Source organism: Haliotis rubra, unplaced genomic scaffold, assembly GCF_003918875.1.
Source record: "Haliotis rubra isolate DU_JTF1 unplaced genomic scaffold, ASM391887v1 Scf940, whole genome shotgun sequence".
NCBI classification, from domain to species: Eukaryota; Metazoa; Mollusca; class Gastropoda; order Lepetellida; family Haliotidae; genus Haliotis; species Haliotis rubra.
The window spans coordinates 1-144179 of NW_025767680.1; the positions used below are offsets into that span (position 1 = coordinate 1).

The window sequence follows — 144179 nt, forward strand, 5'->3', positions numbered from 1 at the left end:
CGCGCGCAGCTGTTCACATGCATGATCTATTTGCAGATGCTTTACAGCACTTCTGATGCATGATCCTCGTGCAATTCATCTGCATACGGTTTTAAGTTGGTTCCCCAGTTTAATGGAGAGGTCACCATTCGATGTAACCATACATATATACATAACATGGTAGTGAGGTTTTAAGTTAGTCCTAACCTTTTTGATGTTACTTATATGGTTTTACGAGAGAAATGATCCCATAAAAGTTCACTTCAAGTCAAAGAATAAGAGCGTGAGTAATAAGCAGGAGTGCTCTTGCAGCAAATATTCAGCAAATGTGACTTATCTCCCTTGGTATCACTACTCCCATGCGATGTAGCCTACTTGATAGCCGATAGAAACGCATGCATCCAGCTGCAAAATAGCAAAGAAGGTTCAACTCAAACAATGTTTTACATTGAGACACAAACTGGAACGGAAAGTTCCATTGCATTTTCTCGCGCATGATGTTCTGAGACTCAGGGAGAAGGCTCAGAGCACCATTCAGACTGTAGAGAGATTATGGATAATAAAGCATATGACTCTTATGGATAACAACTTTGTTGTTTAGACAGAGGTAGTTGCGATGTTTCGTAGATTCCTTTTAGCTTGTAAATGGTGTAAGAACCCACACGGACACGTCGTAATGCCTATTAGAAGTTACATGAGGCTTTTCGGGATACAACCTGATTATGACGAATTATTAAGGAATACAGGAGGCACCAGGCTTTAATTTCTTAGAGGACTCCCTGAATCTATAATTCTGTGATGTCATTACCATATGGGGTGGTGGGGTAGCCTTGTGGTTAAAACGAACGCTCGTCAAGCCGAAGACCCGAGTTCAATTCCCCACACGGGTACAGCGTGTGACGTCAACCTTCCCGCTGTGAGAGTATTGCTGGATTATTGCTGAAAGCTCGGCGTAAAACTGCTTCCACCTGTCATTACCATAAGGCTGGCGTTACCTCCTGTACTTCCGGAGACGGAATGTGGCTGTGATCACCTCGATATAAGGCCAGTAGATTTGTTCTCAAAACATTGGAAGCTCAAAACAAGAAACTCTTGCTAGATTGCCTCTTCCAAGGCGACATACACAGTATATGAACGTGTACTCTCCATCTCTGAGCCCAACATGCTCAGTGTATTCACAGGTATGCAACAGGTAATACGAATCTCAACCAAACGAAACATTTGATCTAAACACCACCCTGATACATGCTCAAAGTGCCTATCCACACTACCTGGCCTACAACGTCTTTGTCTTACCTCCACAAAGAACAACGATAAACCTGCTTACCAGGTGTACCCACGTACGGTTCCTACCCTGTGAAGCATGTCCCTCTTACCCGTACAACCCGTTTGTCTTACCTGTACACCGTGTTTGTCCGCCCTTTGGCTGAATGCACCATCACAACCCCATAACCCCTGGTGTACCTGTACGGCTTACCTGTATGAAACATGTTGCTCTTTACTCGTACAACCTGTTTTGTCTTACCTGTAATGCAGCGTGTTTTTCTGTACAAAGCTCTACTACGCAAACCTAATAATTTGGTGTAGTGGCGACAACATGTTCCTCTTACCTGTACAACCTGTTTGTCTTACCTTGTACAACGTAAGCTTCTGCACAAAGCTCTACTCACAAACCGCAGAACTGGTGTAGTGTATCGCCCTACCTGTATGATGAGAGCATGTATCATCACCAACCCCATCACCAGCGCCAGCACCGTGGACGTTGATCACACACTCTGAAACAAAGAACTACGTCATGAAAGTAAGCTGGCTGTGTTTGGTTTAACGCCGCACCGCAGCAGGATGCACCAGCCATATGGCAGCGGTCTGTAAACAGTCGAGTCTGGACCAGACAACTAAGTGATCAGCGCAGTAATGAGCATCCTATCTGCATGCAATTTGGGATACGATGACATGTGGTCAATCCAAGTCAGCGAGCCTGACTAATTCGATCCCGTTAGTGGCTCCTTGCGACAAGCGCTATGGGTTACTTTGAATACCAATTCCAACCCAGATCTTCACCGGTGCTTAAATCAACCAAAGTCATCAAGCCTGACCACCAAACATCAAAGCAAGGGTTTGGAGAAGAATTGTGCTCTACACTTTTCTTGAGCAACATGTTTCAGCGTTAAGGCTCATCCATATTCGTAAACCAACTATATGTATGAGCCATCGTGAGAGTAAAAGATTACAAACTATTGGTCTAATCTGACATTGGAGGTGAGGGTGAAATTGGGTTTTACGTCGTGCCAAGAATATTTCAGCTCATATACGTGACGTGCATCGCGTGTGTATGTGTATGTGCGGCTGCTTGTACTAGCCCAGACTTAAGCTGGTTTTATAGTGCCAGCAGCCTACTGAGAGATACCATGCCGCAGTGAAGCATGAATACTTACTCAGACACATTATACTGACTCCAGGCCGACCGATTCTTTGTTGTACCCATTAATGCCGAGCGCCAGGCAGGGACCAACAAATTACCATATTTTAACGTCTTTTGGTATGACGCGGTCGGGGATCGACGCTCTAATCAAGTACACCACGGAGGCGGTCATGCGGACATTGGAAACAAACATGACTAGAGATTGCAAGGCATGAAACTCTTCACAGCTCACTTTCTGTCGCTAACAACCACCAGAACATCCGTGCCAACAGTATCTAACACCCATAAGCATACGTAGCGTCTACAAAACAATTGGACTATATTGATTGCTTATTCTCCAGGACATATTTCATCTAAGCGTCTGACTAAATTCAATGGACAGAGTTATGTCCCTTGATCTGTCAGCAACGTGAGATCGTAGGGTCATATCCCGGTTTCGTTGTTCCCAGGGTCCTGGAGTTTAACAGCTCCATACTTACACCCAAATGGTACACGTCCGAGACTTCACTTCGTGCCAGGCTCGCTCCACTTACCCTGACCGCTGTCAGCATATAGTAGCCAACTATTGTATCCAAGTCTTGAGGACTCTTCAACAAACCGCTCGGTATGATCTCCAGTTGGCGTTAGGCCAAAGGCTTGGCGAAATATTTGTTTGCGTATCCGATTAGGATGTCTAGCAACGTCACGAACGAACCCAACAGCTCCAAATGTGACCTGTGAACAAAAGGTACCAGGCTTGTCAGTGCGTTGTTTGATGGATACTCGGAGAGAGTGAATTGAGTTTTATGCCGTTTTTAGCAATAATCAGCGTTAGCGATCACGGCACGGTACACCACAAATGGGTACCACAGATTGTACCAATGTCAGCCGAATTGGACACGTTCATCAGCCTACACGAGCAAACGCTTTAACCACTAAAGCTGTACCAAACCGACAAGAGCTTCGAAGCCCCACAAGAGAAAATAAATTGAAGGTTTAAGATCCGCAGCCACGGGTCGGGCCCTGAAGCCCCCTGAAGTCAACGTATAATTGTGCAATTCTAATCTTTTCAGGAAAAGTCACTGAAAAGATGTATTCGAACCTATTTGTGCATGATTTCTAACGTATATGCTATGAACCAAGTTTGGCGTGAGATTTATCGGGATTTGTCGAGAGAGCTTTACAATGAGTATTGTAACCGTGACTTTCAAGCTTAGAGTGCGTGAGCGCCTCCGCAGATATGCTGTCACCGATGTAAGTATTTGGTAAATGCAGTAATGCACAGGTGATATTGTGAGCAGCGTCGGAAAGTTGGCCACGAATGCCATGAGAGTTATTCTTGCTGATACAATCTCCGGTTTTGCATCCAGGGGACACAACCCTGCACCTTGAGCTGTTGTATCTCAGACGACTGGGGTCAACTAGGCGATGTGTGGTTGATCGAATCCTTTACTTACCACGTAGAGGAGGAACACTCCGACCATGAGAACAGACAGGATACGGGTCGAATACCTAAAACCCTGGAACAGAAACAATGATTAATACCGCAGCAACATCACTGCTGATTCCCGGAGCATGAATGGAGTGAGCGATCCCGTTAGTCGCCCGAATCGAGCCCGAGTCTTCTTCTGAACTAGGCTACTCGAATTTGTTGCGTCAAAAAATCACGCCAGAATCCAGAATTTTAACTTTGGAAGGTACTATACTGATTCAGTGTTCCTAGTTCTATTGGAAACAGTTTGGAGATGCTTCGCAGCATACCTCCCAATCTCTATTATACAATAAGACATTCATAAATATTGCCGAAAAACATCAAATCCACCTGTTCTATTTTTGTAGAGTAATTCGTGTATGGCAGCAAGCAGCCCCGGTTTTGATTTTTGTCCATGCATTTTTTCCGGAGGGCTGGAACGTGGAAGAACGTTGTTATTTACAACGAAAACAATGTACTCATGGATTTAAGTCGATGTACTATGTTTACGGATAGGTTTCATATGAATTCACGTTCAGAGATTGAGTGGAAGGTATGTTTTTACGCCGCTTTGTTTGCTTGTTTCTATTCAAGCTACGTGACGGTTGTCAATCACCGAAGCTCGACCGTGACAATCCAGTGACTTCACATTAACGGGATATTATTAACAAAGAGATTATGAGTGCCAGCCATCAACGTAGTCAGGGAAACTTGTTGAGTGCCAGGATTAATATACCTGGAATCTTCGGCGTCACTAAAGATCTGTGTTCCTGGCCAATCCTCCGCGGCGTGCATTAACCTGTTTTAGAACAGGCATAAACGATGACTAAATTGTCATACACTCAGCACCGATGAGGACAAGACAGCATTCCTTTGTTGGATAATTACAACCTGGGGCATTTTTCTGCTCATGTTGCTGAAATTCATAATTATCTGCCACGCCTAAATATAACAACCAGGAAGGAATTAAATCACTTGCCCAGCAAACAAAGCGGAATGTCAGCACGAGATGTATTTACACAGTCGGGAAGAAACGCTACTCTCGTATGTAAAAACTATATTTAGCCACTGATTTAACTTCTGATGTTTCTTCCCTGGAAACAACATATGTGGTTTTTAGCTTTCTTGCGCTAGTGAAGAAACGGGTTTCATCATTAAGCTACTAATATGATTTTAACACTTCTTTATCAGGACATAATCCTGCATGATTTGAAGAAAGCGTGTTGTAACTTATCCAAATCGGGGAGAGAGATATATTTACAAAATGACACCATGCACAATTCAATTAGCCAATCGGGCCAGTGACTGTGGAGAATTACTGGCCAGACTGAGTTTACCATCCTCGATAATCTCCAGGGTATGACAGCCATTGAGCACTCTCCACTATACCCTGGATGCATCCACGGCTTGGCAGGGCGATGATTTTATTACCTCCCTTTGTCGGCTTTTTATCCAGTCCAGGTGCCTACGCTTCAGGAAGTCGAGCGTACAAATCACTCATCACTTTCATGCCTTAAAATTATCTGAACCGTTTAAACTTGGCAACCAATTGATGCAGAGGTACTTTGAAGAAGTAGAAGGAGTTCTTTCATATATTCTTTTGAAGTTTCAGATCTGTGAATTTGTCTTTATTATTTCCCCAAAATCTAGGTGGCACTACGAACAAACCTTTGCAACGTGCGACCCAATCTTTGTTGACACGGCAAGCTCGGATAATGCGGCGGCTTAGCTGATTGGCTACTGTGAGAATGCGGAGCCAGCCAAGGGAAGGTAATAAAATCATCGCCGTGGATGCATCAGGGTATAGTGGAGAGTGATCGTAACGTATACCTTGGAGATTATCGAGGATGGGTTTTACTGGCCAAAAGGCTAGCGAGGCCAGTGGTTGTTTCGCACTCTGCTTACCGGATTTGGTATTGTCACACATTAAGCACTTACGGGGGTCGGGAGCATATAGAATAATATGCACTTACGGGGTCGGGAACAGACAGATAATATGCTCTTAGAGCGGATAAAGGAACAGACAGATAATATGCACTGGTACAGGTCGGGAACAGACAGATAATATGCACTTACGGGGTTTAGGTGCTGGTTTCCTGAAGAGTTTGATGACGTGAAGTCCCTGGTAAGATTCCTGAATGTACTTCAGAGTCTGGGGAACATCAAGATCGGTTTCTTCCGCCTCAAAATACTTCTTAGTTTTGAGAGCGTGCGAACAAACCCTGATCGGTAGGATGACGCTGAGATACAAGAGGCAGAACAGGTGTGGTAGACTTCGGCCCACTACCAACATGCGGGCTTCCTGTGTACGCCAATGATGTATATGCCAGATATATGTATGCACTACTACTACAACTACTGCTGCTGCTGCTACTACTAATTTCTACTATGACTACTACCACTATTATCACTACTACTACGACAACTACCACTACGACTACAACTACGACTACTACCGCTACTACGACTACTACTACGACTACTACTATTAGCACTACTACTACGACTCTTACTACTACCACTACTACTGCTACTACTACCGCTACTACGACTACAACTACTACTACGACGACTTCGATGACTACTACTACGTCTACTACGATTACTACTGCCCCTGCTGTTGTTGCTACTACTACAGGTATCGGCACCACCACCATTATAACTAGTGCAACAACCACCACCACTATTACTACCATTGATTCTAATAAGAATGTGTTCGTATCGGCAACTTTGTCTATATTTCTCTATCGGTTTCTCTAACGGTGTCAATTATTATCACGTTGTTTACCTCCTTATGTCGACAGTAAAATGATAGACAAATGATGGTCAAGTAATAATGGTAAAAAAAGGCATCACTAAAACAATGGTTCTGTGTAACGTCAAGAGTAACGTCTGTCTTACGTTAACAATGCTATCTGTATTTCGGCAACAATGGTTCTGTGTAACGTCAAGAGTAGCGTCTGTATCACGTTAACAGTGATGTTTGTATGACGGCAACAATGGTTCTGTGTAACGTCAAGAGTAGCGTCTGTATCACGTGAAAAATGATGTTTGTATGACGGCAACAATGGTTCTGTTTAACGTCAACAGTAACGTCTGTATCACGTTAACAATGATGTCTGTATGTCGGCAACAGTGGTTCTGTGTAACGTCAAGGGTAAGCGTCTTTATTACATTAACAGTGATGTCTGTATGTCGGCAACAATGGTTCTTGGTGTGTAACGTCAAGGGGTAACGTCTGTATTACATTAACAATGATGTCTGTATGTCGGCAAAATGGTTCTGTGTAACGTCAAAGGTACTGTCTGTCTTACGTTAACAATGATGTCTGTATTTCGGCAACAATGGTTCTGTTAAACGTCAAGCGTAGCGTCTTTATCACGTTAACAATGATGTCTGTATGTCGGCAACAGTGGTTCTGTGCAACGTCAAAGGGTAGCGTCTTTATCACGTTAACAATGATGTCTGTATGTCGGCAACAGTGATTCTGTGTAACGTCAAGGGTAGCGTCTTTATTACATTAACAGTGATGTCTGTATGTCGGCAACAATGGTTCTGTGTAACGTCAAGGGTAGCGTCTTTATTACATTAACAATGATGTCTGTATGTCGGCAACAATGGTTCTGTGTAACGTCAAGAGTAACGTCTGTCTTACGTTAGCAATGATATCTGTATGACGGCAACAATGGTTCTGTATGACGTCAAGGGTAACGTCTGTATTACGTTAACAATGATGTCTGTATGACGGCAACAATAGTTCTGTATAACGTCAAGGGTAGCGTCTTTATTACATTAACAGTGATGTCTGTATGTCGGCAACAATGGTTCTGTGTAACGTCAAGGGTAGCGTCTTTATTACATTAACAATGATGTCTGTATGTCGGCAACAATGGTTCTGTGTAACGTCAAGAGTAACGTCTGTCTTACGTTAGCAATGATATCTGTATGACGGCAACAATGGTTCTGTGTAACGTCAAGGGTAGCGTCTTTATTACATTAACAATGATGTCTGTATGTCGGCAACAATGGTTCTGTGTAACGTCAAGAGTAACGTCTGTATTACGTTAACAATGATGTCTGTATGACGGCAACAATGGTTCTGTGTAACGTCAAGCGTAGCGTCTTTATTACGTTAAAAAACATGTCTGTATGACGGCAACAATGGTTCTGTCTAACGTCAAGGGTAGGGTCTGTATTACGTTAGCAATGATGTCTGTATGTCGGTAACAGTGGTTCTGTGTTATACAATTCACTGTATCATAAGAGTTATGACATGCACATTGTCACCATCCCTTATGTATCACGGCGAATGTGACTAGCGGGATCGGGTGGTCAGACTCGCTGGCTCGTATCCCAATTGCCTGATGCTCTTGGAAACACTGGGGCGGTGAGGTAGCCTTGTGGTTGAAGCGTTCGCTCGTCACGCCGAAGACCCGGGTTTGATTCCCCAGTTGGGTACAATGTGTGAAGCCCATTTCTGGTGTCCCCGTCGTGATATTGCTGGAATATTGCTAAAATGGGGCTTAAACCCTCACACACACTCATGCCATCACCGGATTGTTTGGTCCAGACTCCAATATTTACAGACCGCCGCCATGTAGCTGGGAAGGTGCTGAGTGCGGCGTTAAACAACAGCCAACCAACCAATCATTAACCACGTTATCTTGAACCACGAGGCTCATTAACCGTGTAATACAACTTACCCATCTAATGTTACACTCAAAGGTCTTGTAGAACTGCACGGCGGTGATCACCCATACGTACACCGCCCCAATGGCGTAACTGAAGATAGACTTTATGGCCAGTGCAGCGAAGATTGGATAGTACACGAAGCCGTACCATATCATTGATACTATCACGACCAGTGCTGGAAGCAGAATTCAAAAGATTGAATAGAAACGAGCATCAATGATGGACGATGAGGGTACCAGCTGGGTCGACTGAGGAAATTGGCAGTCTCCAAAACTGTGTAAATCAACCAAATGCGTAGATCGATGCCATGATGTTAATCACTGGATTGTCTGGTTCAGACTCGATTATATACCGACAGTCGCGCTATAGCTTGAATATTGCTAAGTGCTGCGATAAACAACCCAAAAAAACACAAAAGTTTTAGAGTGTATCTAGCAGTAAAGGAGTTTGTTAAGGTAATATGAAACGAAGGCAATACCACTGTGTTGTCACTGTTTGTTCCTACACTTATACTGGAAGTGGTAGGGTAGTCTAGTGGTTAAAGCGTTCGGTCGTCACGCTGAAGACCCGGGTTCAATTCCCCACATGGGTAGAATGTATGAACCCCATTACTGGTATCCCCCTCCGTGATATTGCTGGAATATTGCTAAAATCGGCATAAAACTAAATTCACTCACTTGCTACACTAATATGTATATAATACAATCTAAGTTTGTAGACAGCCACAGAAATGCATTGCGAATTGACCCGAGTCAAGTCAAGTGTTCAGACCATGACACTGCATTAATTCACCATATGCCCATCCAGGAGTCAGTGAATGATTGGAGTATAATACCGCCCGGAACAGTATTTCTTCCACCTCTTGGTCTATCCGAGTGATGCAGCTCTTATCAGTGACGTCATCAAACACAGGCATGGTACTTTACAACCAAGAAACAATCAAGTCGAACCTGGATTCCAACAAATGATTAAGGTTCCTGGCAAGCCAAAGTGAGACAACCAAATACAGCGATGTGCAGTACGTTAGATCAACATATCCCCTAAATGAATGTGCTGATGGTGTGTACGTACTTTTTAAGGCTAGAGGTCCTTCATATCGGAAGGCAAACTTTTGCTCGAATATAACTTCATATATGAGGAAGATGGTTGCTCCAAATGCCGCTACGTAGGATATGCTGGCAGATGTGGTAAGTGCGTCCATGGGGCTGTAACAAGATCATATGTAATCAGAATTAGTACAGTGAAGACTGTCCAAACATTAGACAAAATGTAAATAATGAAAGACAGGTAAGTTTAGTCATGCTAACTGAATTGCTGAAAATCATCGTTATCACTCTCGTATTTACCAGACATGGAGTGTAAAGCTGTACTAATGAGTGAGTGAGTGGGTTTTACGCTGCTTGCACCACTATTCCAGCATTATGGGACTCACTCATGGTACCCCTAAACCGGGTCTTGGGGTGACGAGCAAACGCTTTAACGACCAAGCTACCTCACAGTCCCAAGTTCTAATGGTTGAAGAGCTCGCTGGTTATGCCGTTGATCCAGGTTCTATTTCCCAGACGGGTACAATTTGTGAAGAGCATTTCTGGTGTCCCCCCGCCGTGATATCGCTGGAATGTTGCTAAATGCGGCGTAAAACCATACTCACTCATTCACTCACTCAGTGTTCATCGGAGGCAACTTACTGAACAAGTGCAGGTCTGCCATAGAGAAAGTTAACAAATTTCCGTCTTCTCGTCTTCAACAAAGAAAATGCCAGGCTGATCAGCACCTGTAAGAAGGAGACGTCAGTTGTGTATACGACGTAGTCTCTGACCAACGGAAAGATCGACTCAATATTACCTCATGCAAATGAGTTTTCTCAAGTTACAAACAAAACATTATTGGTGAACATCGCGCAGTATATTAGATCTTTGTCATACAGTACTAGAACTGTGGATTGAGTAAGACTTAACATCGCATCAGCATTATTTCAGCACATAGCGACGAGACAAAACTGCACATATACACAAGTCTATTTCAAGTACAAAGTTTAAAGGATTTTCTTAAAAACTTTTCATCATTAGATTATCATCATTTGCAATTAGAAAATGTTACAGCACTAAATTGAAAAACGAGCAATGTGTCATACACATACAAAGTTACAATTTATAGTACAGACCAATTTCTTTTAGGTTGTTCACAATGAGGTTAAACAGAGAAGATGACAGAACTCCATGTAAGACTTACAGCTGGGATAACCGTGTACTGATAGAACCGGAAGTGGTCGATGTGGGTGACGCAGGCCGTCCTGTAAGAAACATAGCAACATAAATATCCTTGCGCCAACATTTCCCAATCACATATCAAATAGTTCAGAGGTACAAATGTATATGTTTCGTTACACAAATTAGCATTAGTTTTGTTTACAATCAATTTCGGCAGAAGAAACTACTGGTTCATCGTTTATGATAAATGTTGGTTGACAGATCACCCAATCACATGTACATGTACCCCTATTAAACGGCAGAAATAGACATAAGACATTTTCCGGTGTCTCCCGCCGAAAAATTGCTGCAATTTTGCTCAAAGCGGCGTAAAGCCATACTCGCCCACACGATGTCGGGTTTTTTTTGCGTTTCAGTATGCCTTCCGACATATAAATACACTGTAGGATGTTAATAAATAATATTATTAACTACGAGGGCTAAAATATCGGGGTTCATATTTTTCATACGATGCCCTTATAGTGGTGACGTGACGTCATGAACAATGCTATGACGTCACGTTTCTTCTGTGACGTTGCGTGCTACATGCGGCGACGGAGGGTAGCCAGCCTATGTTTGAAAGTGGATTTCGGTTTATTTTCCTCAATTTGACGACTTCGGTAATTAACAGAATATTATATTCGTGCCCATATCATACCTTGTTTACAACACTCGTGCCTAAATATCGGTATATCCCTCGTTCTCGCTCGGGAAATACCAATATTTAGGCACTCGTGTCGTAATCATAGTAGGCCTATGACACGGGCACTCATATAATATCCTCTATTAATTAATATCATGGCTACATTATAGGAAATATATAGTCAGAGTAGTGTATATTTCTTCCATATGTATATCATACTTGGACAGGTAGTCTAAGGTTTATAGATGTGTGCGTGCGGTAACTGACAGTGTCGGCGGGACACTCACCTGTTGAAATGTGTGGTGTTATCGTCACTCTCAAGAATAGTAAACAGACCGTCGATTTCGTTCAAAAAATTCCCACTCATCTTGAATCATTTGCTGTGAACACAGAAACATGAAATACAGTTATTAGAATGTTGTCGTCCATTGAGTAAAGTTAGTAGGCTGCGCTGTTGTTTAACGCCACACTGAGACGAGCATGTAATGATATTATATCGAGTATTTTGTTAGGTGTTTATATCAGTAAATATTATATCTGAGACTTTATTATCGTGTTTATGCTGTGGGGTCTTGATAATAGTTTGTTGTTTTATGCCGCACTCAACATTATTCAAGCTATATGGCGGCTGCCTGTAAATAATCGAGACTGGACCAAACAATCATAATCCAGTGATCAACACCATGCATATATGAGCATACGAGGGTACGATGACTTGTGTCAAACAAGTCTGTGAGGCTGACCATGCGATCCCGTTAGTCGCCTCTTACGACAAGCATGGGTTGCTAAAGACCAATTCTGACCCGGATCTCCATGGCTGTCGGTACATATGTAGCCGGATCGTCACGTTATAACGCAGATGGATATTTATATACAACACAGGACTCGTACATCAAGTCACACAGCACGTATCGCACTTCAACTCGCATAAACACCCCAGAGCCTTAAGGTGTTAAATAATACCTTATCAACCTGCTTCGTTGACAAGCATGTTAGATGATGAACGCAGTGTATTTGAGTATCAGCTATATTTAGGGGTCAACTAAATCACCTTCAGTAGGCTTTCAGTTGAAGTTTTCGATAAAGCAAACTGTGTAGAATCATCAGTCTTTTCAATGAGAAAGGTAATTAGGAATTCAATGTCGTAACACGGTCCCCACATGGGTACAATGTGTGAAGCCCATTTCTGGTGTCCCCCGCCGTGATGTTGCTGGAATATTGCTAAAAGCGGCGTAAAACCAAACTCAGTCAGTCAGTCAGTCGTAACACGGGAATCACAATCGACAAAGACATGGCTCTTTCTTTAAAACTGTCAGAGTTTACAGTATCACATAGCAGAATACATGGTGTTTGTACCTCAGGACTAGACAGTTCTGTGGGGCATATCATGGATCTGAGTGTCAACCTGCCAGCCACCAATGTCAGTCTGTCCGATCGCACTCTCTCCACTTCTTCAACAAATGAGCTGGAGATATACCGGTCTAACAGCTGTTGTCGCTCAAAAGAAGTTCTGCTTTCTGTTCTGGTTTAATATGTTGTTTCATTTTACCAAGTAGACCGCAGTTGATTGACGTGTGTATAAATAACTCATTTTTACTCGCTGTGTGCTCGTATTGTTACCGACGTCATATGAATCGATGTTGTGTAAACAGCGGCAGTCAAGAAGACTAAGTCAATGTGAACTCTCACGATATTGATAAAGTGCATTTCTTATACTCCACGGTTTATCAAATCTCTGAACACCCTGCTAGGAGTCACCTGAACCCCTCACGGTCTTGAAGGGAGAGACGGCTCGATTGTGATTCCGGTTTGGGGGCATTCATTCCTGCATTTTTTTCGTACACTCAGCAATATTAAATCTACTTCGCGTCCGAATTCATTGTCGGGGAGGGTAAAAACATCAAGATCTATGATAAACACGAAGGATATGATGTAACAAGTCATCCTCTCATAGTTAGGCAAGGAATCCACACGTAGTAAAATAAGTAAGCCGTCCCTACGCAGTTAAGCAAGGAATCCACACGTAGTTAAGTAAGCCGTCCCTACGCAGTGAAGCAAGGAATGCCCTCATAGGTAAGTAATTATCCCTACGTTGTTAAGCAAGGAATCGCCACATAGTTAAGCAAGGCATCCCTACGTAGGTAAGCAGGGGATCACCACGTAGTTAAGAAAGAAATCCCCACGTAGTTAAGCAGGGGATCCCCTGAAATAAGCTGAGAACACGTTTACAATCGCCAATGCAGCAGCAATAATCCGTTCGCATATACACCGTTGTCAACAGGCGCTGTGGCTTTGTTTGTACATTGTGGTCTGTCTTCAGTCAGAATTATTCATACACATTAATTAGAGTTACTGCATGAGATCATTAAATATTTATTCCTCTAAGTGCAATCAAATATTATCTTACAACTCGTTGTTGCTTTTGACCTGTGTAACAGCACATGGATTTCCATATCCACATGGCATAAAAAGCTTATGCATGTTAAATAGACATTCATATTTGTATTACATGAGGGTCACCATATTCATGAGATTGTAAGTTGGACATACATGTACACGAGTGTTTGGGCTTGAAACAATCGCATGATATCAATTTGATGGTGAGTGAGTTATTTTTACACTGCACTCAGCAAAATTCCAGCAATATGGCAGCGGTCTGTAAATAATCGAGTCTGGACCAGACAATCCAGTGATCAACAGCATGAGCATCGGGATACGATGACATGTGTCAACCACGTAAGCGAGCCTGACCACCCGATCCCGTAAGTTGTCTCTTACGACAAATATGGGTTACTGAAGATCAATTCTAACCCAGATCTTCACGGGTTTAACTTGATACTTTGTTCAGACCAGCGTTAAGGGTGGACATGTTACACTTTGATGCAACATTACGGTGATGCATTGATTTATAATAATCCATTCGTATAATTGTCACCGCTGTTATGCCTCCTAATCCCAGCGGAACCTGTTTCCATGGACACCTGAGAATGGTCGACTTTGCAGATACAAATATACACAGCCATGTGAAGGTATACAGTTCTTCTATGTTCTCACCGACACTGCTGACTCTTTCTGAAACATTTGTTTTGACTTTAATGACATTGATCTCCGATCGAGTGGCCAGTCATGTGTTCAGACCGTGCTGTGTACCATGTATCACGTTTTAGAGAACGTAAGAATTGGTTCAATGTTCTCAATTGTGATTAATCACCAAGACAATGTCATAGTATCACGTTATTTATGAACAACAGGGAATTCTAATTGGGTAATTGATGTGAAGTCTTAAACAAATACGGCTGGAAATGTGTTTGTCGAAATCAAGATGTACCAAATGAGATTCGTTCTTGATAGTTGTTCGCAAGAGACGACATCGCACATTTTTAGTTCTGACAACTGTTCACTACTACATGTCCAGACACATTTCACCTCGGAATACCATCAGCATGACCAGATATCAGTTCCACAAGATTTAGAACAACATAATCACAGTTCAGATGCAGCTCTTACAGACTTATGATTGAAGTAGGCACTAACAGAAACATCCGCAATGAGAATATGTTCGCAGTATGATGTAAATGTGGCTGAATGCGAGATTCTCTGAGCGTCTATAAGAATTTCTACCATCTTATATAAATATACGGACCAGCCGTTGAACTTACATCCTACTCGACGAATAGTTATACCGACAGTGTCAAAAACAGATAATTCTACGCTAAATAAAAATACGAACGTTCACATATCATGCTAATAATAGAATAACATCTATTATACATATTTACAAGGGGGATGGTGGGGTAGCCTAGTGGTTAAAGCGTTGGCTCGTCACGCCGAAGACCCGGGTTCGATTCCCCACATGAGTACAATGTGTGAAGCTCATTTCTGTCCTCCGACGTGATATTGCTGGAATATTGCAGAAAGCGACGTAAAACAATATTCCCTCACACACAAACGTCTTTCACTATGGGCCTGTGGATATTCAGTTTTGAATTCAACATATCTATGTACATTCGTCAAGCGTCATTCGGCTGATAAGGCCAGAAAGTCGACCCTCGCCGCCCTGTCCAATACACCAAGGAGGCGCTCCTACTTTAACTCGAAAGAATCGCCGAGCTTATATCAACAAACCACTTGCACCTGAAACACCTCAGGCTGTCTAACGATAAGTGTCTCGTTGTGTTGCCAAGGAAGTACTGGTCTGGTTGCCAGCCACTTCATCCGGCTGCGTCTTGTGTCTTAGGAATGCAGAAACCAATGACAACGTACAACTGATGGAACTATGGGATTACAGCATAGACGCCTCCAACTACAAACTACACTACTGCCGATAATAACGCTTAGGCCTGTATGTTGAGGAATAATTGTATTGCGATACGTATTGCGACATATTGGGAGCTACAGTGTTAGACAGTGGGTGATACTGATTGTACCTGCAGATCCTATCTTCTACATGTTAAGTACCCGTTTGAATTGATCTTCAGTAACCCATGCTTGTCGTAAGAGGCGACTAACGGGATCGGGTGATCAGGCTCGCTGACTTGGTTGACACATGTCATCGTATCCCAATTGCGTAGATCTTTACTTATGCTGTTGATCACTGGATACTCTGGTTCAGACTGGATTATTTACAGACAGCCGCCATATTGGTGGAATATTGCTGAGTGCGGCGTTAAACTTAACTCACTCATTCACTCACTCTACATCCTAGGGCCATAAAAATATATGTTATGGTTCTGATAACAGCAATCTCAAAATAAAGTTGTATAGTTAGGGATTTGTTCTAATTTGATTATTTTTGGTACAATTTATAGTATGTTAAGCAACAGTTTTCTCAGCATCAACAAGGGAAACATCAGGTGTGAATGAAAGATTTTCATTAAAACCATAGAGATAATCAAAGCATCTTTTATATTGGTTACCCAATGTATCGGTTCTCAGAAAGGGAAATTACAAAACGTATTGTTTGAAAAGCCTAATGTCGGTAATACCATGCAATCATAATAAAGATAAAAATAACAGTCCGTTTGTGCTGAACTTTATCATATCAGATATCACGCTCAGAGTGCATTATTAGTCACATCATTACTTCATCTTCTACCCATCCAAACAGAGACAATGTCATGTTACACAAGTTCCGGTGTGGACCGGAAGTCCAGACACTGTCAGGATCGAACCTGCTGTATACGGTCCAACATCTGCACATATAGTACAGGTTGCATGTTATACCAGGTAAACGTTTTCAGAGGGCATTATGTTAGCTGCAGAGCGTAATTACTTCAGCATTCCATTCACATATTTCATACAGTTATCTCCCTTGGTATGTTGAGAATATTGTATTTTCATCATCTGCTCAGCACATGTAATGGCACCAACGATGAAGCATAAACACACCTGGTGTTATTTGATAACACCTAGCAGTACTGAATGACACCTGGTGGTACTGAATGACACCTGGTGGTACTTGATGACACAAAGTGGTACTGAATGACACCTGGTGGTACTGAATGACACCTGGTGGTCCTTGATGACACCTGGTGGTACTGAATGACACCTGGTGGTACTTGATGACACCTGGTGGTACTAAATGACACAAAGTGGTACTTGATGACACCTGGTGGTACTGAATGACACCTGGTGGTACTAAATGACACAAAGTGGTACTTGATGACACCTGGTGGTACTGAATGACACCTGGTGGTACTAAATGACACAAAGTGGTACTTGATGACACCTGGTGGTACTGAATGACACCTGGTGGTACTAAATGACACAAAGTGGTACTTGATGACACCTGGTGGTACTTGATGACACCTGGTGGTACTAAATGACACAAAGTGGTACTTGATGACACCTGGTGGTACTGAATGACACCTGGTGGTACTGAATGACACCTGGTGGTACTGAATGACACCTGGTGGTACTAAATGACACCTGGTGGTACTGAATGACACCTGCTGCACTTTCCACATCAAGTCCCTCTATTCCATTTCTACAAGTGGACTTCTTTGTCCATACTCTCGTAGGCCATATATTGATAAGACGTTACATTAATTGCCCATTCCCATGGTTATATTTGCTGTACATAACATTGGCACTTAAATATACATTATTCGCCCATTTTTCCCTCTTCTCGCTGATTTCCCTCTGAGAAGTTCACATCAGAAACTAAACATCGGCATTGTTCCGTCATATAGCGACGACACCACGTTTGTTCACAAAGTATAAATGCGTTTATTAAAGTGCACATTTCTTCATTACATTGTTATTTAGAAAGAGAAAAGGTCATAGCGCCAAATTCAGAAACACAAGCAACTTGTCACACACTTTACAATTGCAATTTATGATACAGATTATTTTTTCTTAGAAAATAACCATAAGCCTCTCTAATCCAACCCCACAACCCAGTTCATATTGATAAATTCGTGTTGGGGTGTTGAGTCGGCCGTCTTATCACCACAGACGTGAGGGTCGTTATGCTATTTATACGTTATCTTCCTATCTGATATCGCTACAATGCAGTACCTCGATTATGCTACAGTCATACACCTCCCAACGTTGCCACACATAATGCTGACACATTTGTTGGAATCAGGCTATCGATATCGGCATTCATTTTAATACATGGTACTCTCTCTGGGTTCAGATATACGCCATGACATCCCATTTGTTAACAAAACTCATGTGTAACATGTGCTGAATTAGAAGTCAATAATATCATACCGTGACACGAAGGAAAGTATTGACCCTCACACTGCACTGATTATTGATTGATTTAAAAATATTTATCATTTAATAACAACTAAGTCCTATTTACACAGAATCAAACTTCTCAGTAACCAACCTGTTTCAGGCTCACCCTGCTCTACTCACTAGACAGTGGACTGTTCCATTATACCCGTGGGTGTAACCCTAATTAACCTTCTAGTTCAGTGTCTGTCAATTGGGTGTCTGTCAAATGTGTGTCTGTCAAATGGGAGATAACCATTCCAACCAGCGACGGAGAGATCACCTAATCCGCTAATCCCAGGCTGGGAGCAGGCACGTATAACGTATTAAGGCTTTTCGCTCGTTTAGTTCTCGCATTACGCGTGTTTCGTGAAGAGTGAGTGAGTTTAGATTTACGCCGCTGTTTTAAATATTCCAGCAATATCACGGCAAGGGACAGAACAATGGGCTTCACACATTGTACCCATGTGGGGAATCAAACGCGTTAACCGCTAGGCTACCCCATCGCCCGTGTTAGGTGAAGACGAAATACTGCTCCAGAATGACATTTCGTTGCTATGGCGAGTCAGAATATAACCGGAAACGGAACTGAATATAAGTGATGCGAAAAAAAAATCAACAGCATTTTGTGGTGACTGTGAAAATTAAAAATAAATTCTGATATTGGATTACTATAATTGTTGATTATTATATATTACTAGAAATTAAATTCAACAGAACACATGGCTGATACACAGATTAATCATAAAAGTTGTATAACCACAAGGAATGAAATGTGCTGCCTTTTAAGAATTAGGTAACTTACCATATGAATATCAGAAGGAATCTGTTACCGGCCAAATGTCAAAAAGGATTTCGGAAGATTTCACATTTTTTTAACTTGACTCAAAACGATTCAAATCCCTCGACATTTTCAGTACAGTTTAACTAATGTCTTCATCCGTAAAACCATGTGTTTCATGAGACCAAGGTTCCTCAAACTGAGAATACCTCCCGTCTGTCACGTGACCAGTTGGTCAAGTACGGCTAATGTAAACGTCCTTTAATCACGATGTGTAGGCTGTGTACACAAGCCCTGTGCGCTGACAGTATGTACACAGGTAGGTCGATGTACCCGCTCTAAGTAATGCATACGGTTGAAAATGAATATGAAAACACAGTCAAACACATACTATCTACACATGGCTGGTGTATAGACCTCTCACAGTCCTCATTCCACAGCCTGCTTCTCTATATCGTCATTCTCTTATAAATAGCCTATTGAGCTCGTTTCAAATCCGGTCGCTGCTGCACATGAGGAACAGGTTCATATCTACTTTCTAAAAATATCCATTATAAACATGTCGAAATATTTTGTAATTTTGAAACATTTCATTTTTAACGTGAATAACATTAAGGGATGTATAATGCCGTGTGGACTAACGGTGAAGAGGGTGTAGCAATGAAGGACAACATAGACATTACTGCCGTTATAGATCGTCTCAGGTAACACTGTCCTCTCTGTGTTAGAACGCTCAAGGTGTGAGGATCACACGGATGGGACTGTGTTACCTGAACCCCGGTATGGCGATGCGTCAATGCGGTCTAGGTGCTGGTATGTTCAATACTGTATGACTGGTAACAAGAGAGCGGAAGAGTGTACTAGCTGTTAAAATGACTAACAGAAAAAACACTCTCATTGTTAGTCGAGATTACATAGAGATACCGGCCTGCATCTACTGTGCATGTGTTGTGTTCGTTACCAGGTGACAGGAAAACATGATTCAGCCATGTAACATGCTGAACGACTGACAAGAAGGCACGATGTAATCAGGCAGAATGCTGACCGACTGACACCAAGACACGATGTAATCAGGCAATATGGTAAACGACTGACAACAAGACACGATGTAATCAGGCAATATGGTAAACGACTGACAACAAGACACGATGTAATCAGGCAATATGGTGAACGACTGACAACAAGACACGATGTAATCAGGCAATATGGTGAACGACTGACAACAAAACACGATGTAATCAGGCAATATGGTGAACAATTGACAATAAGACACAATGTAATGAGGCAATATGGTAAACAACTGACAACAAGACATGATGTAATCAGGCAATATGGTGAACGACTGACAACACGACACGATGTAATCAGGCAATATGGTGAACAACTGACAACAAAACACGATGTAATCAGGCAATATGGTAAACGACTGACACCAAGACACGATGTAATCAGGCAATATGGTGAACGACTGACAACAAGACACAATGTAATGAGGCAATATGGTAAACGACTGAGACCAAGACACGATGTAATCAGGCAATATGATGAACGACTGACAACAAAGCACGATGTAATCAGGCAATATGGTGAACAATTGACAATAAGACACAATGTAATGAGGCAATATGGTAAACAACTGACAACAAGACATGATGTAATCAGGCAATATGGTGAACGACTGACAACACGACACGATGTAATCAGGCAGAATGGTGACCAACTGACAACAAAACACGATGTAATCAGGCAATATGGTAAACGACTGACACCAAGACACGATGTAATCAGGCAATATGGTGAACGACTGACAACAAGACACAATGTAATGAGGCAATATGGTAAACGACTGACAACAAGACACGATGTAATCAGGCAATATGGTGAACAACTGACAACAAAACACGATGTAATCAGGCAATATGGTAAACGACTGACACCAAGACACGATGCAATCAGGCAATATGGTGAACGACTGACAACAAGATTTTGGAAAACTTGTTTGCATTAACAATAGTGTTCACAAGATTGGTTTTGTCGGTTGCCATGAACTAATCATCAATTATGGGATTTTAACCAATTCCAAAACTTCTATGAAGTCGATATTGTCTTTACCATGCAAACAACATCTGAACTGGTTCTCACGTTGGAGCTAGTGCAAAACTAAGACAAGATTTGTCACTGTTACCGCCATACATACACCCTGTGTCTGTGACCTACTGATGCCGACGAGATAACATTGACATGTATACATAAACACAAACCTGGCTACCATCTTAATTTTATGCATCACGACATAATGTTTAAGACGCATATTACTAAAATTTCAACATTCTCCTTTCTTCTGATATTGCAAGTAACATTTTGAATAATGTAATTTCAAACAAAATATAATCTACATTTCAATTTACAATCACATGGCAAGTTTTGTTTTCATTACAAATGTTATTTTGAAATAGTTATATTTCATTGATTTCTCTATGTGGACAATTCTGATATTATTAACGAGAAACATCGTGTAAATTTATGATGATTGTGGGAATGTCTTTGTTGTTTTTTTTCATTTATATTCCACGTAGTAATACGCATGATACAACGTCATTAACGTACTGTTACAGACGTCTTGACTTTTCCGTAAAAGATGCTTTCACTTTTTTTAAAAAAATCATAATTCCAACTCATGCATACGGGGCTGAAATTTTGAGTTGGGAGGAAAGGAGTAATATTGAAATTATCCATTGGAAGTTTTGTAAATTTGTTCTCAATATTAGTTATATATCGCCGAATGCTGTATCATAGGGAGAGTGTGGAACATACACTTTAGGTTTCCTATCAAATGTCACGTATTAAGTATTGGCTACGATTGTTAAGAATGCAACGCCAAAGACATATTTTCCAATGTTATAAGAGGCCAAGTCGGGCCAAACATGTGAAATATTTTCTTTTATCGTTATTGTTACTGTTTGTTTTGGATAAGCCAAGAGGTTGTGGATCCAGGTCATTTTGTTTATATCTTTAGTCACGTGTTAAAGAATGTGCTTATCTGAAGTGGCTTTATTCTCCTTAGAGTGATTCTCTCACATTGTATAATTCTCAAGTCTGTACTTAATTCTGAAAATGTTTGTTAAACACTAGTACCTATGAGCAAAGACGTGGACTAACTTTATCTAGAAGTGGATATCTAAGTAAGAAAAATGTCTTTAGTAATAATCCCTACATTTGAAAACACTGTAATGACTGACTGACTGACTGAGTTTAGTTTTACGCCGCTTTTTGCAATATTCCAGCGGTGGACACCAGAAATGGGCTTAACACATTGTGCCGATGTAGGGAATCGAACTCGGGTCTTCGGCGTGACGAGCCAACGCTTTAACCACTAGGCTACCCCACCGCCCCCTGTAATGTAATGCTGAATGAAATACATGTATTGTATGATTGTGTTTATTATGTAACAGAGAGAGAGAGAGAGAGAGAAGGAGAGAGAGAGTGAGAAAGAGAGAGAGAGAGAGAGAAAGAGAGAGAGAGAGAGAGCGTTTCATCCAAAATTGTAGTAGTGGTTCAAATAATAACTTCTTTCTGTTAAATCTTGTTAAATCTCGTATACATGTGCATAAAACATAAAAAAGTAACTGTAGAATTTTATGTTATATCATTTGTACTTTTGGTCATATGGCCTTTCTACAAAAAAATATCTTGAATCTTGAAACTAACTGTCAATCTCAAAACACTATAGTCAGTTTCATCAGTTACCTTATTTTCATTTCTGGAATATCTGGCCACAGTAACTACCTCGTTGGGTATAGTTCATCACTGTTACTTCCACATGAGACACTTAATGGTCACTATCGGTCACATGTTCTGGGTTGATTTTAAAAGCGACAAAACACCTTCCACGTCCATGAGAAATCGATGCTAAAAGCAGACCCGATTGCGCAATTCCGATCATATTATCATGTGTTTAAGCAAATAGTGATGATACCAGGTGATCGGAAAAGGTGAGCGTACCCTGCCTCAACACCCACATTCACCGCCATTACGGTGTCCCCAACTAGCAATGCGACCAGTTTGCCATACAGCTGTAAACCAACAGGGGGGTATGGTTGACACACGACTAAAGTTGACTATACCTGCGAGGTGAGGTGCCAAGTAAATAGGTCGTATACGTGCACACCTTGAGGGGTAATCCTTTATCGACACACACTACTTCAAATAATACGTTATGGTCGTATTTGCAATATTAAAGCTGCTATAGAAAATGACTCTTTCAAACATATAGGTCGGTGTTTGTAGAGTACAGAGCAGTGCAATCGAAGGAACACATAAGAGACGGCGTTTACCACCGCCTCCCGCACTATAGCGCTATGCAGGGATAGAAAGTTTAAGCCCGGACAAACAAAGCGTTGTTATTGTCCTCAGCACTAGAGGACTCAGCCCTCCGTTAACTAACCACCCTGGCATTTCGTGATTCAGTTTCATGAGGACATTTTCCTAGTAAATAATTATGTATATGTATGTATGTATGTATGTATGTATGTATGTATGTATGTATGTATGTATGTATGTATGTATGTATGTATGTATGTATGTATGTATGTATGTATGTATGTATGTATGTATGTATGTATGTACGTACGTACGTGTGTATGTATGTATGTATGTATGTATGTATGTATGTATGTATGTATGAATGTATGTATGTATGTATGTATGTATGTCTTATACATGGTGATTATGCTAGTTTATCTTGTTGCTCAAGTATCAATTCATTAGAACATTTCAAACCAATATACACTATAATAGAATGTCCAGCTCATGTATCGACATTCATTTTAGTCTTATTGTTTTGTTACCTGACATGACCGCAGGTAGTGATGCTATAACATTATTTCATGACCGAGACAGATTTATGTTTTTCTTATAGCATTAATTTCACTGGTTTAATATGGCCTACTAATTCCTTTTTTTCTACAAACTGTGAAACCAAGGTATTGTTTTACATGGCCAGACAGCCTCAAGCCAGACTTTGAGTTCACCTCGCTAGGGGCGGTGGATTATCCCTACACAATACCTGGGATTAACGGAGAACTGTGTCTCTATTGTAGCCAACTGACCTGCACATGACTGGAACCACTTCTGTTTCCGTCCTTCTCCCTCTGTGACAAGTAACCAAACAGATGATCGCTGTAGGCAATCAGAGCAGTAATGGCCAGTTGTATTGAGGTACGCACGGATAACTCACAAGTAATAAACAATACTGTTGAAAGTTTGCGCCCAACGGAAATGACAAATCATTGAACTGTAACTCAGGCCTGTTGGTTGATGTGTGAGAGTTGTGTTGTGAAAGATCGTGTCACGGCTGGCTGTGTCTTCGTTATCCGTAGGGACAAACGTCTCACACCGATTACGAAATCTAAGCCGATAGTCCCCGTGGGTGGAACAAAGAATGTACCCTGGGACGGGATGTTAGGGAGGAGGTGACACACACCACCCACATGAAACACTATGATTCAGCAAGACCTGGCCATTCAACTACAACGTGACAGATCTGAACTCTTGGTAACATCAGCGAACACTTCCCCAACCACGGTCTTTGTTATGCTCAGATCGAACTCCGCCATTCCGTTAACCGTGTATAGTATACGTCCATGATCTCGCCTCGGCGCAATTATTCATTTACGACCGAATTCGACGTCGGGTAACATCGCCACAGGTGTGTCTCTTGAACACGTGAAAGTCTTACCTCGGCAGTAGACACTGTACAGCTCTCGGCGAAGTCAGCTACGTATATCGCTGTGTGGGGTTTAAGCGACAGTCTCATCGACAGGCGTGTATGTAATCTCCATGTCTACAAGTGGTTCAGTCAGTGAAGCATGAGCGAGACATCAACAGTGCAGGGGATTGGTCAACGAACCCAAATAGGTGATCGTTAATCGTGTGACCTAACGTAAATTCCATATCTTCTCTCACCTTGTGCCACTCAACATGTGTATCTGCCCTTTGACCTCGACTGTCACGTGATGTCGGTCGATTCATCAGTTGAAGACTTGGAATGTTATTGCCATGGTGATGAAGAGAGGCTATTCTTAGTGCATGCTCGTGAGTCTGATCGACATCGCCTCGTTGCAGTTCTCGCTTCTCACATACTCGCTTATCGGTCCCTGTAGACCATCACAATATCTCACTCAGTTATCGCTGTGCAATTCTTCTCCAAGCAAAGCTGTATTTTTGCTCGAGGCAAGGCCGTGTTGATAAGAAAAGGTAGCCTACAGCTCATTTCATAATGTTTAAAGTTAAAGTCAATTTCTACCTGAGTGTTGACTGTGGTATATTGATTAGTATACAATGTTGTACACGAAATGAAAGCGTGCTACAGCTCCTGCGGAAGTTTCAGGGGGTTGGGGTTCGAACCCCCTGACCCCCACCTTGGCTCCGTCAATGGAAAACATTAGTTTCAATGTGGTCTTTTTGAAAATATTTTAATTTGGATGGTAAACTCGAAAACTAATTTTCCTAGTTAGGTTAAAGGATACAAAGAACATATGTCTTATTTTCTTCATAAATAAACAGGGGCGGTGGGGTAGCCTAGTGGTTAAAACGTTGGCTCGTCACGCCGAAGACCCGGGTTCGAATCCCCAAATGGGTACAATGTGTGAAGCCCATTTCTGGTGTCCCCCGCCGAGATGTTGCTGGAATATTGCTAAAAGCGGCGTAAAACCAAAACTCAGTCAGTCATAAATAAATAAATAAACATACCCAGACGATTTGAAACGCGAAAAAGACAGTGAAAGGTAAGGATCACGGACTATAGTGTGGGCAGGCCAGTTTTCCCAGGCAAGGGAGATAACTGACTATCAAAGTTGCCAACATTGCCTGACGGCTGGAGTGAGTGAGTATGGTTTAACGTTGCTTTTAGCAATATGCCAGCAATATCACGGCGAGGGTAAACAGCACTGGGTTCCACACATGTGGGGAATCGAACTCGGGTCTTCGGCTTGACGAGAGAAGGCTTTAACCACTGGGGCTACCCCACCGCCCATGAAACACGATAGAATTTGAGCGATAACGGGGATTTTCAACAGTTTAGTTTGTATGACAGGATGGTCGCCCTCCCCGTTTGGGATAACGGTTACTACTTGAATGGCTGCATCTTCAGCTGTTTTAATTACTGTTTCTGTCCGACTGGCAGAATTAATATTAATATTACATTAACTTGTACATTTCAGAGCAACATGTGATGTTACGACATCGATGTGAGACCCCGGGCCCCGTTCCTCAAAGCGATCGTAGCCCTACGACAGTTGTAAGTCTATGTTAAAGTATGGGAGTTACGACTGTCGTAGCGCTACGATCGCTTTGAGGAACGGGGCCCTGAACATAACTTATTGATATAAAGATCGTGGTGGAGAAGAGTGCTCCTGTGCATGGAGCGCAGGCCACAAATCAGCTGAAGTTAAGCAACGTTGGTCACGCAACGTTTGATGGGTGACTGTGTTTGGCGCCTGAGAGTTCCTAGGACTTCTGTCCTGCCCCACAACGAAGCGCATGTGATACATGTGGTCTCACCTTAGGCAAGTGAGTTTCTTCAAACTTACCTCTGTTCACCCAGCAGAAAATGGGTACCTGGTGGGATAAGTCATATGACTATTAACCTTCTAGCGCCTCACAGCTTGGGCTATCGTGGGTATTGATGTCCAGCATCTTGTATGTGTTTAGAGCATGTCCCTGCGGCGTACAGTTCGGCACTGTGTAAGTGTCCAATTATTATTATTATTATCATTAAGGTGTGACTTGTCGCGGTGTCTCACTCCATACCGGATATGTACCACACCCTTGGCCTACCCACCGTAGGGTAAAATAACAACGTGAATTGAGACTATTACCTTGCAGATATCTCCAGATAAGAAACAGGTGGAGTGAAACTGGAACAACAATTTATTTTGTTTGCTAAACGTACACTCAACAATTATCGCAGTATCTAAATATGTCACTTACAACTGTATTATCGTAGTCGCAGCAATTTGTGATACAGAGTTACGTCCCTTAGAGACGCACGCCACCTATGAATCCTAGTTCGCCGTGGTTGCGTTTCTAGGTTTTGGAGCACAATATACTCGTGCTAGTCGGCTTTTCCAAAGCGGTAATTGTCTGAGGGCTGGGAAGGTGGGGAAGCCTAATGGTTCGCTCGTCACACCGAGGACCCGGTTTCGATTCCCCACATGGGCACAATGTGTTTAGCTCATTTCTGGTGTCCCCCGCAGTGATATTGCTGGAACATTGCAAAAAGCGGCGTAAGACTGAACTTACTCACTCACTCAACCGCCAGTCAACAAGTAACCATAACAAACTGTGTTCGTCTTCAGGTTCTAGCTTCATATTCTCCTGCTCGTGCAACTCAGCAACTCACTCACTCTGAGGGAGCGTGAATGCAGTTTGGGAGTTGTGCCTATTGTCACGTGTTTGTTCCCTATTAACAACGTAGACAACGGCAAGGCAGGATGGGGGTTACTTGTTTGAATGAAATGTGAGTACATTCATACACACACATAATACTTCACCACACACGCACGCACGCACGCACTCACACACACACCCTGTACATGTCCCCTAAAACGGGATATCTGGTTAATAGGTCAAACTTATAGTTGGTATTGAATAGAAAGGGCGTGTGTCCTAAAATGTTAAAAATCATACGGTCCATTTATGACTGTGTCAAGTCTTGTGTTAAATCAAATACATGTAAATCAAATAATTCTTTCTCTGAAATGTTTCAATGTCGCATTGGGGTAAGACAATATTGTGTTCTAAGTCCATTATTGTTTTCCATATTCGTAAATGATAATATTGAATCTGTTTGTTACGCTGGTATTCAGCTGCATTCTCAGTTGACGCTATTTTGTTCATCATTTTGTTTGCCGACGATGTTATTCTTCTCTCTGATGCTATATATAGCTTACAAAACCGCATCAATGTTCTAGAACAGCATTGTATTGATTATAATCTTACTGTAATCTAGGCAAATATCAAATTAACGGTGCAAAGCTTTCTAAAAGAGAAACGTGGTTTCTGGAAAGTAGCTTAATCGATTGTGTCGCTTCTTATATAACCCTTGGTGTACAGTTCTCTCAGTTTCAGATATCTAACAAAGTTGCAATCTTTGCAATGCCATATATTTTTCAAAGATTTACTCGAAAGTGCTAATTTTGCTTTATGGGGCTGAAGTCTGGGGGCTAAATTGTGATATAAGTTCTAATGTAGAGAGTTCAGATTCTGGCTTGCAAATAATTACTAGGTGTTAAAGGATCTACGTCCAATCAAATCAGGCTGTTCGTGGAGAATGTGGCAGATATTCCACATATATTAATGCGTACAAACACTGTGTCAACTTTTGGTATAATCTGCTGAAAATGCCGGCATCTCGTTTACTTAAAAGTTTTATAATTTAATTTTGACAGATGTTTCCCATGGTGGCAAAAGTAAATGTGCTTCAAAACTCAGGTTTTTATTAAATAGTATGCGGTTTGGTTACATATGGGAGAGTCAGTGTATTAACAATTTAGACTCATTTATTTTAATTCATGATTAGGGCACAGAATATGTATGTACGGGGTTGGCATGAAATCAAGCTCTGAAACCTATTCATATTCATTGTATAAACATGCATTTGGCCCAGAGATATATTCAACTGTAAGTGTGAAATAATTGCGCACTGCTTTTGCACAGATTCATTGCCGTTCTCATCAATTATTGAAACTGGTAAATATATCAATGAGCCAAGGAATCTCACATTTTGTCATATGTGTTCGGATACTCACATTGAAAATGAATATCATCTTTTTTTAATATGTTCTGCCTAAGATCACCTACGTACATTCTATATCCATGTGCACTATTATACGTATCTATCATTGTGCAAATTGAATACTTTGATGCCTGCAGACAATTCCACTGTGCTACGAAATCTAACTTTGTATCTATTTTACGCGAATAATTATATATACGTTACGTACAAGCCTTTTGCTGGCTGCATGAAAATAACGGTATTGTGGGCCGATGGCCTGCATACTTTAGAATAAAGAGAGAGAGGACATTGACATTATCTCGATTACTACAGCTATTATATCATATTCTGCCATTGTAAAAGTTCTGCTCTTTTGTAGAGCTACTTATTTGCGTGGCATTTATTTGGTTAGAATTGAATACCTAAATAAATGCATAAATACACCTCTTAGTTTTGTAATATTGGTTTGCCTATATATTTCTCGCATTGTTTTAAGTTGGACGTCGACACGTAACCCTGTCAGGTCTTATTCATGCCATATGTGGTATATCAAACTAGTTCTGTAAACTATCATCAAAGTTAAGACGTTGCTGAGTGTGTGTGTGTTGCTGGGTGTTGCTGGGTGTTGATTTCCTGGTGACTGGGTGAAAGACATCGTGGTGCATGTCGTGACGTATCATGACCAAGGTTCATGTCAATATTAATTATGTCTACTGCCCTCATTTTCCTGACTGAAATCAGAGTTGAAGTAAAATTGGAGATAGTTTCGTGTTCAAGCGTATTTCACTTACAATAGATATTATATATACTGAGGGAAACAAATATAGGATCACAGGAAAATTGAAGCGTTTCTTTATTATTTTCCAGCTACACAGCGCTATTCAAAGCTGGTGATGAAAACTGGAAAATAAAAGGAACGCTTGAATTTTCCTGTGATTCCTTATTTGTTTCTCTCAGTATATTTTGTTCTGACCATTGAAGGAACCATTGTTAGTTGCAGCAAATGAAATGCTCATGAAGTGGTTACAGTTGTTTTGGTTAGGTTCTCTCCATGACAATGCCATAGTAGCGAAAATAGGCAGAGTTACCTTCCCTCGGAAACAGGTTTGTTCGTTCGAGACGTTTCGAGATAAGACAAAAAATATTGGCACGGTTCCCACGGCCGAAAGCTATGATTACACAATGCCATTTAGAAAGTGGTCAAATGTATCCTATGCTATATTTGGGATTGCACTTTCTAAGTGGGAGCCGTGCCAATTCATACTTATCAGAGGGGTACACAGTCCGCAGTGTAGACTACCAGTTGTCCGACTTCCATTTTTGTGGATGTCGCGATGGCTAAGCGGGTTGTGTGCTGGCGATTAGGTGCCTGACTCTGAGGGTGTGGGTTCGAATCCCGCATGGGATTCAACCCAACAAAAGTACCAGAATCTGTACTTTACTTAGAAAGTGTAATCCCAAATGTAACATATGTTACATTTTACCACTTTCTAAATGGCATTGTGTCATCATCTACATGTAATGTTTCACACATTTCACACCCATGTCGGGGCGGTGTGGTAGCCTAATGGTTAAAGCGTTGGCTCGTCACGCCGAAGACCCGGGTTCGAATCCCCACATGGGTAGAATGTGTGAAGCCCATTTCTGGTGTCCCCCGCCGTGATGTTGCTGGAATATTGCTAAAAGCGGCGTAAAACCAAACTCACTCAGTCAGTCCCACCCATGTCAGGTGTCCCCGCCGTGATATTGCTTGACTACTGCTAAAATCGGCGTAAAACTAAACTCACCCACTCCAAATGTAAATCCTGCCACTAGTGCGTTGTTATTTAAGGAAATACAAATTTGCAAACTCTTAGGTTTGATTAATGAATTTGTTACCGTGACATACCCATGACTCAGAGGAAGGGCCTGTGTAACGTTCACACCATCGACCCGCTAGAGGCAGTCTACGCTTCTGGCTAGCAGTTATTCATCTGGAAGACAATTTACGTTCTGCCAGCTGTGGCAACTAAAGCAGGTTGTCTAGACGTGTTCACTTTTTTAGACGGAGATGGATTGTTCCTTCAGTTATGGTTAAAGGGTCAGCTCGACTTCAGATAACTGACCTGAGTGTTAATTTTTTGTGCGTTCGTGGCCTTGTCTACGTTGCATGAATATTTGTCGTAAAGACAGCGGTAGTCTTGATTATATGTGTACAAGGACATTGTGAACTAAAATAGCATCTCTGTTCATAAATGTGTTTCTCATTTCAAGCAACCTGTAAATTAACCATGGTGAATTGATGTCAAAACGAATACAGCGAAACTCCAACTGGGTTTCATTCTTATTTCTTTAGGTTGGTTTCAATTTCAATTTGCACCCATAATTTGAAAGTTCACCTATCACCCACATAGCAATAATCCATTCGAAGATGATGTTTGTTTTTTATTTTACGCAATTCCACGTGCCCCGCTAGTGACACTTTTGTATGTGTTATTATGGTGTTAATGACGTCTATGACGCTGCCGTGTTCAAGTTACAGATTCCAGCATCATGGTTTGTCTGCATCCATTGCTGGAACAACTGGTCACGTGTGTAACGTTGTAGGTAATGTAATATACCTGGCAAAATTAACAAACCCGAGGATATTTAACAGCCATTCACTGAATTACAACATCTGACTGACTGATTGAGTTTAGTTTTACGCCGCCTTTAGCAATATTCAAGCAACATCACGGCGGGGGACACCAGAAATGGGCTTCACACATTGTACCTATGTGGGGAATCGAACCCGGGTCTTCAGCGTGACGAGCGAACGCTTTAACCACTGGGCAACCCCACAGCCCCGAATTACAACATCACTGAATGTACTAGGTTGTAGAGTTTGACATGAAATACATTTAGATACACATTTATTCACTATTCTGTTCATACAGACAAGACCATAATCAAATGTAGGTCCAGGAGTGATAGATCTATGAGCCAACAGTTGGTTCTGTCTTATAAATGTCAAAGTTACGTTAATCAGTCAGTAATGATGAACTATTCACAGTTAAGTGAAGTTGTGCTTCTTCAAAGCTTTGCTCTGCCTTACCGACAATACATACATACATACATACATACATACATACATATATACATACATACATACATACATACATACATACATACATACATACATACATACATACATACATACATACATACATACATACATACATACATACATACATACATACATACATACACATACACACATACATACATACATACATACATACATACATACATACATACATACATACATACATACATACATACATACATACATACATACATACATACATACATACATACATACATACTCATACATACATACATACATACATACATACATACATACATACATACATACATACATACATACATACATACATACATACATACATACATACATACATACATACATACATACATACATACATACATACATACATACATACATACATACATACATACATACATACATACATACATACATACATACATACATACATACATACATACAAGGGGCGCTGGGGTAGCCTAATGGTTAAAGCGTTGGCTCGTCACGCCGAAGACCCGGGTTCGAATCCCCACATGGGTACAATGTGTGAAGCCCATTTCTGGTGTCCCCCGCCGTGATGTTGCTGGAATATTGCTAAAAGAGGCGTAAAACCAAACTCAGTCAGTCAGTCAGACATACATACATACATACATACATAGACACAGACCCGTGAAGATGCCGGGGTAGAATAGGTCTTCAGCAACCCATGTGCTTGCCATAAAAGGCGACTATGCTTGTCGTAAGAGGCGACTAACGGGATCGGGTGGTCAGGCTCGCTGACCTGGTTGACACATGTCATCGGTTCCCAATTGCGCAGATCGATGCTCATGCTGTTGATCACTGGATTGTCTGGTCCAGACTCGATTATTTACAGACCGCCGCCATATAGCTGGAATAATGCTGAGTGCGGCGTAAAACTAAACTCACTCACTCACTCACTCACTCACATACACACACACACACACACACACACACACACACACACACACACACACACACACACACACCAACCTACCTACCTATACTATGGTATGATCAAGTAGATGATACTTATGTGTGTTTCCGTCCCATCCTTTCAAGTGATCTTAATCCTTGGTTATAACAGTACTTAGTTTTAGACGCGAGGCTATAATATTTGGAAGTTGATTTTTATTCATTCAGACAAATCTCTAACCTATTTGTCTACCGATTTTCCCGACAGCTTCTGGTGTTGACCACAATTAACACAGATACCCTGACTGAGTGGAGCTGCCCTCTAACAGAGGTAGCATGCGTGTGGTTGTGAACGCTCTGAAGTTGTGTGGGAGCGGAGGAGAGAAGCACTAAAATATATTTGTTGCAAAGTTTATCGAAGTTTTATGTTCACTTGGCTTTGCGATGAGGGCGGAATCACATTTTATGATGTCTGCACGAGTCATGTCAAGGTGACTTCAACAGGGAAATCACTGGCCTCGTTTAAAATATTCGATCGACTTGGCATCACGCGGAGTATCAATGAATGAGTATTTTCTTAGAGAAATTAGTGATCTTGCGTTACGTCGCATTTGTGTCTTCTATAGGTAGATTCATAAATGGGCTTTAGAACTAAAACTTGGGATGAATTGTGTGTGTGTGAGAGAGAGAGAGATACAGAGATCTAGCGATATGGAGAGATAAAGAGATAGAGAAATTAGTTTTACGCCGTACTCAGCAAAACTGGAAAATACATCAAGTCAAGAACAGCACTTTAACAACTACTAGTATTCAAACCCAGCTCAAAGTATGGTGGAAACATCGAACAAAACACAGTCTTGTAAAATATTATTTCTGGATGAAATAATTTTCCTGACATTTAGCTCACAGAAATCGGATATCTTAGTACAAAAATGTTTATCAATAATTAATTGAAAAGCGGTCGATCTCTTGGCGAAGCACGTTTCTGAGTGATCGGCATCTTGTTGGTTACACGGGACCAGTGCAGCCACCGCCATGTCTGGAGGTATACCAACTGAAGGTAAACATTCTTAGATTAACATTCAGCAGAGTATGTTTCATAGTTTAGATGGTGGAGATGAGATGAAGGTGGTTTACGTTGCTTCAATGTTATTGTGTGTGGAAGTCCGGACTGCAGTCGGCGTTACAGTGCCCCACCACTAAGGCCCCTTGTATTACCTCGCTATAGTTCTAACAAGGATACTCCGTTGAAACACAGTACACTGACCCCGGCCGTGCTAGGTGGATCACGTAACTCCCCGAGATGACATCACTCAAGAGTGATTCCGGCCAAGGATCAAATCACTCCCCCGCAGGATCAAAACGCCCCCAGCATTGAAACATTAATATTCCCATTATACATTATGGATAATGTTTTGTAATGTATAATAATATTATCTATTATTTTATACTGTTGTTGTGTTCTGAAATACCACTTATAGCTAATCGAGTGTAGTAATGAGGTCGACATTTTTCACGAGTAGCGTAGTCACAATTCAATGTGTCGACCATAACACTTCACGAGATGAGCTAAAAGTGGTATTTGGGAAAAACAGTGAATATTCTATTTATTATATATTTTACAGACTTTTACCTCCTCAAACCAGCAATGTCAATATTAGAACGAGGAAACCTGATCACGAAGCTGAACTCCTTACACCAGTAAAACATAAATCAAAGCATACACGTTGCTTTTACAACAAGACAGTGGCCTTTTCGATTTCTAATGTACAAGACATGAATCTTCTCTAACTATTATGCACATAGTGAGTGTAGGATATTGGTGTGCTTGAAAAAGCAATCAGTGAACATTCTTCCGTGGGACTAAAAACATCAAGCCAATCCTTTCATATTATTTTAGAAGCATGCCTCAAATACTTTGTGGATATAATGAGGAAAGTAATTTGTTGACAATATTAAATGATTATGGCTAATCTTTGATACATCTGCTGGATATTTCTCTCTTTGTACAGAATATACAAACACGTTTATGTGATCATTCTTCAGTGTACATAAACACCTTATAAAACATCTGACAAAAACTTCAACCGCCAGCCAAGGCGGGGGGGTAGCTAAGTGGTTAAAGCGTTCGCTCGTCACGCCAAAGACTCGGGTTCGATTCCCCACATGGGTACAGTGTGTGAAGCCCATGTCTGGTGTCCCTGCCCTGATATTGCTTGGAATTTGCTAACAGCAGCGTAAAACTAGGCTCACTCACTCACTCAACCGCCAGCCAACAGGTAACCATAACAAACTGTATTGTCGGTGTTTAGGGATTAAGCTTCATATTCTCCTAAAGAACAATGCCAACGACAGCTGATTGTTATCGGAGGGCATAATAATATTCTGTGAAATGTGAACAGTAACAATTCAATCGATAGGAAGAATGACAGCAACAATGCAGCAAGTAGTACCTGCTGGTGATCATCACCTCGCTATGACAATTACAGGATCTATTTCCTCTTCCACCAGCGAGTCTGTGCTTTATGTGTGTTGTGGGGGGCCGTGTGCGACTTCAAACAACCTGCCCTCTCAGACAGGAAACAGAACTCAGAGTGTAACCATGGTAAATCGATTGTTTCATCTCGAAACACGACAGACCACAATGGGAATAGCTTTAAGATATCATTTCAACATTGAAGTGTTTCTGCTAGAGACCCTAATTATTTGAACAATATTGTCAATACAATCAGCCCGGGCTGGAGCTCATCCTCGCCTTGTTCTAGACCGTGTGTGTATATCCTATATCAAGACTTAAATCTGAATTGCACAATCTACAAGGATTGTGTACTGACATGACAGAAGGAGAATCAATACTGGAGCAGGTTCACCGACATTGTTTAATAATTGACTGTTATTTTTACTTTAAACAATCTATATAACGTAGGACGTGCTCTAGCAACGAACAGAAATAATTTCCATCTGGTTCTCAGAACTGATACGCAGGGATGTCGTCGTAAAGACGTGTTTACAGTAGATGCAGGGGTGTATTGTGAGGCTGCCATGTCGACTCAGCCCACGTCATTGGAACAAGTTAGAGAACATATGACTTCAGCGAAATCCTCAGTGCTGGTCGATTAATATTGACATCCTTGTTCATTGACTATTGAGGTACAACCAGGTGTGTGTCTCGGAGTACAGTATATGATACGGGTAATGTCTGTGATGTGCTACTGAATCATGGCAGCTGTAGGATACTGCTGAACTACGTCACCTGTTCATGTGAAATATTTGAAAGGTTTCGTAAATTGTACCTTTTAATGTTACGCAGCTAAAACCAGATCACGTGACACAGGCACCACGAAGACAAAGAGTGGACTTTTTTCATTATTCAATACCCAGTGTAGCATTCATGAAAGGTGCTGACAGCGCCTAAATTCTCTCCTTGGTGGTTTACAGTCAAGCGACATTTCCTTTAACAGGTGGATCAAAACCCCAAGTTAGAGGACTGTTGTTAGCATTACTAAAACAACGAGTTTTTTTAAATATATATATATATATTTTTAAAAACGTTTCTTATTCTGCGTATATTTTCAACTTCAGCTAAAGATCATAATCGAGTCTTCCCGTGTGAGAAACGATAGAGAAAACAAGAAGAACACACGAACGCCAAAGGCTATCCTAGTGTGATTTAATAAACTGTGCTTCGATAAATATAATTCCATTGTGAACGAGGCATTCTTATTCATCGGAAACTTCCTGAACAAAGATGGTGACATTGCTCGTTATGTGTTACTAGAAGTCGTGACATGTCCAGCTGATCAAACACTGTCGGTATGGTATACATGTATACAGATGCGATGGAACTCCTGCAGGACTAGTCGTAGATGGATGTGCCAACACTGTACGTCAACGTCGTGTGCCTCCTGATCCTCGTCCCAGCATCAGATGAGCGGCCATCCAGACAGCAGCATGCCAGGTTCCGTAACAAGCACGACATGAAGGATGTCATCTTCCAGCAGGATCTCATCAGGGAGATGAAAGCCAGCAGGGTGGGGTGTGCCTCGCAGTGTCATATTCACGCGACCTGCAAGTCCTACTTCTACAACAAGTCAACTCGCCGGTGTCGACTCCATTCCACCATCTTCACCGACACCACTGGAGCCATACCTACAGAGGGATGGGACTACTACGGGAGACATGCAACTTCAGGTGAGTGACCAGTGACGGATGTTGTGGGACGCTGGAGTGTATCACAATTATGTCCAAATATTCCATCGAAACCTGTTGTTAGTAATATGAAAACATTCCTAGTTGAACCGAGTCAAGCAGGTCACCAAACCTGACTACTCGCCTCATACGACCTTTTGGACCTTTGTTAATCCACATATTGCTCGATGTCTGTCCGGGAGCTGAACGTGATTTGGTGCCGAGGTGGCCCCCTACCAAACTTGTGTATGGGATAAAGAAACACTGTTCTGTTTAAAGACTTAAGTGAAGATGTGTATACAGTAGGCTAGCATTATATAACCTGCGTGACCAGGGGAAGTAACCTCCCAAAACACGTGCACGCATGTCACTATGTGAGTGTACTATTATTGAACATGGTGTCCAATCCAATTTAACCTGATCTCAGCTGGCTTTACTTCAACCACATTGCATATCAAACAGCCACAGCTGAGTGAGTGAATGATTTTAGTTTCTGTTCTGTAAATAATCTAATCTGGACCAGACAATCCAATGATCAACAGCATGTGCATCGATCTAGGCATTTGGGATACGATGACATGTATGGAATCGACCACATATGATATCAATTTCATAGTGAGTGAGTGAGTTTATTTTTACGAAGCACACAGCAATATTCCAGCTATATGGCAGCAGTCTGTAAATAATCGAGTCTGGACCAGACAATCCAGTTATCAACAGCATGAACATCGATTTACGCAATTGAGATACGATGACATGTGTCAACCAAGTCAGCGGGCCTGACCACCCGATCCCGTTAGTCGCCTCTTACCACAAGCATGAAGATCAATTCTGACCCGGATCTTCGCGGGTCCCACAGCTGACCTGACTCAAGTGAGACCACCACTAAAAGTTGTACACTCGGACATTGAAAATACATCATGTAGATATACCGGTATACTGGACACGTGAACACCTGGTGTTGTCACTGATTGTCAGTGATGCACTCATTATTGTAATCGCTATTTTGCCTTTTACACCAAAAAAGAATCCATTTCAGAGAATAATCGAGACTGATGCACTTAACCTTGTATTGTCAAAATGGAAATTTTAACAAACATATTTCGCGATATACAATGTACTACGTTTAAAACAAACACGCTTAAACGAACATAATCAGATATCACGAATTGCTTTTTCTTGTCCCGACCACTTGTGTATTTTAGTCAAAATGCGTGCTTATATAACAAACTAAAATCAGTGGTCCTTTTGAGTGGCCCTAAACAATTTCACTAACTAAAATTATATAATTTAAATTCATTTGTGTATTTGATACAAGTTTGGTGATTCGGTAAACAGAATTTTAACTCACATCTTATTGACTTCTCTTTTCAGTCAAAAGAAACAAGGCAAAAACGACAACAAAGACATTACCCTTGGAATCGTCAACACTGAGCCCTGAACATACAGCTGAAGCATCAACTACTGTAGATATAACTGCATCCAACTCGGGCGATGCTTCAATAGGGACAACACAATCTTCTGGGAAGGAGGTTTCAGAGGAAGCCAGAAGCTCCCCTGGTACGACTGAGGAAAGAACAGTTACAGAAGCCGATCCTGAAACAACTACCAGCGACACTTCCGCACAGAAGAGTCGTCTCTTGTCCACACTGGCAACAAGATATAGGTCCAGAACAGCAAGCAGCACAGAGATGGGTGGAGCCCAAGAGAACCGTTTGACAAGTCGCATGGTGACCAAACCATTCGTGAAACTGTGGGCAGTCACACCTGAGTCTCCTCCTCCCGGGAAGCTAGCCTCAATATCAACCCAAGACAGCCTTTCAACGACGGAAGATGGGATTAAAAGTGCACCAGGGTCGCGTGTCACCATAAAAACGACTGGCAATGTGGTCTCCTCCTCCCCCACCTCTTCCACTACCACCTCCTCCACCTCCTCCATCTCCTCCATACCTACAACTGACAGGGACACAACGTTTAATGCAAACGAACAGTTTTCTGAACAAATTTTGTCAACGTCAAGTAACAGATCAGAAGATGATAACATGCCAGAAACAGACAGTTCCGTATCTGTAGCACCAAAGGATACAACGGCTAGCAACACAGGTCAGGTAGTTCAAACATCTCACCACAACGAGGACCAGCATGATGAGCTGAACTTTCTCACCACTGAAGATCATGCCCAGTTGTTTGAATTGTCAACAGGTCTGGCGATCTCTCCTGAGACAACTGGAGATGAAGACGACGAAGCTGGAACGTTCACAGTTATGATGGTAATTGGTGACGATGATGATGAGGTTGAAACTACCCAGTTCATGATGGGACCCGGTGTGGAGTCCACAGTGAGTGTCATATCTATCGGTGGGGACGACGACGACGAACACCATCAGCACATACTGGACCATGACGTGGAAGATGACGGCGAGGTTTACTCCACGACTGATGTCTCAGCCATTACACCTGAACGAGGACCACTACAGGAAAGTGACGCTGGCAAGACCACCGAGGAGAAATCACCTTATGCTACACTGAGACTCGACAAAAGTAAGATGTTCCACTTGACATTACAGATTGTAAATAGTGTGATTGCAGGGTGAACACAAATACCAAAACAGAAGTTTTTATATCTAATCCGTAAACTTTCTAAATCGCTGGTCATGAAATTCATCAAATGTACACTTGTTTCACAAAGCAGTTTACCGATATATGATTTCTTCTTTAAGGTGTGGCGAACTCTGGATCTACGGAATCGGTACGTATTCTTCAATATCAACATAGGCAATGGATAAATGGATAAAAAATATTATTTTTATCGTTAAATTACTTTTTAAGTAACTCTGTATATTTCGTCTTTTAGTTTTGACGAGGTTGACCAGTCAGCTCCTTACCCATATGCATATTTATATGTTTACAAATGGAACACATCTACAAAACAATTAACGACATTTTCTATTGCTGAAAGCTGAGAAACCATCATTTAACTGAAATATTGGTCAAAGGGGCCACAACCCAGCTTTCTCGCTAGCATGTAACTTGCAGTTTTCCCTTGCCAAATTTCTCTCTAGGAAAATTTGAAAAGTAACACACATGTCTTTTATGGCAGAGGTCGAATCAGGTCATGTCCAGTTTAATCAGTTCATGCCCAGTTTAATCAGGTTATTTACTGCTGTATCCCATCTGCCTGTTCCAGCCGACCTCTGGAAGTTCTGTAGCAGGCAAGGTGGCTACCTATGTAGTGTTGGGAGTGGTTCTCCCTCTGTTGGGTGCGGTAGGGTATGCTCTGTACCGTCGGTGGAGAACAGGATCCTGGACTCGCCTACACAAACAGGATGACAGCCTGAGTCTACAGCTCGTCTCCTCCACTGATGGACTGACCATGTAATACTCTGGGGATACAGCTTTTTGTTTTTTGGGTGGGAATGTGGGTATTTTTGTTTGAGACAAATTGTCTTTAAACAATTTTACCTTAATACATAATTTGCTCTGTTTATCTGGATTTCAAAGAGCGTCATGCCACTCTTGCTAAAGGTTACAGCATTTAAAGCCTCAGTAAAGCTTTCAAGAAATTTTATGGTAGACATGTGAAGGTAATTTCCAACTTTGATGCAGAAGTGACAAAAAGGATGTTCAATGCAATTCTCTATTTTGACTTATACCATACGTTTCAGGTGAACAAATGTCTAGACTTACAATATGTTTAATACTGGTGCCACCGGTGGGGCAGGATACACTCACCTTTCCGCGAACATCTTGTATCATCACTGTTGCATTGTGATTCATAACCACATGCTCTGTCATCGTATCGCAAGGTGACTATTACTGGATTGTCTGGTCCAGACCCGATTTGTTTACAAACAACATCATACAACTGTAATACTGCTGAATAAAGTATATAGTCACAGTTGTAACTGAACTCTGCTTTTGGCAGATATTTCTTATGAATGTGGAAAGGGTTTTGTCGCTTGTATTTTCTCCTCAAGAATATTAAATGGTCGGCACTCAGTTAACACCAGATCGATGTTTGATAACAGTGGCTAAATGTATGTCACAGTCAACAAGTTTCCAGATAACGTGAGAACAACTATGGACTCGGTTCGCAAGAGAAGGGAACACGACAGTCAATGACTGTCCGGTACGATGACAAAGAAACTATCTATTTTTCTATGTGTTGATGACTTAAGTGTCTATTTTGTTTAAACAAGGATACATATATTACTGTTCTTGCCTCTGAAATGACTGACGATGACATATGTATTTATGTATTTTACCAATGGGAATTGTTTCAAATGTAAATAGTGATGTGTTGTGTTTGTTATGTAAAGATATAAGGTGTACATGTACAGGCGCCTTGTTTGCTGGAGCATGGGAACACATGCTTCTGGCAATGCTGGCGCAATATTGACATGTCCAGGTCAGTTTAGTTTTCTCCTATACCTGCTTCTGTAAGCGCACAAAGCTCATTTTCCATAAAGTTGAAACTTTGCCATTGATGTTGGTCATTCAAATAACTCTATGCTTACCGACCAATAAGAATGCTATGCTACTTAAACAACATTATGTTTAAACATTAATATTTAGCCTGTCAGTATATAGATTCCTTGGTGTATAGAGACTAGACCTGGCAATAGATCCTTGGTGCCTGACTTGATCTGACGACATGGTCTGTCTGCTCTAAGACCTGGCCTGTAGATAATCTCTATCTACCTAACAATAAGCTTCCTTTGCAGTAAGCCCTAAACTGACATTACGCTCCTTCTGGTGTCAGACCTTCCCTGACAATATGCTCTCTCTGCTGTAAGATTCTCCTGACAATCTGCTCTCTGCTGTAAGACAATCCCTGACAATATGTTCTCTCTGCTGTAAGATCTTCGATGACAATATGCTCTTTCTGGTGTAAGACCTTCGATGACAATATGCTCTTTCTGGTGTAAGATCTTCGATGACAATATGCTATTTCTGGTGTAAGACCTTCCCTGACAAATGCTCTCTGCTGTAAGACCTTCCCGGACAATATGCTCTTTTGGTTGTAAGACCTTCCCTGACAATATGCTCTCTCTGCTGTAAGACCTTCCCAGACAATATGCTCTTTTTGGTGTTAGACCTTCCCTGACAATATACTCTCTCTGCTGTGAGACCTTCCCTGACAAATGCTCTCTGCTGTAAGAGTTTCCCTGACAATATGCTCTTTTAGGTGTAAGACCTTCCCTGACAATATGCTCTCTCTGCTGTAAGACCTTCCCTGACAATATGCTCTTTTTGGTGTTAGACCTTCCCTGACAAATACTCTCTGCTGTAATACCTTCCCTGACAATATGCTCTCTGCTGGTGAGACCTTCCTGACAATATACTCTCTCTGCTGTGAGACCTTCCCTGACAAATGCTCTCTGCTGTAAGACCTTCCCTGACAATATGCTCTCTACTGCTAGACCTTCCCTGACAATATGCTCTTTCTGGTGTAAGACCTTCCCTGATAATATGCTCTCTCTGCTGAAAGACCTTCCCTGACAAAATGCTCTCTGCTGTAATTCGGATTTAGCGCCCAAGTATTACAACTTTATCGGATGTAATTATGCTTTGGGTAGATAAAATGCGTTTCCTGTCTACCATAACGTCCTTACTATGTAAATATTGTGAAAGTGTTAACGAGAGGACACGACGGTTTAGTGTACCACTGTCGACTAGACACAGGAGTGTTGGGCTACTTTCTTCCCACTTAGACACAGGCTCGCGAATGTCGTAACAGCATAATGTGCCACTGTGTGCTGCAGAGATTTGAAGCTGTCGTGGTTGACACAGAGAGGCAAATGACCAAGTTTGACCATAAGAATCATTCGTCGAAGGTGTTGTACATTGCAAATTTGCCGCAAAATGGCTGAAACAATGTCTGAACGACATATTCCACATAAAAAATGTGTATTGTATAACGGATAACTCTTACTGGGGCACGAAGCACACCCGGATACTCAATATTACAACGTTACATCTCAGGTGGTGATAAAGACTGTGCCCATGTACATTTTAATGTTCAAAAATACAACTGTGTTTACGACTGCGGATCCATGGAGACCTTGTCGGCTAGGCATGACGCTAAACCATACCTGAACACAAGCATCTTTTCCCTCGAATAAATATTGTTCATATTGTTCAGCTGTTGGTGATTTTGGGCGTGTAACCAGATTTAACTTGGGACCTTCGGAATCCCAAATGTTTACTTTGTTGTGTATGTGACCACAGTTGATCACTGAGAACATTTACAAGACATAACACTGGAGAACAATCAGACTGATCTTTGAAACATTACACTGTTTGCAAAATGCAACTTAGATTTAAATAAATTGGTCACATCAGTGATGGTACCGGGCGTTCAATAGATAGTAGTCTGTCTCACCAACCCTGAACCACATTAGTTCATAGGAATTAGTTTCAAAGTATTGTTTCCATCAAAATATATAACGAAACGTTAGTCTGACTAAAAGGGTAAACACGTCGCTCATAGATAATTTGCTGAAACAACTGTCTGTTGCCTGGCCTCACACAAGTGTTCCTACTCCAAGACGGTGGGTGCACTATCCAGTTGATCAGGAACGTGACAGAAAAGACAAGCTTGTAACACGCTAGAACATGTACTGTTTTGGATACAAGATCCAAAGATTTGTTAGTTCTGAATTCCTTCTTCGAAAGGGCAGTTGGAATCTCAAATGTGGTGTTAACAGCTCCTTGAACAACACATCACCTCACCAATACAGAGAAGTATGTCTGTGGATTAAAACCTGCATCGTCTTCTTTGGTTATATTTACACGACACAGATGTCATTTTGAACAAAATGTCTACACCAACAACGCCTAAAAAGAGATAATTACATCTTCAGTTCCCTTTTATTAATAGGAATGCTCAGAAATGTAACTCCCACAAGTAAGTATTATAGGCTAATGTCCTGTATACTGAGGAAGAGTGGGGCTTTTTGGAAGGGTAGTCTAGTGGTTAAAGCGTTCGCTCATCACACCGGAGACCTGGGTTCGATTCCCCACATAGGTATATATGTGTGAAGCCCATTTCTGGTGTCCCCCGTCGTGACATTGCTGGAGTGAGTGAGTTAGTGAGTTTAGTTTTACTTTGCAGCACTCAGCAATATTCCAGCTAGATGGTGGCGGTCTTTAAATAATCGGATCTGGACCAGACAATCCAGGGATCAACAGCATCAACATCGACCTACGCAATTAGGATACGATGACATGTGTCAACCAAGTCATCGAGCTGACCACCCGATCCCGTTAGTTGACTCTTACGAGAAGCATGAATTACTGAAGATCAATTTTAACCCGGATCTTCACGGGTATGACATTGCTGGAATATTACTAAAATCGCTGAAGAAACTGTCTTGCCTTGTCTTCTTGTAGGTCACTCTAAGATGGCTGTATGTGATGGATTCTCCAAGTTTTCAGAAGCACCAGAAACACATTTCCTTACTGGATTTTTATTTACAGACAAAACTACAATATCATCTCACATTTACTGTACTGATCAAGAAGGAAAAAACAATTCTTTTAGAAACATAACAACATAAAATACAAAGATACACTTAGTAATCGCTTATGACAGCTTTGGCACTTCTTGTAATGGGGTAATGCTCTGTTGTATCGGTGGTAGACATTGTCTGAGTGAAGACGTGTCCAGCTTTTGCTCCAAGTAACATCACCTTGCATGAGAGAATGGGCTGACAGGACCCAGTGGGTAACCTGCTGCTAATGGGCTGACAGGAATCAGTGGGTAACCTGCTGCTAATGGGCTGACAGGACCCAGTGGGTAACCTGCTGCTAATGGGCTGTCAGCATGAACATAGGCTGAATCAAGTATTGGGCGTTAATACGATATACTTGTCTTAGGAATTGGGCTGACATACTCTCTTATCTCCTTCTATTCTCTACAGCAATTTGCTTGTATTTGGAATCATGCTTCAATGATTCATTATGTATATGTTTTAAGATCAATACGATATCAGTATATGTAACATGTATGGCCCACTAAACAAAAGGTTGGCATGCATTATTTTCAGGATTACAAAGACGGGCTCAAATAACGGAATGGCTGAATGAAAACTTATGAAGCCCTTGACAAGCATGTCTTCTGTCTGGAAGCGTAACTAACCACCAGGAATTATGATGGATATCGCCAACTCAACAAGCTGACATCCGCGGTGGGATGGAAAGGACATGACACATACCACTTTTTATTAACGTTGAAACAAGATATTATGCATGGTAATATGGACTAGAGTCAGCCATTCCTTTCTCTATTAAGTCACGATGTCACTTACTGGTGAGTTCTATTACACACCGATTGACGCGGCCTTCAGTTCACTGCTTCCAAAATTCATCATATTATATGAACATCCATCTCAATGCCAGAATCAGCTTTGGTCCCTCAAGCACTATGGGGAACTACAGACATGTAGTAATGATCCACATTTTTTTGAATTCTTAAGTGTGGAAATGTTTAATATAATCAATTGTTTATTATTACTTGCAAGAACACCAGAATGAATAAATTTCAAATCATCACTGGCAAGTGTAATTCGAATTTCAACATTAAATGATTTCTTGTCCTTTCGCTTCACAAAGCTTCATCAACTGAACTGAAACAATCCCTGAAACAGTTGTTGTTTAAAAACTCAAAAAGAATTGAGATGACACTCACTGCATAACCTGAAGCAATAAATTGGAAAAAAACATATCATTTTATGTCCTTGTGATTTCAGATAATGGTATACTTGATGTCTCTTCTCATTCAAATGATAAGTAAGAAAATTGTGTTGATATTACGTCTGTGCACAATTGAACAAAGTTTCACAAAAGGATATGTTCTAATGAGGCATAATATCTATTTATCAACTATTGATTACTAAAAATAAACAATAGGACTCTATTGCTGATGACCAGCGTCTAACACTCATGTGTGAAAAAATATAAAGCTAAATTTATGCTATGAAATATGATATTAGAATATGAAAAAAGTGAATTACCTTGGTCTACCTTCGGAGGGATCATTGTGCAAATATAACAATGCTGTTTGCTCTATAAACTAAACAATGACAAATCATCAATACAACATACATAACAAAACAATATCAAAATACAATTGAATCAAAGCGAGGTATATTTGTATTTGATTTACACTAATATCAAGAAGTCTAACATATAAAAAGAAATTGGAATATTATGATATGGAGGAATTGTAACTCATCACTTCAACAAAACGTGACACATGCAGGGCTGGTACTTTCTGTGAACTGGTGACACATATACAAGAAACAAGGATTACACAGTGTAAGTGGTGGAAGGTGTGAAAGAAAAATACATAAAATCAATAACCCAAAATATCCTAACTTTGTACAAATACCTTCTTAACCAGTTGTCAACAAAATATAGATATAGCCTTAATTAGCCACTTGCTATTTTGCCAAATATATTAATATGTTTTTATCCATACTCTACCACTTTATTTATGTAGTCATTAGATGAGGCTATCACAGGTGGATGCTAAGGTAGGCAGGCTAAGTAAAAAGTTGATAACTAAGGAAAACACATTCTCCTCCCTTAGTGAAAAAATGATCCATACATTGTAAATGTTAAGCTCATCAAGTGAGACACTCAGTAAGACAATTCCAAACACTTTCTATTTCTTATTTATCAATGTCCTTTGCTATGACTGAATGAATGGTGATCTAGCAGACAGAAAAGGAGCTAAATGTGGAGAAGGGCAAACATTTAAAAGGTGACCATAAAACATGGTCACAACAAATTTACAATATTTTTCTGAATATTGCTTAGCGCAAAGCAGCTGGTGCCCATTTTTTCATGAGCATTTTGGTCATTTTGGTTCCAATAAATTGGTCAAGATTATGTTACACTTCCCTGTTACCATGTTAAATGTTGAATAGTGTAAGTGAATAGTTGGGTATATTTCATCAGTCACTGTCGTGAGGTAGGATAGAGATACTGGACAATGGCCGAGGTTTTATTTAGTTAATTCTTTACAATATGTATTTTAAGAACTATAATCAACATCTCGCTTTATATGTTGAAAATGAAAAACAGCACAGAAATTAAATTTCTGTAACATTTCCTCAAGCCAAAGAGTGTTTTCCTAAGACAGAACACAACAATAACCACAACATACGTCTAGGCCTACCCTGTTAAACATGTTCAAGCAGTGAGACAATATAGTATCTCTAATAAACTGGGACTGCTATGTAGTTCCTCTCTGTTAAAGAAATCTGTATCTCAATTCTTCTACCGGTTTGGTCAAGACTGGACCATATTTATGAGAAGGAAAACAGTAGGATCTACTAAACAAAAACAAAATTTCAGCAAAGCATTGTAATCCTTGTAACTGACAAAAATCTTTAAAGACATGAGGTCACATAAAGGTGTTTCTTGCTTTATGACATAAAAATAACATTCTGACACAGAGACATTAGTTAGCTTGTAAGTTTCAACATTTACATAAGGCATAAGGAGAAACAGTATTAAGAAGAATAAAGATAAAAACATTGAATTATCAAAAAAGCAGTGATACTTCTAAAATGAATCAAAATAACTTTTTAAAAAATTGTTGCAAAAGAAACCTGAAATATTTTTATCTCAACCATTTCTACAGTGAACAAATATAACATGAATTGAGCATAATTATATGATACAACTGCGTCCCTCTGACGGCCGCCAACGACTGAAGCAATGTCAGAATAGCGTGTACCATCGGTTTTCTTCAACACAGTCTGGCAGCAAGTTCAGAAACAATGTTCCAAAATACGTTGTGAAGATATAACAGTTTCAAAATGAATATTTCTGTTGTATGTTCATTGAATCCTTGTCAGTCATCACAGCAGAACCATCCATAGAAAGAGTAGAAAGCATTAATACATTAATGTCTGAGGCAGAGGTTACCGAAACGTCCGTCAGGATCCTGGCCTGAATTATTATTATGGTTAGTCATGTTTTTCATTGGCTCCAGAAAATCAAAAATATGAAAATAAAAAAAATCAAATTCATATATTTTACATTTATAAGATAAATTTTAAACATGTTTTATATTTTAAGCCGATATTTTAACAGTTTATTTGTATTGATAGTGACAGTAAATGAGTTTCTGTTGTCCATGAAAAACAGAAACACTGCTCTTTGGCCATATTTTTTCACATTTCAAAATCTGTCAAATTTCTACACAAAGTTACAACATGTGTGGCCTGAGTAGTAAGAATCCTTCTTGAGTTATTGCAAAACATCGATGTCTCCATGCTGTGCAATGTTAAACTGTTACTAGTGAACTACACATACTTTGCCGACACTGATGCGCTAGGCTGCACTGCTTTAGCGTGGGCGGCCTGCAGAGACACACGCAGAAATATCAAGGGACATAGTTTTGTATTTTGTAATGCTGTGTGAAATCACAAAAAAATATGCCATTTGGATATCAGATAAAACACTAGACTACTCAACTACCAGCTACAGTGGCTTCATTGTTCAAGAGACTCTGAGATTCAACAATCAGTTTACTTTGGTAATATCGAACACAACATCTATGACTAGCAGATACTGTTCTGACTGGAAACACATTGACTCGGAACAAAACTTTCATTTTTACTGGATAAATGACAAGAAAACCCACAGACAAATTGAGAATTATGAACATATTCAAAAACCAAAAAAAAGAGCTGAACTTCTGCTCACAGAATGAAATAATTGATTGATGAATGAAATGTCAATATAACAAAAAGATTGTCGATAGATCAAAACACAAACTGAACACATAAGGATTTTGTCATTTTTGACAAAGGAAAAGTTTTCCTTCTGAAGCCTCTCTGACCATGATGAAAGTTCCTCACTTCATGAAAGGTTACTTCAACGTTTTCCTAATCACAAAGTTGAAAGAAAAGTATTACTTAAATATGTCTAATATAAGTCATTAATATGAGATGACCCCATGTATATTTTACCAATAAGAATCTCAGAGCAAATCTGGTATGGCCATGGACACAACTCTACACATGAAGTGTGGCACTTCAAACAACTGATCTCTCATACCAACCTACCACAGAAACTCATTGCAGTCACATTTCTTCAGATGATAAAGTTCCTCTTATAAACAAGTTAAATTAGTTTTTCTCACCAATCCTTACAAATGTTGAGCAGTATATAGAGCAAAACCACACCATCCTGAGACTGAAAATGTCCAGGGTGAAAACAGCCATCCTATCAATGTTGACATATTTCTGGGTGACAAGTTGCTTACAGGAATCGGAACATTAAATCCACCTTCTCAACTGACTCAAAGTGGTGTGGACAGATTCATTCATGCGCCATGACATGTTACAAGTCTGTCTGACAGACAACACACATTCTGGTCCAAACATGAAATCTGTCTGACAGACAACACACAATCTGGTCCAACCATGAAATCTGTCTGACAGACAACACACAATCTGGTCCAACCATGAAATCTGTCTGACAGACAACACACAATCTGGTCCAACCATGAAATCTGTCTGACAGACAGACACACAATCTGGTCCAACCATGAAATCTGTCTGACAGACGACACACAATCTGGTCCAACCATGAAATCTGTCTGACAGACAACACACAATCTGGTCCAACCAGGAAATCTGTCTGACAGACGACACACAATCTGGTCAAACCATGAAATCTGTCTGACAGACGACACACAATCTGGTCCAAACATGAAATCTGTCTGACAACCATGAAATCTGTCTGACAGATGACACACAATCTGGTCCAACCATGAAATCTGTCTGACAGACAACACACAATCTGGTCCAAACATGAAATCTGTCTGACAGACGACACACAATCTGGTCCAAACATGAAATCTGTCTGACAGACAACACACAATCTGGTCCAAACATGAAATCTGTCTGACAGACAACACACAATCTGGTCCAACCATGAAATCTGTCTGACAGACAACACACAATCAGGTCCAACCATGAAATCTTTCTGACAGACGACACACAATCTGGTCCAACCATGAAATCTGTCTGACAGGCGACACACAATCTGGTCCAACCATGAAATCTATCATTAATCTTCTGAAGGTGATGTCAAGGGAGACAGGTATAACTAATTGTTGTCAGGAGGGTTGGAAACAATTGTTTACTGTTATTTGTCCCCAAAAATTATCTGCCTGAGTTACAATCTACCATACAGTAAAAGCGGTCGTCTTAAAGAAACTGTCAGTAGTAATTCCTAAATTGTCCCAGTCTTGGACTAGAGTAGTGTTAATTTCAACCCTGGTAATTCTCATTGAGCACTCTGATCCCCAGATCATGCTCACAAACATTAACACAAACACACAATTTTAGAACTGGAACAGTTCCTGAAAATAGTCACACTATTCAAAATATATTTGGCATTTTGGCGTGAAACTTCCTCTTATATAGTTGTAGATCATGTCAAGTCGATATCAAGTAGATATCATTCACTGACATCATCCAGCCTCCGCACTCGGCAGACATAAAACTGCCCAAAATATAGAAATATATATACTATGTCTTTCTTTGAAAAATACATTTCTCACAGAGAACTCAGCATATTACAAACAACATCAGGAAATGTTTAAAGACAAATATTTGTATCGATCCTTATCATATGTGTTATAGTGGGTGGCAAAAACATATTCAATAAGTCAATATGATCATGGTGGAAAAATATATAAATATATATATATGATTTATAGCAAAATATCTGAATGTGATAATCATGAGCCCTGTACAAACATATTTGTATTTCTTTATTATGCTGTTTTGGTCTTTAGAAATATATATTTGACACAGAAAACATCTGTCATACTGACTATAGCCAGGCTCTGTACATCACAGTACAGGTTATCGATTTCTACAAAGGCACACAGTGTGTATTCCATATTAATTTCTCACGTTTTTAAAAGGTCTTCTTCCACATCAGTAAACAGTGCTAGAAATATAAAACCTAGGACATGATAACGTTTATGACAGTGATCTAAACATATTTTTCAATTTATTATGGCACATTCAAATCAATGTTAATAGTTCCTGCTTGTGAATATAACTACAAATATAATAAACTGTGTATACACACTGACCATCACTAGTAAGTGATAAGGATATCATTACCCTGACATCATCCATTGTATTCTTTTGCTGGACGTTTGTCAAACCCTGTGAACCATCAATCAAGTGTACTTGTCAACATAAACCTATCACGCATCTAGCAACACGAGTGTAAAACATCACAAGCGTTAATCATATTCCCTTAGAGAGAAATCTGATTATTAGGAAAAATATCATCCTCCAATTACCTCCCTTTGCATACTGCAATTACCTCCCTTTGCATACTGCAATTACCTCCCTTTGGATGCTGCAATTACCTCCCTTTGTTAAGATGCGTGATAAACAGTATAGTTCACCTGACCACTTCCCTGAGTCAGTATACTCTGTGTTTCCTGGGGCAATAATGCTGAAGATATAACAAGTACTACAGACAAAATGTTTTGTACTGGTAAAGATGCAGAAAACAAGATGATGCTCATAATTCTGCATCAACTGCAGGTGTCATCAAACAAAACAAAGTAAACTACAAGCACTGACTCTTTGAGCAACTGTCTCTATATAATGGAAAAAAAGATTATTATGAATAATGAAAATAGCACTACTTCAACTCAGCACGTGGACCGTGTCAGTCACACCTGGGTATATAGAAAATATTACACTTGCAAAAGCCACAAAGTGTTTCTTGATATTGTACACCACAAACTGTCACTAGAACCCCGCCAAGGGTGTGGATATCATCAGTAATTCACTGCCCAAACTTGAACATGATAATTGCACTTATTTTATCTGTGACTTGAGATCACACGTCATCTTTAACTGTGACACAAGGCCACGTCATGCTGTCGACTGTGACACAAGTCTCAATGTTAACTGCGACTAAATATGGCACGTCTTACCTTCAAATGTGACACAAGATCGCACATCATACCATCAACTATTACACGAGATATCATCTTGCGGTTAACTCTAACACTGAATCGCTCATCATTCTCTCAACTGTGACACAAGAACACACATGCCTTAACCTGCAACATGAGTTCACATCATGTCGTTAAGTCAGACATGAGACGTCCTGTCAATGGGTTATTCAACAGCCAACCAGGAGCAGGAGAAAGAATGGACCACTGTGGTCAGTTGTGACGACTCCTGGTGGGCGTGTATTGTACCCTTCTGGTCCAGTACTAACAGTGACTCATCCTCCACCGATGAATCTGTAAGACTACAACCTGGTCCCCGAGAGAATGGCACTCTCATCTCCAATGGGCATGTCACTGAAAAAACAAAGTCAGCATACATTCAGTGAGAGGCAGTATGGGTAAACAATCTGGAGCTTGCTGCAGTTGGGCCCGTAAGTAGGTAACGGCACTTGGAGAGACCTTAGTACTCCCTGTGACAAACAACTACACTTGGTCCGGTCTAGTAAAGTCATATTTGGCGGTCACGCAAGTTGGAACCAGAACAAAAAAAACGCTTGTCATCGGATATCTGGCAGCAAGTTGGTGCAGTATGGATCCAGCTTAGTACCGTATGCTGGGCCTGATCTCACATATCGCAAGTTGGTGCATGCAAAGGGAGCTGGGAACTAGCTTAGTACCGGAAGTATGCTGGGCCCGATCTCACATATCGCAAGTTGGTGCATGCAAAGGGTGCTGGGATCCAGCTTAGTACCGGAAGTAGCACCTCATAAGACTTACAGTCCCTGTTGCATTGATGATAGAATATATCTTATTAGCTATAAACATGGAAATATTCTCAACACTGGACAGAGCGTGAATCTGTTTCTGTTGCGGTGTGGTTAGACAGACTCACATGGATCCAGGCACTGCGTGTTTCTGCAGCATCTTGCGATGCTGTTTGTGTTCCTGCTCCAGGTTGATGACACATTTCTGGATCTCGGTGACCGTCTGGTAGCACTGCTTCGTGTCCTCGATCACCAGGCGCGGACGCGGCTCATCATTCCCTGAGTACACCTCCTGACAGCCGCACTGCTCTGTAGGCACAGAACACTCACGTCAGGGACAGAACAGTCACTTCAGGGACAGAACACTCACGTCAGGCACAGAACACTCACATCAGGCACAGAACACTCACGTCAGGGACAGAACACTCACGTCAGGGACAGAACACTCACGTCAGGGACAGAACACTCACGTCAGGTCAGGGACAGAACACTCACGTCAGGGACAGAGCACTCACGTCAGGGACAGAGCACTCACATCATGGACAGAACACTAACGTCAGGCACAGGACACTCACGTCAGGGACAGAGCACTCACGTCAGGGACAGAACACTCAACGTCAGGTCAGGGGACAGCACTCACGTTAGGGACAGAGCACTCCGCCAGGGACAGAGCACTCACATCAGGGACAGAACACTAACGCCAGGCACAGGACACTCACGTCAGGGACAGAACACTCACCGCCAGGGACAGAACACTCACGCCAGGGACAGAACACTCACGTCAGGGGACAGAACATTCACACATCTTGGACAGACACACGTCAGGGACAGAACACTCATGTCAGGGACAGAAAACTCATGTCCCTCATCGGGGACAGAACACTCATGTCAGGGACAGAGCACTCCACGTCAGGGAGGGACAGACGGTGAACAGTCACGTCAGGGACAGAACACTCACGTCAGGGGACAGAACACTCATGTCAGGCACAGAACAATCACGTCAGGGACAGAACACAGATGTCAGGGACAGAACACTCGCGTCAGGGACAGAACACTCACGTCAGGGGACAGAACACTCACCTCAGGGACAGAACACTGGCGTCAGGGACAGAGCACTCACATCAGGGACAGAACACTAGCGTCAGGCACAGGACACTCACGTCAGGGACAGAACACTCACGTCAGGGACAGAACACTCACGTCAGGTCAGGGGACAGCACTCTCCGTCAGGGACAGAGCACTCCGTCAGGGGACAGAGCACTCACATCTGGGACAGAACACTAACATCAGGCACAGGACACTCACGTCAGGGACAGAGCACTCACGTCAGGGACAGAACACTCACGTCAGGGACAGAACATTCACGTCAGGGACAGAGCATTCACATCTTGGACAGAACACGTCAGGGACAGAACACTCATGTCAGGGACAGAAAACTCATGTCCCTCATCAGGGGACAGAACACTCACGTCAGGGACAGAGCACTCACGTCAGGGACAGAACACTGATGTCAGGGACAGAACAGTCATGTCAGGGGACAGAACAGTCCACGTCAGGGACAGAACACTCCGTCAGGGACAGAACACTCATGTCAGGCACAGAACAATCACGTCAGAGACAGAACACAGATGTCAGGGACAGAACACTCACGTCAGGGACAGAACACTCACGTCAGGGGACAGAACACTAACATCAGGGACAGAACACTGGCGTCAGGGACAGAACACTCACGTCAGGGACAGAACACTCACGTCAGGGACAGAACACTCACCTCAGGGACAGAATACTCATGTCAGGGCACAGAACACTCAACGTCAGGGACAGAACACGTCAGGGACAGAACACTCACGTCAGGGACAGAACAATCGCGTCAGGGACAGAACACTCCATCAGGGACAGAACACTGATGTCAGGGACAGAACACTCATGTCAGGGACAAAACACTGGCGTCAGGGACAGAACACTCACGTCAGGGACAGAACACTGGCGTCAGGAACAGTACACTCACGTCAGGGACAGAGCGCTCACGTCAGGGACAGAACACTCACGCCAGGGACAGAACACTCCCGTCCAGGTCAGGGACAGCACTCACGTCAGGGACAGAACACTCACGTCAGGGACAGAGCACTCACATCAGGGACAGAACACTGGCGTCAGGCACAGGACACTCACGTCAGGGACAGAGCACTCCACGTCAGGGACAGAACACTCCGTCAGGGACAGAACATTCACGTCAGGGACAGAACATTCACATCTTGGACAGAACTCCGTCAGGGACAGAACACTCATGTCAGGGACAGAAAACTCATGTCCCTCATCAGGGGACAGAACACTCACGTCAAGGACAGAGCACACGTCAGCGACAGAACACTGATGTCAGGGACAGAACAGTCATGTCAGGGACAGAACACTCACGTCAGGGACAGAACACTCACGTCAGGGACAGAACACTCCCATGTCAGGCACAGAACAATCCGCGCCAGAGACAGAACACAGATGTCAGGGACAGAACACTCCGTCAGGGACAGAACACTCACAGGGACAGAACACTCACGTCAGGGACAGAACACTGACGTCAGGGACAGAACACTCACGTCAGGGACAGAACACTCACGTCAGGGACAGAACACTCACGTCAGGGACAGAACACTCACCTCAGGGACAGAACACTCATGTCAGGCACAGAACACTCGTCGGGACAGACAGAACACGTCAGGGACAGAACACTCCACGTCAGGGACAGAACAATCACGTCAGGGACAGAACACTCACGTCAGGGACAGAACACTGACGTCAGGGACAGAACACTGACGTCAGGGACAGAACACTCACGTCAGGGACAGAACACTCACGTCAGGGACAGAACACTCACGTCAGGGACAGAACAATCACGTCAGGACAGAACACAGATGTCAGGGACAGAACACTCACGTCAGGGACAGAACACTCACGTCAGGGACAGAACACTCACATCAGGGACAGAACACTGGCGTCAGGGACAGAACACCGACGTCAGGGACAGAACACTCCGCGTCAGGGACAGAACACTCACCGCCAGGGACAGAACACACGCCAGTCAGGCACAGAACACTCACGTCAGGGACAGAACACGTCAGGGACAGAACACTCACGTCAGGGACAGAACACTCACGTCAGGGACAGAACACTCACGTCAGGGACAGAACACTGACGTCAGGGACAGAACACTCACGTCAGGGACAAAACACTCACGTCAGGGACAGAACACTCACGTCAGGGACAGAACACTCACGCCAGGGACAGAACACTCCACGTCAGGGACAAAACGCTCACGTCAGGGACAGAACACTCACGTCAGGGACAGAACACTCACGTCAGGGGACAGAACACACGTCAGGGACAGAGCACTCACGTCAGGGACAGAGCACTCACGTCATGGACAGAACACTAACATCAGGCACAGGACACTCACGTCAGGGACAGAACACTCACGTCAGGGACAGAACACTCACGTCAGGGACAGAACACTCACGTCAGGGACAGAACATTCACATCTTGGACAGAACAACACGTCAGGGACAGAACACTCACGTCAGGGACAGAACACTGACGTCAGGGACAGAACACTCACGTCAGGGACAGAACACTCGACGTCAGGGACAGAACACTGACGTCAGGGACAGAACACTCACGTCAGGGACAGAACACTCACGTCAGGGACAGAACACTCACGTCAGGGACAGAACACTGACGTCAGGCACAGAACACTGACGTCAGGGACAGAACACTGACGTCAGGGACAGAACACTCACGTCAGGGACAGAACACTCACGTCAGGGACAGAACACTCACGTCAGGGACAGAACACTCACGTCAGGGACAGAACACGTCAGGGACAGAACACTGACGTCAGGGACAGAACACTGACGTCAGGGACAGAACACTGACGTCAGGGACAGAACACTGACGTCAGGGACAGAACACTGACGCCAGGGGACAGAACACTCACGTCAGGGACAGGGACAGAACACTCACGTCAGGGACAGAACACTGACGTCAGGGACAGAACACTGACGTCAGGGACAGAACACTCATGTCGTCAGCGTCAGGGACAGAACACTCACGTCAGGGACAGAACACTGACGTCAGGGACAGAACACTCACGTCAGGGACAGAACACTCGACGTCAGGGACAGAACACTCACGTCAGGGACAGAACACTCACGTCAGGGACAGAACACTCACGTCAGGGACAGAACACTCACGTCAGGGACAGAACACTCACGTTGGGTACAGAACACTCACCTCAGTCACAGAACAGTCACGTCAGGGACAGAACACTCACGTTAGGGACAGAACACTCACGGGACAGAACACTCACGTCAGGGACAGAACACTCACATCAGGCAAGTACTACGTAAGAGAACACTGAGGTAAGGTAACACACAATATATATGTTTCCATTAGAGAGATTTCCTTTAATCCACTGTCAACAGGTGTGCTTGGTGTAGCATGTTTCACGTATCATGTGATCTCATTGCACACGCAGATTGACAACATGTACTTGACAGTCAGCATTTTCTCGGTAGGCTGTAAATAATTACATTCTGGGTTGTTGACATCAATAACAAACCCAAGAATCCACCCCACACTCAACAATATTTCAGCTAAATCACAGCAGTCAGCAGATAATCTGGGCTGGATCAGCGGTGGACACCATGACAACCATGCACTTAGCCTGACAACCTAGTCCTGATAGAACCCATGTACAACAAGCATGGATACTGAAGACCAACTCTAACCCAGATCGTCATGGTTACTGGGAAAAAGTGATGCACAACCAGCCAAGTCACACACCCTGAACAAGGTAACAACAAACTGTAAGGACAAAAAAGTCAACAGATGCTGAAATCAACAAGACAGATGTTAAATTTCAAAGGTGAGCAGTATCAAATATACTAGCACTACTGTTGAAAAAGGCAGACTATAACTGCCAATATTCTGGGTAGTTTCTCAGCTATTAGTTAGCTACACAGGCTATGTTTTTGGTCCTTGTTTTCATACAACTTGATACAACACAATTTTTAAAATGTCAACAAGCAACTAGGTAAACAGATTTTTGAGTGAGTCAGGATTCAACTCAATATTCCAGCAATATCACAGCAGGGGACACCAGAAATAGGCTGCACACATTGTACCAATGTCAGGATTCAAACTCGCCTTTTGGCGCGATGAGCGAAAGCTTTCACCACTAGGCTACCCCGCCACCCCTACATATTTTAACAGAACTTTGGACCATGTCAAAATGCAAAGAATAAATCAAGGTCAGCAAAAAAGAAATAACAAAATGAAAGAACACATGTGTCCAGCCAAACATTAATCCACATTTCACTCCATAGTGGACAGAAATGGATAAGTAGTCCAAAAATAGGCTTCTTGAGACCAACTGTGTTTCACACTGGTGAAACTTCCACTCCATTGCTCCAGTGTTTCTGACTTGATTTTGGAGACTGATGAATGGCAGACATATAGACCACAGTGTAAGCCCAGTTAACTGTCTGTGACATGTACTGAAAATATGTTTACTTAAATATGAAACAGAGGAGAAAAATACACTATAAATTAAGTGAAAACTAAAAAGAAAAGACACACTGGACATGTTAGGAAGACAAGACAACCGACAGAGACAGGCAAGGAAACACCAGCAAGTGAGACACATGCAGACAGGCACAAGCGAAGCATATCTTACCCGGGTCGTCATCCTGCATGCTATCTGTGAATGTCAAGCATCGCATGCATTATAGCACATCGGGGGGGAGATGCACAGATCATATTTTCCTGAACACCACTGACATCAAACAAAGTAAGTCCTCCTCTGCTACTACACTAAGCGCCTATATCTTTCTGTATAAGCAAATGTACCCTCAAAAAACACCTGAGGCCTAAAAAACGAAATGGTTTGGTTCTGATTACCAGACCAACCCTTGAATTATGGTGCCGACCCTATTTTTTAGTGGTACAAATATAATCAGCTTTCAGATACCATTGTTTTTTCCCGGCACTGACGGACATCAGTCATTCTGATAGAGAAAGTCGACATGACGTCCGCAAGCTTGATTGAAGAAACAATTACACATTAATAAATCTGTTATTAGTTTGTACTTTACTTCTTAAAAAAAAAGGTAAAACACCCCATAAAATCACACCTACCTTACCTAAATTTTAAAGAGGTGTAATCAGAACCACCACATTTGTTTGATTTGGTCTGATGGAAATATAGGAGAAACCTAACAGGAATGTGGAACAGCTTAAATGGATATTCATGTGTTGGTTCCTATATAGACTTGTGTGGTTCAAATTTCAACATCGCACAGTATGTCAAGTCTAACCATAGCGTCGTCCTTCATAACACGCATACTGCAGAACGAATCCAACAATAGCTATCTGGGCACATTTGTTTATACAGAGAGACACTTGTGGTATATTTGTACCTGTGCCCCCAACATTATCAATGGTATTAGTAAATGTGAGATTGTTAGACCAAGTACAGCAGGATAGATCCTCATATATCACATGCAGCTGGTTGTTAGTTCATGCCATGTCATATCCCTGGGGTTAGTAAAAGTCAAACATCTGTCTTCCATCTCAAGGCAGTGTCAGACACATGCTCTCTATCTCACGGCAATATCAGACACATGCCCTCCATCTTGTAACAAGGTCAGACACATGCCCTCCATTTCATGACAAGGTCAGACACATGCCCTCTATCTCACGGCAAGGTCAGACACATGTTCTCTATCTCACGGCAATATGAGGCACATGTCAGCAAGGTCACACATTCTCTATCTCACGGCAATATGAGGCACATGCCCTCTATCTCCACGGCAAGGTCAGACACATGTTCTCTATCTCCACGGCAATAGACACATGCCCTCTATCTCACAGCAAGGTCAGACAATATCACAGCAAGGTCAGACACATGCCCTCTATCTCACGGCAATATGAGGCACATGCCCTCTATCTCACGGCAAGGTCAGACACATGCCCTCTATCTCACGGCAATATGAGGCACATGCCCTCTATCTCACAGCAAGGTCAGACACATGCTCTCCATCTCATGACAAGGTCAGACACATGCCCTCTATCTCACGACAAGGTCAGACACATGTTCTCCATCTCATAACAATATCAGACATATGCCCTCCATCTCATGGCAATGTCAGACAATGACCTCCACCTTGTGACAAGGTCAGTCACATGACAAATAAGAGACTGGCAGTCTACTACAGACGTTTGTTTCCTGGAACCTTCGTCTGCTATCCTGATGATGTAAGGTGCAGTAGAACTTGACATTTCAGAATTTAAGAGCATAATTGTTTCCTTGTGTAGCTCAGCTGATCATCACAACAAGCAGTTTGCTGACAAGAAAGGTATGGAGAGAGACTATTATGCAACTAGTCTCACAAGTATACAGAGTACAAGATGTCATCTCAGCAGGAACTGATTCTACAGAAGAAGACTCTCAAGTGTCCACTCCTATATATCACAAACCTACCTAGCACAGAGTCCAGTTTGTCCATGTGGCCAAGGAAGAGGGAGTGTATCTTCTCCACCTCCCTGTCTGAGTCGATGTCCAGCTGGATGTCTGTGACGGGCAGTCCCCCGGACACTGGGCAGCACCCCCGGGCAGTCAGGTCGGCCTCCTTACAGCTGCAGACAAGCAGGACAGACAGTAGCAGTGATATCAAGTCCATGCACTGTATGATGTACACTAGTGGAATGTCAAGATTTATTGGGGTCTGAATTTAATAGCTTAGGAACATTGGTAATCCTATAAGCACAATTTTCAACAAACTGAGATATGTGTTTGCCTTCAGATCTGAATGTATTTTAGCTTTCAGCAAATCTGCACTTGTTTGTACCTGTTGCAGTTATTATTACTAAAATAAGAATAAAATGTTTTGATATGGATGGAAAAGGAAAAGACCTGTCAATTACAACAGGTCTATGACTGTTCGACCTGTCTATCTCCCCACCTTGTCATTCCACCTGGAACAGCCCCACATGTCTATGGTGTCAGGGCAAAGGATTCACCCTTGTTTTTGTTGGTCAATGTTAGGTTATGGGAAGGCCAACAGTCTTACAGCTACAACTTGCATGTCAGTGTTGGGGGCTACGACTTCCTGTTAATGGCAGTTCTATCTGTCTCAGGGATATGATGTTAAGGTTAATGGCGTTCTCCCAACTGTGTTAGAGCTACAACTTGCAGGTTATGGGAGTTTCAACTGTCTTAGCGCCATGATTAGAGCTACAACTGGCTTAGTTCTTAGAGTTATTGGTCAACTCTCCACGAGGAACAGATTATGTCTTGATCTGCCAATATTTGGATAAAGCCACCTAACTCACCACAGCCAATGTCCGTTGATGAAGGCAGCAGGGTGGTACACGTTCAGCCGGTTCTTGTTGGTGTTGCACACCTTGGTGAGGATATCCAGCCTGCAATAGGGACACAGGTAAAACACTGCCAGAGCTACATGTTCAGCAGTACTTGGATCCTTATTAACATTCTAAATGTAGACATTATGTAGGTCATAGTTAATAAATGGAACATACCACTCCTTCTCTTCCACACAGTTGTTGGCCTGGATGTAGAGAGCCCTGGACGGCTGGACCACTTGGAACATCTGAAATACACAATAGAGACAGTCACAGATAGACATAGACACACACACACACACACACACACACAGATAGACACAGTCATAGACAGACTCACAGTCTCAGATAGACAGTCATAGATACACACACACATAGATAGACAGTCATAGATACACACACACACAGATAGACAGTCATAGATACACACACAGATAGACAGTCATAGATACACACACACACAGATAGACAGTCATAGATACACACACACACACATATAGACAGTCATAGATACACACACAGATAGACAGTCATTAGATACACACACACAGATAGACAGTCATAGATACACACACACACACACACACACACAGACAGTCATAAGATACACACACAGATAGACAGTCATAAGATACACACACACACCTATAGACAGTCATAAGATAAACACACACAGATAGACAGTCATAAGATACACACACAGACTGACAGTCATAGATACACACACAGATAGACAGTCATAGATACACACACAGATAGACAGTCATAGATATACACACACACACACAGATAGACAGTCATAGATACACACACAGACATAGATACACACACACACAGATATAGACAGTCATAGACACACACAAACAGATAGACATAGACACACACACAGATAGACATAGACACACACAGATAGACAGTCATAGACATACACACACACACACAGTGTGTAATAATGTTCTTCAATCAAGACCCACAAGGTCACTACTTACATAGTTCATTTTGAAGGAATTCTCTTGAAGTCGTTCCACAGCTAGTATATCTTCTATTGGAATACTACACAGTGGCTTCTCGGCTGTCAAAAACATACATAGGTTAAACAGGCTTCTCTTCTGTCATATCTACACAAACAATTAACATCTCTATCTGCTGTCAATCAAAATCATCATAACCCTGGAAGACACCACCAGAATGATGGAAACAAATTGCTAACAGTTATCATAAAATAAACATGTAATTTTTAAAGTAAAATTGATATTTTATACTTATCCTGACTCATGATCTTTGCTTATCTCCCTTTCCCTTTCGAATGGTAGTGGAACACTTGAATCCCTTGAAGTTCCCGAAGCGGACGTACAATACTCACCCACGAGTTACCTACCTTGCCCTTTCCCACATAAACCATATCATGTGACATGTCCATACTTGTCACTCTCTCCTGATTTCCAGCCCATGCACTTGGATCTGCTGTGAAATCTCAAGTGTATCTTCAGCGGGGAGGTTGGGAGGGCTTCTCGTCATGAGTCAGGATCCTATTCTTCCAACTTCCGTTATAACTTGGGGGTCCACTTTCTTGTCTTACTTCCTTCTCAGACAAGTTGAATCATGTTGATACATGTGGTTACAGATAAACTAGTGTCTCCTATTACTAGATATCTTATAACAACCCATAGATTATGATAAGATCTTTATCATAAATGAGTTCGCGACCCCTTCATGTACAGGTAAGGTTATTACCCCTACAGGATCTTTAATCACTCAGGAGAGGTCAAATTGGTGAATGCCTGAGGCGTCTTCAGTGGCTATGTGTCGAGGAGGTAGTGGTTGGCAAAAGACTGTGTCCGACTTCCAAAGCATCCCTCCATAATTGTTGGTATAGAACAATTTCCATGCAGAGCTAATGTTGATGCCAGTGCTCTGACTTCGTGTGGGTTGGAAGCTCTAGGAGGTTCTAGTCCTGCTGCTTTATAGGCTCTCAATATAACGGCTCTCATCCAGAACGATATGGTCGTTCTTGAGACTTCTGCTGAAGTCTGTGTTGATATTGGGATGAACAGGCGCTTGAATTTTGTCTCCTCGTTTCAGTCTTTTGAAGATATATCTTCAGGGTTCTGAATGGACACAAGGATAAGTCCTTTATATCCTGTGGACCAAGGACTGTAGACAGTGCTGAGTGGAGTGGAACTGTCTATCTGGTTGACCATCTAAGTCCCCATCTAAGTCCTAGATGAACTGCGTTATTTTGCCCTCTGTCGAAAGTAGTTCGACCAAAGTCCAACTCATGTATCTCCGATATGCAAGCTGCTGTATGGCTAAGCGTAAGCAAGAACAACGCGTTTTCTGTGTCAGCAGCTCGAGTGTAATCTGATCTAGTGGTTCAGTAGACATCACTGGTAAGATGGCCTTTAGAATTACATTTAGATCCCAAGCTTGGAGCTCTGATTTTTTGCTGGTCCTCCAGCTTCAAAGATCTCAGCAGAGCAAGTAATTCTGGTACTTTCGTCAACTTGATGCCTGTTTTCATAGTAATCACTGTACTGATGCTTGGCGAGGTATGTAGATAGTGTCGAACCCTTCAGGTGTCTGGTCTGTTTAAGATGACACAGATATTCGCCACTTGAGGATGAGTGGCTATCATCGCAGTGAAGCCTTTCCGCCTTGCATAAGTGTCAAACTTTAGCCATTTGTCGTCATATTGGTTTGCAGTCGATCTGCGTAGCGCTAGTGTTACTGCATTGGCTGCCTTATGGAGTATCCTCTTTTCTTCAAGCATGTTTTGATACTGTCCACCGCGTGCTTAACTGGAACACTGTTGGGTTTCTGTGGACTTGCTTGGTGTGTGGATGTATTAGTAGGTTCGGACATTCTGGTAATTTGATTACTGGGTTTCGAGATCTCCCTATTAGGTCTGGGGGAACCATGCTCTCGCTGGCCAGTAAAGGCGCGACCAAAGTCAGTTGTAGCGTCTTGAGTCTGTTTGATCTTGAACAGTACTTTTGGCAGTAATATCGGGGGTGGAAAAGCGTAGCCGTTTAATCCTTCCCACGACATGCTCAGTGCATCTGTTGCCCAAGCTTGAGGATCTGGAACTGGTGAGACAAACGTCTCTAGTTGTTTGTTGAACCCGTGGTAAACACAGGTCTATGCAAGGGGATCCTATCTCCCTTATGTTCGAGAAACGCTTCCTGTGTTATCTGGAACAACTGGACTGTGAGCTGCAGTAGGCTTGGAGACCTTGTGGTTTCCCGCCGGTTTATATGGAGAAACGCTACTGTAGAGTTGTCCGTGTGTATCATCAACATTTTGTTGTTCAGCAAGCTCGACCATAGTTGTAAGGCGTTGATCACTGCTTTCATCTCTAGCAGATTGATGTGCAGTTTCTGTTCTATTTTGGACCACTTTCCCGAGGCTACTTGATCATTGAGATGTGCACCCAATCCGTGCATCGAGGCATCTGCGCAGAGATGCATGTCGAAGGCGGCTCTTGTAAATAGGTCCCTTCATGTAAGTTTTCGACCTGTGTGTCCACCACAGTAGATATCTCCTGAGGTTTTCCGGCAGCAAGATAGGGTTGGCGGCTGTCTAAATGTTTTATCAGGAACCGTTGCAGCGGTCTTAGTTGTAACCTTCCTGTGCGCCAGTCAAGTCCTCCTCCGAGGTTAGCAGACCGAGTAGCACTTTTGCCATGATCATAGTGTTAGCGAAGAGATGACCTGCTGGAGGAATCACGCGGTTTGTATCTTGACCCAGCGATCCCTCTGGGACGGCAATCCGATTCTGTGTGGTGATAAACCTTATTCCCAGGAATTGTAGGTCTTGTTTTGGTTCCAACTCTGACTTCATCAGGTTCAACAACCATCCTAGTTGAGTGAGCAACTTGATTGTGAAGTTCAGTTGTCGTTTGAGGATACTGGCATCTTTAGGTGAACCTGAATTCGTCATCCAAGTAGAAGCGCATTTCAGCGTAGGACCTCGATGATGTAGGTATGCGAAAATAGGCTTGGTTATTCGTGTGAATAGCCACGGAGCCGAAGATATTCCAAACGGTAGGACTTTACATTGGAAGTGCTGCCCTCTGAATAGGAATCGTAGATACCTTCTTGATTCCTGATGTATCGGGATATGAAGGTATGCATCCTGCAAGTCTATGCTGGCCATGTAATCTGCTGGACGGATGAGAGGTTTGAGTTGAGGCAGGTGGATCATTCTGAACCCGTCTGGTTTCAGTAAAGTAGTCTTTGTTGAATTTCGCGCATGTTGTAAATCAGTCTGAACTTCTCCTTGGAGTTCTTTTTTGGGTACTAGAAAAATTGGGGAATAGAAGCCTGGAGTGAAACGCCTCGATCTATTATCTCCACCGCATATTTTTCCAGTAATGCGTTTATGGCTTCTTCTGGTTTGACTGCCTGTTCCTCAGCATAATTGAAGACCATCGGGCTGAGGATTTGGCGGAGGTGTAGCTTTTAGTTGTACTTTGTAACCTTCTCTTAGTACTCTAGTATCCCCCCAATTTTTCCAGTACCCTTGTAGACGTCCACCCACTGTTGATAGTTTTACAGGAACGGCTGGGGGTGTAAGACTCCAGTCGTTTCGAGGCGATATCAACGTCTAGTGCCTCTGGAAGCTCTGGGGAGCGGCCTCTCCCTGAGTTTCCTCTGTAATTTCCGGATGGGCAGCTAAAAGATTCTTTACTGCCTTTGAAGCTAGCGTACTTTTGTCCTTAGCTTTCTGTATTCCGAATACTTGGACTTGTTGTTATACTTCTGAGAGGTATGGTGGATGATGTTAGCCAGAGTATCTATGGTTCTAATCATCATCACCTCTCTGTTATCATGCGCGAAGCTTCCTTAGCTGCATCGCCTATTAGACCTCCAAATATGTCCCGCAGATATTGATGTGAGATGGTCCGACAAAAAGAATTGATCCTTCTTTTGTGTAACGAGGGCTGAGTATATCATCTTATCCTCTTCCGAAGTTGAATTCTGGAATTTATTTATCAATGATTCATTGATAGCTCTGGATCTGGCCAGCCAAAAGAAGGATCTCTTTGTGGCAGTATCCAACTGCGATAGCTTTTTGTCTTCCACTTTATACATCTTATTCCGGGCATCATTCACCAGTTTGATCATATCATCCCAATCCGGCGCCTTCACAAATGGATCCATATGGTGTAAGGGGAATCTCCTCTTATTAAATGATGGTAGTTGCTGACTCTGATCCTTCAAAGCCTTCGCGATAGGCTGTGCGAAGGTTGGAGGGTACCTTGGATATAGGTTCTATCGGAGGGATTGTGAGGGGGTCGAAGTCATCATTGCGCATCATATAAGTGTAGATATCATCCTTCTCCTTAGAAGGAGACTCCAGGTTCAACCCATTAGCAATCCATGCTGTTACTTCTGAGTCTGGGAAGACGAAGTCCGTTTGCAAATCCTCCGTGTGCGAACTTAACTCCCTTCTCGAACCTTCATCATCGTTTGTCGAGCTTGTATCTATGGATACCTCTCTTCGCGAACCTTTATGAGGTGCGCTATCTCTTCGCGAACGTCTATCATAGGGTGAACTCCTGTGAGAGTCTTCTCCTCACTCTAACCACTAGCTTGAGGTGAGTGGCTTAAAGCAAACGCCTGTAAAGGCTGCGATCTCTCTCCCAGAGAGGCTAGGTGTAGGAGCAGGATCCTTCTCGATGTTTCGAACGCTAAGGGTTAGCGGACGTAGATAGAGTAGGTAAGTCATCTCTATCATCCTCCAATGTGTCAAAGTCAAAGTCAAATATGTTTATTTGTATGTAAGGCCACCGCCCATATACAGCGTGTTACAAAGAAGGTTCTTATTTAGGAGGATAACAATTGTTTTCTCAACATAATAGCATGATGGATATACAGTCATAATCTTTTAAAATGGAGACATCGTGATTAGGAAACAATTTTGTAAAATGCTGCATTATCACTTCTGATTGTAATACAGTTCTGGAGATAATCAGAACGGATTTTATCATAGGCTGGACATTCAAGAAGAAAATGTAATTCGCCTTCAATGCCTTTTACAAAATGGACATGATCTATAATTTCTATCAATGGATAGTCTTCTTCCTTCATTTACTTTTAAATCTAATAGCCCCAATTTTAAATTTTACAAGTAGCAGTCTCAGATTCTTTGTAGTCACGAGGGATAAATATCTTTCTGGTTCTAAAAGGGACTTAAACTGTCTGTAAAATCAAAACGGGAGCTTTCTTCTAACCTCTCGAGTGCCATTCTTGTTGAAAAATACATATACAGCTTATCTCTAAACTGGTTCAGGAAAACATTGACATTACCTCGCCTTGGTTTAACCAGACGATACCAAAACCTTTAGAACAAAGAAGGTTCCTTATATGGGGCGTTTCCAAGTTTCTTTGCCCGCTACTGTCTAAATGAAGAAGCATATTGTAGGAAATTTTACGGAGACGGTGATCATGCATTTGTACTATCTTTAGCCAGTATTTTAAGCATCTAATTTGAGCATTAATGAAAACTGGAAATCTCCCACATATTCCATATACCATGTCGTTAGGGGTAGATTGTGTAGCATCCTAAAAATTTCTTGCAGGCCAGTAAGTGTATCTTTCAAGCGCTTGGAAAGGTTGGAAGCCCCACATTTCGAACCATTACAAAAGAATAGGCTGAATTTGTACATCAAATCATTTGAAAAAACGTTGTGGGTAAGGAAACCAACGTTGTTATAAAGGGACATGAGGTATAATAGTGCTTTCTTAGCTCTGAGAGCTAAATCTGCAGCACAATGTGTCCATTTCATAGTAAAAGAAATACTTTTACACCGAGGTATTTATAATGATTTATGACATTAACGGGTTTAGAATTAAAACACCACTTTTCCTTGAAGAGAGGGGCCACCTTTTCTAAATACAACAATATTAGTCTTTTCAAGTTTTACCGATAGCTTACCATTCTGAAGAATATCTTTCTAGTATGTTTAGTTGGTTTTGTAACCCAATAATTGAGGTAGATACTAGAATTACATCGTCTGCAAAAGTAACATAAATATTTCAATAATGTCGAGGGAAATAACTGGACACCATGCTTACCTTGCAGCGAAATATCATTATATAATTCGTTTATGAAGAAAGAGAACAGGATAGGGCTCATAATACATCCTTGTCTTAAACCGACTGGACAATCAAAAAATCAGATAAACCACCTTGACTCTGCGCACACATGATTTGATATTTGAATACAATGACGTAAGCATGGTGTACATTTTGCCTCCCAGGCCAGCATTTCTAAAGACAAAACCATAGTTTGGAGCGATCAACTGAGTTGAGCATGCCTTTTAAAATCAACAAATGCAACATACAATTTAGATTTGCGTCGAGATAAACATTTATGAATAATTGCATATATGGTGAAAATATGGTCTGATGTGGAATAAGACTTCCTGAATCCTGCTTGACATTCGGAATTTTATCGTGCATGTTTGCCCACAGTGTAAGTCTATTATTGAGAATAGATGTAAAAGCTTTTACCTAAAATACTCATTAATGATATACCTCTGTAGTTGTCTGGGTTGTTTACATCTCCCTTTTTATGAACTGGGACAATAATTGAAGTGACCAGACTTCTGGAAATAGCCATCATTGAATATTTTGTTAAGACATTTACTAAGAAATGGCAGAATTTCAGAACTTGAACATTTTCAACATTTCCACAGAACCAGATCGAGACCAGGTGATTTACCACATTTAAGACTATTAATGGCATTCAAAATTTCACTGTCTGTAATATGGCAGTCTAGCACCTGTCTGTCTATGTCATCAGTATAGGGGTGAGTCATCTATAGAGTTACCTTCATTCTGGATAATCTGAAAGATATTGTTATTCTTAAAGACTGACTTAAAATGGACAAAAGCCATTCTGATTTTTGATATCTGATTACTGGGGCCTGATTTTTTTGTCTGAGTGAGCAGACTTCGTTTCCAGAAAAGGGATGGGTTATGTAAAGAGTCGTTTAATTTTTCTAAGGTTGTTTTTGCATTGGTTTATTTTTGAATTGTCTACAAAAAGCTTTATATTTATTTCGTTCCCTACAGTATAAGGCTTCGGTTGTTATCAGAGCGATTACATCTAAATCTTCTATGTGCTTTTCTAGCACGTTGTTTAGCTGCTCTACACTCTTTGTTAAGTCTAACTTTAGGCTTCCTATCAAGGTTAAGTCGTCTTCCTCATGCACTGTGTGGCCCTAAAATAATTTTGACAAAGTCGCATTGCTAGTTCTATATCGATATCTAACGCATCGGTGATTACATCATGCAACAGAGATAGTTTAAGGTCGCCAAGATGGATAAAAATTGTATCCTTAAAGTGAATCATTCCACACAACTTTCTCTTCTAGATTAGAAGGATTTCTAGTGGAGAGTGTACATGCGAGAAATTACAGGTCAGTTCTAATGGAGTGATCAGACTCAGATCGATTAAGCCAATGTTTAGTTTCTCAATAAACTGAAAGAAGGATGGAGTGCAAATAAAATAATCATTGGCTGCAACCCTGCTGGCCTATATATGTACATTCCCCCTTCCATGTCATAGGCAACTCTTCCATTTACAATATAAAGTTGTAGAGCATAGCAAAGGTCAAGAAGTATCGCCCAAATTTATTAATCACCTTGTCATGTGACTTCGGTTTGACACATTGACGTAATCATGGCAGAGAGTGTCTCTCTGCATGTATTCAGCACTCCGTGCATCAAGTTCAACAGGAACATTATTCCTTCTCCTGTTCTCGTTCATGTCACCACAAAGAACTATATGCGAGTCCTGGAGATCAGTCAGATTTTCTAAGACGAAAGTCTCAATCTGATTTATGTGACAATCAGTGTTATGTCTAGTGTAATATGACGAATCCGTCTGGTGGGATATATGTGCATAACAAAGCTATGTCCCTATTAAGTGAAAAGCTTCTTTCTTTAGTTTTATGCAAAGTAGATTATCAACATTCGTGTTGATTATTTTGGTAAATCGGGGAAAGTGATTGATGGATACAAACACATATGCCACCAGACAAGCGACCATGTTCGATAGCTTTACAGCTGGACTGTAGTAAATATCATAGCCATCAAGCCACTGTGGATTTACTAGTGTACTAACAAAAGGTCTCAATAAGACAAAGTATCTTGAAGTTACTTAAATAGGCTTTAAAATCATTATTACCAAGTTTACTAGACAGGCCATTTATGTTCCAACTTAGTGTAGAAAAGACAGAAATATCTGTGAGGCTGTGTAGAAGATCCCTGTGAAATCTGGTCTGGGCTTTTGGCCATTGTCCTATTGGCTGGTTCCAGCTTCTAGCCCATTGATACCACTTTCTCCCTGGCGCAGAGAAATGTCCACTCCTACGGGATGTAGAAGGCTGAATCGCGTTTGGTAACAAGGCTACCATTTTGGAAGTCAGTGTCTTTTTATGACAGAGTCCTCCCACTGTGGAACCCTTCGCGAAGGCGAACGTTCTCGAGCGTCACCTTGAGGTGTAGATTCTTGTTGGTGAATTGAGTCATAAATTCCCCTGGATCGGAAGTTCTGCATGGGTTGACACTGCTGCGATGTAGATGAAGCGTTCGCCATGAGCAGCTGATGGGTATGTGCCTCAACTTCAATCCGGGAGTATGAGGGGTATTATGTCGAACAGCTGTCCTGCATTGTGCCTGTAGTAGGGGACGACCTGCAGTAGTGGTAGAGGTTGATTAGCGGCCGCTGATCTCATAGATACTTCTGGTAGAAGTAATGAGGGTTCGTTAAAGGCGATCTATCTCGTGAGGCTGTACAATCTCTTCGTTGAAAGATTTCTGGTGCATTAGCTGAGCTACAGCGTAGCTCTTTGCCTTCAGGTCTGGTAACCGTGAGACTTCTTCTGCGCGTTGAAGAAGAGAATGGACGTCTTTTCTTAGTCTGTGGCGGCGTTGATAGAGAAGTAGAGGCGATCTCTTCCTGGCCCCTTACCAGCAGACTGCCCCATAACGCGCTTTTCGACATAGCACCAGCATTATGAACATGGGCATTAGCAAGCAACATATACGGTTTGTAGGCTGATCTGCAGTATTATCAGGAATGACTTGAGGCGCCTTTCTCACCACGATCCATGAATGCGTCTATAAATATACGACAAATATTGATTAAACTGAAGATTTGCTAACAGTTATCATAAAATAAACATAACAATATTGAGCATAAATAGATTCACCAGGGAGTGAGTATGTTCCTAGAAGGCGAGAACAAGTCTCTACAAGGAGATATACACGATAATCAGGTGAAAGTACTGTTATATTACTGTCCAGGAGAATCTTGCCCGACCATAGCAAAGCTACAGAAATTATAGTAACAACTGACGGCTTTGTAGGGCTGGGATGCTTAGTTTATACAGTACAAGTAATTCCTTGTTACAAAATCATTGTGCTGTTGGGATTTATCTCATCCCACTAACATCTGATATTTTCAGTAATGAGAATATCCATATCTTGAGTGTGCCTACCCTTCCTTGAGTGCTATTGGAGCTTCTATGTTCCTTGAATAGGCCCCGGTCCTAGAGGAGACGATGTCCAGGAACTGAAACAGGGATGGCATCGGTAGTTGATTTAATAACAAGGAACTGTAACCATGGTGACTTGTGTGCCCAAACATACCAACATAACATCAAGGAATCGATACCAAGGAAATATATTATGATACTACAGATTAGTATAATAATCAGAAAGTGTCACCATGGTAACAAGTAAATTATCAACATGACACTTTTTAAAATGAATCCCACAATGGAAGTTGTGTCTGTGTGCATTTCTATGAAAACAGACTTGCATCCGACTGACATCATCCAAGTAACAATACAGTCAGTGTAATGAAAATACTGTACATACAAACAAAACAGACTTGCATCACGTGGATATCATCCATGTAACAATACAGTCAGTGTAATGAAGATACTGTCAATGCAACCATTTCCCCTACATAGATCCCTGTACATCTAAAGCTGTGTAACACCCACCATCCTGACAGCATCCATGTGTGTGTCCTCGGACAGACAGTCGAACACGGGCACCATGTACTCCTCCTTCAGGTTGAAAGGCACCTGGAGACACACAACACAGATATCCATAATATCCGTCTGATTAGTCAACTCTCCTCCATCTCACATCAGGTATGTATTAGTATTCTATGCTCTTCTTGTGTTGTAATAGTTTTAGTTGGTGTGAACTGACAGGGTATGCTGAAGACATGTTATTACTCACTGAGTTTGAGCTGATGAGGTTGACTAGACCTTGGATGACCTTGGACACCAATGTGAGGGTTCGATGTACCAGCATGTCCTGAAATATTGGGTACATGTGTTACAGAAAGTCTAACATATGTATATCACCAATCATCATCAAGGTACATGTGTTACAGAAAGTCTAACATATGTATATCACCAATCATCATCATCATCATCATCATCATCACAAACACCACCATCACCATCGACATCAACATCATCGAAACACCACCATCATCATCATCATCACAAACACCACCATCACCATCGACATCAACATCATCGAAACACCACCATCATCATCATCATCATCACAAACACCACCATCACCATCATCATCACAAACACCACCATCACCATCATCACAAACACCACCATCACCACCACCATCATCACCATCACCACCACCACCACAATCCTCGCTGCTCTGATCTAAATATAGGTTGTGTGATGGCAATGTGACGTGATGCTCAACCTATATTCACCATCATTTAGACACCGACACAACATGACAGCATGCCAACTCACCGCGGTGTCTGACCGTAGGTCAAACAGCTTGGGTCCCAGAATGGCAGGCGCGAAGAATCGGAGGAAGACAAAGCTGCTGACCACCCTGTACTTGATGGTCGGACTTCCTGGAAACACAGGTGACCACTTCAGAAAGTGACTGAGTAGGTGTTTCATTATAGTGTTCACACTGTGTTCAGTGTGTTCACACTGATTTGCCTCACTGAGAATTTCAAGAGTGAGGTGTTCAGATTCACCAGGACAATTTTGTTTGCCTTCCCAAGCTATCACTGCCAATGATATCACTTACAACCAGTGCAAGATATCACCCCCAAGATGAACCTACATGACATAACTTATAATCAGTGCTCGATATCACCTAAAATAAGTGCTTTATATCGCCTACAGTCAGTTCTTGATGTCACCTGAAGAATATAACCTACAATCGGTGCTTGATATCACCTACAGTCAGTTCTTGATATCACCTACATGACATCCCCTATAACCGGCACTTGATTTCACCTAGTCAGTTCTTGATATCACCTACATGACATCCCCTATAATCGGTGCTTGATATCACCTACAGTCAGTTCTTGATATCACCTACATGACATCCCCTATAATCGGCGCTTGATATCACCTACAATCAGTTCTTGATATCACCAAGTGACATCCCTTACAATCAGTGCTTGATGTCACCTTCACAATATCACCTACCATCATAGTGCGTCATTGCGGCCTCCTTCACGGAGTGGAACACCTCCCTCATGATAGTGGGACACACCAGCGCTGACCCAGTGATGGCCTCGACAATGGACACCACGTAGCCCTTCAGGTTACCCTGCAGGACATAAACACATCTACTGTTACAATCAACGGAGAGAACCAGAGCCTGCATCATGCACACCTGAATGTATGAAACTTTCACACAAAAACTTAGATAACCCTGTAGAGGTTTCCAATTCTTTGAAGAGAATCGTCCTTGGGGTACATATATGCATTTTCTGCGGCTGAAAATGTCATGTGACAGTTGTATCAATGTTTTAATAAAATATTGTACAATAAATAAAAATGGCCCCCACCACGTGGAGTTACCTCCCTGACATGCATGCGTAGCCAACCAGGTAAGCACCTAAGCCCGTATCATCATTCCTTCTGCTGAACAAATCAGTGAACAGAAATGCGAGGAGGTGGGCGGCCCTACCCCAAGGACAATTCTCTTCAAAGAATTGGAAACCTCTACAGGTTTATCTAATTCTTTTTCATAGAGATCGTCCTTGCTGTACATATATGCATTAACACAGATTCCAAAAAATCGGAGACCAGGGAGGAGGGAATTCTGTCACAGTACAAATAAATAGCGATCTCGTAATTAGAAAAAGTTACTCACGCCATAACACTCACCTGTCACGTGTCCACGAAGCTTTCGCGAGAGGCATTATGGGAGGTGACCCGACAGGGAGAAAACATACTGAGGACCGACCTCAACATGTTAAGCATGACAACACATAATACAGTGTGTAAACAAACACCGCCCACTGCGTGAAAACTCTATAGAGAGCACCGTAACTCACAACCGAATATCTCAATCGAGCAATTGAAAGTTGGCAAGAATCAACAGTGGATGTGTCAATTAAACAACAATTGAACACAGCATCCTAAAACCAAATAACCAAGACTCACACTGGAGAGAACAGAACGGCCAAAGTGTGCTCGATCACGGGAATGTGTATCCAGCTGATAGTGCCATATAAAAGTGCTAGGCCAGCTCCAAAGAGCAGCAGAGCAAATCTCTTCGATGGGCAGTGCCGCTGCAAAAGCTTTTGAAGTGGTGACTGCACTGACCGAGTGAGCCTTCAACCCCTCATGGGGAGGCTTTCCCTTAGCCTTATACACAGCACAAATGACCGACACAAGCCAGCGAGAAAGTGTTTGCTGGCAGGAGCCTCAGCCTTCCCGGCACCATAACAGCAGAACAGATGGGTATCTGTACGGATCCCTTGTGTTCGTTTGATAAAGACCTTGAGGGTCTTACGGACATCCAGCGGATGAGTGCTTGTTGCAGAGGTCCCCAATGTGGAAGGCTAGGCAAGAGTAAGAAGTTTGATAGGAGCTGTCACATGGAAAGCGTGATTGACCTTCGGACGGTAACTATCCGGGAGGCGCTTACTGATGCGATCTGGATGGAACACACTCAGTGCCGGGTCTGCAGACATGGCATGTAAATCACCGACCCTTCTCCCAGATGTCACCGCCACCAGAAACACAGCCTTCCAAGTAAACAGCTGAACGGAAATAGTCGATAGACATGAGAAAGTAGGACCGGACAGCCAATCTAGCACGATTGACAAATCCAAAGGTGGGCTGGTATGCCTGAGAGCAGGTCAAACCTGATCCACGCCAGCTAGGAAGCGCTGCATAAAAGTGTGCTGCCCCAGGACAGCACAATCGACAGGGGTGTGAAAGGTGGAAATAGCGGTGGAGTAGCCACGAAGACTGCAGAAACTCCAAAACACGGATTAAATCCGCAGAAAAGGGATCTGCAATTCCCCTATCTGAACACCAGCGCGCATATCTATCCTCGTACTTAACGTTTGTCGAATCCCGCCTCGAAGCCGGAATTGTTTGTGCAACTGCTGCAGGAATTCCGCGTGCCTCGAGGCTAGACCTGACAGAGGCCAAGCCACCCACTGAATCCGTGGATTGGGGTGCGGCGCACCGTTCTGAGTGAGAATGTCTCGTCGTAAGGGTAATAGAACAGGAGGCTGAGCCAGAAACCTGAGAATTACCAGAAACCAGCTCTGTGATGGCCAAAGCGGTGCCAGAAGCACAAGTAGCCGAGCTGGCTTGGTGGACAGCTGGGAGAGGACCCGGGGAATGAGTGGTAGAGGCGGAAATGCCCACAGCACTTTGCCCGTCCAATCCAGCAGGAAGGCGTCGGAAGCCAACACCCTCTGGTTCGGTATTTGAAAGTAGAGCACGGGTATCTAATTCGTCCCGCCTGACGCAAACAGATGCACCTGGAACGACCCGTACAACTGGGAGATAACTCCGAATATCTGCCGATCAAGCATCCACTCATGCCGGGCCAGGATACGGCGAGAGAGCGTGTCTGCTTCGCATGTTCTCTAGCCCCGGGAGATAGACAGGAATCACCTGACAGTCACACTGGTCACACCAAAGGAGAAACTCCCACGTCTCCCAAAGGAGCGTTAGGGACACCATGCTGCCTTGCTTCAGGATGTACGACATGGCCGTACGGTTGTCTAACTGAAGACTAACCACCTGGCCCTGAACATGCTCCCGGAAGCGCTAGAAAACCAACTGCAGACATTGATGAGTAGGTGGGCTTCGGATTCGGACCAGCTTCCGGACACCGACAGACTGCCCAGAACACACACCCCCAGCCTTTGAGGGATGCATCTGTTTGAACTGTAAGAGCTGGCGTCGGGATTTCCAAAGGGACCCCCTTGGAGAGATTCCCGACATCAGTCCACCACTGAAGGTGAGGAGAAAACCACTCGGGAACTGTGAGAGACTTCTCCAGATCCTCAGAGTGAGCCCACAGACTCGCCAAAGCTTGCTGTATAGGGCGCATCCTCAACCGTGCCTGCCACATGACAGAGATTGTGGCTGCCAATATGACCCAATAGACGGAGCCAAGTCTGCGCCGGTGCCTGGGGCTGGGAGAGGAACGAAGATACTATCTCCCGTACTCTGGTGATCCGGTCGGGCGACAGAGACACAAGATCTGGCTGAGTTAGTGCATACAGCAACCAGTTGTCTAGGTAAGGGTGACAATGCCTTCCTTGTGACTGCGCGAGAGTAGCCGGCACTAACATGAGGTGAGAAGAGAAGACCCGAACCCCGACCCGGTGGAATGCCGAGCCACACACGATGAGGGGAAGGAAGAGCCCGAGACGCTCTCCACTCCAGCCACCGACCGCATGCCAGGATCCCGGTCCCGAGACGCAGCAGGCTGCCCAGACAGAACTGGAGCCTCCGCTCTCAAGGGGATAGGGTGCGCAGGGACCGGAACACCAGGAATACTCAACGGTCCCTGCGCAAGCACCGAGAGAGGGACTGGGTGCGAACCCTCCCTCTCCGGGGTGGTTCAGGCTTCCGGACCCAAAGCCAACGGCAGCAGATCAACAGAGGCCTATGGATCGAGCCGAGCCCGGCGATCCAACCCCCGAACTCTCCGCCCCCCATCCAGAGCCAGCGAGGAACTCCCGCCGGAGTCCTACCAACTGACTCGTGAATGAGGGACTTCACCGAGTCCATATGCTGTTGGAATAATTGCTGTATGAAAGACATCAATTTGTGCAGATTCTTTAAAACCTTTAGATTTAGAAGGCTTTTTAGCCTTTTTAGCTTTGGATGGGGGTGTTTCCTCGGCCGGGTCCCCTCCCACCTCCCTCAATTCTCTGTAGACAAGGAAATCGGCAGCCCTTCTCTTTTGGGCACCGGGGGAGAAACCGAGGCAAAGTTTGCACACATCAGGGTTATGCCCAGCCTTTTCAAGGCAACATAAGCACTTGTCGTGCCTATCTGCAGGCGGTAACCGTTGCCCACAGGCAACACACGCCGTAAACGCCTGAAAGCAAACACACAACGCATGTAGCTAACGGCCAAAACAACAGCCAAATACACGTATAAAACATTGAAAATATGTGAATGCGACAACGCGACATGAAATAATTGTTTAATAAAGCAATATTTCAACTACGTGACATGCCAAACTTCCCGCCATTGAATAGTAACACCTATGTAAACCACGGGAAAGCTAGCGTAAATTTAAATACAAAAGTCACATAAATGAGAAATAACCAACTCCAAAGTCAAAAGAGAATTCTAAAGAACGAAAAAAGACCATACATACAGTAGTTGAAGTCTCAGACATAGTCATAGTATGCATGTGTACACAATGCATGACAGCAGAAGGAATGATGATACGGGCTTAGGTGCTTACCTGGTAGGCTGCACATGCCTATTAGGGAGGTAACTCCATGTGGTGGGGGCCATGTAATAAATAAAAAGGCTTTTTCATTTATTGTACAATATTTTATTAAAATATTGATACAACTGTCACATGATATTTTCAGCCGCAGAAAATGCATATATGTACCCCAAGGACGATCTCTATGAAAAAGAATATGCACCATCAACAATTTGGCTACAACCAATCACACTAATGTATGCTTGGATGTCTTATGTGGATGTATTGTAATTAAACAGGCAATCTGTTCACATGAGTAAAAATGTGATACTGACCAAGTTTTCCTCCAGTGACGCCCCTTCCTTCATCCTGGCTGGGTCCACCTCACACAGCTTCCTCTCCTCAAATATCTGCAACATCAGCAGCCCACATCACACCACAGTAACATCTACACCTCACACAGCTTCCTCTCCTCAAATATCTGCAACATCAGCAGCCCACATCACACCACAGCAACATCTACACCTCACACAGCTTCCTCTCCTCAAATATCTGACATCAGCAGCCCACATCACACCACAGCAACATCTACACCTCACACAGCTTCCTCTCCTCAAATATCTGCAACATCAGCAGCCCACATCACACCACAGCAACATCTACACCTCACACAGCTTCCTCTCCTCAAATATCTGCAACATCAGCAGCCCACATCACACCACAGCAACATCTACACCTCTCACACAGCTTCCTCTCCTCAAATATCTGCAACATCAGCAGCCCACATCACACACACAGCAACATCTACACCTCACACAGCTTCTCTCCTCAAATATCTGCAACATCAGCAGCCCACATCACACCACAGCAACATCTACACCTCACACAGCTTCCTCTCCTCAAATATCTGCAACATTGGCAGCCCACATCACACCACAGCAACATCTACACCTCACACAGCTTCCTCTCCTCAAATATCTGCAACATCAGCAGCCCACATCACACCACAGCAACATCTACACCTCACACAGCAGCCTCCTCTCCTCAAATATCTGCAACATCAGCAGCCCACATCACACCACAGCAACATCTACACCTCACACAGCTTCCTCTCCTCAAATATCTGCAACATTGGCAGCCCACATCACACCACAGCAACATCTACACCTCACACAGCTTCCTCTCCTCAAATATCTGCAACATTGGCAGCCCACATCACACCACAGCAACATCTACACCTCACACAGCTTCCTCTCCTCAAATATCTGCAACATCAGCAGCCCACATCACACCACAGCAACATCTACACCTCACACAGCTTCCTCTCCTCAAATATCTGCAACATCAGCAGCCCACATCACACCACAGCAACATCTACACCTCACACAGCTTCCTCTCCTCAAATATCTGCAACATCAGCAGCCCACATCACACCACAGCAACATCTACACCTCACACAGCTTCCTCTCCTCAAATATCTGCAACATCAGCAGCCCACATCACACCACAGTAACATCTACACCTCACACAGCTTCCTCTCCTCAAATATCTGCAACATCAGCAGCCCACATCACACCACAGCAACATCTACACCTCACACAGCTTCCTCTCCTCAAATATCAGCAACATCAGCAGCCCACATCACACCACAGCAACATCTACACCTCACACAGCTTCCTCTCCTCAAATATCTGCAACATCAGCAGCCCACATCACACCACAGCAACATCTACACCTCACACAGCTTCCTCTCCTCAAATATCAGCAACATTGGCAGCCCACATCACACCACAGCAACATCTACACCTCACACAGCTTCCTCTCCTCAAATATCAGCAACATTGGCAGCCCACATCACACCACAGCAACATCTACACCTCACACAGCTTCCTCTCCTCAAATATCAGCAACATTGGCAGCCCACATCACACCACAGCAACATCTACACCTCACACAGCTTCCTCTCCTCAAATATCAGCAACATTGGCAGCCCACATCACACCACAGCAACATCTACACCTCACACAGCTTCCTCTCCTCAAATATCAGCAACATTGGAGGCCCACATCACACCACAGCAACATCTACACCTCAGACAGCTTCCTCTCCTCAAATATCAGCAACATTGGCAGCCCACATCACACCACAGCAACATCTACACCTCACACAGCTTCCTCTCCTCAAATATCAGCAACATTGGCAGCCCACATCACACCACAGCAACATCTACACCTCACACAGCCTGACCTGGTCAATGATGGTCTTGAGGGTGTCATGGAGGTATGGCAGGCCCACCAGCTTCATCAGCTCATCGACCAGTTTGGTCACTAGCGTGTTCCCACGGAAGAATGTATTGGCATCACTGCAACGTTAGGATACAAAACTTAAACTGACAACAGGAATCTTGAAAATTACAACAGTAGCATTGATCAATTCACACTACAGTCTGTGTGATTTCATTTGAGACCGATGAATTGCTCACTAACAAACAAGTCTAAATAATTGCAACAAAACCAAATTTTGCACAGTCACATGAAATTGACAGACCAACTCTGATGATTTTTCTCATAAGTTTGGACACCAGAATAAAAAAGTTAAACAAACGATCATTATTTTGTTGTCACTGATTGCATTTTTTACGAGGGAGGACCACTTGCTGGTAGAACAGCCAGGTGTGCAAGTTGTACGTGTGAAATTGAAATTTCACTACACACACATGTTGATACCTGGCTGTTCTACCAGCAAATCGTCCCCCGAGAAAATAGCAAAATGTTCATCTGTCTCAAGTGACATCAAACGGACTGTAGTTATCATAAAACATACACAGTGAGGTCACAGTTCAGAGTCTGTTTGAGGCCTGTCATTCACAGCACTATTCTGACCTTACTGCATAGTCATTACTGTCATCTCAAGAACAATATAATTCTCTGTTTTGTTTGCTTTCCACAAACTACATCCCAGCTACGTGACAGCCTCTTGTATCTCTTGGTATCATTACCAGTATCCTATAAGGTCAAGGCTTTTACACACAAGGTGAGGTGAAATTGGGTTTAACGTCGTGCTTGAGAATATTTCGCTCATATGACGACGTGCATGCGTGTGTAGGTGTATGTGCAGCTGCTTGTACTAGCCCAGATGGAAGCTGGTTTTATAGTGCTAGCCCAGTGAGATACCATGCCGCAGTGAAGCATGAATACCCCACTCAGACACATTATACTGACTTCGAGCCGACCAGTCCTTGTTGTACCCATTAATGCCGAGCGCCAGGCAGGGACCAACAAGTACCATATTTTAACGTCTTTTGGTATGACGCGGTCAGGGGTTACACACAAGAGGAGGACATGAGAGCAGTGTGCGAAATAGTCACTGGCCCGCTAGCTCGTGGCTAGTAAAAATCCAGTCGGGCCAACAAATCTCCCGACTGACTAGTGAGGTGAGGTGAAATTGGGTTTAATGTCGAGGCTTGAGAATATTTAAGCTCATAAACATGCATGCGAAAGTGTATGTGTATGTGCGGCTGTTTGTACTAGTACAGACTGAAGCTGGTTTTATAGTGCTAGCCCACTGAGATTCATGTCGCGAGTGAAGTATGAATACCCCATCCGACTGACTAGTGAATTTTCATGGGGTAATTTTGTAAATATATCACTTTCTCCGACTTGTTAAGTTATAATACACTTTCAAATCATGCAAGATTATGGCCGGATAAAAATGTTTATCATATAAGCACCTTAATGATGAAACCTGTGCCATGCCAACATCTTAATCTCATCTATTTTCGTAATCTTTTGCTTAGTTTCTACATACAAATTTTGGGTAAGTGAATTATTTTGTGAGCTAGTAACTTTCAGGCATAGCTAGCCCGACTGGCCGGCGATATTTGGAAACTATTTTGAAAACTGTATGAGAGTCTGTCCATCCGATCTACTGACTTGTATCAGTACTTGTTCCTGGGGTGTCCATATTCTCATTGGAATCCACATTCATGCAATGCTAGGGACTGTTCCTGCCTCAGAACATGTATCATGTTGTACTAGGACAGGGATATGCTTGGACAAACAGAGTGTGTGATAAAGCAAACACTTGTCACCTTCAAGAAATTAGGATTCATCGTAGTGGCAGAAACTGCCAGACAGATTGTGCTGGACACTTACGTTGTCTTTTCTATTTCCCATTTGGCAAGAGCGGAGACTAGGGGGACTATTTTTCCATGCTTCAGGAACAGTCTGACTAGAGGTTGTGCTGCGTCCTGGAGGTGTTCGACCACCTCACCAAGTAGGTATACAGACGTGCAGGAGATTGGCTGGAACACAAGTTATAGACGCCACATGTCACACCAGTCACACACTTTACATCAGTCACAAATGTTCAACAAATCATTCTTAAGTTCACTGGTAAACGTTTGTAATATGTTCGGAATGTTGAAAATCATGCAGGTACTTCATGCAAATAGACAACGTCGGAATAAAAGAACACCCAGGCTTGACTTTTTTCCAGAAACAGATTCAATTAGTCAAACTGAGTGAGCAAGTATAGCTTTATGCCGCTTTTAGCAATATTCCAGCAATATCACAGTGGGGGACACCAGAAATGTGGGGAATCGAATCCGTGTCTACCCCACCACCCCTGGTGAAAATGACAAAACAGCGGTGTGAATCATAAAGATGTCTGAACATCAATGATGACACCAGGTGTTCGTGAAACGGGTGACACCCACCTATCAAACAATTGCCCAAAAACTGGAAGTACTTTCAGCCTGATGCCGTATAGCAGTAGTCCTGTCTTGCAAATGGCATCATGTAAACCAGACAATCAGGTGATCAATAAACCAGACAATCAGGTGATCGATAAACCAGACAATCAGGTGATCAATAAACCAGACAATCAGGTGATCGATAGACCAGACAATCAGGTGATCAATAAACCAGACAATCAGGTGATTGATCAGGTGATTGATAGACCAGACAATCAGGTGATCAATAAACCAGACAATCAGGTGATCAATAGACCAGACAATCAGGTGATGGATAGACCAGACAATCAGGTGATTGATAGACCAGACAATCAGGTGATCAATAAACCAGACAATCAGGTGATCGATAGACCAGACAATCAGTTGATTGATAGACCAGAAAATCAGGTGATCGATAGACCAGACAATCAGGTGATTGATAGACCAGACAATCAGGTGATTGATAGACCAGACAATCAGGTGATCGATAGACCAGACAGGTGATTGATAGACCAAATAATCCAGTAAATGAGATGTGGTGCTGCTAAAAGTAGCGCTGACTAAAGTCAAGGTGAATCTTGGATCTGAGCAAATGACCAGCAGATGACTACAAAACTTGGCAGACTGGAGCTGTCTACTCACCTGGAGGTCTATAGAGTGGAGAAGAAGAGATCGGAGATCGTTGTAGTAGTGAGACAGAAACACGTAGTCGGCAGTGTAGGAGATGTTGAGACGGAGTGAGCCGAGGTTAGCAGGGGTCTGGCGTAAACTCTCCCTGGCCTGTAGACTGTACCTGTTGGAAAAATACAGCTTGACACATGTGGAGCAATTAGACAAATTGTTTCTGTAGACACATGGTAGACAAGAGGGCCATGTTCATACGGGTGGGGGATTGAGCAAGCATACAGAGAGGTAATGTCACTCCTTCCTTAATGGAACGCATCCATTTGATTTGAAAACACCTCAAAATGGTGTCAGTAGAGATACAAAAAAGTGTGTGAGTGAGTTTAGTTTTATGCAATACTCTGCAATATTCCAGCTATATGGCGGTGGTCTGAAAACAATGGACCAGACAATCCAGTGATCAACAGCATAAGCACCGATCTACGCAATTGGGATACGATGACATGCGTCAACCAAGTTAGCGAGCCTGACCATCCAATCTTGGACAGCCATTGGGACCTAGTGTAAACCTAAATGATAGACAATGATAGACAATAGCGGGGAGGCTAGAAACATACGGTACATTTTACAGAAATGGTTTCTTTACAGACAGATTGCAACCAGTTACATGTGCTTGATTTGTGTCCAACCTCATAATAGACCTTGTGTCTCTACAGTTACCATGGTTACCATGTTCTACCTACCAGGCACTGTGGGGGAAGTTGTTGTCCAGACCGTGGAGCGGAATCTTCACCTCTCCCAGGAAGGATCCACGAAATATGTTGCCAAGGACCTCTCGGGACACAAGGGAGTCATCATGCCACACAGATATACTGTAAACAGATATACTGTAACACAGATATACAGGTAACACAGATATACAGGTAACACAGATATACTGTAAACAGATATACAGGTAACACAGATATACTGTAAACAGATATACAGGTAACACAGATATATACTGTAAACAGATATACAGGTAACAGATATACTGTAAACAGATTTACAGGTAACACAGATATACTGTAAACAGATATACAGGTAACACAGATATACTGTAAACAGATATAAAGGAAAAAAAAATACTGTAAACATATTTACAGGTAACACAGATATACTGTAAACAGATATACGGGTAACACAGATATACTGTAAACAGATATACAGGTAACACAGATATACTGTAAACAGATATACAGGTAACAGATATACTGTAAACAGATATACAGGTAACACAGATATACTGTAAACAGATATACAGGTAACACAGACATACTGTAAACAGATATACAGGTAACATCGATATACTGTAAACAGATATACAGGTAACACAGATATACTGTAAACAGATATACGGGTAACACAGGTATACTGTAAACAGATATACAGGTAACAGATATACTGTAAACAGATATACAGGTAACATATACTGTAAACAGATATACAGGTAACAGATATACTGTAAACAGATTTAAAGGTAACAGATATACTGTAAACAGATTTACAGGCAACACAGATATACTGTAAACAGATATACGGGTAACACAGATATACTGTAAACAGATATACAGGTAACACAGATATACTGTAAACAGATATACAGGTAACAGATATACTGTAAACAGATATACAGGTAACAGATATACTGTAAACAGTTTTACAGGTAACACAGATATACTGTAAACAGATATACGGGTAACACAGATATACTGTAAACAGATATACAGGTAACACAGATATACTGTAAACAGATATACAGGTAACAGATATACTGTAAACAGATATACAGGTAACACAGATATACTGTAAACAGATATACAGGTAACACAGATATACTGTAAACAGATATACAGGTAACACAGATATACTGTAAACAGATATACAGGTAACACAGATATACTGTAAACAGACGTACAGGTAACATAGATATACTGTAAACAGATATACAGGTAACACAGATATACTGTAAACAGATATACTAGTAACACAGATATAATGTAAACAGATATACAGGTAACACAGATATACTGTAAACAGATACACAGGTAACACAGATATATTGTAAACAGATATACAGGTAACACAGATATACTGTAAACAGATATATGGGTAACACAGATATACTGTAAACAGATATACAGGTAACAGATATACTGTAAACAGATTTACAGGTAACACAGATATACTGTAAACAGATATTACGGGTAACACAGATATACTGTAAACAGATATACAGGTAACACAGATATACTGTACAAAATACTGTATACAGATATACAGGTAACATTATAGGAAGGATAAACGCAAATTGCAAATTGATTCAAAATAATCAAACATCTACGATAACACCTTTTGATGGCTAAGCTTCCTGTACATGTATATTCTACTTAAAGTCTGTCATCATTCACTGATGGCACTGATAGTTGCTCATGATTTCGACCACTGGTTCATCACGTCTAGCTGTAACTGGTTTAGAGTCAGTCTGTCCCTGATTACCTCAGATCTCCACTGAAGGCATCTTCAAAACAGTACAGTTTCCTGTCGTGGTTCTGCCCCTTGTTTTCCAGCTGCAAAAACAATAATCATTATTGAACTCCAACAATGATTCTGAACAAGTAAATATATTGACATCGTTAAGCAGTTTTCATTAACATCTCAGAGAAGTAGATCCCATGTCCCTTATTTCAGAGTTGGGCGTAGCCATACGTTAGGGTTTATGTCACACGTGTACAGGGAAACTGGCCAATTCTTACACAAGACTTCTTAATTTTCTGATTTAATAATAGGTAATAATTACGTGAGTGAGTGAATAATAACGTGAGTGAGTGAGAGTGAGTGAGTGAGTGAGTGAGTGAGTGAGTGAGTGAGTGAGTGAGTGAGTGAGTGAGTGAGTGAGTGAGTGAGTGAGTGAGTGAGTGAGTGAGTGAGTGAGTGAGTTTAAGTTTAAGTCCGCTTCCCAGATAGCATTCGGACGTTGGTCCAATCTTGGCAAAACCATTGCCAACGTTGAGCCAACGTCTGAATGCTATCTGGGTTTTAGCGATATTCCAGCAATATCATGGCAGGGGACACCAGAAATGGCCTTCATACATTGTACCCATGTTGGGAATCGAACTCAGGTCTTCGGCGTGACAAAACGATTACATGAAGGATGTTCCTTCTGTTCCTGTGCTGGTATGAGGAAAATACGTGAGAACACTAGTAACTTATTAGTTAAACTCTCAGTTTAAAAAGCACAGAAATATTTAGTGACTTCGCACACAGTTGCAACTTTCATAAACTCACTGACGACACACACAACCAATACCTAAATCACAGACTATATACCAGCACTACACACATGAAATCACTAACTACACACACACACAACCACTCACATCAAAAAAGAAAGTTTCATCAAAATGTGGGCAGATTGTTTTCTTCTTGACGGCCGTCCTCCTGATGTCCTTGTGACGGGACTTGGGATTGAGAGTGACGACTACGTACGGGTTGCAGGCGCCGTTGATGATGGTCAAGTTACTGCACTCGACCACTCTGCAAGAGATATAATGGTAAAATCAATAGCCAGATCACACATGGGTACCAAATAGTCATTATACTGGTAGAATCAATAGTCAGTTCATACATGGGTACCTGGTAGTTATAATACCGCTAAGTCAATGGGCAGTTTATATTTGGGTACCTGGTAGTTATAATACCAGTAAGACAATAGGCAGTTCATACATGGGTACCCAGTAGCTATCATACCAGTAGGTCAACTAAACCATATGGTGATGTTACTAAACAATATGGTGTTGTTAATAAACAATAATGTGTTGTTACTAAACAATATGGTGGTGTTACAAAACAATATGGTGGTGTTACTAAACAATATGGTGGTGTTACTAAACAATATGGTGGTGTTACTAAACAATGTGGTGGTGTTACTAAACAATATGGTGGTGTTACTAAACAATATGGTGGTGTTACTAAACAATATGGTGGTGTTACTAAACAATATGGTGGTGTTACTAAACAATGTGGTGGTGTTACTAAACAATATGGTGGTGTTACTAAACAATATGGTGGTGTTACTAAACAATATGGTGGTGTTACTAAACAATATGGTGGTGTTACTAAACAATATGGTGGTGTTACTAAACAATATGGTGGTGTTACTAAACAATATGGTGGTGTTACTAAACAATATGGTGGTGTTACTAAACAATATGGTGGTGTTACTAAACAATGGTGGGTGTTACTAAACAATATGGTGGTGTTACTAAACAATGGCGGTGGTGTTACTAAACAATATGGTGGTGTTACTAAACAATATGGTGGTGTTACTAAACAATGTGGTGGTGTTACTAAATGTGGTGGTGTTACTAAACAATATGGTGGTGTTACTAATATGGTGGTGTTACTAAACAATATGGTGGTGTTACTACTAAACAATGTGGTGGTGTTACTAAACAATATGGTGGTGTTACTAAACAATAAACAATGGTGGTGTTACTAAACAATGTGGTGGTGTTACTAAACAATATGGTGGTGTTACTAAACAATGTGGTGGTGTTACTAAACAATATCGGTGGTGTTACTAAACAATATGGTGGTGTTACTAAACAATGTGGTGGTGTTACTAAACAATACGGTGGTGTTACTAAACAAATGGTGGTGGTGGTGTTACTAAACAAATGGTGGTGTGGTGTTACTAAACAAATGGTGGTGGTGTTACTAAACAATGTGGTGGTGTTACTAAACAATATGGTGGTGTTACTAAACAATGTGGTGGTGTTACTAAACAATATGGTGGTGTTACTAAACAATGTGGTGGTGTTACTAAACAATATGGTGGTGTTACTAAACAATATGGTGGTGTTACTAAACAATATGGTGGTGTTACTAAACAATATGGTGGTGTTACTAAACAATATGGTGGTGTTACTAAACAATGTGGTGGTGTTACTAAACAATATGGTGGTGTTACTAAACAATATGGTGGTGTTACTAAACAATATGGTGGTGTTACTAAACAATATGGTGGTGTTACTAAACAATATGGTGGTGTTACTAAACAATATGGTGGTGTTACTAAACAATATGGTGGTGGTGTTACTAAACAAATGGTGGTGTTACTAAACAATATGGTGGTGTTACTAAACAACATGGTGGTGTTAGGTGGTGTTACTAAACAATGTGGTGGTGTTACTAAACAATATGGTGGTGTTACTAAACAATATGGTGGTGTTACTAAACAATATGGTGGTGTTACTAAAGGTGGTGTTACTAAACAATATGGTGGTGTTACTAAACAATGTGGTGGTGTTACTAAACAATATGGTGGTGTTACTAAACAATGTGGTGGTGTTACTAAACAATGTGGTGGTGTTACTAAACAATGTGGTGGTGTTACTAAACAATATGGTGGTGTTACTAAACAATATGGTGGTGTTACTAAACAATGGTGGTGTTACTAAACAATATGGTGGTGTTACTAAACAATATGGTGGTGTTACTAAACAAAACATGGTGGTGTTACTAAACAACAATATGGTGGTGTTACTAAACAATATGGTGGTGTTACTAAACAATATGGTGGTGTTACTAAACAATATGGTGGTGTTACTAAACAATATGGTGGTGTTACTAAACAATATGGTGGTGTTACTAAACAATGTGGTGGTGTTACTAAACAATGTGGTGGTGTTACTAAACAATACGGTGGTGTTACTAAACAATGTGGTGGTGTTACTAAACAATATGGTGGTGTTACTAAACAAAGGTGGTGTTACTAAACAATATGGTGGTGTTACTAAACAATAATGGTGGTGTTACTAAACAATATGGTGGTGTTACTAAACAATATGGTGGTGTTACTAAACAATATGGTGGTGTTACTAAACAATATGGTGGTGTTACTAAACAATGTGGTGGTGTTACTAAACAATATGGTGGTGTTACTAAACAATATGGTGGTGTTACTAAACAATATGGTGGTGTTACTAAACAATGTGGTGGTGTTACTAAACAATATGGTGGTGTTACTAAACAATACGGTGGTGTTACTAAACAATGTGGTGTTGTTAGTAAACAATACGGTGGTGTTACTAAAGGTGGTGTTACTAAACAATATGGTGGTGTTACTAAACAATATGGTGGTGTTACTAAACAATATGGTGGTGTTACTAAACAATACGGTGGTGTTACTAAACAATATGGTGGTGTTACTAAACAATATGGTGGTGTTACTAAACAATATGGTGGTGTTACTAAACAAAGGTGGTGTTACTAAACAATATGGTGGTGTTACTAAACAATATGGTGGTGTTACTAAACAATATGGTGGTGTTACTAAACAATATGGTGGTGTTACTAAACAATATGGTGGTGTTACTAAAGGTGGTGTTACTAAACAATATGGTGGTGTTACTAAAGGTGGTGTTACTAAACAATATGGTGGTGTTACTAAACAATATGGTGGTGTTACTAAACAATGTGGTGTTACTAAACAATATGGTGGTGTTACTAAACAATACGGTGGTGTTACTAAACAATATGGTGGTGTTACTAAACAATATGGTGGTGTTACTAAACAATATGGTGGTGTTACTAAACAATATGGTGGTGTTACTAAACAATATGGTGGTGTTACTAAACAATATGGTGGTGTTACTAAACAATGTGGTGGTGTTACTAAACAATATGGTGGTGTTACTAAACAATATGGTGGTGTTACTAAACAATATGGTGGTGTTACTAAACAATATGGTGGTGTTACTAAACAATATGGTGGTGTTACTAAAGGTGGTGTTACTAAACAATATGGTGGTGTTACTAAACAATATGGTGGTGTTACTAAACAATATGGTGGTGTTACTAAACAATATGGTGGTGTTACTAAACAATATGGTGGTGTTACTAAACAATATGGTGGTGTTACTAAACAATATGGTGGTGTTACTAAACAATATGGTGGTGTTACTAAACAATATGGTGGTGTTACTAAACAATATGGTGGTGTTACTAAAAACAATGTGGTGGTGTTACTAAACAATGTGGTGGTGTTACTAAACAATATGGTGGTGTTACTAAACAATATGGTGGTGTTACTAAACAATATGGTGGTGTTACTAAAGGTGGTGTTACTAAACAATATGGTGGTGTTACTAAACAATATGGTGGTGTTACTAAACAATATGGTGGTGTTACTAAACAATATGGTGGTGTTACTAAACAATATGGTGGTGTTACTAAACAATATGGTGGTGTTACTAAACAATGTGGTGGTGTTACTAAACAATATGGTGGTGTTACTAAACAATATGGTGGTGTTACTAAACAATATGGTGGTGTTACTAAACAATGTGGTGGTGTTACTAAACAATATGGTGGTGTTACTAAACAATATGGTGGTGTTACTAAACAATACTGTGGTGGTGTTACTAAACAATATGGTGGTGTTACTAAACAAGGTGGTGTTACTAAACAATGTGGTGGTGTTACTAAACAATATGGTGGTGTTACTAAACAATATGGTGGTGTTACTAAACAATATGGTGGTGTTACTAAACAATATGGTGGTGTTACTAAACAATGTGGTGGTGTTACTAAACAATGTGGTGGTGTTACTAAACAATGTGGTGGTGTTACTAAACAATATGGTGGTGTTACTAAACAACATGGTGGTGTTACTAAACAATGTGGTGGTGTTACTAAAAACAATGTGGTGGTGTTACTAAACAATATGGTGGTGTTACTAAAACAATACTGGTGGTGTTACTAAACAACATGGTGGTGGTGTTACTAAACAATGTGGTGGTGTTACTAAACAACATGGTGGTGTTACTAAACAATGTGGTGGTGTTACTAAACAATGTGGTGGTGTTACTAAACAACATGGTGGTGTTACTAAACAATATGGTGGTTGTTAAACAACAATGGTGGTGTTACTAAACAATATGGTGGTGTTACTAAACAATATGGTGGTGTTACTAAACAATGTGGTGGTGTTACTAAACAATGTGGTGGTGTTACTAAACAATGTGGTGGTGTTACTAAACAATATGGTGGTGTTACTAAACAATATGGTGGTGTTACTAAACAATATGGTGGTGTTACTAAACAATATGGTGGTGTTACTAAACAATAAGGTGGTGTTACTAAACAATATGGTGGTGTTACTAAACAATATGGTGGTGTTACTAAACAATGTGGTGGTGTTACTAAACAATGTGGTGGTGTTACTAAACAATATGGTGGTGTTACTAAACAATATGGTGGTGTTACTAAACAATGTGGTGGTGTTACTAAACAATGTGGTGGTGTTACTAAACAATGTGGTGGTGTTACTAAACAATGTGGTGGTGTTACTAAACAATGTGGTGGTGTTACTAAACAATATGGTGGTGTTACTAAACAATATGGTGGTGTTACTAAACAATGTGGTGGTGTTACTAAACAATGTGGTGGTGTTACTAAACAATATGGTGGTGTTACTAAACAATATGGTGGTGTTACTAAACAATATGGTGGTGTTACTAAACAATATGGTGGTGTTACTAAACAATGTGGTGGTGTTACTAAACAATGTGGTGGTGTTACTAAACAATGTGGTGGTGTTACTAAACAATGTGGTGGTGTTACTAAACAATATGGTGGTGTTACTAAACAAGGTGGTGTTACTAAACAATGTGGTGGTGTTACTAAACAATGTGGTGGTGTTACTAAACAATGTGGTGGTGTTACTAAACAATATGGTGGTGTTACTAAACAATATGGTGGTGTTACTAAACAATATGGTGGTGTTACTAAACAATACGGTGGTGTTACTAAACAATATGGTGGTGTTACTAAACAATATGGTGGTGTTGTTGGTGGTGTTACTAAACAATGTGGTGGTGGTGTTACTAAACAATGTGGTGGTGTTACTAAACAATGTGGTGGTGTTACTAAACAATATGGTGGTGTTACTAAACAATATGGTGGTGTTACTAAACAATATGGTGGTGTTACTAAACAATATGGTGGTGTTACTAAAAATGGTGGTGTTACTAAACAATGTGGTGGTGTTACTAAACAATATGGTGGTGTTACTAAACAATGTGGTGGTGTTACTAAACAATGTGGTGGTGTTACTAAACAATGTGGTGGTGTTACTAAACAATATGGTGGTGTTACTAAACAATATGGTGGTGTTACTAAACAATGTGGTGGTGTTACTAAACAATGTGGTGGTGTTACTAAACAATGTGGTGGTGTTACTAAACTAAAGGTGGTGTTACTAAACAATATGGTGGTGTTACTAAACAATATGGTGGTGTTACTAAACAATGTGGTGGTGTTACTAAACAATATGGTGGTGTTACTAAACAAATGGTGGTGGTGTTACTAAACAATATGGTGGTGTTACTAAACAATGTGGTGGTGTTACTAAACAATGTGGTGGTGTTACTAAACAATATGGTGGTGTTACTAAACAATGTGGTGGTGTTACTAAACAATGTGGTGGTGTTACTAAAGGTGGTGTTACTAAACAATATGGTGGTGTTACTAAACAATATGGTGGTGTTACTGAACAATGTGGTGTTACTAAACAATATGGTGGTGTTACTAAATATGGTGGTGTTACTAAACAATGTGGTGGTGGTGGTGTTACTAAACAATATGGTGGTGTTACTAAACAACATGGTGGTGTTACTAAACAATATGGTGGTGTTACTAAACAATATGGTGGTGTTACTAAACAATATGGTGGTGTTACTAAACAATATGGTGGTGTTACTAAACAATATGGTGGTGTTACTAAACAATATGGTGGTGTTACTAAACAATATGGTGGTGTTACTAAACAAAACAATAAACAATGGTGGTGTTACTAAACGTGGTGGTGTTACTAAACAATGTGGTGGTGTTACTAAACAATGTGGTGGTGTGTTACTAAACAATGTGGTGGTGTTACTAAACAATATGGTGGTGTTACTACAATGTGGTGGTGTTACTAAACAATGTGGTGGTGTTACTAAACAATGTGGTGGTGTTACTAAACAATGTGGTGGTGTTACTAAACAACGTGGTGGTGTTACTAAAAACAATGTGGTGGTGTTACTAAACAATGTGGTGGTGTTACTAAACAATATGGTGGTGTTACTAAACAACATGGTGGTGTTACTAAACAATATGGTGGTGTTAAACTGGTGTTACTAAACAATATGGTGGTGTTACTAAACAATATGGTGGTGTTACTGAACAATATGGTGGTGTTACTAAACAATGTGGTGGTGTTACTAAACAATGTGGTGGTGTTACTAAACAATGGTGGTGTTACTAAACAATATGGTGGTGTTACTAAACAATATGGTGGTGTTACTAAACAATATGGTGGTGTTACTAAATATGGTGGTGTTACTAAACAATATGGTGGTGTTACTAAACAATATGGTGGTGTTACTAAACAATATGGTGGTGTTACTAAACAATATGGTGGTGTTACTAAACAATATGGTGGTGTTACTAAACAATATGGTGGTGTTACTAAACAATATGGTGGTGTTACTAAACAATGTGGTGGTGTTACTAAACAATGTGGTGGTGTTACTAAACAATATGGTGGTGTTACTAAACAATATGGTGGTGTTACTAAACAATATGGTGGTGTTACTAAACAATGTGGTGGTGTTACTAAACAATATGGTGGTGTTACTAAACAATATGGTGGTGTTACTAAACAATATGGTGGTGTTACTAAACAATATGGTGGTGTTACTAAACATGGTGGTGTGGTGGTGTTACTAAACAATGTGGTGGTGGTGTTACTAAACAACAACGTGGTGGTGTTACTAAACAATATGGTGGTGTTACTAAACAATGTGGTGGTGTTACTAAACAATATGGTGGTGTTACTAAACAATGTGGTGGTGTTACTAAACAATATGGTGGTGTTACTAAACAATGTGGTGGTGTTACTAAACAATATGGTGGTGTTACTAAACAATGTGGTGGTGTTACTAAACAATATGGTGGTGTTACTAAACAATGTGGTGGTGTTACTAAACAATGTGGTGGTGTTACTAAACAATATGGTGGTGTTACTAAACAATATGGTGGTGTTACTAAACAATGTGGTGGTGTTACTAAACAATGTGGTGGTGTTACTAAACAATATGGTGGTGTTACTAAACAATATGGTGGTGTTACTAAACAATATGGTGGTGTTACTAAACAATATGGTGGTGTTACTAAACAATGTGGTGGTGTTACTAAACAATATGGTGGTGTTACTAAACAATATGGTGGTGTTACTAAACAATATGGTGGTGTTACTAAACAATATGGTGGTGTTACTAAACAATATGGTGGTGTTACTAAACAATATGGTGGTGTTACTAAACAATATGGTGGTGTTACTAAACAATATGGTGGTGTTACTAAACAATGTGGTGGTGTTACTAAACAATATGGTGGTGTTACTAAACAATATGGTGGTGTTACTAAACAATATGGTGGTGTTACTAAACAATATGGTGGTGTTACTAAACAATATGGTGGTGTACTAAACAATATGGTGGTGTTACTAAACAATATGGTGGTGTTACTAAACAATATGGTGGGTGTTACTAAAAACAATGTGGTGTGTTACTAAACAATATGGTGGTGTTACTAAACAATATGGTGGTGTTACTAAACAATATGGTGGTGTTACTAAACAATATGGTGGTGTTACTAAACAATGTGGTGGTGTTACTAAACAATATGGTGGTGTTACTAAACAATGTGGTGGTGTTACTAAACAATATGGTGGTGTTACTAAACAATATGGTGGTGTTACTAAACAATATGGTGGTGTTACTAAACAATGTGGTGGTGTTACTAAACAATATGGTGGTGTTACTAAACAATGGTGGTGTTACTAAACAATATGGTGGTGTTACTAAACAATATGGTGGTGTTACTAAACAATGTGGTGGTGTTACTAAACAAAATGGTGGTGTTACTAAACAATATGGTGGTGTTACTAAACAATACGGTGGTGTTACTAAACAATACGGTGGTGTTACTAAACAATATGGTGGTGTTACTAAACAATGTGGTGTTACTAAACAATGTGGTGGTGTTACTAAACAATATGGTGGTGTTACTAAACAATATGGTGGTGTTACTAAACAATATGGTGGTGTTACTAAACAATATGGTGGTGTTACTAAACAATATCGTGGTGTTACTAAACAATATCGTGGTGTTACTGAACAATGTGGTGTTGTTACTGTACCTGACAGCCATCCTGTGAGTGGGACTGGACTCGGGCTCTGTACTGAGGTATTCATCGAATCTGATCTCAATGTTGATCTTGCCCTTGAGGACAAACAGGTTCTTGTTTAGTGGTTGTTGTTGAAGGATTTATATCTAATATCAATCTACCAATGATGACCTACACAGAATCAGAGTTCAATGGCTTCCAACAGTTTAGTTTTCATGAAATCATGATCCTTGGTGGATAGGATTTCAACTTTGTCAAATTGGATGAAATGAGGGGGGTATTTTTGTAGGTGGTCTGAGAGGACCAATTTGCTGTCTGCCTTGGCTGGAGAGGTTTTATGTTCTTTAATGCAGGTAACTACAGGATGGGAGATTTCACCTATAATCAGGGATTTACAGGACGCGAATAAAAATGGACGCAACGAAACTTATTAGAGCATCCACATGGACGCAGAAAACGTCTAAATACTTTTTGTAAAAATTCCAACCAATAACAATAAGTTATCACTGAGTTTGCTGCTATTTGGGTTATGGTATCATTTGCAATTTAATTACTGTAACAATCAATGTGATGATCATGATACACAATACAATAACAGTATTAATAATAATATTAAAGTGTCTGGGACCCCCATTTAGTTGTGCAGGACCCCTGAAAATTAAGAGTATGAGTCCCAGTGATCCTCAAATACAGGACTCAAGGTAAATCCCTGTATAATCATGATAATGGAGTCACCACATTCACAGTTGATCTTGTGGACCACTTCTTTGGGGGTTTGCTTTTTGGAGGGAGGGCTATGGGACATTAGCTTGGAGGTTGGTTCTGAGCGACGGGGAGCCTGTGAAAATGGTGTTGATGCCTGCTTGGTGCCAAAGATGTAACGCTATATGAAGACTGTATGATTTAAACATATTTTATTCATGAAAATATTTAAGTCATGAATGCATTTGCCAACAAGCTCAGAGGAGCTGAAGACTGCATCATCAAGAAAACATCTCTACAACATTAAAGTGATGTACAGAATGCAGGTGTTGACCTTGACATTGATTATTTGATATCTCACCTTGACGGCGACATCTAGATCTGCAGGTGTTGGCCTTGACATTGACATTGATTATTTGATATCTCACCTTAGCGCTGACATCTGGATCTGCAGGTGTTGGCCTTGACATTGGTTATTTGATGACATCTAGATCTGCAGGTGTTGGCCTTGACATTGATTATTTGATATCTCACCTTGACGGCGACATCTAGATCTGCAGGTGTTGGCCTTGACATTGATTATTTGACATCTCACCTTGACAGCGACATCTGATTATTTGACATCTCGCGATGGCGACATCTAGATCTGCAGGTGTTGGCCTTGACATTGATTATTTGACATCTCACCTTGACGGCGACATCTAGATCTGCAGGTGTGAGAGAGAACCAGTGGTCCTTGTTGTAGAACTTGTACAGCTCTTCTTTCTTCAGGGTCACCTTGCCAAGAACCTGCAACAAAAATGAACAATGTAAGAATCTACATCGAAACGTTGCTCTATGCAATAAACAAGACGTTGCCATCCATAAAGTTGCACGTTTCATTTTTGACTGACCAACTTCTAGAATGGAGATAAAACAATTAACCTACAGCAAGCATACCACTAAAAATGTAATACTTCATAGACATTAGGTTAACAAAGATGATTCACAATGAACACTAATCATGTACAACATATGAAACTAAATGATCTGCAGTCGATATCAATCTCCCACAGATGAACCATAACATGAACATAATGAATCTATTTCCATGGTGACAGCTGACATTGATTGACAAGCACCTGCAAGTGAGTAGGCAACAGCTGATTTGATTGACAGATGTGCAAGGTTCAGACAACATAGATCTCTGTGCTGGGACAAATCACATAAACAGTATCATATTACAGACTGGACACTCTATCCAACAGCACACTGATACTTGGGAGGTCTATTTGTGGTCTCACAGCTTCAGTTACATATGGGTCAGGATGACTGTGGAATGTGGATGAACTGCAAACTTACTATATTCAATTAGGCTTGGGTTGCTTGTTGTCTAATGCTGCACTCAGCAATATTCCAGCTATATGGCGGTGGACAGTGAATAATTGAGTCTGGACAGGACAATCCAGTGATCAACATCATGAGCATCGATCTACGCAACTGCGATACAATGACATGTCAACCAAGTCCGCGAGTCTGACCACCAGATCCCGTTAGTCGCCTCTTACGATAAGCATGGTTCACCGAAGATCACTTCTAACCCGGATCTTGACTAGGAAACAGTTTCACTGTGTTCAACCGCAACACATTATGGACAATATTGGCAGGACAGAGTACACAAGTAATGTTTATCTAGGATTGTCTAGGTTTATCTAGCACTAAAATATAATAGATTTAAGAGTTACTCTTTATCATATCATATACAGGGCTACAGATAAGAGGCGTACAGGCGAAATGTATGCCTAAAAATCAATGAAGTACGACATAATATAAAATGTGTACGCACATGAATACCTTTGTATGTCTAACATATATGAACTAATGAAATTTAATAGCTGAAAAGTTGTTTAATATTATAAATAACAAACCACATCACCAACTCGCTCACACAAAAATATGTCAGTACTCTTTCAAAATTCTCAGTACACCTCCACTTGCAATATGAGGTGTAACTTTGTAAGTACACCCACACCCCAAAAGGTATCTGGAGCTCTGATATATACAAGTCAAATACAAGTCAACTGTACATACAGCATATGAATAAATACTGATAATTAGAACATTAGTTGGGGCCACATGATTGGCATCAGAGCAGCCATAGACAAATCCTTGCCACTCCAAGGGTAGAGACTCACCTTCTCTGTTTTAGCACCAGAGTCACACACATAGAAAGAGAGGAAACGAAACTTGATGGGAATATCTCCTTGAAACTCTGCTCCATAGAATGGGCTGAAACAAAAACAAGCAACTATAGCAGCCTGTCCATGTGCATCAAACATTGTGATATTCCAGAGGACATAGCACATGACTTTCCTTGCTCACAAGTTGTCACTCAGTGTCAGTAGTAAACATCTTGCCTCAACACATGGAGTCTTATTTTGGGATGGGGGGTTTTCACAGCTGCCAGTGACATAAATTTACTCCAAAACTTTAAGGTCAATAAACAGTTACCCAATATCTGCCCAAACAGAATACATTTTGCAGTAAACAGTTACCCAATATCTGCCAAAACAGATTCCATTTTGCAGTAAACAGTTACCCAATATCTGCCAAAACAGATTCCATTTTGCAGTAAACAGTCCAATATTCGCCAAAACAATATCTGCCAAAACAGATTCCATTTTGCAGTAAACTGCTAAAATAGATTCCATTTTTACCCAATATCTGCCAAAACAGATTCCATTTTGCAGTAAACAGTTTTTGCAGTAAAAGAGCAATATCTGCCAAAATAGATTCCATTTTCTGCCAAAGTGCTGTTACCCCAATATCTGCCAAGGCATTCCATTTTGCAATAAACAGTTCTCCACATCTGCCAAAACAGATTCCATTTTGCAGTAAACTGTTACCCAATATCTGCCAAAATAGATTCCATTTTGCAGTAAACTGTTACCCAACATCTGCCAAAACAGATTCCATTTTGCAGTAAACTGTTACCCAATATCTGCCAAACAGATTAGTTACCCCATTTTGCATTTTGGTAGTAAACAGTTACCCAACATCTGCCAAAATAGATTCCATTTTGCAGTAAACAGTTACCCAATATCTGCCAAAAAATAGATTCCATTTTGCAGTAAACTGTTACCAATATCTGCCAAAATAGATTCCATTTTGCAGTAAACAGTTACCAATATCAACATCTGCCAAAATAGATTCCATTTTGCAGTAAACTGTTACCCAATATCTGCAGTAAAAGTTACCCAAGATTAAATTTTGCAGTAAACAGTTACCCAATATCTGCCAAAATAGATTCCATTTTGCAGTAAACAGTTACCCAATATCTGCCAAAATAGATTCCATTTTGCAGTAAACTGTTACCCAATATCTGCCAAAATAGATTCCATTTTGCAGTAAACAGTTACCCAACATCTGCCAAAATAGATTCCATTTTGCAGTAAACAGTTACCCAATATCTGCCAAAACAGATTCCATTTTGCAGTAAACTGTTACCCAATATCTGCCAAAATAGATTCCATTTTGCAGTAAACTGTTACCCAATATCTGCCAAAACAGATTCCATTTTGCAGTAAACTGTTACCCAATATCTGCCAAACAGATTAAATTTTGCAGTAAACAGTTACCCAATATCTGCCAAAACAGATTCCATTTTGCAAAAACATTTATGCTTTAACCACTAGGCTACCCCACTGCCCCTGTTCGCAGAAAGAGAAAGCATAATTGTCCTACACCCTGTATTTGCACTATTAACAAAGCCACAAAGTCTAACCAGCCAATCCACAAATAAGTGAAAACACCTGTGAGTACGTAGATGTGAAAACTCTATGTAAAGGCCTAAGTATTGGATAAAACCTCGCAACATGTTGACAAGCAACATTCCACACTTAGTAAATCTATTAAAATGTCTGCTACAGTATTTCTAGAATGACTTAATCTTAGTGAGTGAGTGAGTTTAATTTACGCCGCACTCAGCAATATTACAGCTATATGGCGACGGTCTGTAAATAATCGAGTCTGGACCAGACATTCCAGTGATCAACAGCATGAGCACCGATCTGCGCAATTAGGAACTGATGACATGTGTCAAACAAGTCAGCGAGTCTGACCACCCGATCCCGTTAGTCGCCTCTTACGACAAGCATAGTCGCCTTTTGTGGCAAGCATGGGTTGCTGAAGACCTATTCTACCCCATATCTTCACCATGTTCACGGGTCGACTTAATTTTAAACGCTGAAAACAAGATTGCAATGCTCAGTTGCAAGCAAATGGTGTGTTTCCATTCAATCTGAATCAAATATACATGCTCTAAAGTACATTAGCATTTGACATAGGTAGAAGGAAATGGTATATCATTCGACCTGAAGAGGGAAAAGTAGTGAATGGATAATCAAAATCATCCCTTTTGTGATACGGTTTCATACAGTTTGTAAGTCATAAATGATAAAGAGTTGATTATGAAGTTACGTACAAAACATTCAGGAGTAGTCCTGCCCTACAGCTGCCAGTCAGATAAATACCTTCCTTGTCCACTACAACACACACACCCACAGCTACAACACACACACCTACAGCTTATAAACCACTGACTGATACTGAGTTGCCATGACAACACTTCCTACTGTTAGCCAGTAGCAACTATTTCATGTCACACTTTATAATATGATGTGAAAGGCATCTGTTATCAAGGTTTTATGAGTGAGTGAGTGACCTACAATCCTGAACCACTGTCAACCTGTCTGTACATAATACAAATTTATTGAATTACTTGGGTGTTTTCTCGACGGGGGCTGTCCTGTATATCTCCTCCGAGTCTATCCGTATTGTGCAGACCGTGGTGCGACCGCTCCCCGACACCGACGACGTGGACAGGTTCTTGGCTTCACCTACAAACAACGGTCAGCAAATGGTCAGCAGAACATAGCCCAAGTCATAGCTATTAATAATTATTGATTCCATAAATCAGTTATTAATCTGGGACCCGATCCACAAAGCATTCGTAACATTATGACTAATTGTATCTCTACAATGACAGTTTATGATTGGCTTACAATTAGGGCTATGCACATATTGTAGATCGGAACCCTGGTTGGAATCTGAAGGCAAGGTACAGCCCTTATAACCAGTGTTCCCACAGGCGTCTATCCTAGCCCTCATAACCAGTGTTCCCACAGGCGTCTTCCCTATTACGTCTACCCTAGCCCTCATAACCAGTGTTCCTAGCCCTCATAACCAGTGTTCCCACAGGCTGCCTCTAGCCCTCTCCTAGCCCTCATAACCAGTGTTCCCACAGGCATGCATTCCCTAGCCCTTATAACCAGTGTTCCCATAGGCCTATCCTAGCCCTCATAACCAGTGTTCCTAGCCCTTATAACCAGTGTTCCCACAGGCGTCTACCCTAGCCCTCATAACCAGTGTTCCCACAGGCGTCTACCCTAGCCCTCATAACCAGTGTTCCCACAGGCGTCTACCCTAGCCCTCATAACCAGTGTTCCCACAGGCGTCTATCCTAGCCCTCATAACCAGTGTTCCCACAGGCGTCTACCCTAGCCCTCATAACCAGTGTTCCCACAGGTGTCTACCTAGCCCTCATAACTAGGTGTTCCCACAGGCATCTATCCTAGCCCTCATAACCAGTGTTCCCACGAGCTGTCTACCCTAACCCTCATAACCAGTGTTCCCAGGGGTTCAAATTTTTTTTAAAAAGCCACTTGCCACAGGGCAAGTGACTTTAAGAAAGTAACTTGTCCTGACTAATTTTCCACTTGCCCTGATTTTATGACATAATTATGATGATGTAATTATGAAAGAAGAAATCAACATGGTATTTGATGTTAATGTTTACTGGACAATTTATTGAAAAGTGATAAATAGTAAAGAAAGATAACTCTACTTTATTATCATTGCGAAATGTAATAGCTACATTTTGAGCAGATAGAAAATTAATTCCAAGTTTATTTGCGGTTTGAAACCATAAGTGAGAATTATCTAGTAGCCAACGGACAAGTAAGATACCATTATTTGATTGCCCGAAATGAAAACTGACTTGTCTCGGGCGTCAGGCGATGGGATTTTTGAACCCCTGAGGCGTCTACCCTAGCCTACAACACTGAGGGTTCAGAGGAACACAATTACTATTTCAAGTGTCCTCCCTGGAATTAAGAGAGCCCTATAACCAGTGTTCCCACGGGTGTCTACCCTAGGCTACAACACTAAGGGTTCAGAGGAACACAATTACTATTTCAAGAGTCCTCCCTGGAATTAAGAGAGCCCTATAACCAGTGTTCCCACGGGTGTCTACCCTAGGCTACAACACTAAGGGTTCAGAGGAACACAATTACTATTTCAATAAGAGTCCTCCCTGGAATTAAGAGAGCCCTATAACCAGTGTTCCCACGGGTGTCTACCCTAGGCTACAACAGCTATATGGGTTCAGAAGAACACAATTACTATTTCCAACAAGAGTCCTCCCTGGAATTAGAGAGAGCCCTATAACCAGTGTTCCCACGGGTGTCCTACCCTAGGCTACAACACTAAGGGTTCAGAGGAACACAATTACTATTTCAATAAGAGTCCTCCCTGGAATTAAGAGAGCCCTATAACCAGTGTTCCCACGGGTGTCTACCCTAGGCTACAACGCTAAGGGTTCAGAGGAACACAATTACTATTTCAACAAGAGTCCTCCCTGGAATTAAGAGAGCCCTATAGACATGGGAATGTAATGAAATGGTGAAGCATACTATACTGGTAGACTTAAGTTTTACTATGGAACCTTTATTTTTCTTGTCAAGAATTTGGCACAATGAATATTTTTGTGTCTCTTGAGGCGAGACACATATTTTCCCTGTGTCCACTCTATACACTTGCATGTACTAGACAAACATTTCAGTGTTGAGTAAAAACCTGCTCACATGAAGAATATCACACTCTAGGTTCTGTGAGCAGTATCTGATAATTGTTGAGTTTGACTTTGAAGAACTTCAAATTCTCACAATTCATTCTCATAGAATTGACCAGAATTAATGCCCTATGAGCCTAGCAATTTTTGGACAATCTCTGAAAGTTTAAAAAATATTTTTTTAGCAATTCGAAAAGCATGAATGAACGAAATGTTTAATACTAGGATCAGATTTCCATGCATTAATTTTTAATCAGGACACACGTTTACGTCACTTCCTTCCTGCACACCAACAAAACTCAATGTTATTGATTTGTACTTGTAGCCGGATCTAAATGCTTTGTTGTTGACGCTTCCGTCATGTCCCACAACCAACTATCCAAGCCTTTGAAGATCCGGATTATTATTGATCTTCAGTAACCCATTCTTGTCGTAAGAGGCGACTGACGGGATTGGGTGGTCATGCTCGCTGATTTGGTTGACACATGTCATGCTTTCCCAATTACATGGATTGTCTGGTCCAGACTCGATTATTCACAGACCGCCGCCATATAACTGTAATAGTGCTGAGTGTGGCGTAAAACTAAACTCACTCAACACTACTCGTCATACTTGATGCCAGTCCTAAAACCAAACTGAACAGCGCTCTCTCCACTTCCTTTCATCACATTATTGACTTTTGATTACTTACACTGCTTGTCATGATTATTGTTAATCACAAACCAAAACACCGACAACAACAAGCCCCACAGATCTATTAGTCTGTCTCACAGTCCCTGAACCACATTATTTTCCCTACTGCCAAGCTCTCTCTGCAGTGCTAAAGCCCTAACTAAAGCAAGTCTAGATTTCCTAAGGTTCTGAATCTCTGGTCTCCCTAGGGCTCCTTTTCAATGCATCTGGGCTTGTTTGTTACTATTAAAATTATATATATTCAGAGACTAAGCATTAGTCTACATATTTATGTGCTACGTAGTCTGCTTTCACAAAACTTAAAAACAGTGGCTGTAATTTTTTGTTTACCACTTGTGCTGAAGAAAGTGTATGTGAGTGGACATCCACTCATTAGCATAGTCCCAACCATCACCTATGATGCATCATTCACTTTTTCATCACCATATTTACATCCTTATTCTATTATATATATAATAAGTACCGTGTTGTTCTTTGCATCCAAAGCTTAGCATGGGAAACGATGACACCATCCCTATCATCAGTAAGCATGACAAACTGAATATTTATTGATATGTATCTATTTTCAGTGTCACATTTCAACCATGGTGGTGACAAATAGGCCATGGTAACACATGAGTAGCAACAGCAGTGATTCACACTGCCATGTCATGGTGACATCACTTTTGTGATGAAATAAATATTTGCAGCTTATTATGGACAGCGTCATGCCGTAATGCAGAGATTTACAGGACGTGACTTCCTGCGGCCTATACGCATAAAAATTGACAATGGACGCAACTAAACTTGTTAGCGCATCCACAGGGACGTAGAAAAAGTTCAAATACTTTTGTAAAAATTCCAATCAAGTAACAATAAGTTATCATTGAGTTTGCTACTATCTTGGTTATGGTATACTTTGCAATTTCATTACTGTAACAATTAACATGATGAATGTGTTGATCATGATACACAATACAATAACAGTATTAGTAATAATATTTAAGTGTCTTGGACCCCCTTTTGTTGTCCAGGACCCCTGAAAATTATAAGCATGAGTCCCAGGACCCTGAAATGCAGGACCCGAGGTAAATCCCTCGTGAGGCTATAAGCATGAGTCCCAGGGACCCTGAAATACAGGACTCAAGGTAAATCCCTGGTGAGGCTATAAGCATGAGTCCCAGGGACCCTGAAATGCAGGACTCGAGGTAAATCCCTGGTGAGGCTATAAGCATGAGTCCCGGGGACCCTGAAATACAGGACTCGAGGTAAATCCCTGGTGAGGCTATAAGCTTGACTCCAAGGATCCTCCAATACAGGACTGAGGTAAATCCCTGGTTAGGCTATCAGCATGAGTCCCGGGACCCTGAAATGAAGGACTCGAGGTAAATCCCTGGTGAGGCTATAAGCTTGACTCCAAGGATCCTCCAATACAGGACTCGAGGTAAATCCCTGGTTAGGCTATCAGCATGAGTCCAGGGGACCCTGAAATGCAGGACTCGAGGTAAATCCCTGGTGAGGCTATCAGCATGAGTCCCGGGGACCCTGAAATACAGGACTCGAGGTAAATCCCTGGTGAGGCTATAAGCATGAGTCCCGGGACCCTGAAATGAAGGACTCGAGGTAAATCCCTGGTGAGGCTATAGCTTGACTCCAAGGGATCCTCCAATACAGGACTCTGAGGTAAATCCCTGGTTAGGCTATCAGCATGAGTCCCGGGACCCTAAAATACAGGACTCAAGGTAAATCCCTGGTGAGGCTATAAGCATGAGTCCGGGGACCCTGAAATGAAAGGACTCGAGGTAAATCCCTGGTGAGGCTATAAGCTTGACTCCAAGGATCCTCCAATACAGGACTCGAGGTAAATCCCTGGTTAGGCTATCAGCATGAGTCCCGGGACCCTAAAATACAGGACTCGAGGTAAATCCCTGGTGAGGCTATAAGCATGAGTCCCAGGACCCTGAAATACAGGACTCGAGGGAAATCCCTGGTGAGGCTATAAGCATGAGTCCCAGGACCCTCAAATATAGGACTCGAGGTAAATCCCCTGGTGAGGCTATAAGTAAGAGTCCCGGGGACCCTGAAATGAAGGACTCGAGGTAAATCCCTGGTGAGGCTATAAGCATGAGTCCCAGGACCCTCAAATATAGGACTCGAGGTAAATCCCTGGTGAGGCTATAAGTAAGAATCCCGGGACCCTGGAAATGCAGGACTGGAGGTAAATCCCTGGTGAGGCTATAAGCTTGACTCCAAGGACCCTGAAATGCAGGACTCGAGGTAAATCCCTGGTGAGGCTTTTAAGCATGAGTCCCGGGGACCCTGAAATACAGGACTCGAGGTAAATCCCTGGTGAGGCTATAAGCTTGAGTCCAAGGATCCTGAAATACAGGACTAGAGGTAAATCCCTGGTGAGGCTATAAGCATGAGTCCCGGGACCCTAAAAATACAGGACTCAAGGTAAATCCCTGGTGAGGCTATAAGCTTGACTCCAAGGACCCTGAAATACAGGACTCGAGGTAAATCCCTGGTTAGGCTATCAGCATGAGTCCGGGGACCCTAAAATACAGGACTCAAGGTAAATCCCTGGTGAGGCTATAAGCTTGACTCCAAGGACCCTAAAATACAGGGACTCAAGGTACATCCCTGGTGAGGCTATAAGCTTGAGTCCCAGAACCCTGAAATACAGGACTTGAGGTAAATCCTGGTGAGGCTATAAGCTTGACTCCAAGGACCCTGAAATACAGGACTCGAGGTAAATCCCTGGTGAGGCACTATAAGCATGAGTCCCTGGGACCCTGAAATGCAGGACTCGAGGTAAATCCCTGGTGAGCCTATAAGCTTGAGTCCAAGGATCCTCCAATACAGGACTCGAGGTAAATCCCTGGTGAGGCACTATAAGCATGAGTCCCAGGGACCCTGAAATGAAGGACTCAGGTAAATCCCTGGTGAGCCTATAAGCTTGAGTCCAAGGATCCTCCAATACAGGACTCGAGGTAAATCCCTGGTGAGGCTATCAGCATGAGTCCCATGGACCCTGAAATACAGGACTGAGGGGTAAATCCCTGGTGAGCCTATAAGCTTGAGTCCAAGGATCCTCCCAATACAGGACTCCGAGGTGAATCCCTGGTGAGGCTATCAGCATGAGTCCTGGGACCCTAAAATGCAGGACTCATGGTAAATCCCCTGGTGAGCCTATAAGCTTGAGTCCAAGGATCCTCCAATACAGGACTCGAGGTGAATCCCTGGTGAGGCTATAAGCATGAGTCCCGGGGGCCCTGAAATACAGGACTCGAGGTAAATCCCCTGGTGAGCCTATAAGCTTGAGTCCAAGGATCCTCCAATACAGGACTCCAGGTGAATCCCTGGTGAGGCTATAAGCATGAGTCCAGGGACCCTGAAATACAGGACTTGAGGTAAATCCCTGGTGAGCCTATAAGCTTGAGTCCAAGGACCCTCAAATACAGGACTCGAGAGGTAAATCCCTGGTGAGGCTATCAGCATGAGTCCCGGGACCCTGAAATGAAGGACTCGAGGTAAATCCCAGTGAGGCTATAAGCATGAGTCCCAGGACCCTCAAATACAGGACTTGAGGTAAATCCCTGGTGAGGCTATAAGCATGAGTCGGGGACCCTGAAATGCAGGACTAGAGGTAAATCCCAGGTGAGGCTATAAGCTTGAGTCCAAGGACCCTGAAATACAGGACTCGAGGTAAATCCCTGGTGAGGCTATCAGCATGAGTCCCAGGGACCCTGAAATGCAGGACTCCAAAGTGGTAAATCCCTGGTTAGGCTATCAGCATGAGTCAGGGGACCCTAAAATACAGGACTCAAGGTAAATCCCTGGTGAGGCTATCAGCATGAGTCCCGGGGACCCTGAAATGCAGGACTCAAGGTAAATCCCTGGTGAGGCTATAAGCATGAGTCCCAGGACCCTGAAATACAGGACTCGAGGTAAATCCCTGGTGAGGCTATAAGCATGAGTCCCGGGGACCCTGAAATGCAGGACTCGAGGTAAATCCCTGGTGAGGCTATAAGCATGAGTCCCAGGACCCTGAAATACAGGACTTCGAGGTAAATCCCTGGTGAGGCTATAAGTAAGAGTCCCGGGGACCCTCAAATACAGGGACTCGAGGTAAATCCCTGGTGAGCCTATAAGCTTGAGTCCAAGGATCCTCCAATACAGGACTCGAGGTGAATCCCTGGGTGAGGCTATCAGCATGAGTCAGGGGACCCTAAAATACAGGACTCATGGTAAATCCCTGAGTGAGCCTATAAGCTTGAGTCCAAGGATCCTCCAATACAGGACTCGAGGTGAATCCCTGGTGAGGCTATAAGCATGAGTCCCGGGGCCCTGAAATACAGGACTAGAGGTAAATCCCTGGTGAGCCTATAAGCTTGAGTCCAAGGATCCTCCAATACAGGACTCCAGGTGAATCCCTGGTGAGGCTATAAGCATGAGTCCAGGGACCCTGGAAATACAGGACTTGAGGTAAATCCTGGTGAGCCTATAAGCTTGAGTCCAAGGACCCTCAAATACAGGACTCGAGGTAAATCCCTGGTGAGGCTATCAGCATGAGTCCCGGGGACCCTGAAATGCAGGACTCGAGGTAAATCCCTGGTGAGGCTATAAGCATGAGTCCCAGGACCCTGAAATACAGGACTTGAGGTAAATCCCTGGTGAGGCTATAAGCATGAGTCCCGGGGACCCTGAAATGCAGGACTCGAGGTAAATCCCTGGTGAGGCTATAAGCTTGAGTCCGAGGACCCTGAAATACAGGACTCGAGGTAAATCCCTGGTGAGGCTATCAGCATGAGTCCCGGGGACCCTGAAATGCAGGACTCAAGGTAAATCCCTGGTGAGGCTATCAGCATGAGTCCCGGGGACCCTGAAATACAGGACTCAAGGTAAATCCCTGGTTAGGCTATCAGCATGAGTCCCAGGGACCCTGAAATGCAGGACTCGAGGTAAATCCCTGGTGAGGCTATCAGCATGAGTCCTAGGACCCTGAAATACAGGACTCGAGGTAAATCCCTGGTGAGGCTATAAGCATGAGTCCCGGGGACCCTGAAATGCAGGACTCGAGGTAAATCCCTGGTGAGGCTATAAGCATGAGTCCTAGGACCCTGAAATACAGGACTCGAGGTAAATCCCTGGTGAGGCTATAAGCAAGAGTCCTAGGACCCTCAAATACAGGACTCGAGTGTAAATCCCTGGTGAGGCTATCAGCATGAGTCCCGGGGACCCTGAAATGCAGGACTCGAGGTAAATCCCTGGTGAAGGCTATCAGCAGGATGAGTTTACATAGATTTTGTACCATTTTTTAATAACATACGTTTCTACAATCGGAGTACTGCACTTTACCGGGCGCACCTTTTCAGTTTAATAAGCACTGCTGGGATTCCCTACCCCTAACCCCTAACGCTAAGGATCGTAAAGGGTGTCTAACCCTAAGGATCCTAAAGGGTGCCTAACCTTAAGATAGTAAAGGGTGCCTAACCCTAAACCCTAACCCTAAGGGAGCAGCGAGGAAGTGCATTCTAGCCCTACAATCCAGTGAGATTCAACAATCAAGAATGATGTAAACAATTAAAGCTTGAGTACTGCTTCGATTCTTTGTCAAGGAATATAAATAAAGTATAGTAAAATCAACTGCCCCCCAGCTCGTGGTGACTGCACAGGCAACAGCATGGGAAGGTGCATGTATTCCAGATATGCAGCACGAAATGACACAACAAATCAGTGTTAATGAAACAAAAATGACTTTAAATAAAAGCGTTCTAAATTCTACTGATCAACACACTGTCGGAGCCATTTAAATTTGGGGTCGAGAGAGAGGGGGAGTTGGCGGTCACCGGTAGGGGACACTGGCGTGACAACGGTTCAGTCGTTAGCCAGATGATTAACTCAGAACACTTGTTTAATCTACAACTTGCGAGGGTCTCACCGATTTTAACTCGTAATGTTTCCTCCACTCTCACGTCCCGCAGAGATGCCATTTCATCCACTTCCGCATTTCTCCATCTGCAAAATCGGATGTGACGTCACTGGAAGTACAAATGCAAAAAGCGAAATGCTTTGAAACGAAATTAATGTATGTGCAGCTTTCTCCTCAATTTTCAAATTCATGTTTTCAATGAGGACAATGGATAGTTTATACCCTAGACCATTAGTTCAGTGACTGGGCTATAGTCATTCTATAGTTATGCAAACAGACTCGAATGAAAATAGCCAAATGCTATCAAGACCGAAAATAAAATACCATGTCGTAAAATAGCCCAGAATGGCTTAGTGAAGTAGTGAACACGGCATTTTACAATGTTTCAGCCTTTTTGCAACTGAAACCCATTTCGTTTTACATACAGTATTCGTTATAAGTCCAGTTTAAATGTATTTTCTAACTCTTACAGTATTAAAATGGTAAAGTGCCTAGCAGTTTGGTGCTGGCAGCGATCTGCCTAGTCCAATAAATTGTACCTAATCAATGTCTGCTGGTGGTTTCCTGGATGTCTGCTAGATGTCTGCTAGATGTCTGCTGGATGTCTGCTGGATGTCTGCTAGATGTCAGCTGGATGTCTGCTGGTTGTTTCCTGGATGTCTGCTAGATGTCTGCTAGATGTCAGCTGGATGTCTGCTGGATGTCTGCTAGTGGTTTCCTGGATGTCTGCTAGATGTCTGCTGGATGTCTGCTGGTGGTTTGCTGGATGTCTGCTGGATGTCTGCTGGATGTCTGCTGGATGTCTGCTGGATGTCTGCTGGTGGTTTCCTGGATGTCTGCTAGTGGTTTCCTGGATGTCTGCTAGATGTCTGCTAGATGTCAGCTGGATGTCTGCTGGATGTCTGCTGGTGGTTTCCTGGATGTCTGCTAGATGTCTGCTGGATGTCTGCTGGTGGTTTCCTGGATGTCTGCTAGATGTCTGCTAGATGTCTGCTGGATGTCTGCTGGATGTCTGCTAGTGGTCTCCTGGATGTCTGCTGGATGTCTGCTGGATGTCTGCTGGTGGTTTCCTGGATGTCTGCTAGATGTCTGCTGGATGTCTGCTAGATGTCTGCTGGTGGTTTCCTGGATGTCTGCTAGATGTCTGCTGGATGTCTGCTGGATGTCTGCTGGATGTCTGCTGGATGTCCTGGATGTCTGCTGGATGTCTGCTGGATGTCTGCTGGTGGTTTCCTGGATGTCTGCTAGATGTCTGCTGGATGTCTGCTGGATGTCTGCTGGATGTCTGCTGGTGGTTTCCTGGATGTCTGCTATGTCTGCTGGATGTCTGCTGGTGGTTTCCTGGATGTCTGCTACATGTCTGCTGAATGTCTGCTAGATGTCTGCTGGTGGTTTCCTGGATGTCTGCTAGATGTCTGCTGGTGGTTTCCTGGATGTCTGCTGGATGTCTGCTGGATGTCTCCTGGATGTCTGCTGGATGTCTGCTGGATGTCTGCTAGATGTCTCCTGGATGTCTCCTGGATGTCTGCTGGATGTCTGCTGGATGTCTCCTGGATGTCTCCTGGATGTCTGCTAGATGTCTGCTGGATGTCTGCTGGATGATTGGATGTCTGCTGGACATGTCTGCTGAATGTCTGCTGGATGTCTGCTGGTGGTTTCCCTGGTGTATGCTAGATTTCTGCTGGATGTCTGCTGGATGTCTGATGGTGGTTTCCTGGATGTCTGCTAGATGTCTGCTGGATGTGTCTGCTGGATGTCTGGATGCCTGCTAGGTGTCTGCTGGAGGTCTGCTGGATGTCTGCTGGTGGTTTCCTGGATGTCTGCTAGATGTCTGCTGAATGTCTGCTGGATGTCTGCTGGTGGTTTCCTGGATGTCTGCTAGATGTCTGCTGGATGTCTGCTGGATGTCTGCTGGATGTCTGCTGGATGTCTGCTGGATGTCTCCTGGATGTCTGCTGGAGGTCTGCTAGATGTCTGCTGGATGGTCTCCTGGATGTCTGCTGGTGGTCTCCTGGATGTCTGCTGGATTGTTTCCTGAATGTCTGCTGGATGTCTGCTGGATGGCTGTTGGATGTCTGCTGGTGGTTTGCTGGATGTCTGCTAGATGTCTGCTGGATGTCTGCTGGATGTCTGCTAGATGTCTGCTGGATGTCTCCTGGATGTCTGCTAGATGTCTGCTGCTGGTTTCCTGGATGTCTGCTGGATGTCTGCTGGTGGTTTCCTGGATGTCTGCTAGATGTCTGCTGAATGTCTGCTAGATGTCTGCTGGTGGTTTCCTGGATGTCTGCTAGATGTCTGCTGCTGGTTTACTGGATGTCTGCTAGATGTCTCCTGGATGTCTGCTGGATGTCTGCTAGATGTCTGGATGTCTGCTGGATGTCTCCTGGATGTCTGCTAGATGTCTGCTGGTCTGCTGGATTTCTGCTGGATGTCTGCTAGATGTCTCTGAATGGCTGTTGGATGTCTGCTGGATGTCTGCTAGTGGTTTCCCTGGATGTCTGCTAGATGTCTGCTGGTGGTTTCCTGGATGTCTGCTAGATGTCTGCTGGTGGTTTCGCTGGATGTCTGTCTGGATGTCTGCTAGATGTCTGCTGATGTGGGTTTCCTGGATGTCTGCTAGATGTCTGCTGAATGTCTGCTAGATGTCTGCTGGTGGTTTCCTGGATGTCTGCTAGATGTCTGCTGCTGGATTTTCCTGGATGTCTGCTGGATGTCTGCTGGATGTCTGCTAGATGTCTGCTGAATGGCTGTTGGATGTCTGCTGGATGTCTGCTGGTGGTTTCCTGGATGTCTGCTGGATGTCTGCTGCTGGCTTCCTGGATGTCTGCTGGATGTCTGCTGGTGGTTTCCTGGATGTCTGCTAGATGTCTGCTGAATGTCTGCTGGATGTCTGCTGGTGGTTTCCTGGATGTCTGCTAGATGTCTGCTGCTGGTTTCCTGGATGTCTGCTGAATGTCTGCTGGTGGTTTCCTGGATGTCTGCTAGATGTCTGCTGAATGTCTGCTGGATGTCTGCTGGTGGTTTCCTGGATGTCTGCTAGATGTCTGCTGGTGGTTTCCTGGATGTCTGCTAGATGTCTGCTGGTGGTTTCCTGGATGTCTGCTGGATGTCTGCTAGATGTCTCCTGGATGTCTGCGAGATGTCTCCTGGATGTCTGCTGGATGTCTGCTAGATGTCTGCTGGATGTCTGCTGCTGGTTTCCTGGATGTCTGCTAGATGTCTGCTGAATGGCTGTTGGATGTCTGCTGGATGTCTGCTGGAGTGGTTTCCTGGATGTCTGCTGGATGTCTGCTGCTGGCTTCCTGGATGTCTGCTGGATGTCTGCTGGTGGTTTCCTGGATGTCTGCTAGATGTCTGCTGGATGTCTGCTAGATGTCTGCTGGAGGTTTCCTGGATGTCTGCTAGATGTCTGCTGCTGGTTTCCTGGATGTCTGCTGAATGTCTGCTGGTGGTTTCCTGGATGTCTGCTGGATGTCTGCTTAATGTCTGCTAGATGTCTACTGGTGGTTTCCCTGGATGTCTGCTAGATGTCTGCTGGTGGTTTCATGGATGTCTGCTGGATGGCTGCTGGATGTCTGCTAGATGTCTGCTGAATGTCTGCTAGATGTCTGCTGGTGGTTTCCTGGATGTCTGCTAGATGTCTGCTGCTGGTTTCCTGGATGTCTGCTGGATGTCTGCTGGTGGTTTCCTGGATGTCTGCTAGATGTCTGCTGAATGTCTGCTGGATGTCTGCTAGATGTCTCCTGGATGTCTGCTGGTGTTTCCTGGATGTCTGCTAGATGTCTGCTGCTGGTTTCCTGGATGTCTGCTGGATGTCTGCTGGTGGTTTCCTGGATGTCTGCTAGATGTCTGCTGGATGTCTGCTGGATGTCTGCTGGATGTGTCTGCTGGATGTCTGCTAGATGTCTGCTTGATGTATGTCTGCTGGATGTCTGCTGGATGTCTGCTGGATGTCTGCTAGATGTCTGCTGGATGTCTGCTGGATGTCTGCTTGATGTCTCCTTGATGTCTGCTGGATGTCTGCTAGATGTGTCCTTGATGTCTGCTGGATGTCTGCTGGATGTCTGCTAGATGTCTGCTGGATGTCTGCTAGATATCTGCTAGGTGTATCCTTGATGTCTGCTGGATGTCTGCTAGATGTCTGCTGGATGTCTGCTAGATGTATCCTTGATGTCTGCTAGATGTCTACCAGATATCTGCTAGGTGTATCCTTGATGTCTGCTGGATGTCTGCTAGATGTCTGCTTGGTGTATCCTTGATGTCTGCTGGATGTCTGCTAGGTGTATCCTTGATGTCTGCTGGAGGTCTGACAGATAACTTCTCTCGTAATGTTGTACCTGACAACTCGTGCAAAGGAGTTTTCCAACCTGGTTCCCGGGGTCTGTTGCGCCAGGCTTAGGCGTTTTCTTGTAATATTTAATATTCACTAGCCTGTGGATATCATTGTTATCGCATCTGAAGTCTGAAATATCATATGCAATATATGTTGTTCTCATCAAGGCAACAATAGTAAAACAACTCTCTTGGAAAACTTGTAGTTGAAGTTGTAGTTGAAGCTCAACTTTGACCTTTTGTCCTTTGTCCTTTTGCAATGCACTCATACAGTCGAAGCTTTCTTTACACATATACAAATTCAATGTATGGACATATCCTGCCTGTTATATGTTATGGGTTATGGTTTAAACATCTTTGTTTTGGCCAAAGCAGAAACCTGGATAGGCGAACAAGCCTAGTGGCTTATATAAACGCCGCTCCAGTACATTGTTCCAATAGCTGGATACATAAATGAAATAATTTGACAACAAAAGAATAATACAATAACAAGATATATGATTGAGTAACAAATATGTTCGTTGTGGTGTTGGTTGATGCCTAGCAACGAAATGGGCTGCCGCAGAAAATCACGTTATATAAAATTTGTCTTACACTGAATATATAGAGTACAACCAGAAATTATTGAGAATTTAAGATTGTATTTTTTTTCACTGATTACTCATTTATTTAATGTGAATATTAGCAGAACATAACTCCAGATTCAAAGACAGGTGAACAGTTAGTGTTTTGTCAAGACACCGTGGGCAGCAATGCAGGCTTCAATGCGGCGTGGCATACTACTGATCAAAGAAGTTAGAAAGTTTATTAAATGACCATTGAAACTCTCGTGAAAATGGGTGAAAATGAAGTGTGCACCCCCAACCCCTTTCTCAAACAGTTGTATCCGCCCCTGTATCACCGATATCAAGCAAGATAACGGTGTAATTAGTAGCTACATCCAAACCTCGTTCATATTGAGATAACAGAAGTTGTGTATCCATAGAACTTTCCTCTTTGTACTAATTGAGTAGATGGGTCTAGTTTTTCGCCGCTTCTAGCAATATTCCAGCAATATCACGGCGGGGGACAACAGAAATGGGCTTCACACATTGTACCCATGTGGGGAATCGAACCCGGGTGACGAGCGAACGCTTTAACCACTAGGCCACCCCACCGCCCCTCGTTGTACTAAATTTAGACTGGAACGGCACATGAAGGTGAAACATCCGGACTCTTCTTGACACGAATGAAACAGCATCAGACCTCAGTTATAAAACTTGACTCCAAATCCGCCCTGTCTCACCACAACCGAGAAAATACCGACCACAGCACCAATGGGGCAGAGATAAACACAAACTATAAAACAATCTCAAAGACTTTAAAACCCGAAAACAATATAATGTACATCACTCGACTCCAACCATCAATCAACCGTGACCAAAGCTATTATATACCTCCTGCACACCATCAACTGATCAAAGATCTCCATCAGTCACAATTCCTTGTGTGTATACTACAGGCTTTTCTATCTCTTTGTTTACACTGCAGGCTACACGTGTTAACGTTTCTAGCTATCTTAAGCTGTGTTGTTGGTAAATGGCTTCCCTCTGCTAGTTCAGTCCTAATTCTCATTGTACAAACACCCACTGACACTTGTACATATAGTATGACCAGAAATTATTGAGAATTTTAGGAATATGTTTAATTGGATTTCTAGTTTAAACAACCTTGACCAGCTATCAAGTGCATGGTTTCATTTAAGAGAGACAACTCCGTTAATCCTTTTTCATTAGTTTGTGAAGAGTTATCCCCCTTTGTTTACTTGCTAGCAGACGACATTTTCAGTGATCCTCAGTATGGATGATTTAGAGAAGAGGAAGTTGATTTTAGAGCATTATAACAAGGACACCAGATCAGCTAAAGTGATTTCAAGTAGAACAGGCATCCCTTTGTCCACTGTTTATCTTGTTTTGAAAAATATTGCAAATGGATATGGCATTGAGTACCAGGGAGGCGCAGGTAGGCCCAGAAAATCGAATGTCGGTGACAGGAGGCGGCTTGGTATTCTTGTTTCTGAAAACAAACGAAGGAGTTTAGAAACCTTAAGGTTGAATATGATTGATAGAGGAACTTTGGCTGTCTGTAAGGACAAAATTAGAACTGAACTGCATGCCGTGGGTTGGCAGAAAAGTCGAGGAATTCCATCACAGATCATGAAACCTGAACAAAAGGAGCAAAGGTTGAACTAGTGTTTACAGCATAGAAATTTTAACTGGGACAATGTGATTTTCTCAGATGAAAGCTATGTGTGGCTATGTGTGCAACGACCCAAAACATCGTTCAAAGCATTCACAGGCCTGGTTTCGGACCCAAAATATGACATTATTAGATTGGCCAAGCTAAAGCCCTGACCTAAATCCAATAGAAAATGTTTGGGGACTTATGAAGGAAAGTGTCAATAAGAAAAATCTGACAAATATTGCTGAAATGAAAGAAGAGGTGGTCCGATATTGGGACAGTATGGACCACAACTTTCTAACTTCTTTGATCAGTAGTATGCCCCGCCGCATTGAAGACTGCATTGCTGCCCATGATGTCTTGACAAAATACTAACTGTTCACCTGTCTTTGAATCTGGAGTTATGTTCTGCTAATATTCACATTTAATACGTGAGTAATGAGTGATAAAAAAAATATTACAATCTTAAATTCTCAATAATTTCTGGTTGTACTGTACATACAGACATACATACATACGTACGCACGCACGCACGCACGCACACACGTACGCACGCATATATATATATATATATATATATATATATATATATATACTTATACCCTACATGCAGCTGTAACAGTCCGCTGTAGCCATAACTCAACCATATATGAACACATTTCGTGTTCTGTAAAACAGCGTACTCAGATATACACTGATTACAACAAAAATGTAGAGAACACCAATATTATTCCAGAACAAGATTTGCGCAACCGAATAACGTCTTTCTGCCGTTGGTAATGCACTGTAAGTGGTAAATTGAACACCATCGTACGACACTGCATGATTGGATAACCAAGGTACTGAAATATTTAGGGCTGAACCAAGTAAGGTTTGACATGGAATTCATTCTCTCTGTGCTCCCAGCAGTGTTTTGAAAGTTTAATATATTAACGGGCTCTGTTAAGGCTGTTTGCGCTTTGCGTTAGTATTTGCATCTTTACTGTTGGATATGGTAGAGGCTATCTCATTTTGAATAGTCTTCAACCCACGAATGTGACCGGTGAAGATCCGGGTTAGAATTGGTCCTCAGTAACCCGTGCTTTTCGTAAGAGGCGACTAACTGGATCGGGTGGTCTGGCTCGCTGACTTGGTTGACAGATGTCATCGTGTCCGAATTTTGTACATCGATGCTCATGCTGTTGGTCACTTGATTGCCTGGTTCAGACTCGATTATTTACAGACCGCCGTTATATAGCTGCAAAATTGCTGAGTGCGGTGTAAAACTAAACTCACTCACCGAATGATGTGTACGTTGCAGTTGCTCATGTTGCGTTATATTTTCTTATCAACATTGTGATTATGGAAATTACTTTTGATGTCTTTTATTAAAGTTGTGTTATATTTCTGTTCGTATTTTTGTAATTCTGTAAATTTAGTAATTTAAAAAAAAAATACATTTTACGCAGGTGCTTCGCGTGTCTATGTAGTCTTATGTACAAAATAAAATAAACTCTTGGTTCTTTGGGATCATTTTCTAAAAACAAGAAATACGTGTAAATATTTTGAAATCATTTTGGTTGTGACTGACCAGGCACAGACATTGTGCACATGTTCCAAGACACCACAGGTGCCGTGTCCAGAGGCCACGTTGCCACCACCTTACGTTCCCCGCCCAATATAGCCGACTTACTTATTGACGGGTTAATGACATGCCCTGAAATTGTTGATAGGTCGACATGCTCATAGCACGCAGTCGTCACCTCGCCTTGTTCTTACAGAGTCCATGACCCAACACTGCTGATTCTGATGACGTCACAGTGAGCATACGCGCAAATAGAGACTGGGCAGGAGATGTCATCTTGCTCTGTAGTCACACTCGGCTTTCCATTTCTGGAACTGTCGGTTATCTTGCCAGTCTGGTTGCCAAACTATATCATTCGGTAAAATCAGTGATACAATCAGGTGTTGACACCAGGTGTTCTGAAACTTCGGTGACCACATCGGGTGTTTATTGACGTCAGTGGAGACACCAGATGTTTCGAAACTCGGGTGTTTCTTCGGTGATGACCTCGGTGTTTATGGACGTCAGCGACAACACCGGGTTTTCAGAAACTTCGATGATAGCGTCGGATGTTTATGGACGTCAATGGCGACACCAGGTGTTCTGAAACTTAGATCGTTTATGGACGTCGATATTGACACCGGGTGCTCGGGGAAATCAGTGGTAGGGGAAAGGGTAATCACGTCATGTAACAGCCGCCGTCAGCCCCATAGGATGAAAATGTAATGGTGTCGCGATTCCCAAGTAAATGACACCCAAGAGTTTACGAATGTATTTGATCAATAAGGTACATTGTCTGAAAGTACTTTACACAGCTGGAAACAAAATGGTTATATGCATTACATAACATGAATGATAGATTATGTTCACTAATACTACAAAGGAAGCATTATAAACCAAACTTAACTCAGTGGTGTTTCTCTTTGTAACTAGGGTAACCCAGCAAATGCAATGAATGTGTCGACACACGTCACTTGACACGCTATGGCAGTAAATGATTGATTCTGATGTTTTGTCATCTGCAGAGAGTGGAGAGAACTCCTGCATCTTCTGCATCCAAACTAAATGTTCTAGCAATGACCTAGAGCTGGGGTAGCTGGAGACGCTCTTTCAAATAACCTGAAAAGTGCATGTTAAATAATAAAGCCCTTTCCAGTGTTCCGGTGGAGGCCAGTGTATATCATGGCTTATCTTTACTTGGTGCCTTATGGATCGCAAGCCAGAAGCTTTGAAACTCAAAGGCCGGTGTTTTTTTTTCAAAGTATCCCCGATGAGGGAAGGTAGTCCCTCCTGGAACATGTCTACCTTAACACATTGGGGAAAAGGACCACGTTGTCTTGCACGTTGCAGAGGATGAGAGGCAGGATGAGGGAATGCAGGTACAGTACGTGGACTATGGGTCCAGTGTGATGTCACTGAAGCATGGCACTGTAAAGTACGTGACCCAGTCTGAGATGGATGTCGTATCCTTATCAACCGCACGGAGACAGGATGGATCGGCAGATGGATTGTAGCTGAAGACGAGGCATGGCTGGGTCTCCAGACATTTGATGCCACAGTCACTGACAGATCTGGTATTCAAAGACGTCACGGTCGTTGTCACCTTTTCATTCGCATTCTTGTTGTAAATAATGGCTCAAAGCAAATGTTTTCAATATTAGCCTGTACTGTGTAAATAATATACACGACGCATTGGACCTAATATGGACACATGTGCGCAGACCCACTACGCTGCAAATACACGCAGAGGTACCAGGAGGCAAATACACGCACAGCCACCTGGATGCAAAAACACGCAGAGCCACCTGGATACAAATACATGCAGATTCACTTGGATACAAATACAGGCAGAACCATGAGGATGCAAATACAGGCAGAGCCATCAGGATTCAAATACATGCAGAGCCACCACCAGGATACAAATACATGCAGAGCCACCAGCATACACATATACGAAGAGCCACCTGGATGCAAATACAGACAGAGCCATCAGGATTCAATACGTGCAGAAACACCAGCATACAAATACACGCAGAGCCACCACCAGGATACAAATACATGCAGAGCCACCAGCATACAAATACACGAAGAGCCACCAGGATACAAAAACACGTAGAGTCACCTGGATGCAAATACATCTAGCAACACCAGCATGCAAAAACACGAAGAGCCACTAGGATACATATACACGCAGAGCCGACTGGATAGAAAACGCGCAGAGCCACCAGGATACAAATACACGCAGAGCCACCTGGATACAAAAACATTTAAAGTCACCTGGATACAAATACACGCAGAGACACCAGGATACAAATACAGGCAGAGGCATCAGGATACAAATACAAGCAGGGCCACCTGGTTGCAAATACACCCACAGCCATCAGGATACAAATACATGCAGGGCCACCTGGATACAAATCCACGAAGAGCCACCAGGATACAATACACGCACGGCCACCTGGATGCAAATAGAGACAGAGCCAACTGGATACAAATACACGCAGGGTCATTAGGATACAAATACAAGAAGAGCCACCAGGATACAAATACATGCAGAGTCAGCTGGATACAAATACAGGCAGAGCCATCACGATACAAATACAGGCAGAGTCACCTGGATGCAAATATACGCAGAGCTATCAGGATTCAAATACGTGCAGAGACACCAGCATACAAATACACGAAGAGCCACCAGGATACAAATACACGAAGAGCCACCTTGATTGAAATACACACAGAGCCACAAGGATACAAATAAACCCAGGGCCATCAGGATTCAAAAACACACAGAGCCATCTGTACACAAAAACACGCAGAGCCATCAGGATACAAATACACGCAGAGCCTTCAGGATACAAATACACGCAGAGCCACATGGATACAAATACACGCAGAGTCACCTGGATGCAAATACAGGCTGAGACATCAGGATACAAATAAAGGCAGAGCCATCACGACACAAATACACGCAGAGCCACCTGGTTAGAAATACATGCAGGGCCACCTGGATGCAAATACAGGCAGAGCCACTTGGATACAAATACACTCATAGCCAGATGGATACAAATACAGGCAGAGCCATCTTGATGCAAATACACGCAGATCCATCTGGATACAAATACACGCAGAGACATCAGGATACAAATACACGCAGGGTTAACTAGATACAAATACAGGCAGAGCCACTAGGATACAAATATATACAAGCAGTAATTACACCAAGAGCTACCTGAATGGAACTACACGCAGAGCCTACTGGATACAAATGCATGCAGATCCAACAAATACAAATACAAGAAGAGCCACCAGGATACAAATACACGCAGATCCACCAGGATGCAAATACACGAAGAGCCACCAGCATGCTAATACACGCAGATCCACCTGGATACAAATACAAGCAGAGCCACCAGGATACAAATACACGCAGAGACATCAGGATACAAATACACGCAGAGCCACCTGGTTGCAAATACAGGCAGAGCAACCTGGATGCAAATACACGCAGAGCCATCAGGATACAAATACACGCAGAGCCACCAGGATACAAATACATGCAGAGCCACCTGGATGCAAATACAGGCAGAGCCACTAGGATACAAATACACGCAGAGCCATCAGGATACAAATACATGCAGAGCCACCTGGATGCAAATACAAGCAGAGCCACCTGGATGCAAATACAGGCAGAGCCACCTGGATGCAAATACAAGCAGAGCCACCAGGATACAAATACACGCGGAGCCAACTGGTTGCAAATACACGCTGAGCCATCAGGATACATATACACGCAGATTCACTTGGATACAAATACACGCGGAGCCACCTAGTTGCAAATACACGCTTAGCCATCAGGATACAAATACACGCAGATTCACTTGGATACAAATAGACGCAGAGCCACCAGGATACAAATACAGGCAGAACCATCAGGATGCAAATACATGCAGAGCCACCTGGATGCAAATACAGGCAGAGCCACCAGGATACAAATACACGCAGAGCCACATGGTTGCAAATACACGCTGAGCCATCAGGATACATATACACGCATATTCACTTGGATACAAATACACGCAGAGCCACCTGGTTGCAAATACACGCTTAGCCATCAGGATACAAATACACGCAGATTCACTTGGATACAAATACGCGCAGAGCCACCAGGATACAAATACACGCAAAGCCACTTGGATACAAATACACTCATAGCCAGATGGATACAAATACAGGCAGAGCCATCTTGATGCAAATACACGCAGATCCATCTGGATACAAATACACGCAGAGACATCAGGATACAAATACACGCAGGGTTAACTAGATACAAATACAGGCAGAGCCACTAGGATACAAATATATACAAGCAGAGTTACCTGTACAGCCATACTCACACGAACCTCACAGGTTTCACGTGGGAACAGCTGAAGGTCAAGGTCACTCCAACTAACGTATCCACCGGCCATTGACCACACCAGGTCACGTCGTCACCCGGGCAATCAACGTCTACTGATGGTACCCCAATGTATGCAATGTGTCAAGTCAACGAGCCTGACCACCCGATCCCGTTAGTCGCCTCTTACGACAAGTATGGGTTACTGAAGACCACTTCTAACCCGGATGTTATTAGTTATAGTTATAGTTAAATACGGAATTTACAAGGGTCTTACAGTCCCGTACACCCTTTCAAAACACCGTGTGACGAATTTATTACCCTTTAGATCTTTAAATTTGGCTTATTTTTAAACAACAATATTCAACCTTCGGCAGAATGAGACGCAAAACGTTTCACCATGATTTTCCCTGAACGGTCATAAAGGGAGATAACTCAGGATGGCTTAGTTTATGATACAAATTGTCGAATTTGAGGTGTCGTTAAACGACAAGTGAAATACAGAAGCATTAATTTTATTTTCAGATATATTTATTGACACAAACAAATAAGAAATTATGGCAACAATTTTATTACTCTGTTTATACTCATAATTGTATACACCAACTCTAAAATTTCGAAGGCGGTCAGCCGTTTGACAGCCACATTCCATCTTAAGTCAAGGTCATTCGTACAACCCGTGTAGTGTGTCACTTGACAGATTTGACGGGGTGTACGGTTCGTGTATGCTTTGGCTATTAACCAATCAGAATTCGACAAAGTTATCGTCAGGGTAAAAATCACGGCTATTGATTTGGGAAAGTTGATAACAAAGTATATATACAGTATATGTTACCTCCGATCAATTGCAGCGTAAATATACTATCAATTGTTGAGTCTCCAACTTCCAACACCACAGCGAACATCTGATATTTGGCCTATTTAATTCATAAACACATGCTTGTGACACAGTCGGAATGCACAATCGCGTGATGTTGCTGATGTATTGCTGATGTATTGCTCTCTCCGGCTATATGACAACACGCAAGTATTGCTGTAAAGTGCATCTTCTGTGACCCGTGTCAAATATGTGCATTTTCAAAGGGATAGCATACTGATTTACGTTTCGACGTTTACTGGAAAGCAATAAAGCTGCCATTGTATGGTAAGCAACTCATGTTACCTCAATTCATTATTCATATAATGTAATGGAAATTACCAAACGGATTGAACCGTCTTAGTTTCAGTTGTGTCAATTACTTTTAAACAATGGACACAATTGTTCAAACAGATTCTTTAACTGCTTACAGGTTTTTGGACATACTTGCAATGAGATTCATATTTGTTTGCCTTTGGAATCATGACAACAGTTTAAAGCACCATCGGCAACTGGGCTTTCATGTCTATTTTTAATTTCCTCTGATGGTTTGGTTGTGTTTGATGATTGAACAACAATGGCAACACACACACACACACACACACACACACACACACACACACACACACACACACACACACACACACACACACACACACACACACACACACACTGCTTCGAGAAATCAACCTGGTGTGGGTTAGTTGAGATCTTTGACGTTTGTGAAAATACCTTACCAGCTTATACAATCTAAGTCACCCAAGCTATAGACTTTAGAATAAAAGCTATGAAATAATACTGATGTCTGGAATCCATGAGAACTAAAATGAAGAAGCATTTTTCATAAACCACAGGCAAATACATATACACAACGATCGCTTGCTGAGCAATAAGGCGTCAGTGAGGTGCAACTAGTTGAGTGTAAATGGTAGTGTTGACTATGATGCATTGTAGGTGCCATTCTATGTGTTTCTGACATAGTATTGTAAGTCTAAGTGGTTAGCATATATTGACTTGCATTCTTTTAATAACTAACACATTTTGAACTGTTTACCTTTTAAGGAAGACAATTCTGTGTATGTCAAGTTCTTTATTATGAGGAACACGGCGTCTCGGAGTACATACTTAGTCCTTCATCATTCACCTGATAAAGAGGTAATGAAGGAGGAAGGGCATGCTCTGAAAGGTTGTGTTCCTCATAAGAAAGAAGTTGGCATTCTGTTCCTTGTGTGTGTCACTTCTAAATGACATTCAAAGACCTGTCTGATATGTATTCCATGGAGAGTGGCAAGTAACATCTACGACCATGCCTTTAAATGGGCCGTGAAATTTAGTTATTTTTGACTAAGGTGACTTTACCAGGTATTTTTGACTAAGATGACTTTACCAGGTATTTTTGACTAAGGTGACTTTACCAGGTATTTTTGACTAAGGTGACTTTACCAGGTATTTTTGACTAAGGTGACTTTACCAGGTATTTTTGACTAAGGTGACTTTACCAGGTATTTTTGACTAAGGTGACTTTACCAGGTATTTTTGACTAAGGTGACTTTACCAGGTATTTTTGACTAAGGTCACATTACCAGGTATTTTTGACAGCTCTCTTCTTTTAGATGCTCAGTAATATTTTGTTGCCGACATTGGGTATTACGTTATACTGCTGGATTACGTGGATATTTTGCACATAATATGAGCAAGGTTTGAGTGACCGTAAAGGTAAACTGATAAAACCCAGGGAAAATCGTACCAAAACCTTACACCAAAACGCAGTTGTCCACATGCACGATTGTTTTGCAGGTGCTTTTCAGCGATGTGATGCAGTTGGTTCCCCCAAGTTAGTCGAGAAATCAATATGGAGAGATGAGGAGAAATCAACCTTCGATGTAACCACACACACACACACGCACGCACACACTACACACATATGTTACACACACAACATATTACACACACACATAACTGAATGTTTTGAATAAGACTAAACTTTTCATGGGAAGTATATATGACATACAAAGGGACAATGCTAATTAAAATAAAACACAGACAGATGTGTTCACAAAACAGGAACTGGTAGGTCCTTAATCTTAGTGCACAATTGTTGTTATCTGACTGATCATAGCTGCACAAAATAGGTCTGCCGACATGCCAACCGGCGAAGGCGACCTCAAAAGCACCAAACACAACAACAACTGCACAAATGTCAATTCAATTCAGTTCAATTCTTTGTCGTATGAAAGGCCATAGGCCCATATACAAAAGAGATACATCTTGACAATGGCATATATAATCAATTTTCTAACTAATCATTTCGTTTCTTAACAAAATTGCTTTGTAGATAAATAAAGCAACTTTGTGTTTTTTTGGAGGTTCTTTGCTGGAAAGTAAGGAAGACAATAGATTAACGTTGATTTGAGATAAAGACAGTTGTGGTAGATACTTATTTCTTAGATTTTCAGATACAGGACAAATAAACATAAAATGGAATTCGTCTTCAAGAATGAAACAAAATGGACATAATCTTTGGGTTTTTTCCATAGAAACATATCTTCCACGGTTAATTAATAAATCATTAAGGCCTTATCTAAACCGTATAAAAGCATTGCGAATATTTCTGTATTGAAGGTGAGCAAGATAACACTCTGGCTCAAGCAACGACTTAAATTGAAGATATGAATCATATCTAGAACTTTCATTAATAATTGAATGCCATTCCTGCTTAAACATATCGATAGCCCGCATACGAAACAGTTTAATAAACATATTTGCATTGCCAACTGTCTGTGATAACCAAATGCAACCAAAACCATATCTAAATAGTAAGGTGCGAATATGGGATGTCCAGTTAATCTTTCCAAGATAATCAAGATGTAAAAGCATATTGAAAGCTTTTTTAGGTAAACGGTGTTCAGGCATATTCATTATCTTACACCAATATTTTAAAAACAACGACAATAAGATGATATGTATAATGGGAACCTCCCACATTCACCATAAACCATAACATTTGGTGTTTCTTGTTTGAGTGGCATTTGGTGTTGGACAAACCAACATTTAGAAACTTTTTACAGGCAAGCAATTGAATTTTTTCTATGGTATAATACTCTTTAAAACCCCATATTTCAGATCCATACAGTAAAATTGGTTGTATCTGAGAGTCAAATAATTTGAAGTAAATAGTCGGTGGAATAAGACCGAGCATAGGAACAACAGAGTGAAGTTGTAAAAGAGCTTTCTTTGCTCTCCTCGCCAGGTTAAGTACGGACCTATTCAGATACAGCGTATGGGTAAACAATATGCCAAGGTATTTATAATCATTCACAACATTCATGCGTTTATATTTAAAAAAACATTTCTCTCTAGCCGACAAAGGACCACCTCTACGGAATATAACGATGTTTGTTTTATCTAATTATACTTTTAAAAAAAGATGATAATAATGTATTAATGATTTCCGATGTAAATCAATGTTGTAAATGTGTCAACATGCACATACCTGGTATAACTTCTTTTTTATTCGGAATCCAGATATTATCCCAGACGGACGTTTTCTCAAATGTCACTTCCCCGACGGAATATACATAACTGTTCACCTATTTTGATTCCATTTCTAGGGTAGATTATAGAAAATGCTTGTGATTGCAATTAGTCCATAAGCTTAGGTAACTAAGCAGTTTTGATAATTAATGGAAGTTTACCACCTGACAGCATTTATGTTACTCATACGTTTTCATTTTTGCTGTTGCGTTTTGCTGTCTGATTTGTTATACATTATACAATTATGTTAATCATTCAGGCATCCCAGCATCATGGAATATAGTGTGTACTTATTAATCTATCAAAGTACCGAAACGTATTATCTGTATGCTTTACTGTTATTGGGTGAAACTGTTAAATGTACCTTCGTACAGAATTTCCAGGAAATAGAAACTAAAAATTCCTAAATAAATGGAAAACGAAATTGGGTAAAGATTGAAAACAATTATTATTTATAATACCTGTTTTAAATTATCAGTGTGCAGATCATTTCACTGTCATAGAAACTGAATGATACGTGGTGATAAAACTGGGTTCAATCTTGAATGTATAATACATGTACCAATGTGTATTTCTTTAACAGTATCAAGGAATGACGGGGTACGCTCGTGGTTAAAGCGTTCGCTAGTCGGGTCAAAAGCAGGTGTTTGAATTTAATTTCAATTGAAAAAAGAGACCAAGTAATTTGGAAGTTTCACAGTCTAGCAACATCTATATTGGGGCTACAGATGCAGAAGCATCTTCAATTAAAAAATCACATTCTACAAACATCAGAATAAGGTTTAAATGACAAGCATATTTATTGGTATCTTGCCAAGCTCTGTCCTCTCTCAACGCAGTGTAACCAGAATGCTGCGATTACTACCTCAGGTGGCCAATTTCAGCCATCCCATTTCTTTACAGCATTTCCTTACATACATATATAGAACACTGATTTTTACGGGTGTGGAAAGAGTGGGGTAAAACACGTGCAAAGTATCTGATGCAGCTGAGATTATCCTTCAGAAACACCACATGTACATTTAACAATCACTTATCATTAAGTGCAACCAACACGTTACAAAAAAAGCCAGACAGCATAACATTACCTTTGGTCGTAGCTCAAAATATTTGACACCGAAAACCTGTCAGTTAACTCAAAGGAAATAACCCTTGTGTTTTACAATGATCTTAATCATAGTCACAATGAAGTATAGGTTGCCATGCGTTTTCCAATATGATAAAGTCAGTGAAATGTTATTTACCAAACAAAATTCTGAAGGAGCCTTTCTTCAAGCAATGACTTAAAGCCATACATGGCTAGACTTGCTAAGACTATAGACTGCATATAAGGCATTATAGATATTTCACAAACATGGTACAGGACCCTTAGCCTCATTAGCTTATTGCCTCACCTCAGTTTTGGCAGGTGTAAATGTGACGGAAGATGTTGGTCTCCGCCAGCCATGGGTGTTTGGTATGTTTTTAATCTGTAACCCTAACCCTGCAGTTAGTTTTCCTGCAGATTATAACAGACGCTGAACCTGGGAATATCTAGACATGCTTAATTTAGGTGTAAGCATTACAATAAGGGCTGGGCAGAAGGGGAAATAATATCGCTCTGTGACTGTGATACCGACTGGGACAAGATATGGAAAATAAAACATTTGGACAACAAACCATTGTTTGGGTATTTTAATTGCAAATATAATTCAAATAGCTTAACCTAGATTTCGATATCCTTCGAATGTACATTTGGTTGAAATTGGAAAATATACATTTAATTCCTAGACAAGAACGAATGTTTACATATAATTAAAAAAGTATAACAGTACGAATATCCATTTTGTCTTTTGTCTTCTACCCGTCCCTACATACGCTCCATCACATTTGTCTCCAGTAGGGCTGCAACGATGCATCGAACTATCGATAAATTGCAATTGTTGAGTCTCCGATAGCAATTAATCATTGGTAGAAGCGAAAAACTATCGATGCCTCGATAGTATGTGTGACTATCGATAGTTTAGTAATTGACGTCCGTTGATAAATGCGCAGCGCAAAAATACAAGATGTTTGGGTGCAGACTTGCAGCTTCATTGAGTTATGTTTTAACTGTTTACTTGAAGTTTCTTGTCAGTGAGTGAGTGAGTGAGTGTAGTTTTACGCCACACTCAGCAATATTCCAGCTATATGGCCGCGGTCTGTAAATAATCGAGTCTGGACAAGACAATCCAGTGATCAACAGCATGAGCATCGATCTGCGCAATTAGGAACCGATGACATGTGTCAACCAAGTCAGCGAGCCTGACACTCGAACCCGTTAGTCGCCTCTTACGACAAGCATAGTCGCCTTTTATGGTAAGTACATGGGTTGCTGAAGACCTATTCTACTCCGGATCTTCACGGGTCTTCTTGTCAGTTATTAAAAGAGACTGAAACTACTTCAGCTTGTTTTTATTTCACATAAACTATACATTTATTTGGGAAATGACTTCAAATGAGAAAATTCAATGAGAAAAACTATTGTAGTAATAAACACGATGCTAGGTATGGCAGTACTACTGCAGCTGATAGTGTTGTCGTAAATTTTCATAAGTTGCTTCAACGCTATCACTAACTACTGGATATCTATACAATTATATGTGTGATGGAGGAGAACTTACGTCGCTACTTTTCTCATTAATCTGAATACATGTATGTAGCGTGAAACCGGCAGATACCCATAGAAGAAAGTATTTTGCCCTACCTGTAAAAACGATGTCCCGTGTCTATGAAGGGATATACTGGGAATGAATGACATGTACTTTTATCTTGGCCCGTTTATGATGACACATACTGCGATCTTTCACAATAAACTCTCCTGCTATCAGATTGAGGGTACTTTTAAAACATAACCGAAATTTCTATTATTGTATTTATACAGTAACATTCATCGAACTTTCTCCATATACGTCCGTCAGATACATCGCGTACTATCCCTTTCTCTCTTGATCTTCTCAAACGACTGTTACAAGTTCGAAGAATCCTGGTTAAAGTAGAAAAGGCTTAAGACCATTCCCTACATACACATTGTACCCTAAATGGGTAGAGCTTCCGATCGTGGGAATATCAGAAGGACAACGATACATGTATCTCCAGTGTTGTAGAAAGCACTCCACTTATTTAGGAAAACAATAACCCACTGATATATTGCATTCATGTCGGAATGAATATTTTCGACACCTGTCAGATCTGAACTTCAACATGCGAGGTCTGCGACTATGTCAGACTAAAGGTCTACCAGATGTTTAGCAACTCTGGGGAGTAATAGTCATAGGCCTGCTCCAAACAACGGAATATATGCTAGGCACATAAAGAAACTGTGCATTGTCAAAATATTATCCCAGCTGTAAGTACGATAACAATGTCAAAGGTACATATATACTGAGTCAAAAAGAAACATCACATTCTTTCTTCAGGGAACTATAAAAGAACAAGAGATGGTAAGATGGTTAAATTGTTATTATTTCATTGCTGAGATCTGTGTGATGTACTCGATACACTGACAGTGCCATAATCAGTTCTATTAGGCTACACCGCCGTTCCGAAACACGGGTATACAGAATGTCAAGTCACAAGAATACAAATACGAAATATGTCAGTTCAATATCGTGTATGGCCGCCCCGCCCATTCACCACTGCCAAACACCGTCTCCTCATCGACTGCCTGATGCTTGTGAACACGTGGTTGGGGATTCTGCGCCATTGCTCTTGCAAGGCAGCGTCAAGTTCCTGCTAATTCGGAGGTTGGTTCCTAAGACCAAGAAGCCTTCTCGCAAGTGCATCCCAAACGTGCTCTGTTGGATTAAGGTCAGGGGACCTCGATGGCCAGTCTATGACGTTGATTCCAGCGTTTTGAAGGAAATATTGTGTCAACATCGCGGTATGCGGCCGAGCATTATCATGTTGGGCCATGAGCCGCCATGAAAGGAACGAGTTCATAGGTGAGCACCTGGTCGCGGTAAGCAGCAGCTGTGAGGTTTCTACGGATGACCAGAAGTCGGGAACGGTTGTTCCCACAGAAAGCACCCGACACCATGCAACTTCCGCCCCCGAATCTGTCGACTTTCTGTGTACAACACTGAGCATACCGTTCACGACGTCGTCTCCAGACTCTATGCCTGCCGTCCGCGATTCTGAGGGTAATCCTGGATTCATCGCTAAAGGCGACTCGATTCCAGTCTCTCTGGGTCCATCGGAGGTGACGTTGGGCCCACAGCAGACGTTGATGAAACGGTGTCAATATTGGCCCACGATATGGACTTCGAGAAAGGAGATTGGCAGCCCACAACCGATTTCGAATGGTCTGTGATGACAGTCGACCTCTAAACATCTCAGCCCTGGTATGTGTAGCCGGCAGAATTCTGTCACGTAGGTGACGTAGAACGATTTGACGGTCTTCTGCTCGTGACGTCACACGTGGACGACCCGATCTCGGGCGATCAGAAGTGGTGCCATTTTGTTGTAGACGACCTCGCAAGTCATACACAGTACGACGGCTGCATCCAAATAAACAGATCTTCCCGCTTGCAACATGCCAACGGCACGTTCACGTTGCACTTTTGACAATCGTGGCATTTCAAGTACCGTTAGAACTGTGGTTAAAAAGAAAGTGTTTTTTCAATTCTTGAGGCCAATGCAAACACGGGCATATGAAGAACAATCGATGCGAAGATCACGTGATCGACTGCACGTGCTAAACCTGATTTGGCACTGACATCATTCGCACGAGGAATGGATGGGTTTGAGTGGTTTTGCTAACGTTTTTTCTAGAGTCGAAAGATAGGGATCCCATTTCGGATACATAGATGTATCATCAGAGAAAAATTATTCATTATTTTTCAAATTACATTTTATGAAGATTCTTTTTTGACTCAGTATATAAACTGTAATTGAGGGATCATGAGACCTTAAGAAGTCGGGAGAATTTCAACTGAAAAGTCATTCACAATGACGTCACGAGTCCACAAGCGGGACAGTGGTGAAACGACCATGTCACAAGCTCAATAACGGGTATGTCCACCATCGGCATTGAGAACAGAAATGCATCGATGACGCATAGAGCCTATCAAACGTGCAAGGAAGGCTTATGGGATGTCACGCCAGATTCTCTCGAGTTCTGTTGCAGAGTCAAGGACGTTATCTGGCGGATGAGAAAGACAGCGTAGACGTCGATCCATCTCGTCTCAAACATGTTCTTTCGGGGAGTGAGCCGGTGAATTTGCACGTCAAGGCGGTAAGTCAACGTATGAGGGCGGGCATTGTCCTGTTGGAACGTTAACCCAGGGCCATGACGTTGCAGAAAAGGAATCGCCACAGGTCGAAAAATCTGATCTCTGTATCCCACACCAGTTAAGTTGCCCTGAACAATCACCAAAGGAGTTCTTTGGCGTGCTGTTATTCCACCACAAATCATCACGGAACCACCACCAAAGCGATTCCTCTCCAAGACACATGCCTGTGCATAACGTTCTCCCACGCGTCTATAGGCACGTTGACGTCCATCACTATGGGAAATGTTAAACCTGGACTCATCTGTAAAAACAACATTTCTCCACCAAAACAAGGGTCTGCGGACATGATTTCGGCACCACATACGACGAGCTTGTCGATGGCGTTGTGTCAGGATAGGCCGTATGGCTGTACGTCGTGGTCTGATCCGTGATGACGTAAACGTTGTCGAACTGTGTTGGGGTGGATACGACGAAGTCCTGGGATGGTTCTGGCAGTCATCACTGCAGTCTGATACCTGTGGCGAAGATGGGTCACCCTTATCCATCTGTCCTGTCTTGGCGTTGTTACAGGTGGACGTCCAGAACATGGCCGATCGATGACGTCATTTGTGTTCTGGTAGCGTCTCACCAGTGCAGAAATGGTGTTCCGGTGGCAGTGGAAATGTGCAGCCACTTGTCGTTGAGACATTCCCCAACGGACCATCCCAATGGCCTCATGACGTTGAGCAGACGTGAGCCTTGGCATGCTATGCGTTTCAATAGCCGTTAAAATATTTGAACGATCGCAAAGGCAGGGGTTGAGCTTTCCAAAGTGACAATATTGTGTGACATTCATTTGCTCTGTTTCTCTTTCCCGGACTGCACGTGCAACAACGTCTTGCACGTCTCAAGGACGAACCCACTGACGTCACGGAACGTGGCACGTGCATGCATGTTGGAAACATATCACTAATCTCTGAGTTTAAATCCTTATGGGTCTACACAGGTTTGATAAATTTAGATTTTAAATTTTTGTATGCACAGTTTCTTTATGTGCCGAGAATATATCTTGTGAGAAGGACGGGGAAAATCGCAGCAATGCAACATCACATTTACTTGTGTGACATTTGCTTTCGCAATCTGAGTTTATGGATCGTCAATTTATACAGGACAATCAAGACGAATTTCACAAGACGTACGGAGGTCCAACATGCCCATGGTATACTCAGAGAACGCACCCGCCAGTGCTATCCGCTACACAATAAAAACTCTTTTTCATTTTTCACTGAATCTATTATTTGATATGGCATCGTTTGTTACTTTAACGTAAGTGAAACAAATGTGGACAACATTAAAGTTCATGTATGGCGTTATTACAGCAAGGCTGAGCAGAAGGAGAAATAACATGGTTCAGACACTGTGAGGCTATTAAGAAAGGTTACATGCAGTGCAATAATATTCCAATTATGTACTGCCAATAATTATTTTACAGTCGTGATCCGCGAGCTGAACTCAGTTGGTTCGTGTAGCGTATTTGGCAGTGTGAGATAAAGTGTGCTAATTTCCTGGGACAGCGGAGGACAAAGGGGCATCTCATCGCCCTTTGTTCACCACTGAACATTTTAATCCCTCGAAACAAGCACCACACAAGATTTGCAAACACCGCAGACAAGGCGTAACTGATACTGGTAGCAAGAGGGAGTGCAGCTGAATAAGGCGTGTTAGCTAGCGTAAGACTGCTTTCTTTGCCAGGCTGGTTTGGTGATAAGAATAATTAGGTCACTTGGACGTTGATTTCAAAGGTACTAAAATGTGTGAAAATGAAATTACATGAACCAAGCAATTCACATGATGGAAACATATGATCATCTTGCGAGCACAGGTAACATGAAGATGTATTAACCGTTCATATATATACCCCTGAAATCCGGTATGATACATAAATATCTAAGATGTGTAAACATCTGCAGAGTTGAAATTTTACATGTGTTTTCCCACCTAAGTAAATTTATATGTTTCCAACCCGATTAAACTTAGGACGAAATCAGAAATTTCAGCACCCACTGAAATTCATATGAATGCATGAAATGTTTCCGTTGTCTTTTCAGGTCGATGATGTATATTCCTTGATGTTTTACAGATATCATAGATTTACTGAAGTAGATAACTCAACAGTCCAGCATGTCGTCTTCCTTGTGGTGAATTACTCATTAGTTCAATGTGATGCTACTAGCGCATGACGCTATAAAGTACGTGACCCAGGCGGTGACAGATGCCTTATGTGTATCTACCGCATGGAGACAGGATGGATCGGCAAATGGATTGTAGCTGAAGCCGAGACATGGCTGGGTCTCCTGACGCTTGAAGCCAAAGTCACTGGCCGATATGGCATTCAAAGACGAAACATGTGCGGATACCTGCCTGTTCATATATACACATAACCAGATACCAATACCGCAACTAGGGACAAATGCACGTACATTACTTGACATAATCATCATCACACGTGTTGTGACGAAGGCAGTCAGCTGTAAAGTACGTGACCCAGTCGGAGATGGATGTCGTATCTGTATCTACCGCATGGAGACAGGATGGATCGGCAGATGGATTGTAGCTGAAGACGAGGCATGGCTGGGTCTCCAGACATTTGATGCCACAGTCACTGACAGATCTGGCATTCAAAGACATCACGGTCGTCGTCACCTTTTCGTTCACATTCTTGTTGTAATTAGAGGCTGAAAAGAAATGTTGTCAATACTTAGCATGCATTGTGTAAATAGTACACCTGCAAATATATAACGTTAAGTCCTCCATTATGCCGACCTGGTTTACACGTTCTAATGTGTACTGCCAGAACTAGCTCATTGAAGGAGCACTCCACATCATGCAAGGGTGACTTGCCTCTACTGCGGTTCTCGTGAAGGAATGTCCTACACGAAGGCAAGACAAAACTATTTTCACAAAAGTATTGTACTTGCATAAACAATACATCGGTTGGTTTATTTTGCAATGGCACAAGACGGATGCTGACAACAGGATGCTGACAGAAACTTTAAAACTGAGAACATATTTTGAAAATAGAATGAAAGGTCTGTGCCAGTAAAATTGTTAGCAATAATCGGAGAAGAGAAATCCTGTTTCTGCTTGTAAAAGATTCTTCAGTGATCTGCCTATGGACAGTGTCTGTGCAGGTAACAACATCTGCCTGTGGCACAGTAAAACTGCATCAGACCTGGAATATTCGTTAAACAATCTCAGATTTTATAGAAGTAGTTCAATATCCTAATTGCTACTAACCGTAATCCATATAAAGCCTGACTTTCTACGACATCAGCTGCTAAGTAATAGATAGCAGAATGGCTTCTCTGAAGAAAGACGTTTTCAGAGACAAATTAAAAATGTCATCTTATGGAAGTTCTGATAAAAAGAAGTAGTGAATTTCACCGTTTGAGAAACGGCCGAGAAACATCTTTCATCCAATTTTGTTTTGGCGTTTGATATATGTAATTGCATCTAATCGAGTTGTGGCTCCGTCCCTCAGGTTGTTAAGTGAAAGTAGAGTTTGAAAGTAGTATGGATACTGAGGGTATGTGTGGTTTGTTTACCTTTCGGTCAGCCAGCTATTTGACTAGCACCTGTACCTACTCCAGACCAGACAATATAAAGAAAAGGTGCAAACGATGTCCTTCAAGGGAAAATAATCCTGATCAAAGCCATCTAACAAGATGCAATAGTTACCGTTTGGTCTACTCGGAGTGCCCTGTACCTCGACTTCCTGTACAGCCAGGTGGCCTGTGATGTTTCTCCATACTCTCACGAATCTCGTATTTTTCACGTGGGAACAGTTGAAGGTCAAGGTTACACCAGCTAACGTATCTGCCGGCCATTGACCACACCAGATCACGTCGTCATCCGGGCAATCAACGTCTACTGACGATACCCCAATGTATGCATTTCTGATTTCTGAAGCTGTGAAATGGAACAGTAAACAGTATGTCAAATCGCTTTCATGTTCGAAAGCATCGAAAACAAATATGGTACATTTCCTTGAACGTGTTATAGCCAGGTGATGCAAGGTTTAACAAATACACAGTGATATTTACATTTAGGATCGCCCATTTGGACGCAGGGATCTGGGTAAAGACTGACTGACTGACTGAGTTTGGTTTTACGCCGCTTTTAGCAATATTCCAGCAACATCACGGCGGGGGGACACCAGAAATGGGCTTCACACATTGTGCCCATGTGGGGATTCGAACCCGGGTCTTCGGCGTGTCGAGCCAACGCTTTAACCATTAGGCTACCCCACCGCCCCCCCTGGGTAAAGAACGTTGCGAGGGAGATTTACAGCGTGGGTATACAGGGTAATGAAAACGAATGCAAATAGTTAGAAAAAATATTGTTTATACATTCAGTTCAAACGAACCTGTGTAAATCTTTGAAAACCTTAATGAAAATGGCAAACGTCTTGGTTAGCCTCTGTGCACCATTATATAACATATTGTTTTAGCAATAACTACAGTCTTTGGGAGTAGAATATTGTTCAGGTATATTCCTGAGATACTATCAGGATTTCTAAAACACCTAGTTCCGATTCATTAATCATTGTTTCATATACAGTACTGTATATACTGTATGTCCAAATACCTAACACCGGGAACTAATATAGTGATATAAATATAAGTAACAAACAAGTGTTTTCATCCATTCTCAGACAAGATTGTACGATTTGAACTGTATCATGAGAATGTGTCTCTTATGGATGTGGAAATGGTTTTGTCGCTTTTATCTAATATATCACCATTTGATAGTGACAATACCAGTTGATATGAAACAATATATATTCATCATGAGTTATGATATTTTGTTGGAACTGTGTTTATTTCAATACATATAATGGCTCACCAAACTGAAGATCATTGTCACTTGATACCATGATGTTGTGTACTGCAAAGTACCCTTGTAAGTCTCCCTGCCAAAATGGTCCTGGTTGAGAATCACTTCTTGCTGGCCAAGAGATTTTACCATCGCTAGCATAGTAGGCGTGGTAACGATGTTGTGTGCCATTCACTTCCACTTTGAAAGTTGAACTTAGCCTTCTTGGTCTCCGAAGCATGATGTTTTCTGCTTTAACAAGGGTCCAATCTGTGGGAATAATATTGCATCTTTAACAAGGGTCCAGCCTGTGGGAATAATATTGCATCTTTAACAAGGGTCCAGCCTGTGGGAATAATATTGCATCTTAAAACAAGGGTCCAGTCTGTGGGAATAATATTGCATCTTTAACAAGGGTCCAGTCTGTGGGAATCATATTGCATCTTTAACAAGGGTCAAGTCTGTGGGAATCATATTGCATCTTTAACAAGGGTCAAGTCTGTGGGAATAATATTGCATCTTTAACAAGGGTCCAGTCTGTGGGAATAATATTGCATCTTTAACAAGGGTCCAATCTGTGGGAATATTATTGCATCTTTAACAAGGGTCCAGTCTGTGGGAATAATATTGCATCTTTAACAAGGGTCCAGTCTGTGGGAATAATATTGCATCTTTAACAAGGGTCGAATCTGTGGGAATAATATTGCATGTTTTGCCGTATAGTAGTCAAGTAAGAATATAACACAACAGGGTTCATGTAGCATTGATTGTGTGGACCATCCAACTACCCAAGAGGCTACATTCCTTACAGAGCACTTGTCTTGTATTCATGTACAACATATTCATACACACTATTTCGTCATGGTTACCTCTCGAGGCGGCATTCCGAAAACAAATGGATATCGTGCACATATAAACAACATATTGTGATGGTTATCACTGGGTGCAGCATTCTCAAACAAGAGTATATCATGCACTCATATATTCTGTATGGTCATGGTTACCACTGGAGGCAGCACTCTTAGAAAAGAGAATCGCATGCAGTCATATACTATGTATGGTCATGGTTACCTCAGGATACAGCACCATCAGACAAAAGTAGATTATGCACTCAAGTACTATGCATGATCATGGTTACCTCTGGAGGCAGCATTCTCAGACAAATTTACATCATGCACTCATGTACAACATATTGTCATGGTGACCACTGGAGGCAGCACCCTCTAACAAGAGTATCCCATGCACTCATATACAACATATTGTCATGGTTTACATTTGGAGTCAGCACCTTCAAACAAGACTATCTCATGCAATCATGTACAACATATGGTCATGGTTACCTCTGGAGGCAGCATTCTCAGACAAATTTATATCATGATCTCATATAAAACATATTGTCATGGTTACCACTGGAGGCAGTATTATCAGACGAGAGTATATCATGTACTCATATACAGCATAATGTCATGGCTACCACTGGACGCAGCACCCTCAGACAAGAGAATCTCATGCACTCATGCACTATGTATGGTCATGGTTACCACTGGAGGCAGCACCCTCAGACAAGAGTATATCATGGACTCATGCACTATGCGTCTTCATGGTTACCATTGGAGGCAGCACCCTCAGAAAAGAGTATATCATGCACGCATATATTCTGTATGGTCATGGTTACCACTGGAGGCAGCACTCTTAGAAAAGAGAATCGCATGCAGTCATATACTATGTATGGTCATGGTTCCCTCAGGATACAGCACCATCAGACAAAAGTAGATTATGCACTCAAGTACTATGCATGATCATGGTTACCTCTGGAGGCAGCATTCTCAGACAAATTTACATCATGCACTCATGTACAACATATTGTCATGGTTTACATTTGGAGTCAGCACCTTCAAACAAGACTATCTCATGCAATCATGTACAACATATGGTCATGGTTACCTCTGGAGGCAGCATTCTCAGACAAATTTACATCATGCACTCACATAAAACATATTGTCATGGTTACCACTTGAGGCAATATTCTCAGACAAGAGTATATATTATGTACTCATATACAGAATATTGTCATGGTTACCTCTGGAGGAGGCATCCTCAGACAAGAGTATTCCATGCACTCATATACAAAATATTGTAATGGTTACCACTGGAAGCAGCACCATCAGACAAGAGTATACCATGCACTCATATATTATGTATGGTCATGGTTACCACTTGAGGGAGCACCATCAGACAATAGTATATCATGCACTCATATACTATGCATGATCATTGTTCCCACTGGAGGCAGCACAATCAGACAAGAGTATATCATGCACTCATATACTACGTATGGTCATTGTTACCTCTGGAGGCAGCACCATGAGACAAGGGTATATCATGCACTCATATACTATGTACGGTCATGGTTAAATCTGGAGGCAACTCAATCTGTCAAGAGTATATTATGCACTCATATACTATGTGTGGTCATGGTTACCGCTGGAGGCAGCACCCTCAGACAAGAGTATATCATGGACTCGTCGGTATGTATGGTCATGGTTACCTCTGGAGGCAGCATTCTCCGACAAATATCTACCATGCATTCATGTTCAACATATTGTCATGGTTACCACTGGAGGCAGCATTTTCAGAAAAGTGTATATCATGTATTCATATACAACATATTGTCATGGTTTCCAATAGGGGCACCACCCTCAGACAAGAGTATATCATGCACTCATATACTATGTATTGTTATTGTTCCCACTGGAGGCAGCACCATCAGACAAGAGCATATCATGCACTCATATACTACGTATGGTCATTGTTACCTCTGGAGGCAGCACCATCAGACAAGGGTATATCTTGCGCTCATATACAACATACTGCCATGGCTACCACTGGAGGCAGCACCCACAGACAAGAGTATATCATGCACTCATATACAATATACTGCCATGGTTACCTCTTGAGGCAGCACGAACAGACAAGAGTATATCAAGCATCCATATATTATGTATGGTCATGGTGACCCCTGGACGCAGAAACCACAGACAAGTGTATATCAGGCATTCATATGCAATATACTGTCATGGTTACCACTGGAGGCAGCACCATCAGACAAGAGTATACCATGCACTCATATACAATATACTGTCATGGTTACCTTTGAGCCAGCACCATCAGACAAGAGTATATCATGTACTCATGTACTACCTATGATCATTGTTCCCACTGGAGGCAGTACCATCAGACAAGAGTATATCATACACTCATATACTACCTATGATCATTGTTACCTCTGGAGGCTGCACCATCAGACAAGGGTATATCATGCACTCGTATACAACATACTGCCATGGTTACCACTGGAGGTTGCACCATCAGACAAGAGTCTACCATGCACTCATACACAACATACTGCCATGGTTACCACTGTAGGCTGCACCATCAGACAAGAGAATACCATCCACTCATATATACTTTGTATAGTCATTGTCACCTAAGTGGGCAGCATCCTCAGACGAGAGTATATCATGCACACATACACAACGCATTGTCATGGTTACCTCTGGGGCAGCACCCTGAGACCAGATTATATCATGCACTCATATACTATGTATAGTCATGGTCACCTAAGTGGGCAGCATCCTCAGACGAGAGTATATCATGCATTCATATACAACATATTGTCATGGTTACCGCTGGACGCAGCACCCTCAGAGAAGTGTATATCATGCACTCACATACAACATATTGTCATGGTTACTACTGGAGGCAGCAGCATCAGACAAAAGTATATCATGCACTCATATACTACGTATGGTCATGGTTACCACTGGAGGGAGCACCATCAGACAAAAGTATATCATGCACTCATATACTATGCATGATCATTGTTCCCACTGGAGGCAGCACAATCAGACAAGAGTATATCATGCACTCATATACTACGTATGGTGATTGTTACCTCTGGAGGCAGCATCATGAGACAAGGGTATATCATGCACTCATATACAACATACTGGCATGGTTACCACTGGAGGTTGCACCCTCAGACAAGAGTATATCATGCACTTATATACAATATGCTGTCATGGTTATCTCTGGAGGCAGCACCCTCAGACAAGAGTATATCATGCACTCATATATACTTTGTATAGTCATTGTCACCTAAGTGGGCTGCATCCTCAGACGAGAGTATATGATGCACACATATACAACGTATTGTCATGGTTACCTCTGGAGGCAGCACCCTGAGACCAGAGTATATCATGCACTCATATACAACACATTGTCATGGTTACCAATGGAGGCAGCACCCTCAGAGAAGTGTATATCATGCACTCACATACAACATATTGTCATGGTTACTACTGGAGGCAGCAGCATCAGACAAAAGTATATCATGCACTCATATACTACGTATGGTCATGGTTACCACTGGAGGGAGCACCATCAGACAAAAGTATATCATGCACTCATATACTATGCATGATCATTGTTCCCACTGGAGGCAGCACAATCAGACAAGAGTATATCATGCACTCATATACTACGTATGGTGATTGTTACCTCTGGAGGCAGCATCATGAGACAAGGGTATATCATGCACTCATATACAACATACTGGCATGGTTACCACTGGAGGTTGCACCCTCAGACAAGAGTATATCATGCACTCATATACAATATGCTGTCATGGTTATCTCTGGAGGCAGCACCCTCAGAAAAGAGTATATCATGCACTCATATATACTTTGTATAGTCATTGTCACCTAAGTGGGCTGCATCCTCAGACGAGAGTATATGATGCACACATATACAACGTATTGTCACGGTTACGACTGGAGGCAGCACCCTGAGACCAGAGTATATCATGCACTCATATACAACACATTGTCATGGTTACCAATGGAGGCAGCACCCTCAGAGAAGTGTATATCATGCACTCACATACAACATATTGTCATGGTTACTACTGGAGGCAGCAGCATCAGACAAAAGTATATCATTTACTCATATACTACGTATGGTCATGGTTACCACTGGAGGGAGCATCATGAGACAAGGGTATATCATGCACTCATATACAACATACTGGCATGGTTACCACTGGAGGTTGCACCCTCAGACAAGAGTATATCATGCACTCATATACAATATGCTGTCATGGTTATCTCTGGAGGCAGCACCCTCAGACAAGAGTATATCATGCACTCATATATACTTTGTATAGTCATTGTCACCTAAGTGGGCTGCATCCTCAGACGAGAGTATATGATGCACACATATACAACGTATTGTCATGGTTACCTCTGGAGGCAGCACCCTGAGACCAGAGTATATCATGCACTCATATACAACACATTGTCATGGTTACCAATGGAGGCAGCACCGTCAGAGAAGTGTATATCATGCACTCACATACAACATATTGTCATGGTTACTACTGGAGGCAGCAGCATCAGACAAAAGTATATCATGCACTCATATACTACGTATGGTCATGGTTACCACTGGAGGGAGCACCATCAGACAAGAGTATATCATGCAATCATATATACTTTGTATAGTCATTGTCACCTAAGTGGGCATCACCCTCAGACAAGAGTATATCATGCACTCATATACTATGCATGATCATTGTTCCCACTGGAGGCAGCACAATCAGACAAGAGTATATCATGCACTCATATACTACGTATGGTGATTGTTACCTCTGGAGGCAGCATCATGAGACAAGGGTATATTATGCACTCATATACAACATACTGGCATGGTTACCACTGGAGGCAGCACCCTCAGACAAGAGTATATCGTGCACTCATATACAATTTGCTGTCATGGTTATCTCTGGAGGCAGCACCCTCAGACAAGAGTATATCATGCACTCATATATACTTTGTATAGTCATTGTCACCTAAGTGGGCTGCATCCTCAGACGAGAGTATATGATGCACACATACACAACGTATTGTCATGGTTACCTCTGGAGGCAGCACCCTGAGACCAGAGTATATCATGCACTCATATACAACACATTGTCATGGTTACCAATGGAGGCAGCACCCTCAGAGAAGTGTATATCATGCACTCACATACAACATATTGTCATGGTTACTACTGGAGGCAGCAGCATCAGCCAAAAGTATATCATGCACTCATATACTACGTATGGTCATGGTTACCACTGGAGGGAGCACCATCAGACAAGAGTATATCATGCACTCATATATACTTTGTATAGTCATTGTCACCTAAGTGGGCAGCATCCTCAGACGAGAGTATATCATGCACACATACACAACGTATTGTCAAGGTTACCTCTGGGGCAGTACCCTGAGACCAGAGTATATCATGCACTCATATACAACATATTGTCATGGTTACCAATGGAGGCAGCACCCTCAGAGGAGTGTATATCATGCACTCACATACAACATATTGTCATGGTTAACACTGGAGGCAGCCCCATCAGAGAAGAGTATATCATTTACTCATATACTACGTATGGTCATGGTTACCACTGGAGGCAGCCCCCATCAGAAAAGGGTATTTCATGCACTCATATACAACATACTGCCATGGTTACCACTGGAGGCTGCACCATCAGACAAGAGTATACCATGCACTCATATACAACATACTGCCATGGTTACCACTGTAGGCTGCACCATCAGACATGAGTATATCATACACTCATATACTACGTATGGTCATGGTTACCACTGGAGGCAGCACCCTCAGACAAGAGTTTATCATGCACTCATATACTATGTATGGTCATGGTTACCACTGGAGGCAGCACCATCAAACAAGAGTATATCATGCACTCATATACTACGTATGGTCATTTTTACCACTGGAGGCAGCACCCCCAGAAAAGAGTATATCATGGATTCATATACAATATACTGTCATGGTTACCTCTGGAGGCTGCATCATCAAAGAAGTGTATGTCATGCACTCATGTACTATGTATGGTCATGGTTACCCCTGGAGGCAGAAACCTCAGACAAGTGTATATCATGCATTCATATGTAATATAAGGTCATGGTTACCTTTGGAAGCAGTATCATCAGACAAGAGTGTATAATGCACTCATATACAACATTTGGTCATGGTTACCACTGGAGGCAGCAATTTGAGACAACAGTGAATCATGCACTTATATACAACATATTGTCATTGTGAACAATGGAGGCAGCACCCTCAGACAAGAGTATATCATGCAGTCATATACAATATATGGTCATGGTTACCACTGGAGGCAGCACCCTCATGCAAGAGTATATCATGGACTCATATTCTATGTATGGTCATGGTCACCTCTGGAGGCAGCACCCTCAGACAAGAGTATATCATGCAGTCATATACAATATACTGTCATGGTTACCACTGGAGGCAGCACCCTCATGCAAGAGTATATCATGGACTCATATACTACGTATGGTCATGGCTACCACTGGAGGCAGCCCCCATCAGAAAAGGGTATATCATGCACTCATATACAACATACTGC

General features: G+C 42.0%; 4 protein-coding genes and 1 long non-coding RNA gene across 9 annotated transcripts in view; 1 reads left to right on the forward strand and 4 right to left on the reverse strand.

Moving 5' to 3' along the window:
- Positions 1-307: 307 nt before the first annotated feature.
- LOC124264772 lies at positions 308-25169 on the reverse strand. 5 transcript variants are annotated; one of them, XM_046699554.1, is made up of 13 exons: positions 24904-25169; positions 11723-11815; positions 10776-10836; positions 10232-10317; positions 9615-9748; positions 8555-8718; positions 5928-6153; positions 4203-4285; positions 3838-3900; positions 2935-3115; positions 1683-1754; positions 958-1038; positions 308-384 (listed from the first exon to the last, which is right to left on the reverse strand). In XM_046699554.1, the coding sequence occupies exons 2-12, from the start codon at positions 11800-11802 to the stop codon at positions 971-973; spliced, it is 1218 nt and encodes a 405-aa protein (XP_046555510.1). In that variant the 5' UTR covers positions 11803-11815; positions 24904-25169; the 3' UTR covers positions 308-384; positions 958-970. The 5 variants fall into 5 exon arrangements, with proteins under 5 accessions (XP_046555510.1, XP_046555508.1, XP_046555509.1 ...); XM_046699552.1 differs by having other exon boundaries at positions 24677-25169; XM_046699553.1 differs by lacking the exon at positions 24904-25169 and adding an exon at positions 24048-24670.
- An 11345-nt stretch (positions 25170-36514) lies between these two features.
- LOC124264762 (mucin-5AC-like) lies at positions 36515-40474 on the forward strand. The gene is made up of 4 exons (XM_046699543.1): positions 36515-36923; positions 38295-39461; positions 39641-39669; positions 40108-40474. The coding sequence occupies exons 1-4, from the start codon at positions 36599-36601 to the stop codon at positions 40297-40299; spliced, it is 1713 nt and encodes a 570-aa protein (XP_046555499.1). The 5' UTR covers positions 36515-36598; the 3' UTR covers positions 40300-40474.
- A 1285-nt stretch (positions 40475-41759) lies between these two features.
- LOC124264763 lies at positions 41760-43269 on the reverse strand. The gene is made up of 4 exons (XR_006895234.1): positions 42414-43269; positions 42314-42379; positions 41951-42151; positions 41760-41817 (listed from the first exon to the last, which is right to left on the reverse strand). It is a non-coding gene; the product is annotated as an uncharacterized LOC124264763 (long non-coding RNA).
- A 1107-nt stretch (positions 43270-44376) lies between these two features.
- Positions 44377-109776, reverse strand: LOC124264764 (ras GTPase-activating protein 3-like). The gene is made up of 25 exons (XM_046699544.1): positions 109695-109776; positions 100949-101066; positions 98364-98457; positions 96877-96978; positions 95500-95582; positions 86630-86786; positions 85749-85819; positions 83954-84082; positions 83229-83379; positions 82009-82157; positions 80102-80216; positions 78190-78264; positions 73633-73756; positions 72937-73043; positions 72386-72463; positions 72142-72225; positions 71632-71705; positions 62266-62288; positions 62108-62190; positions 61296-61366; positions 61089-61178; positions 60238-60392; positions 58432-58455; positions 52832-53012; positions 44377-52293 (listed from the first exon to the last, which is right to left on the reverse strand). Exons 1-25 carry the CDS (start codon positions 109744-109746, stop codon positions 52242-52244), a joined length of 2442 nt encoding a protein of 813 aa, XP_046555500.1. The 5' UTR covers positions 109747-109776; the 3' UTR covers positions 44377-52241.
- A 23222-nt stretch (positions 109777-132998) lies between these two features.
- The window catches only part of LOC124264771, a 12538-nt gene continuing 1357 nt past the window's right edge, over positions 132999-144179 (reverse strand). The window contains exons 2-4 of the mRNA XM_046699551.1: positions 136700-136939; positions 135533-135763; positions 132999-134529 (exon numbers count right to left, since the gene is read on the reverse strand). Of these exons, the coding sequence (XP_046555507.1) occupies positions 134276-134529; positions 135533-135763; positions 136700-136939 (725 nt within the window). The 3' untranslated portion in view covers positions 132999-134275. The remainder of the gene's footprint in view (positions 134530-135532; positions 135764-136699; positions 136940-144179) is intronic.

Excerpts from the sequence above, each read along its gene's own strand:
- LOC124264772 (XM_046699554.1), bottom strand. The coding sequence starts at position 11,802 with ATGAGTGGGAATTTTTTGAACGAAATCGACGGTCTGTTTACTATTCTT. Across the intron at positions 10,318-10,775 it reads AGTACACGGTTATCCCAGCT|GTGCTGATCAGCCTGGCATT; the intron begins GTAAGTCTTACA and ends TCCTTCTTACAG. Across the intron at positions 1,755-2,934 it reads ATATGCTGACAGCGGTCAGG|AGTGTGTGATCAACGTCCAC; the intron begins GTAAGTGGAGCG and ends TCTTTGTTTCAG.
- LOC124264762 (XM_046699543.1), top strand. The coding sequence starts at position 36,599 with ATGGATGTGCCAACACTGTACGTCAACGTCGTGTGCCTCCTGATCCTC. Across the intron at positions 36,924-38,294 it reads CGGGAGACATGCAACTTCAG|TCAAAAGAAACAAGGCAAAA; the intron begins GTGAGTGACCAG and ends TTCTCTTTTCAG. Across the intron at positions 39,670-40,107 it reads ACTCTGGATCTACGGAATCG|CCGACCTCTGGAAGTTCTGT; the intron begins GTACGTATTCTT and ends TGCCTGTTCCAG.
- LOC124264764 (XM_046699544.1), bottom strand. The coding sequence starts at position 109,746 with ATGGCATCTCTGCGGGACGTGAGAGTGGAGGAAACATTACGAGTTAAA. Across the intron at positions 84,083-85,748 it reads GCCTTCAGTGGAGATCTGAG|TATATCTGTGTGGCATGATG; the intron begins GTAATCAGGGAC and ends ATCTGTTTACAG. Across the intron at positions 82,158-83,228 it reads TCCACTCTATAGACCTCCAG|CCAATCTCCTGCACGTCTGT; the intron begins GTGAGTAGACAG and ends CTTGTGTTCCAG.